Source organism: Mustela erminea, chromosome 2, assembly GCF_009829155.1.
Source record: "Mustela erminea isolate mMusErm1 chromosome 2, mMusErm1.Pri, whole genome shotgun sequence".
NCBI classification, from domain to species: Eukaryota; Metazoa; Chordata; class Mammalia; order Carnivora; family Mustelidae; genus Mustela; species Mustela erminea.
The window spans coordinates 157,915,451-158,059,629 of NC_045615.1; the positions used below are offsets into that span (position 1 = coordinate 157,915,451).

Sequence of the window (144,179 nt, forward strand, 5' to 3'; positions counted from 1 at the left end):
TAGTAGCTGATCAAATATGTTTTTATTAAATTAATAAATTGAAAGTTTTAGGAGCACCTGGGTGGCTCAGTGGGTTAAGTCTCTGCCTTCAGCTCAGGTCATGATCTCAGGGTCCTGGGATCGAGTTCCACATCGGGCTTTCTGCTTGACAGGGAACCTGCTTCCTCCTCTCTCTCTCTCTGCTTGCCTCTCTGCCTACTTGTGATCTCTCTCTGTCAAATAAATAAATAAATAAAATATTTTAAAAAATAAATAAAATGAAAGTTTTAATCATTAGTAAGATTGAATTATTTCAGTTAAAGAAATCAGTCATTTTCAACTTTATTCTGTGTACAGTGAAAAGCTTTGGAAATTTTAACTGATTCAGAAGTGGAGATCACCACCCTTTGGGTATCAAACCATCATCTTAGGTATTAAAGTCAGAGTCACATATGCTTTGCACTCCATGGAGTTTCCATTAAAGTTTTGCTGAATTTCAATTGAATATTTTTTTTCTTTGCAGGGGTTTTGAAAAATCTTTATTTCTGTCATAGACTTACTTACTTAAATGGCCCTTCTTTAAAGGCACCATTACCTTATATAAATTTCACATAGAAATATACAAATTTCAGTTTATATATAAAATTCATCTGTGTGTGGCCCTTGCCCCTATGACAACCAAAACCTAGGTACATAAATTCTTCATAATCATATAGATTATACTAGAAACTGGAAAAACCTCAAGGTCAAAAGCACGTTAAACACATTAAACACATTTAGCAATTAAATTTGCAGTTTCTCTGACCAAGGAGGAGGAAAAGGGAATAGGTATTTGGTTGTGACATCTTTTACTTTTCATTCCAACAGTGATCAACAAATGAACGAAAACCAAACAACAACAACAACAAACAAACCATCAAAACTATGAACCCATGGGTCACAAATCTTGTCTCAACTAGTACCAAAAGATTGGGATCATTCCCTGCATATTTTCAGACCACAATGCTTTGAAACTAGAAACCAGCCCCAAGAAGAAAGTTGGAAGGAACTCAAATACATGGAGGCTAAAAAGCATCATACTAAAGAATGAATGGGTGAGCCAGGAAATTAAAGAAGAATTTTAAAATTCATGGAAACAAGTGAAAAGGAAAACACAACTATTCAAAATCTTTGGGACACAGCAAAGGCAGTCCTGAGAAGAAAGTGTATAGCAATACAAGCCTTTCTCAAGAAACAAGAAAGGCCTCAAGTATACAACCTAACCCTACACCTAAAGGGGCCGGAGAAAGAACAGCACAGAAAGCCTAAACCAGCAGGAGAAGAGAAACAATAAAGATCAGAGCAGAAATCAATGAAATAGAAACCAAAAGAACAGTAGAACAAATCAACAAACCTAGGAGCTGATTCTTAGAAAGAATTAATAAGTTTGATAAACCCCTGGCCAGACTTATCAAAAGAAAAGAGAAAGGACTCAAATTAATAAAATCATGAATAAAAGAGGAGTGATCACAACCAACACCAAAGAAGTACAATTATAAGAACATATTATGAGCAACTATATACCAGCAGATTTGATAATCTGGAAGAAATAGATGCATTCCAAGAGACATATAAACTACCAAAACTGAACCAGGAAGAAATAGAAAATCTGAACAGACCTATAGCCGTAAGGAGACTGACCCAGTAATTGAAAATCTTCCAACAAATAAGAACCCAGGGCCAGACGGCTTCCCAAGGGAATTCTACCAAACATTTAAAGAAGAATTAATATCTATTCTCCTGAAACTGCTCCAAAAAATAGAAATGAAAGGAAAACCTCCAAACTCATTTTATGAGGCCAGCATTACCTTGATTTGAAAACCAAAGACCCCACCAAAAAGGAGAATTACAGACCAATATCCTTGGTGAACACAGATGCAAAAATTCTCACCAAAATCCTAGCCAATAGGATCCAACAGTACATTAAAAAGATTATTCACCATGACCAAGTGGGAATTATTCCTGGACTGCAAGATTGGTTCAACATCCTCAAATCAATCAATGTGATACAATACATTAATAAAAGGAAGAACAAGAACCATATGATACTCTCAATAGATGCAGAAAAAAGCATTTGACAAAGTTCAACATCCTTTCTTGATCAAAATTCTTCACTGTGTAGGGATGATGGTACATACCTCAATACCATGAAAGCCATCTATGAAAAACCCACAAAGATTATCATTCTCAATGGGGAAAAACTGAGAGCTTTTCCGCTAAAGTCAGGAACATGGCAAGGCTGTCCGCTATCACCACTGCTATTCAACATAGTACCAGCAGTCCTTTCCTCAGCAATCAGACACCAAAAAGAAATAAAAGACATCCAAATTGGCAAAGAAGTCAAACTCTTACTCTTTGCAGATGATATGATACTTTATGTGGAAAACCCAAGGACTCCACTCCAAAACTGCTGGAACTAATATAGGAGCTCAGTAAAGTGTCAGGATATAAAATCAATGCACAGAAATCAGTTTCATTTCTATACACTAACAACAAGATAGAAGAAAGAGAAAATTAAGGAGTCAATCCCATTTACAATTGTACCCAAAACCATGAGATACCTAGGAATAAACCTAACCAAAGAGGCAAAGAATCTGTACTCAGAAAACTGTAAAGTATTCATAAAAGAAACTAAGGAAGTCACAAAGAAATGGAAAAACATTTCATGCTCATGGATTGAGAGAACAAATATTGTGAAAATGTCTATGCTACCTAGAGCAATCTATACATTTAATGTAATCCCATCAAAATATCATCAACTTTTCTCAAAGAAATGTAACAAATAACCCTAAAACTTAGGAACCAGAAAAGACCCTAATTAGCTACAGCAATGTTGAAAAAGAAAACCAAAGTTGGTGGCATCACAATTCCAGGCTTCAAGCTCTATTACAAAGCTGTAATCATCAAGACAGTATGGTGCTGGCACAAAAACAAACACATAGATCAATGGAACAGAATAGAGAGCCCAGAAATTGACCCTCAACTCTATGGCCAACCAATCTTTGACAAAGCAGGAAAGAATGCCCAATGGAAAAAGGACAGTCTCTTCAACAAATGGTGTTGGGAAATTGGACAGCCACGTGCAGAAGAATGAAACTAGACCATTTTCTTACATGACACACAAAAATAGACACAAAATGGATGAAAGACCTCAATGTGAGACAGGAATCTATCAAAATCCTTGAGGAGAACACAAGCAACAACCTCTTTGACCTCAGCTGCAGCAACTTCCCCCTAGAAACAAAGGTAAAGGAAGCACAGGCACAAATGAACTATTGGGACTTCATCAAGATCAAAAGCTCATTCAAGATCAAAAGGAAACAGTCAACAAAACTAAAAGACAACTGACAAAATGGCAAAATGGTAGAAGATAGTTGCAAATGACATATCAGATAAAGGGCTAGTACCCAAAATCTATAAAGAACTTATCAAACTCAACACCCAAAGAACAAATAATCCAATCAAGAAATGGGCAGAGGACATGAACAGACATTTCTGCAAAGAAGACATCCAGATGGCCAAAAGACACATGAAAAAGTGCTCCACATCACTTGGCATCAGGGAAATACAAATCAAAAGCACAATGAGATACCACCTCACACCAGTCAGAATGGCTAAAATTAACAAGCCAGGAAATGACAGATGCTGGTGAGGATGTGGAGAAAGGGGAACCCTGCTGCGCTGTTGGTGGGAATGCAAACTGGTGCAACCACTCTGGAAAACAGCACGGAGGAGTTGAAAATAGAGCTACCCTATGACCCAGCAATTGCACTACTGGGTATTTACCCTAAAGATACAAATGTAGTGATCCGAAGGGACACATGCACCCGAATGTTTATAGCAGCAACGTCCACAATAGCCAAACTATGGAAAGAACCTAGATGTCCATCAACAGATGAATGCATAAAGAAGATGTGATTGATATATATATATATATATATATATATATATATATATATATATATATAAAATGGGATACTATGGAGCCAACAAAAACCCAAAATCTTGCCATTTGCAACCATGTGGATGGAACCCAAGGGGTATTATGCTAAGCGAAATAAGTTAATCAGAGGAAGACAATTATCATATGATCTCTCTGATATGAGGAATTTGAGAGGCAGGGCAGGGGGTCGTGAGGGACAGGGAGGGAAAAATGAAACAAGATGGGACCGGGAGGGAGACAAATCATAAGAGACTCTTAATTTCATGAAACAAACTGAGGATTGTTGGAGGGGAGTGGGGTGAGGGGAAGGGATAGGGTGGCTGTGTTATGGACACTGGGGAGGGTCTGTGCTATGGTGAGTGCTGTGAATTGTGTAAGACTGATGATTCACAGACCTGTAGCCCTGAAGCAAATAATATATTATATGTTAATTTTTAAAAAGGAAAAAGAGAAGAAACTATGAGTCTAGTTTATCTGGTTGTGGAAGAGAGACAAACTTCACAAGTGGTAATGGTGGGGTCAGGCAGAGGGATGCATGTGGTCACGGGTACCGTGATAATACCCAAACAAGTGACAAAATGAAACCTGAGGCTCTGGTACAGGAAAAAGAAGCCACAGGAAAAAGAAAGCTGTTCCCAAGGTCTATGAACAGTCATGAGCTAATTAATTCCTTAAGAAGTATCATTAATTCCAGCCGCTTCCCACCTCTGGTGACGAGGGGACCAGCAGACTCCTACCAGCAGAGAGATCGCATGTGGATCTGGCATCTGGCCTGATAGAGGTGTGAGAAATAAGCAAGTTTAAGTTGGTGGGAAGGCCTACGCGCAAGGTCAGCTTTGATCTGAGTGAACATACAGAAATCCTGGGCTTTGGAGAGCCAGTACCCTATAGGGATGACCCAGGGTGCCCGGGCAGGCATGCTGTCCGTACCACTGGCTAGTTGCGCGACCTCGGACAAGCAGTTAAACCTTCCTGTGCTTCCACTGCTTACACCGAAAATGAAGATAGAATAGTGCCCAGCTCAAAGGATTGCTGTGAGAGCGCACAACACTCTCACTCAGGAAACCTCGGCCTTTGTTTTTATGGCCCTGATACACAAACTGTTCGATTGCGGGGTCCAGTCCTTACCAGCCATGTGACCTAGAGTGCATTACGTATCTTCTCTGTGCCTCGGTCTTCTCGTCTATACAATGGAATAATAGTAATTCTTGTGTCACCAGATTGTTAGGAGTCATGATACCACACCTAGGAGGTTCCCTGGCTCAGTTATCCCATGACCACTATTACCTGACATTAGTATCATTTCTTCTGGTAAGAAGCTGAAAAGGATAAAAGGAATCCTGGCTCAGGCACCAGGAAGTGCAGTGGGGTTGAGTGTGGGGGAGGTTTTGAAGTACACGCAGGAACACTTTGAAGAAATGAAAGGAAATCCCCTGGAAAGTAAAGTGTATTCTCTTTTGCAGTAGTGGGGTCTTGGCTCTTGGAAGGGACGCCTAAGACGGCATATGGTCCCCTGTGGTAAGCTCGCATAAGACAAGCTGAGATAAATTCCCGGGGGCAGAGATCCGCTCACACTTCTTTGAGTCCCCTCGGTTCCCAGCAGGGTGCTAGACGCCAGGACGTTCGCGGAACCCCGTCCAAACGCGAGTCTCGCGCCCTCTCTGTCCAGCAGAGGCCGCCCTGGGCCGAGGCTCCCGGGACCCGAGCGCCGGGAGAGTGGAGGCCAGGGGGTGGCCTTGTCAGCGCCGCGGGGCCCGGGTGGGAGGGGTTTGGCTGGGGCCCGCGCGGCGGCAGAGGCGGCCCAGGCTCGGGCGGCGGGGATGGAGCAGAAGCGCGCCGGGCGCCGGAGGACACGCCGCTGACGGAGCCGCGCCGCGCTCGTCTCGCTTCTCCGCCCTTCGCCCGAGCAGCCCGAGCCCGAGCGCGCAGAGCCGCCCTCGCCTCCCGGCTCCCACGGCCGCCAGCGCGGCAGAGGAGGAGCCGGACGCGCTCCGAGCGCTCGGTCAGTCGCGGAGCTCGGCACCGCACACCAGGGTACCATGGTCTGCAAGGCTCTCTTCGCTCTCTGCATCTTCACTGCAGGTATTTCGGGGCGCCGTCCTACCGGAGGAGCCGGGCGCGCTCGGGGCTCCGGTGGCCGGCGCCGGGGCTGGGGCTGGGGCTGCGGCGGCGACACCGGGAAGTAAGTCACCGCGCGCGGGTGGCCGGAGTGGGGCGAGCCTCCGGAGTTGCGTGAAGGTATGTGCGCACTTGGATTTGGGGTGGTGCCAGCCTGTCGGGATCCTGGGCCGTGTGGGACCCAGGGGATGGCAGGGTCCTTCCTGCCGCAGCCCGCGCCCACACAAACTCCGGGCGTTGTGGAACAGGTGGCTGCGCGACGCGTTCGAACCCCGGGTGGGCGACACGGCGTGCGACTCGAGGCTTCTCGGGTCTCCGAGCCCACCATGCCAGAGTCGGGCAGCACACTTCTACAGGCAGCCGGACCCGGAGAGGGACGGGAGAAGAGCCGGGAACCGCGTCTGGAAGGCTCCAGCCAAGCAGTGGCTGCGCGCGCGGCCGGGGCTCGGCGGTGTCCCGGTCTCGGGTCCCCGGCGTCCCTCCGTGGTTGCGCGCTGGGGGCGATGCGGCACTAACAGCCCCGCCGGCCGCTGCCTTCACCCGGCTCAAGCTCGCCTCCTGGGTTTGCAGTTCTACCCTGTGGCCCGCAGCCTCCCAGAAATGTGTGCGGTGGCGGAGACGGCCAAGTTGGCTCAAAGTGCCCCCAGCCTCGACCCTGATTCTGGGCGGCTTCCCCGCGCGCGCCTCGCTGGTCTCGGGACCCACGGCGGCGGCCTCGGGCAGGGGCTGCGGAGAGAGGCGCAGGAGGACGGAGCTTGGCAGAGTGGGGGCCGGGAGACAGCGCGCTCAGCCTGGTGCTGGGGACCCAGTTTTTCCAGAAAATGCAGCCGCACCAGGACAGCCGACTGTGGATAAGGCGCCAGTGGAACGAGCAGCCCCGAGCGCGCGGACACGGGTGTTTCGATAAGAATGTTCCAAAGCCGCACAGCACAACCCGGCTTGACTTACGCTTCTGGTCCGTGATTTATTTTTATTTTATTTTTCCTCCTGAACTGCCTGGGTTTGTGTTCTTGTGGACACGGGTCGTCTCAGTCCCGGGAAACGAAGCTAGGGGTTTCCCGGCCGCTCACAAAGGATAACGCAATTTTGAGGAAAAGTTTCCCAACTTAAGACTATAGCGTGTTCTGTTTCGTTTTTGTTTTCTTCGTTTACCTGCTGAAAAGTCTGAGAAAAAGAAACCGTTTTCGTGTTGGTCTCCGCACTGTTTGCAGTCGCGGCCGCGGACGGTTCCCGAACACTCGCGCGGCTTTGGCTCGCAGCCTCGCAGCGTCCAGCGGGATCCCAGCAGGTGTTAGCGGCCGCGTCCCGAAGCACGGGACTGTCATGTGAGGCAGAACCAGCAACGCTCCGAGCAAGGGGTGTTCGCGAAACGACAGGAAAGGTGCCTTCACTTTCCCCTCACTAGACCTCTTTTCATGACGCCCGAGGCGCAGAACTTGAGCGAGCCAGTAGAGCCAGTGGGTAGGTTTCTTTCCTCATTTATCCTGCGGCTGGTCTTTTTTTTTTTTTTTTTTTTTTTTTTTTTTTAATCGACAGCTCTGGCAGCTGACAGTACCCGGATTAACCCTACCAGGCAGTGTAGTAGCATTTTTTCTAAGGAGCTCAATTTTTTTTTTTCCCCTTGGTCAATTTTAGAGTTTACTCCGACTGTTCTGGGGTGAGAATATTGCCCTTGGGCATCGCTGGAGTGAGCGGGCGGCTGGGCCCACTGAGCAGCCTCATCCGTGCACGCATGTTGGGGACTGGGTCAGAACCAAGAGGCTCACAGCCTCCCAGTTCTGGGGCTCTCCTGACCCCGGAAGACATGGCTGTGTTTCTGGGTGCATCTTACAAACAGAGTGATGAAGCTTCAGCCTTCCCTCTGTAAGGATCCTTGTGTTGTTAGAGCTACTTGCAATAAGCTGGGAGAAAATAATATAAAAATTGGCATAAATACCTCATGAGACTCTCTGCATCCTAAAGTTGGGTGTTTTCAGAAACCGAAATGACATTTTTTCTAGGGAAAAATAATTGCTGTGTTGGTCAAGGAGAGAGGGGTGAGGGTTCCCGAGATGAAAGTGCCATTCCCCAGCTCCCTTGTCAAGCCCTGGCTAGTTTCATGCAGCAATTGCTCTTCCGTCCTCCTGGTTCTCCTGGTCCTCCTCCTTCTCCTCCTCCGCCTCCAACTTTCGGACCCACCCCTCCTCCTTTTCCACCTTCTTTTCCTTCTTCTTTTTAAAAAGAAGTCAAACTCTTAAGGTGGTACTTTCTTGAGCCAGGAATGGGGTTTGGCAGGGGACTTTTTTTTAGCTTAATAAATCCACTCATTAAGTACATAGCATTTGCTCCTTCCTGAATAACAGACGCTTTCAAATATGTCGGCGCTATCAGCAACAATCATCTCTACGTTTATTCACTTGTATTTTAAAAAAGAAGGAAAGGAGAAGGATCAGACTGTCTTCAGTCCTTTCGAAGTCGATTGTGGTGTAAAACGATCATGGCTGTTTTATAGACCGTTCTCAAACATCTCTGTGTATAAGGCACATTGGAACTCTGCCTCCAAATTAAGTTATAAGGCAGCACCCCCAAGTTTGGGCTACAGAACTGGTGAGGGAGGGAGGATGGCAGGCTTCAGGAAGCTTCTGTCTCCATCCCTGTCCCCTCTGGATTCTCTTCTGTTTTCCCACCATCATCATTGCCCCCCCCCTCTGGTGTCCTATGGCCCCATTTGTTTAAAAACTCCCTCACTGAGACATTGGAGAGATACTGGAACTTTCAAAAGGCCTTTTCCAGCACTCAAGGAGGACAACAGGGAGAGAAGCTTAGGTAAAAAGAGGCACAAACCCCATGATCCTACTCTACTGGTACCCTGGGTTCTGCCATGTCTGTCCCTACTCTTCCCACAGAGAGACCATCACATCCCACCCCATGACCTTGGCCATTGGTGATCAAACTCAGGAGAGCTAGACTCCAGCCCGCCACCCAGCTAGAGATCCCATCTGTGGTTCTGGGTTTGTCAGATCGCTCTTCTCTGGCTGACTAACGTCTAGAATGTCCCTATCATTGATGGGAGACCCCACCTTACACATTTACAGCTCTCTTGTCACTGCAGATCCTGATATATGTCAATACCTTATCATAAGCATATTAAAGCTTCTTCATGAATCCTATCATAAACATATTAAAAATAAACCAAAAATGCACACACTTTAAGAGAATTGCAAGGTTGCCTGTGGTTGTTTGGGAGTGGGGGTAAAGGGTTACTCCTATTCCTCTGAAATCTGTATCTCAGTCCAAGAAGTGACACCTCCTTCCCATGAAACCTGACCTGAGAAGGTGGAAGGTCTTCATTGTTATCTAATACATGAGCTGAGGCACTGTTGCAAAGTGGTAAGCAGGTAGTTTCTGCTTCTAGATCATTCTGCCGCTAGATCGCCTAGGTACAAAGCTGAGTTTGACTACTTAACTAAAAGTGTATTTTAAGGCAAGTAACTTAACCATTCTCAGTTTTCTCATCGACAACATTGGGGAAATAAAACCTCATAAGATTATTGAAAGTTTTAAATGACTAAATGTACTTACAGTGCCTGGAACATAGGAAGCACTCAATAAGCATTAGCTGCCATTGTTTCTATTAATCTTATTAATAATGTTTACTAGTGTTTGGTACCCATTAGGTCATCCTCTCGGAAGCAGGGCTTCTACGTTTGCACTTAAACTATATAAATCAAAGATCTCAACTAATTTACCATCATAGTGCCAGTTGTTTTGGCAAACTTTAATGTGCAAATTAAAAAAATATTCAGCCTAGCCTACTAAATGCCTAATTGGCAAAGGTTAATAATGTGCCAGATTAGATTTAGCACAACAGTCCAAAAGAATGCTCTGTAATAAATAGATGGCAAGTCTCACGAAGGACTTTATTTCTTCCACAAAGTCTTTTGTAAACTGGTGTGTTTCAGAAGCCCAACTCAGCTAAACCTTTAAGTCAGGTTTCCAGAGTCACAAATTTTAGATGATTCCGATCAAAGGACTTAGGAAAAGGCAGCTCCTGGTACCTGAATGATCCAGAATGGCTCTCTTGAAAACCCAGAAGCATCAGTAATGGCCAGATCTTTAATTTACCTTGAGCATTTGGGCCAGGTCTAATTGTGCATGTGTTTTTATAAGGAAAATATTGGTCAACTATTTACCCTGTTTGTTCAGATTTTCTTAAGCAATAATTTTCCCTGTGGGGGTGGGAAGGTAGGGACATGGCTATCACATCCACTGGAAACAATGGAAAGGTACATTTTAGAAATATTTTCAAAAGGGATTGGCTGTCTAAACATCCAAATGAACCGAATCCTGCCATAATATTTCTATTAATTTGCTTCCTTTCGGAAGTAACTGTCCCTTAAACTGGACATGTTAGTTTAGGAATCAGATATTTGCTTTGCTAATAAGACGCTGACTGAAACTGTTGTTTGGAAAAATTAATGTTTCATTAGAGGACATTGGCAGTTCTGAGAAGAGGTGGGCGAGTGGTAAGTGTGTGCCTTAGGCAATACTGGCTTTTTACTTGGAAATGCAAGGCTAATGGGTTATCGTCCAGTTGAGGTGACTATAAAATAAGACTGATTTGTGTTCGGCATTACTTTGCTTTTAGTCATAGCTTAAATTATTCAAATGACAGAATTTGTGTAACAGCAGATTTTCTGATGTGTGGATCTTTAAAGGTTCATCATCATCCTTTTACCAGCATAGCCCATTTCTTTTATCTGTTTCAATGTCATTTATGAACCTTGACACCTTTGCCACTTTTAAGTAATAGAAATCTTTACAACAAAATAGACAATTACGTAATTCTTTTTATCCGTGTTTTCCAATGGTACAGGGCAGTATAATGTCAATTGAAAATAAACTGTTTTAATTTTCCTTTGGCTAGTTTTGCCAGATTTAGCAAATAAAAATACAGATTGCCCAGTCCAATTTGAATTTCAAATAAAGAGTGAATTCTAAGCATGTCCTACACAATAGTCAGGACAAATTTAAACTAAGTAATTCTTCATGGTTCATCTTGAATCCAAATTTAACTGGGCATCCCGTATTTTATCTAGAAACCCTATGTTTGGCTTTTTTTCTGCAGTTTGTCTATACGATGGGTTTGATATAGGATTCACTTTACTTTGAACCCTGCCCCCAATCTAGGTTAAGTTGCCTGCTCCATTTCTGTCTGTTCATGGGAAAACTGGGAAATTTCAGAGCAGCTCTCTCTCTCTCTAGTCTATGGCAGTTGCCAGGAATGGGGTTCAGAGGCAGCTCTCCAATGAAATATTTTTAATCTGATTGTATTTTTTTTTCAAGATTTATTTGTTCATTTTAAAGAGAGATGTGTGCATGCTGGAGTCTGGAGTTGAGGTGGGGAGGGACCGAGGGAGAGGGAGAGAATCTGGAAGCCAACTCCTTGTTGAGTGCTAGAGCCATAGCTGAGCTGGAGTTAAGGCTCAAACCCTGGACACTGAGATCATTACCTGACCCCAAATCAATAGTCAGACACTTAACCGACTGAGCCACCCAGGCAATCCTCTAATTGCATTTCCATTAACTGTGCATTGTTACGTGTTTCTGAACACCTGGGATTTCTATAGGCTTCCTGAAGCTTCCTTACCTTGCCTCTGGTAAGGACTCTGACTTTTCTCTTAAAAAAAAAAAAAAAAAGGCATACGTATTTTAAATGGTAGCAATGTTCTTGCCTGGGAGCTGGAACTAGAAGCCCTCTACAATCCAGCTGGCAACTGATTAAAAAAGAAAGTTATAGAATAGCTTTGGATTTCAATGCTCTTTTCTGTGCCAGGATCTTAATACATCTCACAAATATTAATTATTATAAGGTTTACATAATTCCTGCAGGATAGGTCTATTGGTACACTTGAAATCTGTAGGTATGAAGCCTGAAGCATCATATTAGAATTTCAAGGCAAATTGGAAAACAGCAAGAACAAAAAAAAACCCTTAAGCAATTAGACTGAGGTGGAAATTTGCACTTTTGATGGTATCTATGACAAAATCCGTGAAGTCTATGAATAGGTAACTGTTAAGGGGGGGGGGGGTTGTGGCAAGTTAGCAGCATGATATTTAGGAAAACACATCTGTTCAATACAAAATAAGATGCATGGTAGACCACAACTTTGATGATAATATCTTCCACTTCCAGTCCGCATTCTGCTACTGGATTTTGTTTTCTATCAGGGAGGAGATAAGGACATAGGAACTTGAACACAGGTGCTGACCATGAAAAGAACTGGAGCAGAGAAAATTTTGTTTGGTTTTGTGTGTGTGTTTTGGCTGTGATTGAATGGGGGTGATCAAAACATGTAACCTTTTAAATGATGATATTCTAGCCAGTATTGTGTTGTCCAGAAGCATAACTTCATTATGGACAATTTGTTCACTTACTATCATGTCCTGTGATGATGCTTCTGCTTCTTAGGAAATCTTTTCAGTTTCTGTTAGAAAAGCTTTTGTGATCCTACAGATGGACAGCAGACAGATACCTTTCTACTGGTGTTGAACATTTCGTTGATTGTTACACACTCCACACCATGTGATTCTTGCTTTGTACTGTCATTTAGATTCTTTAGGAAGAATGATAACAATTATCTAAGGATAAAAGGATGCGCTCTTTCTTCACTGTACAAAAGCTACAATGCCTTTTCTGTAGGTGTTTAGGGAAATGTTAAGATGCCATCATTCTATTGAGCTCCTGTAGGGTATCAAATTATGTCAAATTACAGGAAGACTTCAGTACGTTCCAGAATTACAATATAAGGGAGTCTCGATGCCCGTTTGTTCATCAAAGGGACGTAAAGAAATCCGGGGGGCTGAACACCACTTTGTTGGCCTGGGAAAGGGGGCAAGTCATTGGTGAATCACACACTCTGCCAATGGGAAATTCTCGCTCTCCGTGGATCTGCTGCATGAGAGGCAACACCAAGATGAATATGGCCATCACCCAACTGATGAGGAACCCTGGATGTTTTGTCTTAAAAATTACAACTTTGATAGGGACAGCATTCAAGATGAAAGAGCCCTGGAATTCTCCCTTTGAAGGGCTATTCAGACAGGTCTGAGCAAGGACATGATGGTTTTCAAGGACATAAGATCATTCATTATTTGCCTTCTAAGAAATGTTGGTGGGGAAGTAAGTGTGATATCAAATTCTGTGTGGAAACTGATAAGAAATGGTTAGTAGGAAGGAGTCATGGCTTTTCCAGAAATTCTGCATAGGACCATAGGAGAGGCTGGGGGGGGTGGTCTGTTACATGAGACTGAGAGTATGTCAGATGGCTGAATGTGGTGGCTGTGGAAGGATAATTGGGGGGTAATAAGTAAAATTATTGGGGGCTACTAAAGACCAAACCACCCCCTTCCTGCTGCTCCTGCTGGGAATGGAAAATGCATCAAGTTTCGTTTTAGGTGGAGGGGTTGGGGGAGTGGGATAAGAGATTCCTCCTCAGATTGATGTGAATATAGAGCCTACTTTAGTACACCTTTTTAGGTTTGTGAAAAGTTGCAAATTGAGCCTTTCAGATGAAACTGTGGTGGCCCTTAATGGCAGGTAAGCAAGGTATCCACAGCCTTGTAAAAGGGGACAAAGAATGAGAAAATGCTTTGAGATGTCAAAAGGAATATGCTGCTTAGTTCAGATCCATTAAGGGGGGCTGAGTGGCCTGGGGGTGCTTACTTCAAGGCAGCCATCTTAGACCTCCACTTCAAAGAGTTCTATTTTGAGCAGGCCCCCCTCACGTGCTTATAGGATGAGGCACACAGCCCTGATATTTATCAGGTGAGGATGAGACTTTTTTAAGATTTTATTTCTTTATTTGAGAGAGAATGAGAGAGAGCATGAGAAACGGGAGGGTCAGAGGGAAAAGCAGCTTCCCACTGAACAGAGAGCACAAGTGGGTCTCCATCCTGGGACTCTGGGATCATGACCTGAGCTGAAGGCAGATGCTTAACAGACTCAACCACCCAGGCGCCTGAGGATGAGATTTGTAAGAAGCAACAAGGCTGAACCAGGATTTGGCTAAGTCAGGCTGTTATGGAATACCAACTCCAAGATCTCAATCTTCTGCCTTGTTAAGTTATGATATATACATTGATTACCCTGTGAGTAAGCATTTAACAAATGTTTATTAAGCAGGTACACCAACCAATAGAAGATTTAATTTATTTTACTTCATTTGTTTGCCTGCATACCACTACTAGATTGTAAGGTGCAGGGAGAGCAGACATTTTAGCTACTTTGTCCCCACTGTGTCCCTAACATGTAGAACAGAGCAAGATACATAACGAGTGCTTAGCAAATATTTGTTAAATTAATTTTTAATTCAGAACCTACATGTACTAAACATTATCCAAGATTCGGGAGAAACAACAATGAAGAAAACAGAACTCTACCCTCAGAGTATTTTCATTCTTTGAGGATGATGAATTTTGACTTGGTCAGAAGGAAATCAATGGTTGACTGTCTAATAGTCATCTTAAACTCAGTATGTCTGAGTCTGAACCCCTGGACTTCACACACACACACACACACACACCCCGCCAGGAGGCTAGGCATGAAACCTTCCGCATATCAATTAATGGCAAGTCAACTTTCTCATCGCTCAGGCTGAAAATCCTGAGTCCTCTCTGAGTCCCTTTCTCCCAACACCCCTCATCCAATCCTTTCAGATCTCTTTGCCCTACCTTTAAAATAGACGTACGTTCAAACATTATTTGCCGTTTCCACTGTCTTGCTCCAGGTGAACCATGTCTCTTTCCCCTGGAATACAGCCGCGGCCCCCTCTCAGGTCTGCCAACTGGACCCTGACCCTCCTAATGTCTGTTCTCCACATGGTAACAATTGATCCAATGGGACTACAGTAGATGATGTCATTGCTCAGTTCACGGCTTTGCAATGGCTTCCTGTTGCATGCAAAGCAAAATCCCGAGTCCTTCATGTGACCCTCAAGCCTTACTTGAGACCCTGCCCCATTCATTCTTGGACATTCTACCTCTTCTTTGCTCACCCTACACCAGCCACACTGGCTTCCTTAGAGCATACAGCAGCTGGTTCCTCTGTCTAGGACATAATTTTTCAGACAGCTAATTCCCTCACCTCCCTAAAGTCTTTGCTCATTTGTCACCTACCGTGAGATTCCTCCTGACCAGCATTTTAAAATTGCAGTCTGTTCCACCGGACAACACCACATTCCCAGCGCCCCTTCACTGCCTTTTGCCTCTATTTTTTCTTTAATGTCAATTTTCCTCCATCCCTTACCCATCCCTGCCCCCTGGGATTTTGTCTCTTATTTTCTGTGGTTTCCCCAATGCTAAATACTACATGGCACTTTGGGTATACTCAGAATATATTTGTTGAACCGAATGACTAAAACATATTTTTGAGAGGCACATGTGGCTCAGTGGGTTAAGCCGCTGCCTTTGGCTCAGGTCATGATCCCTGGGTCCTGGGCTCGAGTCCCGCATCGGGCTCTCTGCTCAGCAGGAATCTGCTTCTCCCTCCCCCTCTGCCCTTCTCCCTGCTCATGCTCCCTCAAATAAATAAATAAACTCTCGTTAAAAATACATTTTTGAAGGTTGGCAAAATGAAGACTCAATTCAAATTTTGCCTTAGATCACCCCAAAATGAGACATTTGGCCAACCTGCCTGTAATCAGGTGCTTATGCCTAGTGTTTCCAAATAGGTTTTTTAAAAAAATATGAGTCAGCCTTTAGTTTTCTTTGAGGGTTACAAAAGCTAAACTTTAAAATCAGCTTTTTTTTTTTTTTTTTTTAGCATGCCCTTACAAAACATTTCTTTTAAAAATGTTGATTTCGGCCCCCTTCCCCACCCCATGGATATCACTTTGAAATAGCTGAAATGTAGGGAAAAGAAGAAGAAGAAGAAATAGCTGAAACATTTTAAGTTCTCTGGCCAATTAAGAAAATGTCACTTTTGAGCTCAGCTAGAAAAGATAAAGATAAATCTCCACTATTTGAACATTTTTGAGAATTTTCTGAATAAAAATAACCTGATGATAAAAAGTGAATTGAGTCTAAATGAAGCATGACGGGCCATTTCGCAGTGATGTTTGAGGACGTTAAGTAGATTCCAGTGCTGCATGTTGAGATGGTAAGAAGAACAAGGCGTTCTCTTGGCCTTAAAGACTGCCCTGAGCCCGCACGGGTGATTCTGATGGTGTTGTCGTCCAAGCAGTAGTTCCAAGTGGTGGAAGTGCTGACTGGTATCAGACCCGCATTCCTGTGAATGCTTGTTATCAGCACTGCAGGGCGGCCCCCCTCACGTGGCTGGTGTTACAGTCACCGAGGCTGGCAGGGCTGTCCGCCTCATCATCCAACAAATACTCATGGTACTTTCGGGCTCAAATAGAAACATTTAAGTATTTAGCAGCTGCCAAAAAGAACATGGGTTTAGGAAATAACAACATACTTGTATTGAAGCCTCCGGGACAATGGTATAATTGAAGATTACGCTTGCAGAGCAACCTATAAACAAACCAAAGAACAGAAAAGATGACACTTGGGTGCCTGGGTGACTCAGTTGGTGAAGCGACTGCCTTAGGCTCAGGTCATGATCCTGGGGTCCTGGGATTGAGTCCTGCACTGGGCTTGCTGCTCAGTGGGGAGTCTGCTTCTCCCTCTGACTAGACCCCCTCTTGTGCCCTCTCTCTCACTCTCTCAAATAAATAAGTAATTTTTTTAAAAAAGAAAATATGACAATTTTAATAAAAACATCTGCCTTGCTCATTCAGTGAGGTCTGCTTGCCCATTTTTGAGGGTTACAGGTGCTGGGCAGCTTGAAGGAGGACAGCATGGGCTGTACACCGAGGAGTGGCCAAGGGCAGTCAGCCTGTCCTGGTGCTGGGGGGGCCTCATGGGGTGAGATAAGCATGACACCAGAGGACTGGGGACCGTTCTGCCACTTCTCCTCTGCGGGAAGGACTGGGTTCCTAAAGGAAATAGAAAGCACGGCTTATGGCAATTCTAGGTTTCATTTTTGAGGAACTGTCAGATGGTTTTCCAAAGTCGCTGCACCGCTTTGTATTTGTGTGCCCTATCTCAATACGGTGATTCAAGTACATTTTTTTAAGAGGAGAAAGGAAAAGCCACATGCGCTGACAAGAGAAGCCTTCCCAGATCTCAAAGACAAGTGTGGCTGCTGAAGGAGGGGAAATTATTACATCACTGAGAACCGTTGGAGTTAGGAGGGATATCAGAAAGTGGAAGATGGGGTTTTTGAAATGAGGAAATTTACAACCAAATTTTGATTAAAAAAATAAAATGTCATTAAGTGAAAGTCATGTCTTATAACAGTTTTTCAAAGCTGCCCTCAAACACTTCTTTTTAACCATTATGGAAACTATAGCAGGCACAGAAATTGGCAAGAATGTATCTCTCACCCACCCAGACCTGATTTCAGAGTCTGTTTTGATAAAGAACTTTAAAAATATTAATATAGTGGAAATCATATAAATGTCTAACTATAAAGTGCTAGTCAGAAAGACTAGCATACATTCAGTGCTCATTCAAATGGGCAACATCAAGCGGGTGCTTAGAAGTGTGGGGCAGTTGGTTCATTTATGTACTAACACATTAAGTGGTTACAATATATTGAACTAACAAGTGTGACTTTATATTTCACAATTATATCAGAAAAGCAAGCTATAGAAGAAATGTACATTGTGATGAAATATTCAAAACATTTTTATGTGTGTGCCTGTAGAGAAAATCATTTAGAAGAATACAGTGGTTATTTCTGGCACCTGAGCTTTGGGTTAGTTTCACTTTTTATGACCTTCTCTTTTGTCTGAAATTGTTTAACTAGTTTGTATTGCCTTCACAATTAAAAAAGGAAAGAAAAATGGGATCCAGGTGGTGGGTATTGGAGAGGGCACGGATTGCATGGAGCACTGGGTGTGGTGCAAAAATAATGAATACTGTTACGCTGGAAAAATAAAAACTTTTTAAAAAAAGATTTTAATCCCTCTTTATCTATACTTAATGTTGCTATCATAACTGCTGGATAACTACTTCTAACCTCAAAATCTTGATTCAGAAATCCTTCTGATGGATCCCTCAAAAAATACATCTTAGAGAAGCAAATAACTTCAGAAAGGTTTATAGGATATCACTAAGTAATGGGCGGGGTGGGGGGAGGTTCTGGGAAGAAATTGACTTTAATATTATATTTTATAAAACCAGAGTGCTACATAAATCATTGATCAGAGCAACCGTTTTGGATAGTATTTTAAGAAACTCTGACTTAACTGATCAGTATTTGAGATACTTTGTTTCAATACTTTGGTTGTCATTTATGGGAGCAATTTTTAAATTAAAACATTATTCTAAGCTTTTCTATAATGAAATCTGTCATCTTAGATAACAAATAAGAAGAAATAGCCCTCAGAAGAATATATGATTTGTTTTCCTTTGACAACATTAAATCTGTTATGTTATTTTTTAAATAAAATAATCAATAAAATGTGGTTTAGGCAAATGCTGGAGCATCCGTTACTAATAGTCCATGAGCAGATAGGCCAACCCCTTCATATTCTAGATAAAGCTCAACATGCTGGCATGGGAAGGAGATTCCACATTTGTAACATTTTGTAGGTATCACACGTTATATGATGTTCATTCCATTTCCAACTTCATTTAATGCCCCTAACAACCCCATGCGATGGACCAACCCCACAGTGTCACCAAGTCTCAGAAGTAATGAGATGGAGATCACACCGTTGGCAAGTGACTAAGCTAGGCTTTAACCGAGCCTGTCATCTTTTACCTCCTTCATCCCTACTGTCTTGAATGACCAAATCAGACTATGCAAGCTTAAGTCTCCAAAGTTTCTCTCAACTCTGATCCTCTCTCCCATCCCCACACCTACAGACTTGATCGAGAATCTTGTCATCTCTTCCTAGCCTGCCACAGTAACTCCTAAATGGTCACTGGCCACCCTTTCCCTTCTCACAATCTCTCGCCACTCTTTTGAAAGTCCTTCAGGCCAAGTCAGACTGCCCGCTCCCCTCCCCCCCAAAGGAGCAGAAGCCAACCTAAATCTGCTTCAGAGTTTTCCAGGTGCTTAGACTATGGCTACTAAATCCCATTTCCACCAAAAAAAGAATGAAGACTCCTGGGAGAAGTGGTTACTTCCAGGGGTGGGCTAGAAACCATGTAAGATGAGTCTGAACTACCTTGTCATACCAGATAGCCAGGAAGCTGTCAAAGACAACCGTGGCTCTGGTGGAAAGGACTCAGAACGCCTTAATGAGGCCCCCAGTGGCCAAAGATGGAGCAAACTGAGCAGCAGTGAGGATAATAACTGCAATGGGCTGAATCACATTGTTCCAACTCACGAGTTAATTATCATACCAAGACAAAGCAATAATAACACGAAACTTCATTTGTCTCCATTGGAGGATACTAATAAACCGACACATTATTTTGAAAAATAATAGATAAATGGGAAGAACTAAAATTCTTGATCGATCGATCGATTGATCTTATTTTTGCCTTTATTTTACGAGGTGTATCCATGAGCAACCAAATATTAGATGATGGAGGACCATCTTTATACATGTTTTCCAGCTAGTAAGTGAAGATGGCCCAGTGGAAGCAGGACAGCACCATACGGCATCACCCAGTGAGATAGTGGTCTTGGCGTTGACCTCCCATGACTGCCAACATTATGAAGTGTGACAGCCAGATACCATATCTCCAGATGGAAGGGTGCAATACCCCCTGTGAAACAGCCTTGCCACATTGAAAGGAACCCAGATCTAGCCAAGCCTCCACATCCAACTATCAAGGCACAGGAAATACAGAGGACCAAAGAAGGTATTAAATAAAACCACAGGAGTGAAATCAGCAAACACCAGACCACAGAAAACTCTACATGACAAACAGACTGGCTTCTTCAATAAATAGATTGCAAGGAGAGGAGAGAGATTAAAGAGAAAGATGACAAGGCAGGATTTATTGATGAAAAAGAAACTTCAAGAACCATAGCAACCAATCACAACTGGGGACCTTGTTTGCATCAAACCAAAACTGTGGAAATAAATTGTGATCTTCATGAGACGATTGTGAATTTAATCATTGACTAGACATTTGATGATATTAATGTATTATCATTTTCAGTATGCTAATGACTTAACCTGTATGTTTTCAACAGTAGCCCTTATCTTTTAGAGTTACACACTGTTATATTTATATAAGAAGTGCCACTGTGCCTGGGATTTGCTTCAAAATAATATGGGGGTGATATATAGGTGAGGGTATTACAGAAAAAAAATTGTCATGAGTTGATAATTCTTGAAACTGAACAAAGGTACCTAAAGATCCATTATGCTCTCCTCTCCAAATTTATAGATGATTAAATTTCTCCATTATTCAAAGTTTTTAAAAAGAATCTTCTAGAAGCCCCCATTTCTCCAGAAACAAGTCTCAACCCCTTACCAAGGGGCTTACGATCTGAGTTAGGGGCAGAATGAAAGAAAGGTGGTGCAGGTAGTCACCATGGGAGAGGCTAGAGAAGCAAATAGATCATTCTTGTTTGGAAGGTCTTTGCCAGGCCACATAACTTCAGGCCTTTGCCCTTGCCAGTTCCTTGTTCTAGAATGCAATACTCCGTTGTCTGCCGGCCAAAATTCTCTAAGTCCTGCACGTTCAGTGTTCCCCTCCACTTGTTTGCATATGTTCCCCCTTTAGACTTCTGGCCCTTGGAGAGCAGGGAGTGTGTATACGGCAGAGGCTCCGCACTTACTGAACTGCCCTAAGGAAGCAGAAGCTCAAACATGGAGACTGCAAGGTCTCCCAGCGCATTCGTGGCTGAACTTAGATTACACTTCTCATGTATAAAAGAACAGGAGTCCCCTGAGTTCAAAGACTCCAAACCTCCTTCCACATTGCTTGCTGGCACGCCAACACTTGAGTGCGACGCGGGAAGGCTCCGTGATCTCTGAGAGAAGATACGCGTTCACTTAGAGCAGCTGAAAGTGATTTATGGGTTGGCAGGTAGAAGGGCGGAGAGCCTTGAAGGGCTGGCGTGTCGGACAAAAACGGGCGGAGAGTGCAGAGTGGTCTGGGAGCTGGGATACCACGTGGGGAAGGAGTTGCACAGGGAGAGGCATAGTGGATGCACTAGACACCAAAGGTCCCCAGGGAAGCACAGAAAGGGTAGGAGATCTGGGAAGCCTACTCATGAAATTTGGAACGGAATTGTAACCGCTTTCCAAACAAGCCTGCTGTCTTTGGGCAACCATACTTAGCTACACGTATTTATGAAATAGAACTTCACTCTAGACCAGGAAATCCAGAAAAGATTGTCCTTTAAATCTTAGAAGGCCTAGGGGCGCCTGGGTGGCTCAGGTCATGATCCCAAGCCTCTGCCTTCGGCTCAGGTCATGATCCCAGGGTCCTGGAATCGAGCCCCGCATCGGGCTCTCTGCTCATCAGGGAGCCTGCTTCCCCCTCTCTCTCTGCCTGTCTCTCTGCCTACTTGTGATCTCTCTCTGTCAAATAAATAAATAAAATCTTTTTTAAAAAAAATCTTAGAAGGCCTAAGTAGAGGAATTCAAAAGAAAGTGGCCCTCCTGGGTAGAAGCGGGAACAGGCCCCTGCCCTCTCTGTTACCCAGCAGCAGAGGACGCCAGCAAGTGTCCTGCCCCCAAACACCACTCCCTCCTTCTGCCGCAGACTGTTTGCTCTCTTGGACTCTGCCCCACTGCCAAGCTGGGGATAAATATAGATTAGCTATTGTCTTAGTTTCCTAGGGCTGTCATAACAAATTACCACAAACTTGGATGGCTTTAAAAAACAGAAATTTATTCTCTTACTGTTCTGGAAGCTGAAAGTCTGAAGTCGAGGTTTCAGCAAGGCCATGCTCCCTCCGAAGCCTCGAGGGGAGGACCTTTCTTGCTTCTTCTGGTTCCTGGTAGCCCCAGGCATTCCTCAGCTTGTGGAAGCATTAACCTCAGTCTCTGCCTCCGACGTCATAGGACCTTCTTCCCTTCGAGTCTGTCTCTGTCCAGATCCCCTTCCTGTAAGGACACCAGCCATCCAGTCATACTGGATTAGGGCCCGCCATAGTCAGTGTGACCTCATCATAAATTGATTCTTTCTGCCAAGACCAGATCTCCAACTAAGGTCCCATTCACAGGTACCTAGAGGTTGGGGCTTCATTCTATATTTTTGTGAGGACACAGTTGAACCCAAGTCAGATATATTGTTCTCACATCTAAGCCATGTTTATGAAAGACCCACCTGATAAAAGCAGTTAATAACTTAATCAATTATAAGTTACTTTTATTCAAGATAACAGCTGCAATCATTTCAAGTATTTTTTTGGTTAACTTGTTTGCTTTTTTACTTTTTTATTGCTCTCGATGATAGAAGAATGGTTGATACCCTTTAAATCCGGCATTTCTCAACTAGAGTGCTATGGGCATTTGGAGGGGATGAAGCATGCAGAGACTGCGTCCCTGGTCCCTGACCACTAAGCAACAGTAGTATCCTACAGACATTGTGACAAGCAACATAGAAGAAAAACGGAGGGGTGCGGGGAATAAAAGGAAATGCCTTGGCGTATTTCTAAAGTTATCAGCCTCATTGAAAACCAATGGTGTAAATTAATGACATTTTTATTGGCTCTCCTTAGGACACAGAGCGGGTTGCACTAAACAATAGCAGTTCTGCTTATGTAGCCAGAATAACTTCAAGAATCCTCTGGATGCTTCCGGAACATTCTGATACTGGCATGATTTGTAACATGTGTGCTTTGGGGAGGCATGGGGCAAATTTGAGGGCATTGTTTCACTTCTTCTCAGCCGTGGTTAATACAGTATTTTTTCTAACTTTTTGCCTGAGGTAGAGTCAGAAAGAGAATAGTAACGAGCAAAAAGTTGCAAGGGATAAAAATAGCCTCTGCTCTTTTTCAGTGTTGCTCGTTGCCTGTAGATATGATGCCTTTCCTCTATGTGGAGGGAAAGCTAAAAAAGAAAAAAAAAAAAAAAAGCCTCTTTTCCTCTTTCTATGTAATGTGTTATTGGATGTGGGGCATAGGTCACAGAAATCTTTCATGGGAAACTTGAGAAATTGTGACATTCCAGAACAGTGGATTATTGTCTGCCAGTGTGAAGTGTGTGTGCTTGTGTATGTAACATATGTATATGCATATGCGTGGGTAGCATGTGTGTTTCCTCCTTTCTCACCTACATCATTCCTTACCAAAGTAATTAGAAGAATTTTAAGAGGAGGAGGCCAGGTAACATGGGGAAGAATTTTTTTTTTTTCAGGGAAAATTAATACTCAAGGAATTCATACATTTTCTATAGTATCTGAAATTCAACTCTGCCTCTGCATAAGAAACTGAATATTCTATATATATTTAATTATCCATAATCATATGCATCCACATCTTCTGATTAGTAACTAGGATATTAGGTAGAATGTGGTTCTATAGCTATTTGGTTTATTTATTTTGTTCTATTCATTTGGCTCCATAGCTACCTAGTCATTTATTTGGTTCTATAGCTACCTAGTCATTTGTTTCGGAATTATAGATTTCCTTACAAGTCAGAGTGAAAAATCAACACTTGAAATTCTTTTCCCTGGAAAAAATACAATTTCTCTTATAGGAGATTTAATTACTCAGATAGTTTTGCTTATATAGGCAAGAGAAATATTCTAAGAAGAGTGAGAGGTGTGCTGTGTAAAGTCATTACTGATTTGGGTTATTCTCAAAGGAATAAAAAATTTAAAGCTATAAACAAAGCTCCTTGATGAGAACTGAGTTCATGCTGAGATAAAAAGTTACAAAGCAAGAGAACGGCCTCATTATATTTTTAAAATCCCAGGGAAAGCCATTGTTTTGCCAAAGCAATGTGGTAAAGCAGCCTGGGACCCAACATCGGTGCCCAGGAGACTAGGAGTAAAGAGCTTTAGAAGCTTTGAATTTTTTTTCTAAAACAATTAAGATTAAAGGAGTTAATCAGGAAATCTGAGGTTATATAAGGGTTGAGCAAGTCAAGCAGCTCATATATCTGGTTTGGGGCACATGCTTGGGATGACCAAACTTTTCCATGGAAGATTGTTCTTTATGATAATTCTTCCAGAATGAAAGGAGTGACAAGAAACATTAAAGTCTGAAAAACGATCCCCACCGCTGACATCTGAGAACATCCTGGCCTCTCCAGAGACATCTGACCGAGGAAAGCAGATGAGCCAGCTGGGGCTCGAACCCCCAAGGGCCTGACAGGAAGAGGAAGGAAAGTGGGTCAGGTCTGGTGAAACAGCTTGTCTCCCTTGGCAAGTCAAGCTGGTCACTTTAGAGGTTACCAATCCCATCGTGACTGGCCTGGCCACCCCATGACCTCCTCTCCAAACTGGACGTGGCAGCTGCATGGGACTACGAGGCACTTGAGGCAGAAACTGAGAGCAGATCTGGAATGGAAACTCTGAAGGTCTCAGGCTCAGTCCCCACAAAAAATTCTTCTCGGGAGAGACGAGATCATTCACTATTTTTACAGGAACTACCCCAGAAAAATTAAAAAGCCTTCAGAGACGGTGCATGAAGAGACAGGAGTTCTTGGGGGAAAGACCCAGTTTCTCCTTGACTGCATTGTTGTTGGGTTTCTAGGAAGGCACAGAAAACTTGAACTAGAGACACAGGCTCCACGACATGTGCCAGGTAGGACTTCACCAGGTCGGTGCTAGCTAGAGTGACCTCATTTCTCTTCTTTCTTCAGTTGTGCCTAGTCTGGTCAGACTATTAACAGTGGCAACTTGGATTCAAAAGGACACCTATGTTTTTTGCTTACTGCAAAGATTTGTTTTGTTTTGTTTTGTTTTTCCTTCCAATTTTTAAAAATCTTGATATGGTTAACATACAGTACTATATTGGTTTCAGGCATACAATATAGTGATTCAGCAATTCTACACATTACTCAGAGCTCATCACAGTACGTGTACCCATAATCCCCTTCACCTGTCTCACCCATCTCCTCACTCACCTCCTCTCTGGGGACCATCTGTTCTCTGTAGAGTCTATTTCTTGGTTTGTCATCTTCTGTTTGTTTTGTTTCTTAAGTTGCCCATTTGAGTGAAACCATATGGTATTTGTCTTTCTCTGGCTGGCTTATTTCACTTAACATTACACCCTCTAGATCCATCCATGTGGTTTGCAAATGTCAGGATATCATTCTTTTTATGGCTGAGTAATATTCCACTGTGTACATACACCACACCTTCTTTGTCCATTCGTCTCTCGATGGACCCTTGGGCTGCTTCCATAATTCGGCTATGGTAAATGCTGCTGCAATAAACCTAATAAGGGTGCATGTAACTTTTGAATTCATGCTTTCATTTTCTTTGTGGGCGGGGAGTGGTTTCCATAGTGGCTGCACCAGGTTGCATTCTCACCAGCAGTGCACAAGGGTTGCTTTTCCTCCGCTCCTTGCCAACACTTGTTTCTTATGTTTTTGGTTTTAGCCATTCTGACAGATGTGATATCTCATTGTGGTTTTAATTTGCATTTCCCTGACGGTGAGTGCTGTTGAGCACCTTTTCATGTACCTTTCAGCCATCTGTATATCTTCTGTATATCTTCTGGTGGGAAATGTCTGTTCGTGTCTTCTGCCCATTTTTAATTAAAAACTATTTGGATTTTTTGGTGTTAAATTGTATATGTTCTTTCTGTATTTTGGATACTGACCCTTTATCAGATATGTTATTTGCAAATAACCTTCTCCCATTCAGTACGTTTTTTCTTTCTTTCGTTCATTCTTTTTTTTTTTTTTCATTTTATTTTATTTTATTTCTTTTCAGTGTTCCAGCATTCATTGTTATGCACCACACCCAGTGCTCCATGCAATACGTGCCCTCCTAATACCCACCACCTGGCTTACCCAACCTCCCACTGCCCACCCTCCAAAACCCTCAGTTTGTTTCTCAGAGTCCACAGTCTCTCACGGTTTGTCTCCCCCTCCAGTTTCCCCCAACTCACTTCTCCTCTCCATCTCCCCATGTCCTCCATGTTATTCCTTATACTCCCCAAGTACGTTGTCTTTTACACACTACAAGGTTTTTAATAACCCAAATTTGGCCTATGTTTGATCCATAATGACTGACAAAATTTTTAAAATGCTGCTATTTTGAAATGGCCCAGTGAGCAATGTGTAGATCAGACTTTGCTGTAAACTCAGTGTTCTAAACCAGCTCATTTGCTTTTCACTTGTGACACTGATGGTATATTCTGGCATCATGTTCAGGAAACATGAGCCAACCCACTGTACCCCAAGAGAGAAATTTCTGTTGGTTGTGATGACAGTGAACAAGTAACAAGCACCAGATCCCCATCTGAGAGTGAAATATTAGCCTTCATCACCTGGACTCCTTAATGTGGAAATTATATTGTTCACAAATTTTCTTCATTTAATTTTATAAGAATACACTTTTTTAGTATCAGACTTAAGCAACACTCGATTTTTCTTTTTGATGAGGAATCAGGCAAAACATAATCAATTAGCTAGTTGCTATGCAAATTCAGAAAGCCTGATTAATACTTAGATCAAAATTCATCTAAGAATTTAGGTTTAAGCCCTGGTAGATAACGTATCCTTCTAAAAGCATTACCAGTTTGGCTTTAAATGGGACATTGGATTAATTCAATCTATCCTTCCTTGAGACACAACATCCTTTCAAGGTATAAATTCAATTTATGGTATGGAAAATGGATGAGATATGCATAAGCTTGTCTTGCTTAACAGGGATGACGAATTCGATATTTGGGTAAATAAAATACTCCAAATAACTGAGCTTTCTCTTTGCAGTACGGGTTGTCGGTTTTTAAAAATGGAAGAACAGTGTTTTTCAAACTATATTTAACATCTGTGGCCAGGTCCCCGATAAGCTCCATGCGTCCATGTGTCATCTGTTAAATAAGTCTTAAATGCAATGACATTTGGCATCTGCTCTTTACGATCTGCAACAGACTTAACCTGAGGTCCACCAAAGCCTAGATGATCCATGAATGAGTACCAGGAAGTCCATGAAATGCCTAAAATTGTACCCAACATTGCATGCTTGGGATTTATATGTCTTTTTCTCTTGGGAGAAGCTCCGTGGATTGCATCCACTACTTGAACTCTGGGTCACAAACAAGGAGAAGGAACATCTTGCCGTTCATTCTGTGATTCATTTTACACTTTGGTGATTTACTCTTTCTTTGAAGATCCTTAGGCCTCCTTAGGATGGTCTGGTGCTAGAGGATCCTAGCCTAACGCCAGAGGATGGCCCTAGCCTAACGCTAGTGCTGCCTCATGTTGACACGGCTTCCAATGTGCAGACTGCTGTTGCATGTATCCATGTCACCCTCGGATCACCCACAAAGGCAGAGATTGCCCTTTCTGATTACAGAGAAGGAAGTCATGGTGGGTCGGGGCAGAAGAGTTCAGAGACGTGTCCCTGAAGTGGTGGGTTGGTGAGAGCCCTGGGAGTAAGCCATGGGTATTCTGACTTCTCGGCTCTGGGCTCTTTCCATGGTGGTCTGTTCTATAGAATGACATAAAAGCCGCATTTTAATGCACAGTGTAGTATTTTCAAAACCACTTACGTTAGTTGAAGTCTTTAAACTCTAAGCTTCCCAGATACCTGATCCAAAATAAATCAGAGTAGTGGCAAGTATGAATTTCAATTTAAAAATGGAAAATACTACCCTAAGCATATAGGTCTTTCAGGCTTTTGATCCTTAACTTCTGATAAACACGTTCGAATAGCCCCTGTGGTTTCCACAGAACTTTCTGGTGCAAAACGACAGTCCATCCTCACAAGTTCTCAGCAGTTGGCTCACACCCCCATTATATGGATGAGATAAATCAAGACTCAAAGAAATGAGGCGACATGTCTGAAGTCCCAGTGAAGGTCACTGAGCCAGAATTCATTGCCAATCTCACGACTCCAACTCTGCACCTTCTCATTATACCGCAGCTGTCTTTACAGCGTCTGAGAGCACTGAGCATAGGGAAGGGGTGGACAGGCTGGGTAATACGATGTCACATGACAGCATCTGTGAAAATGTGAGACCACATTTGCAGAGACTCATGCATCGGACAGGAAGCTTTCTGCGGAAGAAATTCCATGGCGGCATCAGCAGTGCATTCCCCGAAGTCTAGATTTGAAGAATTTTTCTAAAAGTCTAGAATCTTCCACCACACCAAGCGAAGAACAATTTTATCTCCAGCCAGCAAGAAAACTACTGAAACTGAAACCCTCTCCAGTCCTCAACGCAGCCTACAACTTTTTACCAAAAAAATAATATTTTTTTTTTCCAGAAGAATACATAGCCTACTTCAAAGCGGGGGGACTCCAAGAGAGATTTAGGGCAGAAAGGCTTTTGTCCCCCCGCCATGTCTTACTGGCTTTTTGCAAATTCCGCAGGAACGGAAACCCAATGATTACTCTATTATCTTTTGCCGACATTAAACCTTTTTCCTAAGTAGTTTTATTTCATTAAGTGGCTGGCAAAGACATTTTTATGAGCAGGCTGTGCTGAAGGTACCTTAAAATGTAGTGGGAGACGCATGACTTACGTATTTTGATTTTGATTTCTGGAAGACTTACAACTGGGCATAGATATATCAAATAATGGAGAGAGTGTTTGCCGGACCACTCAAGTTCAGCTAGTGGTAGAGAAGCACCTCGGTCGAGTTCTTATTCCAGGTCTGCAAAGAACGTCGGGTTTGGAGCCCATGACCCTGCGTTTGAACTCCAACTCAGCCATGTAGCAGACAAGGGAAGGGGGAACTAACCTTAAATCTATAAGGTGCCAGATACCGCATTAGGTCTTTTACAGAGATTTTCTTGCCCAGCTCTACAGCTGCCGTGGAAGGTTAGTACTACTGGGCTCTATTTCCAAATGAGAAAACAGAGACATAAGGAGATCCAACAATTTGTTCAAAACCAAAGAGCTAGTGACACCCAAATTTGAGCCCATTTCTCTCTGCCATGAAGCCCTGCCTCCTTTAATTAAGCATTCTTGTAATGAATAATTGTAATTATTTTAATTATTTAACTATTTAATTATACAGCCCAGCACCTATATCCCGGGCTTCGGTATCTCCATCTGTAAAATGTGATCATTGGACATGACGTTTTAGCATTGTTGGGTTACAAGAGATTGATTCACCCCAAAACAATGCTGCTATGCAGGAGGTCTTCAATAGATAATATTTCTCTTCCTACACCTTGTTGTGTCCATAGCTCTGTTTTGTTTTTGTTTGTTAGGTTAATCGGTTAGGGGTTTTGTTTTGTTTTGTTTTGAAGATCTGGACCTAGCTCCGTTCTTTTTAAAATGCAGAAGCAAATGGTAACTCCAAATGCAGGGGCGTGGGTGGCCTTAGAGGAAAGGAGGGAAAGCGGGGCTAAACTTTGGTTCTCCTGCTTTCTTTAGTGGGGAAGAGCTGCAGGGCAGGGATACCCATGGCAGGGAGTGGGGTCACACTGTTCTGTTCCTGCAGAGATTGTGTGGGGTTACCAGGTAACTTTGTAACTGTACACTGTGAATAACTTTAACATCCTTCAGAAAGCGCTGCCATCTGTTGCTTTGGGGAGGGTGTGGAGCAAGACAGCAGCCACACTGCACCCTGAGAGGCCTGCAGGGTTTCTGCATATCCTGGGTCACTGTAAGCACTTAGTCCAGAACAGTGCCCAGGCCTGGAGCCTGGTGGAAAATGTGGATAGAACCTCACCAGCATTGGTAGGAAGCGGGAACATCTCCTTGTCTATAAATGACAGCTTGTTTACAGAGAGATTTGTGTCTCCAAAATAATGATCATGTATATATGTATACATGTATTGAACTTTGCACCCTGTCTGAAAGCCCCAGAACCCCCTGCTTGTCTCTAACCAAATGCATCTAACCTGCAAGTTCCAGGGAAATGGAGAGCATCTCGATAAGCTGGAGTAGTTGGAAAAGGTGGTGACTCTTGTCATCCTAGAAAGATATTTGGTATTTTTGTTCAGAAAACATTGACTCAGCACCTTTCCTGAACTGAGGACATAAAAATGATTGAGGCACAGACTTCATCTTGAATGCACTGATAGTCTAGTAGGAAACCAGACTTGCAAACAGATGTCTTAACAGAAACTCGTGGGCTCTGTGCTTGAGGCATGAATGGAGTGTATCGGAAACCGAAAGCCAACAGGGTGACTGTTTTGCCTGATGGACAAGTGATATCTAAGAAGGATAAACAAGAAGTTGCCAAGCAAAGGAGAAAAGGAGAGGAAGGGCATCACACATACAGCATGTGCAAAGGCCCCGTGTCCACCCCAGGAGAGACTATGAGGAGTCCAAGAGGCTTGGTTGTAAGACAGTGAGACGAGAAATCAAGCTTAGGGCCAGGGTGAAATCATCGGGGGCTCTAGACTGTGACAGTCAGTGGGCTCAAGACCTCCCCCTGCCACTTCCAGGTGTGGCTCTGAACAACTGACATAGTCACTCTGAATCTTGTTTTCCTCATTTATAAATAGGGAAAATAACAGCCCCTACCTCTAAGGGCTGTTGTGAGGATCAAAGCAAAATAGCTCATTGCACAATTCTAGCAATAGGAGTGCTCAAAAAATGTCAGCTCTTCATTGGTAGCAATAGTTTGTGGTAGCCATTGTTAATTTTACAATAAAATCAATCACTAGGAACATGAATAGTGTTAACATTAGACTCCTCAAGAGTCTCCTTCAAAGAAAACGGTCTAGAACAGTGCGTCCAAAAAAGCTTTCTGTAGTGATGGAAACGTTGTCTTTCTGCCCTAGCTATCACCTGCATGGGCTGCTGAGCATTTGAAATGTGACTAGTACAACTGGGAAACCAGCATTTTCATTTAATTGTATTTCATTCAAATGGTCACGCGTGCGTAGCAGCTACTATATTACACAGTGGAGGTCCAGCATCATGGAATCATAGAAAACTCAAGTTTTTAGGGACCCTAGAGATTGATGTAAACATTCTTCAGACTTCCCCCTCCACACATCATTATCCTAATGTGGAGATGGAGGCTCAGAGAGGGACATTGACTTGCCCAGGGTCACGCAGATCGTTAATCACAAACTTAGTGTTAAAACCCAGCAGGTCTTCGTGCTCCCTGGGCGAGGCTCTTATTATCCTAAAGTTTGGTTGGATTATCTTTTTTCCACACCACAAAGTTCCTGGTGCATAAGCCTTGTGGGATCAGAGCCTTGGGCCACCTCTCCTTCCCTCACCATAAACATTTCTGCTCCTTTTGTTTCTCAGACACATGCTGCGTCCAGTAGATCCCCAGTAATCCCCAACTCATTGACATATGATATTTAGTCCCTGGTTTTGACAAACGGTAACGGGGGCATTAGGTATCAGCAGCAGCTCATTTGGTACAAAATGCTGACCACCTCTGTCTTTACAACTAGTGATGTGTTGTTGTGGTTGTTATACCATTATGATTTTTTTGTGGCTTTGTCTGGTTGTTAATCAAAGCCATGGACAAAAACATGGACCTTATTATAGTATTTACAAAACACAAGCCTGGACTATCATTGGAAAGCTGAGGCTATTGAACCATTCATCAGAGTCATGGCTTGAGGAGGGATGATAGTGGGGAGGCATGGGGCCTTTGCACATGCTGTATGTAGGATGCCCTTCCTCTCCTTTTACAAGTGGTCTTTACAAAAACCACTGCAGTTTGTTATCCTTGAATTCAGAGGCAGGCGTGCTCAGGGGACCAGTATGGTGCCAGGTACAGATGTAGCTCTTTCCTTCTTCGGAGAGGGAGACATCTCCCTTTAACTGTATCAGATGCTGGTTGGGAATGGTGTCAGGGAGCTGACCTTCGGGTTTGCTGCCTTGCTGTCCTTCCCGAGATGCGGGTGTAGGTGTAGAAGGAGCAGGGTGGTCAGTAAGGGAGGGAGGGCCAGATGCGTTAGTGTGGACCTGCAGTTCACACAGGGCTCTTCCACCTCATTCCAATTTGAGTGGCGCCTATACTATCAGCTTGACTCCTACCCAGGTGATTTCATTTCACCCATCCTCTTGGCATATTACAGACTGGCAGCAGAGTCCCCTGCAATTTCCCATCCAGCAGCTGGATCGTGGCTACTGGCATGACTGGGTTGATATTCTATGAGCCAATTTCCTCCCAGATTGATTGGCTTTGGGGTTTGGTAACAGCAAGCTTTGAGGATTTGGAATGCAATTTTGCAAATGCTTTGGTACCCAGATTCCACCCAGCAGTTCTTTCCCAGGGCAGAAGTCCTTTTTCCAAGCAAAAATCCTTATGCAGTTGTAAGAACTTTGGATATAGTGCAAACACAAATTCCACAAATCTTCTAGTTTAGGTCAAGAAGATGAACTATAGGAGGCTTTTATTTCCCTCTGTGCCAGTCCAACACATTCATTTGCATTAGCATACCCAGGTGTGCAAGGCTTTGCAAAAATTGATAAGCTCAGTCTCCACTTTGCGTTACTTTTGGTGGAGAATGTCAGGGTTGTTTGTCATTTGGTAAGTCCCGGAGTGGTGTCTCTCCCTGCAGAGCCAAGCGACGAAATGGGGACAGCCAGGCCATTTCGAACAGAACCAGTTTTTGGGTTGGGCCTGCACTCTGACCTAAAATTATCTTCACAATAGTCCCATTTCTCCAGCTGGCTTTGGCGATGGGGACACTGGAGAGCCCAGCCTACGGAGAGACAGACTGGGTCACGGGGAGCTCGAGGCGGGACAACCTGTCGTGGGGGCCGGCAGAGGTTGACCTTGGCACGTGGGCCGCGCGGGTGAAAACTCAAGTTCAAAGTTGTTTTCTTTTGTTTGTTTGTTTGTTTGTTTGTTTGTTTCAGTTCCAAAAATAATTTCATAAGCTAACACATTCTGACTCTCCCAACGCCTTAAATAAATTCTGAAAGGACTTGAAAGAAGGTCATGAAATCCAGCCAAATCCATGCCTACCTGTAAAGTCCTCTTGTTCTCATATTTAACTTGTGGTTTTTCCTTGGGGAATATTTTAAGATACCAAGAGGGTGAACCAGTGGCTAGAATATTGGGCAAAATGTAGCCATTATTAAGCAACACAGTGATGGGTCCTCTGCTAGTAACCCCAGCACTTGGGTGGGTTACTTAAGTATCCGAACCAGCACAGTGGGCAAGACAGCAAACACAGGATTCTGATGTCCTGGAAGAGGCCAGGGAGGATGTCTAGCGGTTTCCTTATTTCTGAAGTCTTCCCAGGATTTCTTCCTGCTTTTTATTTCCCTTCTTGCAGAACTCTTTACTTTTAACGTCATCTCTTAGCTGGCTTTCAAAATAAAACTCATCTATGTCTATGACTTCATTTCTCTTCAGCAGTTTATGATATTTAAAGACAAGCCAACCATAATTTATTTATAGAATGTGGTCCCATTTCGGTTTCTCTATTTTGTCTCCTAGAAAGCAGAGGAAAATAGCTCTAAATATATCAGAAAAATTAGACATTGAACTTTCCTTTCCCCCAAATACTACAAATAAAATTAGAGCATTTGTCTCAAGAAAAATTAAGGAAAAGAACATTGCATCATTTGGAAATCAGATTACTGAAACATCAGGTCTAGATAATTAAGTTTGTACAGGTCAGGAAATAAGAAAGTCGATTTATTCTGGTTTTATGCCTCACCCTTTATGTGGGTATTGTATTCTGTAATAAGACTTCTGTGCTTCCTGAATTCTATACCATCTCAACCTCAAAAGAGATTTGAAATTTTCATATGTCATACTCTAATTATTTGTCAGTGTGCAGAGAAGAAGGAAAAGGAGGGAAAAATAATGCTGGCACTTAAATGAACTGAAATAGTAATTAATTGTGAAATCAGACTCTCTCCCCCTGACATGGTCCCACTGACTCCAGAGAGAAAAGGCAGTTTAGGATCAGTCATCCATTATGTGTTCTTTGACCAGTTTTGCATCCAGTTTCTTTCTTCTTTTTATTTCTTAAGTAACTTTTCCTTTTGATCATTTACTTCTGCCTTTCCATTACTGAAAGGTAGTGAAATACATGATGTGATTTCAGCAGGCTGAATTAAACCAAAGCCGAAGTTTGGGAGGGTGTCAAAATCGTATCCTAGAAATACAGGCAGATCTGCAGGATTTGGGTTTCTGCTCCTTCTGAGAGTAGCAGTGTGTTCCCGTAGGAAGCAAGAGTGTCTCCAAGGACACGATTAATGTCTGGAGGTGTGACGCTCACGCCTTCCCGCCCTCCCTGCCCCACGCCAGAACGCTTCAGCCTGAAACTCTGGGAGTTTGGATCCTGGTACTTTCCGAAAGCCAAACTCAGAGAGCTTGGATCCTGGTACTTTCACAGCATCACCACGTGCCTCTGATGCATACCTCAAGTGAAAAACCACAATTGTAAAAATATTTCTTTGCAAAAGAAGAGGAAGGAAATGCTGCAAAAGACAAGAGTAGATTATGAGCTAGTTTGCCTGAGCTGTTCATGTTCAAAAATAGAAATAACCTTCCAGACAGAGAACCGGACTAGATGGAATTCTGGCTGGAAGTCAATGGCGTGTGGCTGCGGGCTCTCAGGACAGGAGGCTGTGGTCAAGGTGGCCTCAGGGGATGCACATAGGGCTTCAGCTGGTGACGAAGAGGAGGGTGGGAGGAGCGGCCCATAGCCTCCCACTGCTCCGGCTCACCTTCGGGACTACCCAGAGAGAGACCAGCTCACAGGCCCCTTGTGGTCACGTTGGGGGTACAGGGCCTCTTCCTGGCTATTAAGTAGCTTAAAGAGGGTCTGTCAGCGGCATTAGGAAGGAAAGCACAAACCTGAGCTCCTACGGAACATACGAGAAGGCACTTAAACCAGGCCCTCCAGAAGGCTGTGTTATCCAACTTGCTGCCGTGCACACACCAGATCCGAACACCCTTGCCACCCCACCTTCTCCAGGTTGGCCCACGTGGCCTGCCTTCCCGAGTCCCGCAGCAGTCCTATAGAGAAGACGGGGCGGGGGCAGATGGCCTCCCATGCCGTCCTGGGAGCTGAAGGGGCTGTCTTGCTTGTGAAAACAGCGTCTCCAGAGGAATGATACATTTTCTCCAGCAACAGGTAGAAGGCGAGGCTCCGAGGCTGTTTCCTTTCTTCCCTAGGCAGGGAGCACCAAGAAGACAAAGGCCAAAATGCCTGGGGTCGGCTTGATGGGAGCCAGTACCGTGGGGAGGCAGTGCCTCCGTTCCTGTCCCAGCAAAGGCCGCCTAGCCGCTCCGTCTCTTTTCGGTGCTCTGGGCCACCTTTCTGTCAGGCCAGGCAACCAGAGAGTGGCCAGGGTCCAGCAGGGTTTTGTTTCCTGTGCTTTTGAGATCACAGTGCACCGCACTCCCATCTGGAGATCTGTGGGCTCAGCTCCCAGGGCTCCTAACCAGGGGCCAAGTGAATCTGGGTGACCTTTTTTTCTTTCTTGTCTAAGGCATTGGCATACTCAGGAAAGCACGGTGGTTCACGGCCACATGACCAGCCCTGGGCACAGGGGTGGGGCGTGGCGAGGGGATGGGAGGGACATTATGCACAGTCTCCTGCAGTCCAGGTCTTGGAATGCTCCGAGTTCAAGAAGGCTTGCGCCCCACCCCACCCCCCATGAGGAATTAGAGGCCATGCCTCTCGGAGCTAAACTTAGAAATGACAGTATGTAGATAAGAGGTACACAGAGGTTCTTGGGTACCAGCCAGATGAGACATTCCAGATCATTCTCTTCTAAGCCTAATTTGTGCCTTGAAGCCAGCCTGCCCAGAGGAGGCACTGAAGAGGGGGCCATCCCCCCACGTGGCCTTGGCCCTCGTACCTGAAAATGAAGAGCTTGGGGAGGCCGGCTCTGAGGCTCTGAGTGCCGCTTCGCTGAATCTACATCACCGCCCGCCCCCTGCCTTCCTCCACAGGTGGGGCGAAGGGGGGGCTGGCTTCACCTTTTAATAACCTACGTGACCCTAACTTTCTCCCATCTGGGATTGCCCTCTTCATTGCAGAAGAAAGTCTTCAGGGAGTCCCAGAAGCCAGAGATACCAGAACACATTCTTCCTGCAGCACAGGTTGGCGGGGCGGCACTCCTCCCCGCTAGGACCCGAGGACAGCCACCAGCAGAATGTTCTTGTCACAGATCCTTCTTTATTGACCTACGGCTCCTTGACGTCAGAGGTCGTAGGGGCTGGGCTGGGGTGTGCAAGGGTGAGCAAGCATGAACGGGGTCTTGACTGTATCACACCCCTGTCTCTGAGCAGGTCGGGGGCGGACACGTTGAGATTCCCGAGTCCTGCCCTGTGGCCTGCCTCCCCTTCCTGAGGAACCGTAGCGCCGAGGAAGGATAAGCTAAGGCTGTTCCCTCAGCTCTGGACTCTGCAGACATCCACATCTTGTGCCCCTGTGAGGGATCCCTGCCCTTTGTCCTAAATATCGGATTTGTGTGCTCTGTTTTTTTACAATGTTAACAAAAACATGTGTGAGGAACACCGTGTTCATCCCCTTGGTTTTCAAACCACATGGTTTCCTTCAGAGCTGGTCGGTATATCATTGAGTTGTATGTTTATCTGTCTGACCCTGATAAGATACTTTTGGGGCGCCTGGGTGGCTCAGTAGGTTTAGCCTCTGCCTTCGGCTCAGGTCATGATCCCGGGTTCCTGGGATCGAGTCCCCCATCAGGCTCTCTGCTCAACAGGGGGCCTGCATCCCTCTCTCTCTGTCTGCCTCTCTGCCTACTTATGATCTGTCTTCTCTGTCAAATAAATAAATAAAATCTTTAAAAAAAATAATAAAATAAGATACCTTCGGAAAGAAGCACAAATCCAAGTTAAAACCTTTCTGAAATCTTTGCCTGTTTAAACAGCGCAGTGGAATCCAAATGGTCTCAGAATTCGTAGTGCGGCTCTTCCGTACTGGCATTACTGGGGCTCTGACGTTCTGCTGTAAGTAGCTTCTCAGGAACAAGTGTTATGTTTGAGGGACTTATCTTCCCCTTTTACACCTTGTGGAAACTCTCCTGGGAAGCATCCAGAGTCGTTGTCCACAATTCCGTCTTCAGATCGGCAGAAACTCTAAGAAAGTGATGCACTCAGTCTGAGCCTCGTCACGTGACCGGTCCTCTGTGACCTCTGGATGCCTGCATTTTAAATGTAAAGTCCTTGATGATGTAATTTTGATGATGCACTGTGTTTCCAGGCAGAGAGATGAAATGAAAGTGTACAGTTTAGGCTTAGGAGAATTGAGGGGCGTCTGGGAGCTGGTCCAGAGTCGCAGAGAAGACATGGGTTTTGCTTTCAGGCAGGTGATGGTTGAAAACGCTGGCTCTGCCCCTTATCCGCTAAAGGCTAAAGGGTCTTTGTTTCTCTGAGCCTCATTTTCCTCATTTGTAAATGAGACAATAATGCTTCAGAGTGTTTTTCTCTCTCTCTTTTTAAGATTCTCTTTATTTATTTGACAGAAAGTGCATAAGCCTGGGGAGCGGCAGGCGGAGGGAGAGGGAGAAGCAGGCTCCCCGCAGAGCAGCACGCCCCCGCCCAGAGCAGCATGCCCCGCCCAGAGCAGCATGCCCCCGCCCAGAGCAGCATGCCCCCGCAGAGCAGCACGCCCCCGCCCCACCCCGCCGCCAAGATCGTGACCTGAGCCGAAGGCGGGGACCTAACCGACTAAGGCACCCAGGTGAACCTCAGAATGTTAGCCTTTTTTTTTTTTTTTTTTAAGATTTTATTTCTTTGACAGTGAGAGAACACCAACAGGCAGAGGCCGAGGGAGAAGCAAGCTCCCCGCTGAGCAGGGAGCCCCCTGTAGGTCTCCATTCCAGGACTCCAGGATCATGGCCTGAACTGGCAGTCGGTTAAGGCAGATGCTTAACTGACTGAGCCACCCTCATGCCCCCTCAGAGTGTTATTCTTAAGGTGAAGCAAAGAGTCTACAAACGGACCTGCCACAATCCATCCCTCAGCAGGCACTTAAATTTACTCCGTCTTCCCCATTTCCACTATGCTTTTAGAAGCTTTAGTCAGTATTTTTGTTGGTTTGAATTTTGGTTTTGCCTTTGTATTTCAGTCGGCAGAGTGTAAAATCTGGGTATTCTCACAGCAGTACACGTGTATGCAACATAACCTTGAAAGAGAATAAGTAGCAAAACCTGCCATTTAGGCGATGCTGGGGAATATATGTGGAAGAAAATAACATATTTTTCCAATAAATGTGAACAGAGTTTTAAAGAGTATAAAAGAGTAAATGATCTCAGCATATAAAATATCTCTGTTTCCCGCATAAAATTCTCAGCATCTTGAAAGCAGTCAAATTATTTCCCGGCATTAAACCACAGTGCAGGAGTAGAGCTGGGGACACTGTCTCTTCTGGAGGACACTGGAGGAGAGTCAGGTCTCCTCGTCTGTATCTGAGTCCTGGAAGGGAGGATGAGTTGAAGACAAAGTCCTGCTGTGGCGTCTGGGTCACCTCAGATCCTCCCACAGACCTTCTTGCAGTGGCATAAGCTGGCATAAGTGGCATAAGGGACATTGAGTTGAGCATACATTTTTCAGGTGTAGAAAACCCATAGTGTCCACACTCTGTGGATTCCGGCTCTGTCCTCTGTCCTGGTGCAAGGGAGCCCAGGCCACATCCCTCAGGTTTCAGGACCCTGAGACCCGCAGCTCCCTCCTGACCTAGCAAAGAAGTGCTGGGAGAAAGACCCCTGGGAAGTGTGGAATAGCATCCCAGAGAGGTCATGTCCAGCTTTCTGGACTTCCACATCCGTGCCGGTCGGGCTCTGTCTGTCCCATTGCAGGAGACGTGGAGACATAGAAGACATTCATTGGCCACACCAGCCTGTCAGAAGCTTTTCACTTCCTGTTTGGGTTTATCAACAGACACCGTGGAGGTGCCTGCATCCACAACAGGACCCGATTTGGTCCCCTGAAGGGGATGCATTTGGGGGCAGCACCGGACACAGCAACGACTCTCTCACCCCACTGCGCTTGTCAGTAAGGCTCTGTCCAGCACTACCCTGAAAGCTGCTGTCCCAGCTCATGTTCCTCAGGAAACAACTTGCACATTTCTCCCGTCACCACCCCCCCTTTGATTGTCAGCACAGCTTCTGAAAAGCCAGAACAGGTGAACCATAGCTTCCAGTTTTTGAAAGATTTTACAGCCTCTATCAGAAGCATTAAATTTGGATGTATCATTTTTCTTAAAAGCATCTTTAGCCTAGCGTTAGAGTTCAGTGAGCTCTAATTAGACATGACCAGACAATGTAGTTAATGAGAGCTTGGCACGTCCCAATCAAGCTAGATTATGATTTTGTTTTTGTTTCTGGAAAATAAAATAAAACAAAAATATGGGATACAAAGCTCCAAGAGCAGTAGTTCACTGATCTCAATTTCCTTGACCTAGTCTGTGAGTTTTGAGGACGTCGAAAGACATAAGCCTGCCCGGGAATACAAAGGAAGGATGTGCCTCACTAGGTTTTGACCCTTGCCAGACATTTTATAGGCGTCCAGGTGCCAAAGTTTGGGAAACACTGGTATCAAGTCACCTTTGATTCCATTCATTGTGTTGATTAGATTAGTATAGTTAGGAGAGGCAAATGAATTGGTAGTTTACCAAACCCTGTAAAATCAACCTTTCAACAATGGCTTGGACATAGTTTTTTTTCTTTCTTTCTTTCTTTTTTTTTTTAATGAGCTTTGCATTATTATAGTTGCAGTATATATGTTTTATAGAAAATTAGAAAATTCAGGGGCACCTGGGTGGCTCAGTCAGTTAAGCATCTGCCTTTAGCTCAAGTCATGATCTTGGGGTCATGGAATCAAGTCTCACATTGGGCACCCTGTTCAGTGGGGAGCCTGCTTCTCCCTCTCCCTCTGCCCCTCCCCACAGCTCATGCATGCTCTCTTTCTCCCTCAATCTCTCTCAAATAAATAAAATTTTAAAAAAAAGAAAATTAGAAAATTCAAACCAACAAACTTTAAAAAAAACTTAACTTCCTCTTCCGATCACCCATAGATCACCCCTGTTCAATTTTAATGCATGAGTATATTTTTCAAATAAAGACACTGTGACCTGGAATTAAGGTTTCAAACCTGGCCACCACTGGTGAATGTGAACTTTAGTCCAGAGGCAATGGCCCTCCATTTCCAGGGACTGTCAGAAAAACTTCTTTCAGGAATATTTTCGGAGAAGTTCAGTCGAGCTTTAAAAGAAAAAAATTCTAAAGCAATTTCCCCAATGATATGCTTGAATTAAGTTGCCATTATTCCAAGGAGTAGAGTTTAGTTCTAATTCTTTTTATACAGAAAATCATTATCACCTCTGGAGTCAATCAGCTCACTATTCAGAAGAGTCCGGGCCCTGACCCCATAAAGGGTGCTTCCTAGTCTCATGCATATTTTCCTACTTTTCCACTAACACTTTAACAGGGAAAAAAAAAATCAGGTCTCCCTTGCCCTACCTCACCCTCATTAAAAAAATTGTTCCAGGGACCAGATACTGTCATGTTCCTACGATGACAGCTCAGAATCTTATACTCCATGGGAGGAAAACCAGAGAAGCCAACAGCAGGTGGGCACCAGGACCGGTTCGTGGAGGGGGATCTGCACGGCCCCTCACATGCTGGGAGAGTCATAGCAGAGCGTGGCTTTTGCTACTGTTGATGGTCTGGAACAAGGTAGTTCAGAAAATGAATATCTCTATCCTTTTCTTGAGGGATGCGTTTGAAATCTTAACCCCTAACTCTTTTATGGGGGAAATCGTTCTGAAATGGATGGTTTCCTGACTCCGCAAACAAAGCAGACTGTATGTACATCATTTTCACATCCCCAGGTGACACGAGGTCATTGTTACAGGAGTGCCGAGATGCAGCCATGCCGTGGGATGTGGGCGTGTCCAGCCACGAGACCCCAGTGGGAGTGTCCTCCCGTGTGCCGGGGGCCATGCCACAGCTGAGGGCTAGTGTCCCTTGTCATGCATCTGCTTCCCTCTCCTTCCCATCTACTCTTCTCTCCCACTACTTTTCCTCTCTTCTTTTCACACCTTAGGCTCCAGAGAGCTCGCCTTTAGAACCAGTGCCTGGAAAATCGTGGAAACTGAGCTATGGCTTCCCTCTGACTATCTTTTCTCCACCGACCCTTCACCTTCCTGTCTAGCCATCTTCCAAGACTTACCTTGTCTTCAGTCTTTATGTCCCTGATGTCTTCCTGGCTGTTTGAGGTCATCCTTCTTCTCAGAGGCCATCTGGAGCATTGAGTTAACCAGGTAGTGAGACTTACCTCAGCTCCTGTCCTGTGGGAAAAACTGTCCCCTAGTCACCTGGGGTCAGGAAAGAGAACTATGAGCCCCTCTGTGTCCCAGGCTCCCTACTCTAGTCACAAATAGTGATTTGAAAATGTAAACCCCCCACCCCCGTAGACCAGAGCTGTATTTTAATCAAACAATAACTTACTGGCCTGACACAGAACTTAACAACCCTGATCATGTTAAAAATGATAACGTTTGCCCAGCCCATGGGGTAAACAGAAGAGAGTGTCCAAGCCTGGTTGCCCAGCTGCCCTGAAAGCTGAGGGGGTATATGTCTACACCCACACTTGTAATCTACTCTTTTTTTTTTTAACCTGTAATCTATTCCTGGCTCTGCATCAGGAAGCCTGATAATAAAGAATTTTTCTGTAACCAGAAGCAGAACTCACTTGCAGGAATGGAAAAAACTGGTCCCCATGCATTACATGTATACCAGAAAGTTCTCCATTATTTGGGGACATTATTTTGAGTACTAAAAGGGTTGCCTTGGGTTTAGAGATGAACAAGCGAAGAGCATGAAGTGTAGGAAGAACTAATGTTTTCTGCATTTTCACTAATCCAGTACAGATTGTTTTAGGTGCTTTAGGTGGGTATTAGGGAAGAACGCGAGCTTCATAAAAGCAGGGGTCCTATCCAGCTCTCACTATTTTTGTTCAACGTGTGAGTTGAAAATGGTTCTCACATTTTGAAAGTTCGTTAAAAGAAATTCACAAAGAAGAAAATGCCGTGTAAATCATATGTGGCCCCAGAGCCTAAAGTACTGACCGCCCCTACCGAAAACGTTCGTCGACTCCCGTCACAGAGGATGGCAAGGGGTAAAAAGCCTCCCCTGCCCCCAAAATCCAAAGGACATGAGTAAGCAAACAGGAAGACTGGCTTGCCGGAACTCCATAGTTGCCGAAAGTAGACAATGAGCCTCAACGGATTCCAGCAAGACAATTTTTCCTTACACTGTGATGAACAGTAGGGGCGTCACGTGATGGTGCCGGCACAGGTGCCACGAAGACCCACAAGACAGGATGGAACCAGATTGTGCCTCTGCAGGCAGGTGTGCTCCAGCCGAGGAATCCAGGGCCAAGGGCTCAGCACCTCTTAGAGCAAGTAGCGAACAAGCCAGATTCCCCCTGGGAGCTCATAGTCTGAAGGCAGTCACTCTGTGTCACCCTCGCTTACTTAATTGGCAGCATGACTAGCTACAGAAATGGCTTAGCGTCAGAGGGCGGTTGGGCCTTGCAGTTGGGCACACTCAGTAGGGAAGTTTCCAGATGCTTGGGTCTGGGACACACTGTCTTTTCCAGAGGTGGATCGTGGATCGTCTGTTTCATCCTCACCACAATCCTGTAAAGAAACAAATACTGCAGATCTCCCATTTTACAGATGAAGACACAGGCTCAGAGGAAGGAAAGCAACAAAGTAACCTGCCCAAGGTCAAAAGTAACTTGCTCCAGATTACATAGCTCAGAGGTGATTTAACCGTAATCTGTCTGAATGCAGAGCCCTGAGCACACTTGCCTCGTTTAATTCAGCAGGAAACTAAGACCACAAGGACTAGACGTACTTTCTATACCCGATAAAGTAATTCATTGTTTTGCCTTCTTGCTGAGATGGCATTTTAACTGCATAGGGCCTTCCATGCATAACCGCTTAAAGATTTACACGTGTTTAGATGCCAGCAAAAGTTTGCCACAAACTTTCCTGGTTAAAAAAAAAAAATGGATTTGGCTAGGTTTTACTTTTCTCAGTTGTTTTGAAAGGTTTCCTTTGCACTATGAAAAGCAAAACACAGATTTAATTACCCTTCTCTAGCTAATGTTGGAACTGCCTAATTACACTAAAAACATTAATTGCAGATATATTACAGACAGCAACTCACAATAAAATGTTTTCTCCTAATTTATCCAGGCCCATCAATTAAGCAAAGTCCCAGGCATCTTCTTCCAAAACCCTTTGCATTATTCTCATTACATTTCCACAAACAAGTAACCGATTTGTATGTATAGCATAGAAGCAGGTGCAAAGATGGCATGCGTGTGTTGAGTATGCACAGAAAATAACACAGCAGCAGGGGAGGTTGCTGGAAGTGGGGATGGGAATGCGTGCACGGGAAATTCAATGACAGAACTAGGTCTGGCATGGGGTGTCAATGAAGGGGGCGGGCCTGTTGTATATGACTTTCACATAGCAGGTAACAGAAACCTCTGCAATTGTTTAATCAAAAGTGGGAGAATTTAATAAAAGAATTTGGTCTTGGGTGCCTGGGTGGCTTCAGCTCAGGTCATGAGTCCAGGGTCCTGGGACCGAGCCCCATGTTGGGCTCCCTGCTCAGTGGAGAGACGGCTTCTCCACTACTCCCTTTCCGCTTGCCACTCTCCCTGCATGTGCTCTCTCTGTCAAGTAAATAAATAAAATCGAAAGAAAGAAAGAAAGAAAGAAAGAAAGAAAGAAAGAAAGAAAGAAAGAAAGAAAGAAAGAAAGAAATTGGTCTTCCTTATAATATCCACAGGCAGAAAGTTCAGGCAAGTCTCAGGTTAAGATGAGGAGATCTGATGAAGCAGCCAGCGGCTCCGCTCCCTGGGGTCTTGGGGCCCCCGCCCCATCTCTGGTGCTGGGGAGCAGTCTAAGGTCACGCTAACAAGCCCAGTTCTGGATTCTGACTGCTGGATTCACATCACAACATAGCCATTCCCATTAACCTCTCTTTGCCTTAGTTTCCTTGACTATAAATGCTTGAGTTTAATTGAGTTCTCTGAGAATTAAATGAGATAGTACTTGGTCACCTACTAAATGCTCAGTATTATTTGTGTTTCTTTTTGATGCTTGCTTCCTTCTGTTCCATCTGAAAATCTATCTCCCTTTCCTTCTTCTTTATGCATATGGGATGATGTCATCCCAATGTAAACACGAATTCTGACAAACTGCCTAATGTTTCAGTCCCAAATACAATTAATTTTCAGGAGGAAGGGGTTGATTGGTCCAACTTGAGTCACATGTTTACCCCTGGTCTGGTCAGCTGTGCTGGAGGACAGGACCAGTGTTTGGGTGTGACTACAGGGCCCATTCCATTGTTCGTTCTTAGAAGAGAAGACACAACATTTTCATAACACCTTTGTATTCCTTTTAATGTTAACAGTTAAAAGTTAGAGGTAGTGAATATTCTCAGAGCCCTATCTATAAACCACAATTATATTAAGAAAAGCTGTGTGTAAAGCAAACCCTATTTAAAATGTATGTAAGAGGACCATGAAATAAGATTGTTTTTATGTAAAGATTTCTTTTAAATTTGAAATAATAGCTTCACTGAATATCTATTCTGTATATTAAAAATTAAAATATCTGAGGGTTATTTAAGCCAGATGTTGTCAAGGTCAACAGATGAAATTGAAGTTTTAATGTCTGCCATTCAATTAGCTTAATTTCCTTTTGAAGAAACTAAACTTGACAGATTTTGTGCTGCTCATGGTATTCCCTTATGTTGATCACTAAGGACAGGATCCTTTCTGATTTGAAAGGGATTAACATCAAATAAAAAGAAGTAAGTAAGGGGCTACTGGGTAGCTCAGTCAGTTGAGTGGCTGGCTCTTGGTTTTGGCTCAGGTCACAACCTTGGGGTCCTGGGATCCCTGGGTCAGACTCCGTGCTCAGCGGGGAGTTTGCTTGAGATTCTCTCTCCTCTCCCCCTCCTGCTTGTGTGCTCTCTCTCTCTCTCTCTTTCTCTCTGAAATAAATAAATCTTAAAAAGAAGGCGTAAGTCAGCATCTACCTCCTTCCAGGGTATTAAATGACCTTTGTCCTCCTTTCAATTATTTAAGATATAAGCAGATTGTCAGTGTCCTGACTTTTTTTTTGAGCTACATTTATTTCATTAATTCAGAAGTCATTCAAAGGTCCCATGAAAGAAGCCAGGAGGAAGAAGATGTGGTCTTTTCCTTTGGGAACCTTGTTGGGGGAAAAAATGGCCATGTATGCAATGGACACATTCACAGAGCCATGGAAAAGAGATGACCACTTGGGCAGTGGCCAGTTCACATTGCTATGAGAGAGACAGACATATATACTTTGACAGGACCATACTGTGGTGGGAAAGATAGCCAGGTATGCACTGGACACATTCACACTATTGTGGAAGAGACAGCCACATATACAGCAGACATTCACACTGCTATGGAGAAATGGATGTGTGTGTACAGTGCACACATTCACACTGCTGTGGGAGAGATAACCATGTATACAGTGGAAACATTCACACTGTGGGAGAGATAACTGTGTATACAATGGACATATTCACACTGCTCTGAGAGAGATAGCCATGTACACAGTAGACACATTCACACTGCTTTGAGAGAAATGGACCATTGTTAGTGAACTCTCTAGCATGGAACCTTGCACATCATGGGTGCTCAGTCATTTCTTGTTGAAAGGATAAACTAATTGGTGCATCAAGGCAGGATAATAAAAGTGCTATTGGACAAGTACAAAATGTTACAAAAGCATAGAAGAGAAAGAGTCATTCATTCATCAGATAAAGACTTCATTTGTGCCTTCTGTGTGCCAGGCACTGTTCTAAGCATAAGCTCATGGCTATTACTTCTGGCTAGAAACTTTGAGAAAATGACATGAAAGAGTTGGCATACATACTGGACTTTGAAGTTCAGATTCATATGTTTAAAGAGGTGTAGCTGGGCCAAGAGAATTCCAAGAGAAGAAACAAGTGAAGTTTGGACATGGCAGCTATGGGGTGAGTCACAATGGCTAAGATCATAACAGTGGTATAAGCCAGAGTCACTGAGGAAAGAGCCTCTGGTGCTGGAGGATGTAGAACGGACTGGTGATGGAGAGGCTGGGTGTCAGGGATGAGGCCTTGAAGGAAAGGAGTGATGATGGCAGTGTAGAGAAAAAATGAACAAGAGAAACACTGGAGGGTGAGAATCTATGGCATACAGAAGACATCATAAATATGAAACTGCTGGAACTAGCAAACAGATCAGATGAAAACAGAGCCCTGAGCTTCAAGCTTACCTAATTAGGAGACTGAAGGTAACATTAATGAAAATAGGAACCACAGGGAGGGATCAGAAAGGCAAGAGAGATGAAAAAGTGAATTGTGGACAGACTGGGCTGGAGGTGATGGCAGAGTTTCCACATGGTTGACAGAGTTTCTAAATCAAGTAAGCAAGGCCTGGGAGTCACTGCAGTAGGTCTTTAAGGGAATGACTTTCACCTATGAGATAGTAATTTCATTTATATCTTCATCTACAAAACCAGTTTTTCTGGCTGGAAGAATTTTGCAACTGCAGTATAAATAGGGATTATTGAGCTCCTTCAGACTATTGTTGGCCTCAGCGCAAAACAGATCTAGCCAAAGATGAAATTTAAAACAGTACCAGAAACAGCAAATGGACCTTAGGCTCTGTCTGTCCTCCAAGGGACAAAGACTTAGGATCATCCAGGAAAAGTCTTGGAAAGCCACAGTTTGCAACCATCTTAGTTGGGAAGACATTGAAAATCACAGCAGAGAGCTGGAGCTCAGGATCAGAAGGCAGGGAGATGGCCAAAATAATGGGAGTCAACCAAGTGTAGTAATTAAGATAATCAGACTAATTTTTTCCAGATGGCAGGTATTTTTTGGCTGTGTTCCTCTTTAAGATGTTTGGCACATAAATTCAAATTTGGGGCCCTCTGGTGTTGTAAAGCTGCCACTTAGGATTTAACAGAGATAATAGTTGAAGCCATCAGATTCAATGGCATTATACAGAGGAGCTCCTGTCTCTTTGCAGGGGTAAGAAAAACTAAATGTGGAGAAAACAGAGATAAGAGAAGGACCACAAGGATGCACTATTACAGAGCAAACAGAAGATACTTCAGTCAGCCCTTCCAGGAAACTGTAAAAAGAAACATCCTTTCCAACATTTGCATAGCACAGTATTAGGTGCAAAAGAAGTAAAACGATACATGTTCTGTCCTCTGGGAGCATTTTTTCATGAGCATAAGGGATATATGAAAATTGAAGGAAGGAGGGTAAACTGTGTTATAGGTTACTAAATAAAGTATATGGAACAGATTTCTACTTCTTTTTTTTTTTTAAGACTTTATTTATTTATTTGACAGACAGAGATCACAAGTAGGCAGAGAGGCAGGCAGAGAGAAAAGAAGGGAAGCAGGCTCTCTGCTGAGCAGAGAGCCTGATGCGGGGCTTGATCCCAGGATCCTGGGACCATGACCTGAGTCGAAGGCAGAGGCTTTAACCCACTGAGCCACCCAGGTGTCCCCAGATTTCTACTTCTGAACATAATGGAGTAACAGAGACCAGATTTAACTTTCTGCCTTAAACAACTAAAAAACAAAACCAAACAGACAAATTATATAAATCAATGGTTTCCCAATATTGGACAATAGGCAGGAATCTCTAAGAGAAGGGAAGCAAACAGGATGAGCCCCACAATTGCCTCAGTTTGATACCTAGACAGAGTGTGAGGCTGGGGTACAGAGAAAAAGAGCTTAGGGAGAACCAAGCAATCTACCTGAGTTGAAGAGATAGAATTGAGAATCTTAGAGGAGGACAAAGCAGCTAAAATTCCCAAGGCAGTGTAACAGAAATACACACAAAGAGAGCTCCAGAACCTGAAGAAGTTTCCTTTCAAGTCCTGAGCTGAGTACTAAGAACCACATGCTTGCGTGGAAACTGCTTAAAGTTGAGGTAAGAATCACCACACAAGAACATGATTTGACAGAAAAATTTCTGACATTCATTCAAGACTGGAATTAATTCACGTTCCCAGGAGCCAGAGGAGAGAAACTCCACAATACATGGGGCAGTAGACTTAGTACTCAAAAGGATATTCCCTAAATAGAGGAGCCAAATTAACCTTAGCCTAAAGCCAGCTGTGGTCCCACTCAACAAATCTTAAAGGTAACCTGTGAAAAGATCAAAATGATTCCAAATAACCATGTTACAGAACAAAGTTCATAAACAGTTTCAATAATGCAAAAATAAATAGATATATAAATAAACACCCAACATGATAAGATACACTGCCTGCCGCCTAATCAGAAATCACCAGACACATAAAGAGGCAATAAAATACAACTTATAAGGAAGAAAAAATTAATGAATAGCATTTTAAGGAGACATGTGGGAATTTTTAAAAGAGCCAAATCAAATATATAGAGAAGAAAATTACAATGTTGAAAAACCAAACCAAACCAAAAAAATAAAAGCAAAGCAAAATAGCACTGAAGGGAACTAACAGAACTTAGACCTGGCAAAAGATAAATTAGTAAATTTAAGGACAAGATGATAGAAATTTTCCAAAATAAGACAGTGAGAATAAAGACCTAAAAAATAATAATTGAAAAAGGCAGCAGTAAGTGGTAAGGCCTTTCTGTGTGGCCTCAAGGCCACATGTTCTTGAGGGAAATGGGGAATTCAAGAAAAAATATTTGAGGACCTTATGGCTGAAATTTGTCCAAACTTGATTAAAAACTATAAACTTAGAAATCCAAGAAATTCCAACAAACTCCAAGCAAAAGAAACATGAAGGAAACCACATTAGGCCACCTCTTAATTGAATTGTTTAAAACCAGTGAAAAAGAGAAAGTTTTTAAAGCAGTCAGAAAAAAAAATACAATGAAAAACAAAGATAAAAATCATAGCAGATTCCTCATCAGAAGCAGTGCAAATCAGAAGAAAGTGAAGTAACAACATTAAAATACTTGAAAAAAAATACTGCCAATCTAGAATTCTGTACCTAGCAAAAACAAACAAATAAACTAACTTTAATAAACAAAGTGAAATAAAGATTCCTTCAGACATGTAAAAGCTAAAAGATTGTGTGTGCAGCAGCAAACAAGAAATGTGAGAAATGTTAAAGGAACTCCAGAAGGAAAATGATGCCATGTAGAAATCTGGATCTAACCAAAGGAATGAACCACTCTAGGAACTCTTTCTAAAACAAACATGGTAACAGCATGTTGTGCTCTCTACAACATAGGTACTGAAAAAGCAAAACAACAACAGCAAAAACAAAAATTAGTAGTCCAGTCCTAAAATGGCTCCCATTTATTCCCAATGCCTGGTATAATCCCTTTCCCTGTGTATGAGATAGATCTGGAAACTTGCTTCTGGTGAATGGAATAGAGCAGGAGTCCTGGGATCTCACTTCCATTTTGCTGACACTCTCTGTTTCTTCTTTCTTGCCCACTTGGATGAAGCAACCCACCATGTTGTGCTGCACTATAGAGAAACCCATGTGTCAGGGAACTGAGGGTTTGACTTCTCGCCAAAGCCCATGACAGAATTAAAGTGTTCAGTCTAAACACTCTTCAGGACCTGAATCCTGCCAACCACCAGATGAATGAATTTAGAAGCAGCTCCTTCCTCAGTTGAATCTTGAGCTAACTGAAGCTCTAGATACTTTGTTTACAGCTTTGTGAGAGACCTGGAGACAGGGGACCCAACCAAGTCCCATGCTAATTCCCGACCCACAGAAACTGTAAAATAATACAGTGTTGTTTTAAGATACTCAGTTTTGGGGTGATATGCCAGGAGAAGGGAAACGGGATATATACAGGAATAAATGTAAAATATTTTGCCCTATTTTTTTACGTATCTTTATAAGATAATTGAGTATTTAAGGCAAAATAATTTTATAACAAATGAAGAAATGAAATGTTGGCAATTTTTTTTTTAATTTTTGTGACAGAAAATAGATCAGCGTTGTTTAGAAACAAGACGAGATACAAAGAGGAATGGGATTTCAAGGGGCCACAGGGAAACTTGGAGGCAAAGGATACATTCATTCTCTCGATTGTGGTGAGGGTTTCATAAGAGTACATATATGCTAAATCTCATTGATTTTGTATGATTTAGGTATGTGCTGTTCATTGTGCGTTATTTATATATTCAAAAAGATGTGAATAAAAGAATAAAAAACAAATAATAGAAGTTTGGAGAAGGAAAAAGTCCATGTAGGTTGTAATTATTACCAAAAACAAGTCACAGAGGACAGAAGGCCTAGCAACAGAGTCAGGCTTGGTAGAGTGGTAGAAGGGAAGAGAGGAAGCAGTGAGGCAGAAGGTAGAGTACTCAAGACCAAGAAACAGGAAGTGGTATTGGTGTGCGGACGGGAGATTTAGCCAGAAAACCACCGTCCTCAATCTTTCAAGGTTATTTCTTCCTGAATATCTCCATGGGGCAAATTCCTATAAGTCTAAGACATAGATAGATCCTATTAATTTCAAGAAATGCTGATACTTCCTGAATCCAGAAATTAAGCTGCTTATACTAAAACAATATCAAATCCCCTTGAAACGGACACTGTCACTTAAGTAAATGACATTAGTTATCACGGTGTGGCCTTCCAAGGCAATTTCCTCTCATCAGTTCCTCTGTGATAAGGCTGAATGCTTTAGTTCAGCTCATTTATGGCTATTGTTGTCCCATACATTTAAAGGTTTACTATTCTCTTTTAGCCAACAAAAGACAAAATAGATCAATAAAAGCAATGTAAATAGTGGATCAGATTGTCCTACTGTAGACTTGCAAACCAAAATTACTGGGACTCTTGCCACTGAGAAGATGACCTCATAGGGGATCTTGTTTCCTGGCGCTCGGCAACTTGGGAAGTACCCACCATCCAAAGCAGTTCTCATAAATATGAATAAAAGCATCCTCATAACCAAAAGCCAATATTACATGAAACTCCTGCAAATTTAAATTCTTGTAAGCCAGAAGGGCATACTCTGGGATATAACTGTAATGGGAAATAAGCTTAAGGAAGAGCAAATAAGACCAGGTTAAGGAAGGGTTTTATTGTTAGACTAAGAATTTGGGACTTACTTGGGAGGCCTCTGCTGTCTGGAAAAGAGGAGGGGCAAGCTGCCAGGTGTGCTGATGGTCCCATAGACGGCATGAGCAGAGTAGAGTTAGGCAAGGAAGGAGCGAGACGGGAGGACTGAGATGTTACCACAGGGTAGATGACGAGCATGAATAAAGCAGGTGTCAGTGTAATACCAAAGACATGTCATACTAATAATTAAAATCAATCACTTCTTATGTGCCTGGCCCTCTTCTAAGTGCTGATTTATATGAGCTCTACATTGACTGTGTACTTACTACGGGGTGTATACTGTTATTATTTCTAGTTTACATTTGAGAAAACCAAGACACCACGAGAAGAAGTAACTCCCCTCATGGTCAGAGAGCTAATGAGGAGCCGAGCTGAGATTTGAAGAGGGTGGTCTGGCTCTGCCGTGCCATGTTGGCTCTGCAGACCCTCGGATGTTCAGGGTGTATGGGCCCCATCATGGTACCAAGAATGACATGAAAGGAGCCCAGTCCACAAGACCCTGAGTGCACTCCCTGCTCTCCATGCCCATGGCCCCTGCCTTTGCCCAGGACAGTGTTTTTTGTTTTTGTTTTTGTTTTCCTTGAAACAGCCTCCAGCTGTCTTCCCCAGCTCCAGACTTGTCAGCCTCCATTCAATTCTCTGCCCACCTCAGAGCGATCTTCCAGAAGCCATACGCTGATCACCCCCGCCCGACCCCCCGGGTTCAAATCACAGGGATGAAGTCCAAAGCTCATCCGTGCCTTCTAAGGCCCTACACGATCTGGTCCCAGATCCTTTGATGTTCTGGGTTCCAGATATGACATGAGACTTCAAGTTCTCTCATTCCTGGGATTTGGTACATGATGCTCTTTCTATCCAAAATGCTGCTCCCTCTTCTTCCCACCCTCACCATTCTTCATGGACGAATTTCCACCCATCTCTTACCTCCAACCTGAGCCAGAATTTCCCTCGGAAATTTTATACCGACACCCTGAGCCGCGTGTGCCTGAGGCCATTCCTCTGATGTGTCTGATCAGCGCCCTGTGCCTTCACTAATTACACAGCAGTCTAACCGCACACTTCATCATTGGCTCACTCCCCTGAATATAAGCTCTATGAGGGCAGTGACCTTGGTCGTTATTATATCCCCAGCACTTAGCATGGGACCTGGGACATAGTGGGCTCCAAATAATATTTTAAATTGGAGGATTAACAAGGATTGAGTTTCACAGGATATAGAAAACAAAACTGAGAGAGAAATCAAACTTTCTTCTAATACACCGGACCTAACCAGTGCCACTGGTAGCACCAAGGGGGTATTTAGGAAAATCGTTTTGGGAATTGCTCAGGTTAGACTTTGTTTCAGCAGACTGGGGCCTGCTGAATCTGGTAACAAAATGTCATCCCCAGAAGAACTGGTCTGTGTGCAGCTGGAATGATGGAACCGGGACTCATTTGTGAGTCTGGAGAGCCAAGCTTGCTACTGTTACCGTCTGAACATTTCCCCGCCTTTTTAAAGAAGAGAATCTTGCCTTCCCTGTCTTTGCGTGGTACTTTTTACTTAGACTGATTGTGGCTTTAGTACAGTGAAACAGACATTGAAGTATCAATATCAAGCATATTCCTCTCTTGGTTGTGTGTACAACTATACACAGGAAGGAGAATTAATTATCTCTGCACGGTTCACAAAGTTTGCTTTCTGCTGTTCTTTGCTTAGGTCGTAAATGAAAGGGCGGATTTCGGAGAGAGACGCCAAAGCCGAAATGCTCTTGATTCAATTACACAGCAAATAGAAAGGCTATTGCTGATCTGGCAAAGAATAATTTGGCTTTTCTATAGATCATCACTTGAGAAGGACTTAGTAAAAGGTAGATTTTCTGGATGAAGACTTGTGACTGCAATTCCAGGCCCGTAGCCATACCAAACCGAAGTGGTTCTGCTTCTGCCTGCAGAAACCCAGCTAAGAGTTGATAAGTGCTTTTAGGATGAGATGTGAATCTGTCATGTTCAAAGTAGTCTCTGAGCTGGAGAGAAGGCGTGTCGATAGTCTGGCTGGCAGACAACCCCTGCCAAAGTGTATGTGTGCATCTGTCCTCTAATCTAAGAATGACCCACACATTTCCTTCTAGTTAAATAGACAAGGAATTTCTATGTTTTGCTGGACTCTGTGTGTGTGTGTGTGTGTATGTGTGTGTGTGTGAGCGTGTGTGTGCGTGTGTGTGCAGTCAGGTGTAGCTTAATATTTCACCAGAGTGCAAACAAAATGCTTCCCTTTTAGCCTCCACAGCCACAGAAATACAATTTTCCTTACAAAAAGACCTGAAGGATTACTTGAAAGAATTAGACACATGAGGACCCAAACCCCTGCTTTGCCTCCTGTGGGTTGTGTGGCTTTGCATGAATGCTAAAGAAATTATAGCATATGTATTTATATTTTTAATCATTAAAAGAGCTCCTGCCATTTGCAATGACATGGATGAACCTGGAGGACATTATGCTAAATGAAATAAGCCAACAAAGAAAGAAAAAAACAACTTAGTGATCTCACTTATATGTGGATTCTAAAAATGTTAAATATATAGAAGCAGAGAATAGTAGAAGTGTGGTTACCAAGGGGGCTGGAGGTGGGGAAATGGGAGATGTGGTTTAAATGATACAAAGTTGCAGATACATAGGATAAATAAGTCTAGAGATCTGATGGATGGCACCGTGACTAGCCCAGTTGGCTACACATCTGCCTTTGGCTCGGGTCAGTATCCCAGGGTCCTGGGATGGAGTCCTGCATGGGGTTCCCTGCTCAGTGCAGAGCCTGCTTCTCCCTGTGCCTGCTTTCCTTATTCTTGTGCTCTCTCTCTCTCTGACAAATAAATAAATCTTTGAAAAGAATACTTACTGAATATTGGAAATTTGCTAAAAGAGTAGATTTCGGGTGCTGTCATCCTACACCCAAAAAACCGGTAACTTACATGAAGAGATAATATGCAAATTAGCTTGACTCTGGTAATCATATCACTACTTAATCATCATGCTCCTTAAATATATACCACATTTTTTAAGAATAAAATGAAAGGCACTTGCCTAAAGGGAAGGGTGATGACAGGAGTAAGGGAAGCCCGGAGGAACCGGTTTGACGGCGAAAGATAAACCAGTTGCTGGACTTACTGAATTTGAATGCAGAGCCCACAAGGAACAGAGCGAGCCCTGGAACCCAGGAGAGCACAGCAGCCTGGATAGGTAGACCTGGGAGTTGCTTTTAAAGTAAAGCCACGAGGTAGAGCTGCCTCTGCCCCAGAGGAAGCACGTGCGTGTTCCGGGCATCACCACGCTGTTCCAACATTGCTGGAGGGGATTTAGGAATATATTAAAGAATATATTCAGAAGGTGTCAGAAGGTTCAGAAGGTATCAGATGGCAGAGTCACTTTTTGAATAACTCTTTTTCTGAGCCGCCGCACTTGCAGATGCATTCTAAGTAAGTATACCGAAAGCAGAACGACCCGTCAGGTTGAGCTACCGATTTTGAATCATCTTCCGCAATTCACCCATGTTGGCTCACGTCGCCAGCTGCTGTCCTTCCAGATCGATGCAATCGGTAGCACCTGTCAGCCAGTGGCTGCAAGGCAGCATTTTAACGGATCCCAAAGACTTCCCTTGGAATTCGCCGGACGCCGCTCACAGGGCCAGGGCACCGGTCGCGTTGGCGTTGCTGATGCTCTTCCCAGCCGAGGTGGCCTGGCTGCTGAGATACTGAGGGAGCAGCCCTTGCAAGTCGGTTAACAAATGAAAGCCTGAAGCCCATGTTTATGTGGCTGTGTGTTCCCAACTAGTGATTTATGGTATTTTAAGCAGAGACGTAAACTCTGTGATTAAGGGGAGTCAGCTAATTCTTTCTGGAGTAGTGAATGTGTTCAGGAGCAAAAGCCTAAGAGAGTCTGGATTTTTAGGCAAATTAAAAATCAGAAAGCTTTCTTTACACAAGCGACAAATTAGGAGGTAATTAATCACATTAAATGAGGATTCACCGTGGAATTCCTTCAAACCACCAGTTTCCCCGCATCAGTTAAAGAATTTGATTAACATTCATCACCCTCTTCTATCGAGCATGGTTCCTCATACTGATTTCAACTCCTTTGGTTCCTTGCAAAGAACGTTTCCGCAGAGAAGAGTCACTCCCGCAAAGTGAACAGGGTACCGGAACAGCATGGGAACTGGAAGTAAGATCTGTTCTCACTTAGCTTCCGTTCTTCGTACCTTCACGTGAGCCATGAGCTCGCACATGTGACTGCAACTCCTCCTGACCGCGGACCCTTCTCTTTCCTCCGGGAAAGAGGGGGCGCTTGGTTCTCTCTCCCCCTGGGATGGTGGACCTCTCTTTGTCCCCGTTGCTCATTTGTTTCATTTCTTAAATTCCACAGGAGTGAAATCATATGGTATTTGTCTTTCTCTGATTTATTTCATTTAGCACAACACACTCTGGCTTCATCCACATCATTGCAAATGGCAAGATTTCATTCTTTTCTATGGCTGAGTAATATTCCACTGTGCATATGTTTGTGTGTGTGTGTGTGTGTGTGTGTACACATATATATGCATATATATGTCTATATATCTTCTTTATCCATTCATCTGTCGATAGACACTTGGGCTGTTGCCACAGTTTTTCTATTGTAGATAACGCTGCTATGAACATCAGGGAGCATGTATACCTTTGAATGAGTCGTTTTGTATTCTTTGGGTAAATATCTGGTGGTGCAGTTGCTGGGTCACGGGGTAGTTCTATTTCTCAGTCTTGGAGGAAACTCCAGACTGTTTTCTAGAGCGGCTCCACCAGTTTGCGTGCCCACCAACAGTGCAAAAGCTTCCCCTCTCTCTGCGTCCACATGAACACCTATTGTTTCTCATGTTGTTGAATTTAGCCATTCCGACAGGTGTGGGGGGATATACCTCAAAGTGGTCTTCATTTGCATTTCCCTAATGATAAGTGACATTGAGCATCTTCTCATGGTGACACTGTAATTTTTTAAACCTGTTGTTTAGGAGAAAGCTAAAGCACAGAAATTACAATTAATTAATTTGGTGTGTCATTTAATAGGCTACCGATCCCTTTCAGCTCGTTGTTTATCTGCTTCTGTCTTCGTCTGTCCAGACTGCTGCCACAAAATCCCACAGACTGGGTACTTAGAAACAGCAGAAATTTCTTTCTCCCAATTCTGGAGGCTGGGAAGCTGAAGGTTGTGGCACAGGCATTGTCTCGTTCTGTCGAAAGTCCTCTTCCTGGTTCACAGCGGGTGTCTTCTCTGTGTCCTCACATGGTGGAAGGGACTGGAAGCTCTTTGGGGATCTGTTTTATAAAAGCATCGCACCATTCGTGAGGGCCCACCCTCGTGACGCAAGCACCTCCCAGAGGCCCCACCCCCCAGAGCTTTCAGGTTGAGGGTTAGGAACTCCACATGCGAATTTGGGGGGAAGCAGACATTCAGACCACAGTGTCAAGCTTTCGGCATACTTGGCAAAACAGATGATCTGTGGGGAGAAAAAGCGGTCAAGGGGCCATCTCGACTGCACCAGTATCAGAGGTCTTTGTTCAGAAGGGTCAGGTGCAGAAGGCATTAAGCATCAACATACCCGAGGGAAAATAGAGCCACCCTGCCACGGTCAGTGGAAAGCCTGTGTGAGACACAAAACCCACTTACATCGCTTGCAGTACGTCCTCTTCCTGAGCAGGCACTTGACAGGGCCTTGTCATGTTGGACCTAAACAAACAAAAGTCTAACTGCGTTTTTAAAAAGTAAACTGCTGAGCGAAGTCTACAATTTGAAAATAACAGGAGAGTGCCGTTCTGGCGAGGGTGTTCTTGCTTACCCCTGCCGGCGCCGAGGAGGGCAGGCCAGCCGGTCTGGGAATAAGGAGAGGAGGTCCCTGGTGGCCATTCGGTGCTGCTTTCTCAGCAACCGAAGCCCGACAGCCTCCTTCATGTCAGATCAAGATTCATGGTGCAGCTGCCCTGGAAGTTTCTGATTTTTTTTTTTTTTCAATAAAGTGGAAAAACACACATCACCTTTAGCTGGGTTTTGGTTTGGATATTGTTCCCTTTCTGCAGCATTCTCTAGGTGTGGGAGGCAGCTCAGTCTCACACGCATCAGCCTAGCAAATGCCTCCAGGAACGCTGACAGGTTCCGCTGCCTGTTGCTTCCTGGAAGGATGTGGTGGGCTCTCTGTCCCCGAGGCTCACAGCCGATGCCACGAAGAGTGATCGTCTCCCTCGGATTGTGCCTACAAAGTGCCTTTTGCAGATTATTAGCAGATTAAAGGAGGTGAAGTCATGTGGGCCCACTTTCCAATTAAACAGAGGTCAGCACAATAGCCTAATATTTATTGATCTCTTACTCTGTACGAAGCACATGGTGAGAGGCCTTTGGACGTGGTCTGTCATCTATATTGCAAAGAATGGAAAACCTGACCAATGGTGCCTTAATCCCCAAAGGCATTTATGATTTATAGGGCGGAAGGTCTGGAGGTAGGCAAATCAGTCTTGGCTTGGCAAGATCTACAGTGTCGTCAAGGAGAAAGGCTCTTTCTTTCACTCTCATCCCTACTGGATTGACTTTCATCCTTAGCTTCAGAAGATGCTGTCCCTCAGCCAGACATCACATCTGCATTAAAGTAAGGAAGGGGGAAAGAGTAGGTACCATGGGAATTCCCCTTTCTTACATATCCCTTTTATAAGGAAACAAAATTTTTCCAAAATCCCCTTAACCTATCTCCCAACAATCTCACTGTGCAGAACTGGGGCTCACAGATATCTCTAGCTGCAAAGGAGGGCAGGAAGGGAGCATTGAACTTCCATAGCCTTTATGGGGAGGCAGGCAAGAGGGACTGGGGAGTGGATGTTAGCATAGTCAAGCAACAGTGTCTGCCTTATATGGTTTCTTGATTTCATCCTCACAATAGCTCTGTGAAAGGAGTACTGTTGTTACCCCAGTGTGCAGGCGAGAAGACAGAAATTAAGAGACTTTCCCGAGATCAAGCAGCTGATAAATTGTCTGGCTTATAACTTTCACCATCGCAGTCAAACCTCCAGTAAGACGGTTAGGAAGGCAAGTCGCTGAAATGGATTACCTTCTAGACTCTGAATCCAAACTCTCCTTCCTTCTAGTTACCTGTTTTGAGCAGCTATTTAACCTCTTTTCACCTTGGATTGCTCGCCTGGAAAATAGGGGTAACCTCCCACTTATGGTGAAGATTAAGTGACTTAATCCTTATAAGGTACCCAGAAAATTTGGCTTGGAAAAGGGCACTAGCAACATGTCAACTAAGAAGTTATGAAGCGGGCTCATTTATAACAACCCTAAACTAGAAAGAAGCAAATGCCTGCCATTGGCAGAAGGGACGCATAAGTCGTGGTATAATCACGTGGTTGAATACCATGCCGCAATGAAGAAGAGTGGGTTATTAACGCCCATGACAACACAAGACAGTCTTACAGGGAGTGAAAGAATGCGGGCATGAAAGAGTACTCACTCCCACGTACATGAAGTTCAAAAACAGGCAAAACTGATCTATTGTGATGAAAGTCAGAAGAAGAGTTACTTTCGGAGAGTTCTGCCTGCGAGCAGGGGGAGGGAACTTTCTGGGCTGCCGGAGAGATTCTGTATCTTGATCTGGGTGGTGATTATGCCGGTATACACACAGGTGAAAATTCATTGATTTGTACACTCAAGATGTGTGCCTTATCCTACGTGTATGTTATATTTCTATTTTAAGAGTACATTAAAAAATGTTAAAAAGAAGAGAACAGAGATGATGACGCATCGCTGTTTACGCTGACTGGCACTTCTGGAGGACAGTCTTAGAAAGAAAATGGCGGCAGGAAGAGGAAGGAGGGTTATGGGTCTTCTCTCAGAAAGCCTCTCCTGCCCACCCCCCTCCCTTCAGCAGAAGCTTCCTCTGAGTCATTTGCCCAGTCATGGAGATATGTTTGTGCTGAAGCCCTCCTTGCCCTCTTGCCTGACCCCTGGGTGGTCAGGGGTGACCTTCAGTGGCGAGGCACACAGAAGTGCAGCATCTGATTGCATTTCTCGGCATTATCCTGTGATGAGTCAGATTGCCTACTAACTGACTGATACGAATGCCCGGACGCATCAGCCCGGGATGACCCCAAGGACTGTCCTTCCAAAGGTAGGCTGCCACGGAGCTGACCCCCTGAAGAGCTCCAGCTCTTTGTGTGGAACAAGGGGTCATGGATGGTGCCCTCAGCTGTCCTGGTGGCAATGTGGGGGAAGACGGCAAGGGCGTGCAGGCTGAGCGGGCCGTGGTTCCCATGGCCCTGGGCTGCCTCAGCCATTTGAGTAGTTTGAAGCCTGAAGGGAGATCCTCTGAAGGAAGAGGTTCAGGGTCAGACCAGGACAGTATTAGGGGCTCTCTTACATTTATGGTTTGCAAGGGCTACAGGGGATGAGAAAGAGCTCGTTTGTGATTTGAGCTTATCAGGGGAAGGGGGGAAGGAAGGATATACCGCCCCCCAACCACGCAAGAGACGCAGCATCTTACAAACACCCAAACACAAAGATCTTCTCTTCTTTTCAATCCCATGAAGATTTTCTTTTTCTTTTGAAATTTCAGTAATTGGGAGAGCAAACAGGAGAGGGATGGGGTTGCTGAATTGCGCCCCCAGGCTGGAAAGTATGACCAGCAAGCACTCCAAGGGGTGAGGGGAAGAGAGATTCAAAGCCTCGGGTCGGGGTAAGTGGAGGAGTGGCGGCCTCTGCTTAAATTTGGTCACTACAAGTCACCCAAAGTGCTGCCTGCTCTCCGTCCGTCCCCTGTGCTTGAGAATGCCTGGAAATCCTGCCGTGAGAGTGAGGCCCAGGGAGGGGGAGCCTGCCCACCAAGGCTGCCCGTGGAATGTGTCTGGGGCCATCTCCATCCTGGCTTTGGGTGGGCCCAGACTCAGCGCTGGCCTGCAGTGCCCCAGCAGATCCCCAGGGGGTGGGACACGTGTTCCCAGGGACCGAGGGATCCCCTCGTTGTAGGCTGCAGGGCCTGGATGGAACGCAGACTGGGCCACAGACACAAAGTGACGTATAGCAGGTACATACTGAGACGTTCTCTGTGCGGACCTTTGCATGTGCTCTCGTCCCAGATCCCACAAATGTAGGGACTGGACCTGAGGAAGAGAACGGAAGAACCTGACGCTTGTTCAGAAATTCCCCCCACACACACACACACCTCACGGAGGTGAAGGATTGCCTCCTTCTTGCAGCCTGCTCCTCACGGCACACACCCGTGTTCCCCGCGACCACAGAGCAGCCATCAAGAAGGGTCTCGCCCCCCCTCCGCTGTCTCTTTCTCTCCAGTGCTCCCCCCTGCGGAACCCCTATATGGTACCTGTGGAATTTCAGGTACCAGTGGGCATCCGAGCTCAGCACAGCCGCTGCCTGAGCCAAGCACCACAGTCCCCACACAACCAAGGGTAATGAGTTGTGGGAGAACATCCTGGGACAAAAAACAGTTGTTGCTTCTGGAAGGAGGAAAGAAAAATCTTACATTTTTTTCCTCCAGGAAACCCAACCTTCATCCCAAATGTTATTCTGTCATTGGCCTTCCCAGCAGTCTCAGGAGAGGCCGGTGATACCGTGAGCCCTGACTTTATGGAGAGAGAAATTGAGTCACACACCACTCAGGTTCGCATTTGTGGCTCAAAAACAGAAGCGTTTTTCCTCTTTTTGGACTAGGATTGCATCTCATTTCCATAAACAAAACACTCTGGAGAATAGGGCTTTTCTACTTCAAACAAGTGTCTTAAACACAGTTTGATGGCTTTGGGACATACACATTCTGTCTAGGCTTATGATAGCTGTCGAATACCATATGGTCCGACCAGCCTCTGATTAGTGGTGGTTTTGCAGATGTTAGAGGAATCTTCTGGAGCGGTGGGTGCCCTCAGTTGGGCATTTTTGCGAGTCCGTATCAGTGGCTTCACTCAACTAAAGAACGCAGAAGCCCAGTTTTGATATTAAAAAATATTTATCACCGTAAGATTATTTTTACTCTCTCTTTTTCTGTCCCTTGAACAGAAGGGTAGCCCGTTGAGTAAAGAAAAAGTAAGGCCGGCCTGTGTTTGGACCAACTGATGGATAGCCAACCCCTCCAGGGCTGGTGACTCTGGTCTGTATCACACCCAGAGAAAGGAAATTCTTGCAGTCTCCAGAGTGGAAACGAGCACGCAAAAATAGCAAACGTCTGCTTGGAGACCCATCTCCAGTTTCGTATTAGCTGATGGTTTTTATGGAACTTACAGACAGATCAAAGGGAAGATGCGTTTGTGCTCTCAGGGCCCAGCCTATAAGCCAGAGAACATTTCTGTCTTTCAAAGGGTAGAGAATCCGTGTTTTCACTCAATGAATATTTATTGAGTCCCTTATCTGTGCCAGGCACTAAGACACAAAGACCAAGCTGCACTCCCTATGAGTAAGGCTCCCAGACTAATGGGAGACAAGCATGGAGAGAAAGCATGGCTCGGGATAATGTGTGCTACAATTAAAATCTGTGCGAAGTGTTGTGACCCCCCTCAGTTTGGAGAATACTTTACAGAGGGGATAAGGCTCTCAGAATCGGGCCGGGGAGGGGGATTCGGGGTGGAAAGAACAGCACAGGCAAAGGCAAGGAGGCAGAGAGTCGGGCATCGTTCAGTTTGTTCAAATATGTTTATTTTAGGAATTGCTTGGATTCCTATTATGAGCCAGACAAGGAGGATGCGTGGTGAGCAGATCCAACACGGCCCATGTTGCATGTGCATTTTGGAAGACGGAGAGGGAGGCGTGTGTTAAACAAAGCTTCTTGGAAGCAATCACATAGTAACACTCAGATATCAGACGTCCGTGCTATGCGGTTAAGGTAGGGGAGGCCCTGAGCCCAGGAGGGCTTGGGGGTGGGGGAGGGAGGGATTTAAGGAGAGAATCAGCAAAGGCCCTTCAGCGAACACTGGCGTGATGAATAGGAGTAACCCAGGCAGAGACAAGAGAGCGCGCTGTTTAGGCAGAAATGCCTGGTGTGTTTGAGGACCTGGTGGGAAACAAGGCTGGACGGACGGACTGGGGCTGGATTGTGCAGAGCCTTCCAGGCCTTGCTGATGAGGGAGCCAAAGGCTAGCTGAAGACAAAGCGTAAAGAAGCTGACACCCGTCCTGGGTAGGACACATGTGACATTCTTCCAGGAGTCTCCCACGACATTAGTGTTAATACCTTGCTGGAGAGGAAAACAAGCTTAACTTCACAACAGCAAGGCCTCTGGTATCTTGTAGGTATCTGGGGGATATGCCTGGGTGGCTCAGTCGGTTAACCGTGTGGCTTTGGCTCAGGTCAGGATCCCAGGGTCATGGGATCGGGTCTGTCATTGGGCTCCCTGCTCAGTGGGGAGCCTGCTTCTCCCTCTGCCTGCCGCTCCCCTGCTTGTGCTCGCATCTGCTTGATCTCTCTCGCTTTCTGTATCAAATAAATTAAAAAAATAACATCTTTATTAAAAAAAAAAAAAAAAAGCATATGAAACCTCCCTTTTCCTTACTTCTCCCAACTCTGGAGCATATAATCACCATTCCTCAAGACCCCAGTGCAGCAGCTCTTTCTGTCCAAGGGTCCCGTCTCTGGGCTTTAATAAACCACCTTTTTGCATCGAAGACGTCTCAAGAATTCTTCCTTGGCCATTGGCTCCGGACCTCACCCATATTCCAAAACGACATTGTTGTGGGGAATTTGCAGTTTTTGCTTTCGGTCAGGGGAAAACCAGCGCAGCTGCCCATCCTCCTCTCAAGCCTCAGGGGGTGTGATGTGGCCGGCTGGCCTTTCAGGAAGCTCACGGTGGTGGCCGTCTGGCTGACCTCAGCGGTCATTTAGCGTGCAGCCCTTCAGCAGCCCTGGGGGCCCCTGTCAGGCAGGCCTGGTGTGAGCCACGAGACCACAGGCAACAGCAACACTCAGCCTGACTTGGCAGCAACGGGAAAGGGCCCAACTGCGTTTTGATCGAGTTTCACTGAATTTGCCAAAGCTTTGTCGCATGTTTCCTCAGGTACTTGACAAGCGAAGGGCAGGAAAGGACATGTGGGGTGGGGGGGTGGGGGATGGGTAAGCAACACCCAGACAACCTGGGACGCTGGCACCGGCCCATGTTGCTGTTCATGAAACCCAGGAAAAGGTGACAGTTCGGGGCATTCATTGTCCACTGGCGGCCAGCCTGGCCGGATGCCGCTGACGCCCCGTGAGGCCGAGAGGTGGAGCACGAGGGCAGAATGCAGGCTTTCTACCCGGGAGTACCTCCGCCTGGGGAGAACTCGCCTACCCAAACCGGGCAACCCCCCGGAAGGCAAGGCAAGAAACTGGGGATCGAGCCAGACACCTTTCTTTCATACACCAAAGAGATAGAAAATCCGATACTGGTCTCTCCCATAATAATGGACAATGTACACGGAAATGAACGATTTTCTTTCCAACTAAGAATCCGCTCTTCTTCTGAGCAGCAATCAGCTCCTTTTGCAACAGAAAAGCTCCAAACTTCTGACCAAAGTTAAGGAAAGGCTGCCATCTGTAAGCCTACACAGAGGAATTTCGGCTTAGGTGAAGTTGGCCATCATTCCTCTAGAACTCTCCTCTGGGCCAAGTCTAAGAGATTTCCTTCCTTGAGTCAGCCCCTTCCAGGCACAGAGGCCTGTCACTGCCGAGGCTGGGCATGCCACATCTGGCAATGTCACTGTTTTGGAACAAAGCACATTCACCTCTAAATTGAAAGTAATGGGTTCGATTTCTTCATTCTAGTTTTTCTGCCATTTCCTCAAGGAAATATGAAAGCTAATTATTTTCTTCCAGGGAAAGTGGCTCTATTTGGAATGGGAAGGTATACGGGGCATTATTTCAATTATTTCAGCTTATTCAGCTGCCTGGCCTCCCATGGACCCTCCCCCTCCCCTGCTTATCCCATAATGGCAGTTGCTACAGTACATTTTACCACTCTTTTCAAGTCAAGGACACACTGTATGTGTATTGGGGGGGGGGGGGCATTGCAGGGTCAGAGGTGGAAGCTCTAAGTCTGATTCTGACCCTGTAGGATTCTCTCTGGGCCACATAGCCCAGCTCCTGCTCTTAGAAGTATGAGTTCACTTATACCACTCCAGCTTCCACGTCTGTCCACCATGTATCAAACGAGGAGCTGTGCTCACACAGCATACTCCCTTTCTAGCTCTAAAACAAATTTTTTTTAATCCTGACAAAGTATACATCCTTATATGTTCGACTTATTTAGTTTGGTATTCCCCTGGAAACAAATCCATCATGAGATGGTCCATGAGACCATCTCTGTGATTCTGAACGTTGAGATCCTAGTGGGATGGTATTTGGAGATGGGGCTTTGGGGAAGTGATTAGTATTGGATGAGATCATGAGAGTGGGGCCCTCAGGGTGGGATTAGTGCCTTTCTGAGAAGAGATAGCAGAGAGCTTGTCATCTCTCTCTCTCGCGCTCCACGAGCACACGTGAGGAAAGTTCATGCGAGGACACAGAGAGAAGGTGGCCACCGAAACTGAATGTGCCCACACCTTGCTTGGACTTCCTAGCCTCCAAACTGTGAGAAGTAGACTTGTGTTGTTAAAGCCACCCAGTCTGCATGGTATTTTGACCTGGCAGCCTGAGCAGATGAAGACAGCAGGCATTCCCTAGGATAGTCTTAATGGGCCTTGGAAGTCTTCATGCTGAGAGAAGACCCAGAGAGGGAGAAGTAGGCTCCCCACTGAGCAGGGAGCCTGATGCAGGGCTCAATCCCCAGATCCTGGGGTCATAACCTGAGCCAAAGGCAGTCACTTAACCAACTGAGCCACCCAGGTGTCCCTAGACTTTAAAGTATTGTAAATAAGTACTCAGAAGGTAGCCATGGGAGAAGACACCTCCGGTCTTCTTTGGAAGCAGGAAGGATAAAAGCTATAAAAGTATATCAGCCAGAGTTAAACAAGGAAATAGATATTTCTAGCAACAAAACCAATTACCAGGCATGTTCCTTTCAGCACTGTAATGATTTCCACGGTCCAGCTTTTAGCTCCACTGGAAATGACAATGCAGCTGTCACCCTAAACATCATACACCATAAGTGGCATCATATGTGTTCTCATTCTTTAAGAACCAACTCAAATGTCATCTCTTCTATAGCTTTTCTAAATGTCATTTGAAAATGACATTTGTATACTTTTGCATTTCATGGCCCCCATACAGAATGTATCCCTCGTACTTCAGGGTTCCCACTATAACCCACTTTTACTTCAGTGAGGCACTTACCACATCATATGACAGAAAGTTGGGGGTCCTTTCTGTCCTGCTGGATAGGGAACTCTCTGAGGGCAAAGCCACGGGTGTAGAAGCTACTCAATAAAAGAATGAATGAATGAATGAATGAATGTTCCTTTGTGCACAGCTCATTTCTCAGGTATCCTAGGTTCCTAAAGGCTCTGACTTGGCTATCATATTGCAATAGTCTCTGCCCCCTTCTGTCTCCGATACTATCAATAGTAGTTCAACATTGCCATTTTGGGGTTTCAGCCACAGAATAATGAGCCATGGGAGTTACTAGGATGCAGAGCCAATAAGCTCCAAAGGTTGCATGTGAAGATCCAGCATTTTAATAATATTGTCCCAACCTTTGTTCTGTCCATATTTTAAAGATCTCTTACTCTGTATTTGTTCTGAAATCATTGGCACTTCAGAGATGCCAGAACTCCACTACCGCAACATGGACTGTTATATGACCTAATTTAGAAGGTGTGCCCTCCTATTTACTAGGAGAGTAACTCTCTTATAGTTTATGACTTTGACCGATTCCTTTTCAATAAGATAAAACTAAGGACTTCTATAACAATTCAAATGTTAAATTCAGTTAAATATGAGAAAACTGCCTTCAGGATAGATTCTGTAGCACAACTTGTCATCAGCTATGGTGTCTCCTGTGTGCCAGAATGAAGAAGTAAGCAATTTTCCCCCGAATGCCTGAATGCCTCCAAATACATCTCTTGCCCTGTCCTCTGGGCTGGAATCTAACCTATGTTTCATTCCTTATGAATTTTGTCATGGTTGGCCATTTCTTGGATGCTATCTCCAAGGAAATCTCCTCAGAATATGGAGACTTAAAGAGTTGAAGACCTAACATGACATCAGGCATAGGTATGTGTTGCGGTAGAATGACAGAGAGTGAGGTTGGCTTTGAAAGCAAGGTTCCCGTGCTCATGTAACACCAGGCAGGCAGCCACTCCCGAGGTGGCTCTGGTGGATATGGCCATACTACGTGAGATGTAGAAGAGAACAGAGAGATTCTGGAGTATTTTTGGATAAACTTCTTAAGTTCATCCATCCTCCCTCCTTCTCCTTTCCTTCCTTCCTTCCTTCCTTCATTCTTTCCCTCCACAAGGATTTACTGAGCACTTACCATGGTCTAGGCACTGTCCTAGGCTTGGGGACAACATTAATGATTAAGACCGGGTCCCTGTGCCGTCATGGAGCTTACATTCTGATAGAAGAGAGAGATAACAAGTAAATAAATAGTAATGTGATTTCAGGAAGCAACTTCTATTTTATGAAAAAAAAATGAGCAAAGGATATGGTGGTTCCTCAAGAAATCAAAAATAGAATTACCATATGATCCACTACTTCTATTTCTGGATATATACCCAAAAGAACTGAAGGCAGGGTCTCAAATGGATACTTGTACACTCAGACTCATAGCATTATTCATAGTCACCAAAAGGTGGCAACAACCCATAGAAGTCCATCAGTGAATGGATGGATGGATACAATGTGGCTTATGTGTATAAAAGTCTATTATTCAGCCTTTAAAGGAAGGAAATTCTGACATATGTTACCGTATAGATGAACCTTGAAGACATTAGGTTAAGTGAAATAACCCATTCACAAAAGGACAATTATAATATGACTCTACTTACATGCATTACCTAAAGTCGTCAAATCCACAGAGACAAAAAGTGTAATAGTGGTCTCCACCGAATAAAGGAGAGTTACTGTTATTTAATTGTACAGAGTTTCAGTTTGGGAAGATGAGAAAGTTCTGGAGATGGGTTAGTGGTGATGGCACTGAATTCCACTTAGCTTAAAAATGGTTAAAATGAGGCACCTGGGTGGCTCAGTGGGTTAAGCCTCTGCCTTCGGCTCAGGTCATGATCTCAGGGTCCTGGGATCGAGTCTCGCATCGGGCTCTCTGCTCAGCGGGGAGCCTGCATCCCCCCTCTCTCTCTCTGCCTGCCTCTCTGCCTACTTGTGATCTCTCTGTGTCAAATAAATAAATTTTTTTTTTTAATGGTTAAAATGGGGCGCCTGGGTGGCACAGTCAGTTAGACCTCCAACTCTTGGTTTGGGCTCAGGTCATGATTTCAGGATTGTGAGATGGAGCCCTGACCAAGCCCACCATCAGGCTCTATGCTCAGCGTGGAGTCTGCTTGAGACTCTCTCTCCCTCTTGCTCTACCCCTTCCCCCAAGCCCTGCACTTCCTCTCTCTCTTTGAAAGAAATAAGCCGGTTTTAAAATGGTTACAATGGTAAATGTTACATGCACTTTAACAATTAAAAAATTCATCTTTTAAAAACGGAACAAGGAGCTGGAGTGGGGAGGATTTCAGTTGGGGTCATCTGGGAAGGCTCCTCTGAGAAGGAGGTGACATCTGAGCAGAGACCAACCTGAATGATGGGGAGAGCACGGAGCGACACAGGGGATTAGTTTGGAATTTTGTTGTAAGTGCAGCAGAATGGCTTTGAAGGGTTTTGACCAATTAAAGAACATGCTCTGATATACCAATAAAAGATCATACCAGCTGCTCTGTGGAAACAAACTGAAAGGGAGAAAATCCAAAGGGCAGAAGACCCATGAAGAGATTATGGCAGTTGTCTCGGCAAGGGACTGGTGGCTCAGGTGATCTTGAGATGATGGAGGAGGTGGAGAAAGGTGGTTGGGTTGGGATGTATTTTCGAGGTAGAGTCATCCTGACTCACCAGTGGATTTGATATGGGGTGGGGGGTAAAGGGGTGCATTAAGGGTGATGTCTCCATTTTTAACTGAGCAACTGACTGAAAGAAGGTGTCAACCACTGAATGGAAATGACTAGAGGAAAAGCTCGTTGGGGGATGGTGAGGGGCCTGGGGACTCAATCTGAAGGTGGTTTACATAAAAAGTGAAATAAAAATTCAAGACTGGGTGAGTGATAGCACTCAGTGATAGAAGCCATTTATTAAGTACTTGAATAAATGAAAGAATTAGTTAATTAAACGGAATATGTAAATGGAGGGAGGAGGGAAGGAAGGAAGACCAGAAACTAATTCTAAATGTTAGAAAATGTGAAGGGGAACCATTTTGCAAAATGATATGATTGTAAAGACCCGAGGCTAGAATTTGAAAGAACTACCTTCCAGTCCCAGATAATACTTCCAAAACATATTCGTCCCGTCAGGTTTTCTTCCAGGACCTCTTGCCTTTCCCCCTTCACAGAGAATGTGTTCACATCTTGACTCAACCCAGCAGCAAGCCCACAGCCCTAGTATCCCTGTGCGCCCGCGCACACACACACACACACACACACACACACACACACACAGAGCAGAGCTCACAACCTCTGGGCCAGGGAGCAGCCGACCGACACAGGAGCTCCTCCAGCTCTGCTCTCACCAACCCCAGATCCGCCACCGTCAGCGCAGGTACTGGGGTTCACACACACACACCCCCAAGCAATCCAGAAAGTTCCCGGGGAAGGTCAGTTCCCCAGTTAAGGGCAGTTTCAAGCAAGCAGGGGACAAGACGAGCTCCTTCCCTGTGTTGGCTACACGTGTGTCTCGCTGGGCCTTCAGGCTGGTTCCCACCGAGGGACACAGCGGGAGGAGGGAGAGGGAGTGGGGAGAAGAGAGGCACCGGTCACCTTCCCAGCTGGGAGGGCGCCGCGCAAGGCGCGAGAGGCCGGTGGCAGCGCGGGGCGCAGCCGGCCCAGGCGTGCGCGCTAACCGCGTCTGTGCTGGCTCTTCCACAGGCCTGCGGGTGCACAGCCTGCCGTCGTCGGCCCCCTTCCCCGTGTCTCTTCCGGCCAACGCTCTCCCGTCCACGGCCGGCTGGACCAGCGCGCCCCGCAGCCCTCCTGCCTCCCCGACCAGCGGCGCCCCCGGCCACGCGGTCCTCCCGGCTCCGGCCTCGGCCCCGGCGCCCACACGCCCCAGGAACGTTTCCGCAGAGCCCGGAGAAGCGGGCCCGAGCAGCCCAGCCTCTCCCTGGGGAGGCCCGAGCGCGGCGGCCTCCCCCGCCGGCGGCGGGGCGCCCTTAACACCCACACCCTCGGAGCGCGGCCCGAGCACAACCGAGGAGCCAAGCGCGCCCCCGACGGGGTCCCGGGCCCCCTCCGAGGCCCCCGCCGGCTCTCCCACGCTCCCCTCCCCTCAGGCTCCGGCCTCCTCGCCCCCACCCCTGTCGACCTCTCCAGCCGGGGAGGTTTCGTCCGCCTCCCCCACCAGCGCCAATCACAGCTCTGCCCACACCAGCACCGAGCCCACGGGGGCCCCGACCCCACCGGGGTCCCCAACGCCACCGGGATCCCCAACCCCACCGGGATCCCCAGCCCCACCGGGGTCCCCAGCCCCACCGGGGTCCCCAGCCCCACCGGGGTCCCCGACGGAAGAGCCGAGCTCTGCGCACACACCCACTTCCCATGCCACAGCCCAGCCGAGGCCCGCGGACACGACGCCCCAAGCCACGGCGCCGGCCAAAGTGACCTGTCTGATGGTGGACATGGAGACCACCGCCTCCCCGGGCGTGATCATGCAGGAAGTGGAGCACGCGCTCAGTTCAGGTGAGTCTGGGTCCCGAAACCCCGAGGTGCGAAGAAAGCAGCCCCGTTAACCCCGCGCCATTGGACTTGAATCAGGGGGGCCAAGCCAGAGGTCCGTCCGCAAGAACTTCCAGCGAGGGGCCAACGTGGCTTTCAGTCCCTTGGTTAACTCCCACATGCTGCCTCACTGATTGCTCGGGTCCTTATGATTGCACTTCACATATGTCCCCGACAATGTCAGCAGGGGAGACAGCATCAACAGAGGGGCGATCTGTGTGGCTTTTGGCCCAGCTTCCTGGGTTTAAAACTGGCGCCTGCCCTTGGGCAAGTGACTTCATCTTTCTGTACCGTTACTGTTCTTCGTCTGTAAAATGGGAACGAAATAGGTTCTGTCGGACATGATTCTTGTGGGGCTTCAGTGAGAGGACCTGTGAAGTGCTTAGAACAGTTCCCAGAGGGGAGGGAGCACTCAGTTATTAGAATTTTGCTTGGTGTATTAACGGAGTGCTTACCTCATGGAAACCAGTCAAGCCAAGTAGGGTAAGGGGGGGGGGGGTGTAGAGAACTGGCTTATTCTTTAAAGTCACTGATATATTTCATGAGAAAGACAATAAATTTTACAGGCCATTGCATTTGTTTGAATTCTCCCAGTGGTCCTCTGAAGTCAGTGTGATTCTTATCTTGGTTTTGCAATCTTGGACATCATGGTGGAGAGAGATTTAGGGTCTCTTCTGAGGTCACATGCCTCTGGCATTGACGTAAAGATGGTCAGTTTCAGGGTATTGAGAAGGAAAAGGCCTTAGTGGGAGTGTTTGGACTCTCGAGTGAGGAACAGTGAGGTGGGAACAGCCAGAAGGTGAAGGGGGAAACGGAGCTATGGCCCCTTCCCTGGGGAACGCTCAGAACACAGCCACATGACCAGCTGGGGTCGGACGCATGGCATGGCTGTGACTGAGGAGAAATGAACATCTTTTAACAATCAGTAAGGAACCTGCATGAACAGAAGCTCCCATAGACAGTAGAAGTGGAGAGAGAGGGCTGAGATGAGCAAGACCTGATTCCTCTGGGAAGAGCTCACAGTTTACTGGTAGATAAAATCCCAAAGAAGCAGCTATTCTTATTTCAAAGGCCGAGTATATCACTGACCGTCCCAACGAGAGAGAGAGAGAGAGAGAGAGAGAGATTCAGTCACACTGAGATAAAGAAATTGATCACAAAGGTCTTGGCTGGGGTCTGGGGGAACAACAGGGGAGCATAATAGCAGAACCATTATGAGTCAGGCCTAGGAGGAGGGAACGATCACCAGGACCCAGAAGAAGAGTCTTGTGGAACAGATGACCTTGACAGAAGCAGTGACTCTTGGCTGAGACACGGCTCACCCAAGGCTCTTCTCCTGGGAGTGAAGGAAGTAAGTCTTCCGCTCTCGCCGGCTCCCCTCTGCTATGCAGCCAGAAGCCAAGAAGAGGGAAAGCCACAGCGCTGTCCATCCAGCTCAGCCCCGCGGAGGGCTCATCAGAAGGTTGGAGAGGGGCACAGCCAGTTCGAATGTTGATTTCCTCTGTGCAGACCCCGAACCCACTAGCACCCTGCTTACACGTCCAGCCGACACTCATCCCACAGCATTTCGATGCACTTTCCACACCAAGCCCACGCCCCCACTTGCTGCCTGCTACTCACCATGGCCCCAATGTGCAGGGACCATCTTAGCATGGACACGGTTCCTGGAACAGGGTGGGTGTGGACTGGACCTGGCATCTTAAGGCATCTTAAGGACTGTCCCTAGCAAAGGGGCCAGCAAGATACAGGCTCAAAGAGGTCCTGATCTCTTCCCTCTGTCCCAGAGATCTCCTCCAGATCTCTGTCCAGATCTCTTCTCTCTGTGTCCCAGGGCGGCCCTCCCTGCCACCCCACCATGACATTGTTTCTTCAGTTTTCCAGCTGATTTCCCTTTCTCCACTTGCTGCCCCTCCAGGATAGTCCAGACATGGTAGATTCATATTCCTGAGCACAGACTCTGAGCTTGGAAGCAAGATTCTCCATAATCTGATACTACCTGCTACTTCCTGCAAGCACCCTCCTTTCACAGGCTGGGTTAGCGAAGGCCCGTCCCAGCATTTTGGCCTGTGTTGTACAACCTGTGTCTTGATTTCCTTAAATCTGATCCAGCAGGGTCAAGAAGCACCAAATCAGTGACGGACCTGGGTCATGAGCCGTGATAGTTCTAGGGGTACCGCACCCAGGGAACCTAAGGAAGGATTGAGGGACTGACTCAAGAAGAGATCTGGGGGTAGGCTACAGAGAGATCCGTCCAGGGTACATTTCATAGATCAAGAAGGATTCATCCTGTGACCTAGTAAATCAAAAGATATTTACTCTGCATCTACCAGTACCCTGTGCTCAAGGCAAAGAAGGAGAAGACCAGTCTTTGAGATTTCATAGCTTCAGTAGAGAGAAAGGGCCCGAGTCACTCCTCATACCACTAGCATGACCACATTAGTTTCTAATCTGAGAAGGAACTGGAGTGGGCGCAAGGATCTTTGAGCAGATGGGATACAGTCTGCTCATTTCAAAGGTGAGGAAATTATGCTGCACAAGTTTGGAGTACCTCGCCCAAGGTCACACCGCCCAGTGGCAGAACTGGGCCCAGAGCCCAGATCCCGGAAACCACAATCAAGCCTTCTTTGACCGGGCGGGGATTGTTGAGCTGCTCCTTCCCCAGCCCCTCCGGCCAGCAGCACCCAGAGCCGATGCTGACAGATTACCAGTCGGGGGTCTCATTTAGAGATCCTTGAGCTGCCTTTCATAGTGTCGATAATTATACCACACTTCTGATTAGTGTTTTTGTCTTGTTCTTGATGGAGTTCACATGGCATATTCTTATTCATCCAAGGACTTGTCCACTCAGCAGATACCCAGACATGGTCACCAGTGAATAATGCTAAAACCAGGTGAATGTCATGGCAGGGCGACGTGACTAGGGTCCGAGGGAAGGTTCCAGGATGGAGGAAGCCCATGAGCTGAGTCCAAGGAGAGGAAGGGAATTTGGACCTAAAGAGAGACAGGGCCAGGGAGATTCAGGGAACTGATGGCAAAGTAGCTGAGAACCGACGCAGCACTGCAGGCACCAGAACCTGTCTTGCAGAGGGGCCCAGTGCCCTCCTCAGCCTATGTTTGTTTCAATGTAACTGAAGATGTGTTACATCTTCAACCAACATGTCAACCAACATGGCTCATTGTCATCTGCTGTGGCTCATAGTCCTCTCGTACTGAATAGATGTACAGTGAGTTCCTGATTTCCTTATCTGGAACTGCTCCTCCCTTGCCTTCCAGAAACCCTGGGCTAGTCCTGGGCTCCTCCTTTCCTCACAGACTCCTCGTGCAGACCATCCGAGCCCAGGCTCCCCTCAGCCCTCTCCCTCCTCTCACCAGTAGGACTTTAGTAGTCCTATCACGGGTCCCCACTAGCTCTCCCTTGCCAGAGAGAGCCTTCCAACACTGAGGACAGACCCTGTTGCTCCATTGCTTCCCCGCCAGAAGCACAGCCAAAGCCGAGTCTGCGTCACACCTGCAGGGCTCCCACGGTCTAACCCATGCAGTGTCTGCTCTCCTTTCCTTTTCCACTTTCACCTGCAAGCACAGGGGAAGCCTTACTATTTCCGGAACACACTAAAGACAATCTTGCCTCTGGTCCTTTGTATTTGCTGTTCCCTCTGCCTGAAGTATTTTCCCTCTAGGTCTTCAGTGGCGCTCACTCTTTTTCACCTGTCGAGACTTTGTTGACGTCCATCCCCACAGTGAGCCTTTCCCCTTACGTCTTTGTAAGATCGTCTTCCCGTCACTGCTGCTTCCGTTACCCTCACTTACTTTCCTGATGAGTGCTTACCCCTTCTGACTTTATCTCATTTTTTTAGCAAGTGGGTGTCTGTTTTCGGCCACTAGACTGTCAGCGCCATGAAAGCAAGGAATTTGTTCACAAAGAGGAGGATGCAGGCTACATCCCGGATCCCTAGAACAGAGCCTGATACGTAGGAGACCCTCATTAACGTTTGCTGAATATGTGAATCAAAGAGTCAGTCAACCAGTAGCAGAGGTTGTAATCTCTCTGAGCATTGGTCATCTCGTCGGTAAACTGAGATAAGGATAGTATCCCCGTGACGGGATTACTGTAAGGTTTAATTAAGAAATTTACAGCTTAACAGCTATTGACCAATGGCTCAGTCAGTGTCTACAATTGTTATTGCACTATGATTTATCATCATCATCATGTTTTGCATTTTACTATTTTTACTGTTATTTTTGTTGTTGTATTTATCATAACAAAGAATGCCCACCGTCTTCAACAAACTTCTACTGAGCTTTGGCTGTGAGGCTGGGTACGAGGGGTTCGGCCATGAATAAGGCATCACTGTCCTTGCAGAGCCTACAAGGTAGCATGTGCCCAGCATGGCGAGTAGCCTAGGTTAGCGAATCCCAGACTGCACTGAAGGGGGACTTGTAGAAGCAAGAAACAAGGTTTCAGGACAGAAACACTTGTTAGAGGACCTGAGTAACAGGAGGAGGTGGTTTACTTTACTTGCCAGACCATTGAGAGTCATCAAAAGTTTCCACAGAGAGAAGAAAATGCTGAGAATTATATTTTAAAGATATTCCTGTGGTAGGAATAGGTATGGTAAGTTGCAAGGTGTTCGGTACCAGAAACATGGACCAGTTTCTACCTGGTTTCCAGTTTCCCATTGTCACTGATAGACCATGTCACTTCATTACTCTGGCTTTAAGGGCTCTTAACTATAAACCAAATACAAGAAGGGCAGTCTTCCTGGCTTATCATGCTAAGAAATTGTGCAATACAATTATCCTATGCTGAAGAAATGAGATTCATATTCATATGAGTCTCAGAATATACGTGTTCTGAGAGTCCGGCTAGCAGTGGGCACAGGAAAGACCCTGGGTGATCCCCAGAACATTCCAGTTAGGTGATCTTGATGGTATCTGTTCTGCCAAAGAGTTAGGGTTAGGATTAGGTTTCGTTGACTGATATTGCACACCAAATTATATTGGAGATATCTTCAATTCTTGCAAATGCAAACTTTAAAATTATAGTCACTTTGCTTATTGCAGAGTGAATATTCTCCTTTGTCTGTAAAATCCAAGTGTCCACTGCCTTACTGTGCCACTCACACTTCTCAGGACAAGGGGAAGGCCACATAATTGGGAAAATTGATGAAGGTCTTTGAACTTTAAATTACTAGTCTGAACCCCAGTCTTTATTTGGTAGGAACTTCACTAATAAATCCCCTTCCATAAATGGCATTTGGCAGACAGAGACATCTAGACAGCCCTGCCACCATACCTGCAAGGGACTTTTAGCTCCACACGACATTTCCTTATTCCATGATGAACTCTTGGGAGGAGACAGAGATCTGAAAAAGAATGAAGTCCTAAAAAAGTGGAAGACTACTTTTTAAAGTACACATGGAAAACTTTTAGGGAAAAAAATGTGTATATTGTTAATACACTGTTAATAACCACAATATTTAAATGATGTATTGTTAAAAATATATATGACCTATTGAAAACACAGAGGTGGGAAGATCATCTAAAAGAATGTTAGGGTGCCAGGGTGGCTCAGTGGGTTAAAGCCTCTGCCTTCAGCTCAGGTCATGATCTCAGGGTCCTGGGATCGAGTCCCACATCGGGCTCTCTGCTCAGTAGGGAGCCTGCTTCCCTCTCTCTCTGCCTGCCTCTCTGCATGCTTGTGATCTGTCTCTCTGTCAAATAAATAAATAAAATATTTTTAAAATAAATAAATAATTAATAAAATAAAATAAAATAAAAGAATGTTAAACATGGGCGCCTGGGTAGATCCGTTGCTTAAGCAGCTCAGGGCATGATCCCAGAGTCCCGAGGTCGAGTCCTGCCTCCGGCTCCTGGCTCAGTGGGGAGTCTGCTTCTCTTTCTCACCCTCTCCCCTCTCATGCTCTCTCTCTCACTCTCTTTCTCTCAATTAAATAAAGAAAATCTTTTTTAAAAAATGTTAAACATTTACCGATCAGATTCTTTCAGAATGCCCAGAATGTGTCACGAAGCAGTAGTCCTAAAATGCGTTCTATCCATCTTAGGCTCGGTGGTACAGACATCCCATCGTCTTGCACGCCCAGGCCTGACCTCTTACCCTAGATGGTGCCGTCACCTTTCCGCGTCGCTCCTTCCTTACTCCCTGTGTCCTCGCCATCACCAAAGTCTTAGCAGCTGCCAAACGCATCCACTTCTCTTCATTCTCCTTCTCGCGTCCAGGCTCCCATAATCCCTTTTTGTGATCCTCTGCCACATGCTCCCCTGCCCCAGCCTCATCCTGCCCATTCTCCACACGGCAGCAGAGGGACGATTATGCACAGATCTGCTCAGGTCACACATCACCTCACTCCGACCTGCATCCCAGACCCTCTGGGGCCTCCCACTGCCCTGAGGATGACACCCACAGCCGAAAGAGCCCTGTAGGGCGGGGCTGTGCCTGCCATCCCTGCTCTACCCTTAGGTCTTTGTACCTTCCACACTGTGCTCCCTCTGTCCCATGAATATGCTGATGGATCTCTCTCTCTCTCTCTCTCCCTCTCTCTCTCTTTCGACACAGGGCCTTTCCTCATTAGAATGCTTCTCCTGGGAACCCAAAACACATCTCTTCACCCGTTAATTCTAACTCATTCCAGCTCAAACATCACCTGCTCAGGATGCATGTCCTGTCCCCCAGCCCCGCTCTGTCTTCGGGTACACACTGTCACAGTTCAGTTGTATCTCTTCTTCACATATACTCCTGTGGCTTTTTATTCACTGTTTATGCTGTGTTTCCAGGTACATGAGAGTGTGGCCTTGTCTATGTGGCTCACAGATATATTCCTAGCACCGAAGGTCTGGTTTAATGACTAAATATCAAACTTTAGATAATAAACTCACATATTTTCTTAGCTTCAAAAATGATAACTTTTGATCGAGAATAAGAAAACACTTTCCCCTATTGTCTTAATCAGTCTGGGCTATGAGGACAAAAATCCCATTAGGGGTGGGTGGCCTAAACTACAGGTGGTTCTGAGAGTTCTGGAGGCTAGAAAGCACAAGATGAAGGCACCTGCCGATTTAGTGCCTGGCAAGACCCCCTGTTTCTTGGTTCACACACAACGGTCTTCTTACTGTGTTCTCCCATGGCAGAAGGCGCAAGGGAGCTCTCTGGGGTCTCTTTTATAAGGACACTAATCCCACTCATGAAGACTCCACCTTCACAACCTAATCATCTCCCAATGGCCCCGCATCCTGCCTCCTAATATTACCTTATTGGGGGTAAGATCCAATGTATGAGTTGGGGATTGGGTGCAGACATTCAGTTCATAATACCTGTGCACACAGATACCCCCTAATACACAGCCAGAGTTATAGACTGTCTGAAGCTCGCTCTGCTGCCACTGTGGGTTTCAGGGCATCCCCCTTCCCACCACAACGCTCTTCCTACCCTGTTAACCCCCTCCTGCTTTTGGTTCCCAAGGACTTCAGAGATGATGAAGTTATAGATTGCTATAAACCCTCACTCACAGTTTTTAAATTTTGGACCCACTTTTTGACACTTAGCCTAAACCTCAAAGCTTGTGAATCCCAAGTAAATTCCCACTAAGAAGCTCCAATGATCAGATTTTATTTTAGGTAAAAATTATTCTGAATTCTTGTCTCTACTACTTTTATTTCTCCTTTGATTTACTTTTACTACCTAAATCTTAATCTGAAATCTAACGATGAAATATTTCCAAATTATCCTTTGAAAAATATATGTCAAGGTAATAAAACGAGCTAGTTACCATTTCTGTTGTTACCTGGTAACAGCTCAACTCCATCCCATATTTTAATTGTCTCGGTATCACCTTTCATTACATTTGAACAGTTTCAGTCTCGGTGGAACACTTTTCTTATTTTCTGTCTCAAATACTTTCCCCAGTCATATATGACTAAAGTGATTCTGGAAATGCTTCTCTGAGAGAGTGGGATTTCGCTTATAAGCACAGCTGATATCATTAATGAATCTATGGCTGGCTGTCTCACTGGGGAGACTGACTGGAGGAGACTCAATTCTATATCCAGACCCTTTAACCGTAATCTTCTCACTCTAAAGATCGTGTCTTTTCATTATCAAATGATAACAGGGAAGTGAAAATGGATCAGCACCAGCCATCGTCTTGATCAGATAAGAGCCTAAATATCGCCCCCCGCCCCACAGAGTACTGACCAGGGAGCATTGTACTAGGAGAACACATAATGGGTGCTTAATTAATACTGCCCTCGGCATGCCTTGTGCCTCAGGTCTTATGAAAGAAAAATATTGGCCGATAAGAGACAACATTTCATTGAACAGTACCTTGCTTTTATCATCAGACTCGTGGTCTTCGGGTGGGAACCACAATCTCAAAAATGTAGGTGTGGCGTGCCTGGGTGGCTCAGCCGGTTACGTGTGGGACTCTTGGTTTCGGCGCAGGTTGTGATCTTAGACTGATGAGATCGAGCCCCCTATCCGGCTCCACACTCAGCGAGGTCTTCTGGAGATTCTCTCTCTCTGCCTTTGCCCCTCCCCCCTGCTTGTGCGCGCTCTCTCTCACACACAAATAAATAAAATCTTGGAGAAAAATAAAGTAAATTTAAAAATGAATGTGAATTTACATTAAGATCATAAAATCTCAGTCAGTCCATGGAAGTAGGCCATCAAAAACACTTTGCCATATTTCTGTTTGGAGAGATGGTGGGGTCGTTTTAAAGCCTGGCTCTAGAAGGACTAGAAGTAATATTCTTATATTACTTAATTAATAATACAAACTCTGGCCTCAGACTGCTGGGTTCAGATCTCACCCATACCACTTGTTGGATGGGAGACGTGGGCAAGTGTGTTCTTCACTGGGTGTCACATCTTCCTCATCTCTAAAACGAAGGCCATAGAGTTGCTGTCCTTGCCTCAGAGGCTGCTCGTTAGGATTAACGGAGACGAGGGTATGCAGTGTGTCTTGCAGAACCCGCACTAAAGTACATATTAGCGATTATTATTACAGTGCTAGCCAGCTCTTCGCACAGATACCCACACAGGCTTGACTCTTCTAGACTTTAATCTTCTTAACCTGGAAAATCAGAATGTTTGTAAAACACTTGCAGACTCCCAAAAGGATTATTACTGTAAATCTTAGGGAATAAGGATCCATTTAAGTACCTGTCTATAACCCCAAACAGAAAACAGTGTATGAAAGGGAAAAATAACTCCATCCACCCGTATTCCGTGATAAAATTAATAAATTTGCACACTGCGCGGCACACGGGGTTAGGACTCTGTTTCCGGCTCTGAGGTTCCTTCCTTCTCACTCACGACCTTGGAACCGAAGAAATAGCCCTGTGGAAGGTCTTACTTGCTAAGGCTGGTGAACCCTGAAGGAACCTGAACCTCATCTGCCTGGCTTAGTCTCAAAAAGGCAAATGCCAACTTCTCTGGTTTATTTTACCCTCAGGATTGTTTTATCCATGGTCACGCCTCACTGTCATCATTGAAATACTAAAGAAATAACAACGAAAAACCTCTCCTTCGGTGTCCATGGAGATAAATGAGAGCTCTTAAGCAAGACGGTGGCTTGCTTCCCGCCATCCATTATTTTTCCCCTCTGAGTCATTCACAAAGGGATGATTCCCAACCTGGTCTTTCATGTCTTAAGTCCGAGGCTACAAAAGGCAGACTTGCCAGCCTACACTTTCCTCCTCCTGCCCCCTGACATGCAGCTAGTTGACCCCAGAAGAAAAGAACCCCCAGGAAATTCTTTTGGATCATTTCAATGCTAATTACATTAAGGATGCTCTGGTGGCAGAGAGGTTTAGGGGTTTTCTTTTCCTCTTTCTGGTTGACTCCTAAACCAAAATACCTATGTCCCCCAGTGGAGGAATTTGGTGAGCCAACGTGACACAGACGACCCACTCACACTGACAGATCAGAATTTTCAGAAGAGAGTTCTTCTCATCCAGGGCAAACAATAGGAGGGATTCTCTGTTAGAAATCACTCCAACCCGCCCCCCCCTCTTTATGCCCCCAGGAATCTGAGCTGAGATTCCCACCCATGGCAAGTCGTGCTGCTCTCAGCTCCTTAGAAGTTCTAACTCCCAGCCCAAGCTCAATTATGTTCACTGTATAAAGTAATTTAAAAAACAGTAACGATGGGCTGTGATGCCAGGCACTGTAAATCTGTGCTACAGAGAGACGGAGAAGAGCAGAACGGACATGGGGCATGTGAGGGGACAGATGCCGGGGCTTAGTTAGCATCATGGACCCAGAAATCCGGTCTTCCTCCGTGTCTGCACTGCTCCTGGGAGAGGCTGAGGCAGGACTGCTGTCCCCCTATGTCACATTTCCACCAACGTCGGCCTCCACCGAGCAGCAGTATTCATGAAGCTGCCGCTGCCGCACTCCCTAGAGCGGTGGCAGGAGTTGACACAGGGGCTGTTGGCCCCAAATTTCAACCGTCCATTCTCTGTGGCCTCTTTCAGGGGCCTGAGGGCAGCTGCTTTCCCCCCAGCCCGACATCTCCTCCCTGAGACCGTTTGAGAAACAGGTGGTCATGGGAGCCGTGTTCCCAAAGTATGGTCCCTACATGGGTAGCATGCAAGGTGCTGAATATGTTTTTATCCTAATAAAACCGGCTTTGTTTTCATGCGAATTTAAAAAAAAAAAAAAGAATAAAATAGCACTGAACTCATGACTCCATAGCTTTTATCGTTAAACAATATGTAGTAAGTATCTAAAGAAAAAAAATGACTTGATTCAAAGACATATATTAAGAAAATTAGAGTGTGGGTGGTGTGGAGGTGGCAGAAGAAAAGCCATGAGAGTAGTACAGAGATGTTTGAACTTTGGAAAAAATGTGCCGTGAGGTAGAGGCCAGGATCTTATTATCCTCATTATTGTCTTAGCTACCAGCTTCACTGGGGATCAGTCCAAGAACTAGAGAATTTAAAAAGACTGCAAGCCAGAAATCAAAAGCTAACGAGTCCCAGCTCTGCAGTTGATGGAGTCTGATCTCAACCAAATACCTTAATTTCTATAACCTTCCATTTTATCATCTGTAAAATGAAGACGTTAGATTCAATGAGCCTTCTTAGAATTTCCTTTCAGCAATAAAATGACATTATCCCATTGGATATGTCAAAGTAAAACAAATGTCAAAGTAAAATAATGTCAAAGTAAATAATGTCAAAGTAAAACAAAACCTGAATTTGAGATCCGTAGTCATTTCTGAGATACCCAGCTTGGCTCACATCTCCTCACATCAAGCTTTCTTATTGGTTTTGGGATTTTATGGGTAAGAGGTACCCAGAGACTGTGAGACCCTTGTATTGCACTTCCTGATGAAAAAAAAAAAAAAAAAAAAAAAAACATTTTAAATACACTATTTAATTTGGAAAGATGCTCTGAGAGGAAGAGTGTATTTCCTCAAAGTCTGACACCTCGTAAACAATTAACATCAGCTGTGGGAATGATGGAATGACTCTTCATTTTACAAGCAGAGGTAGAGACACAACTGAGGCCAGGAAGGCGGGGAGCAGTAAAGTGACTTGCCCAAGACTATTCAACTCATGGGAGTGCCTGGGTGGTTCAGTCAGTTGAGCCTCCAACTCTTGGCTTCAGCCCAGGTTTTGCTGTCAGGGTGGTGAGATCAAGACCCCCGTCAGGCTCCTTGCTCAGGGCAGAGTCTGTTTATCCCTTTGCCTTCCCCTCTGCCTGCTTTCTAGGATAATTCAATAAAATCTTAAAAAAAAAAGAAAAAAGACTATTGAGCTTGTGTCTTATGAGGCCAATCTCTGTGCCAGATCTTCTGGATCATATGAAGTAGAAACGCAAGTGTTCGCGGGATCCAGCCTTAAAGGGTGTATCCCGTTTCTGCCCACTAACCGATTGAGCTGGTAACTTCTCGAGTTTCTACATTACTTGAGTAACTGCTTGAGTTTTGGGGAACCTCTTGGAGTCTCTATTTCCTAAATGCCCAAACGGAGATTGACACATCCATGCCAGGCTAGGGCCCGGCCCAGGGAAGCTCGAGGAAACAATGGCGGCTCTGACTTGGATGACCAGGGCTGCTTTCCTTTATGATTTCTTTACTGTTCTTGGCACAATACTACACATGTCCCCTGAGAACAGTTGAGCCAAGAATGAACTCAGGGCAGTCTCTAAGGAGACTCTGTGACTAGCATTCAGAGGGAGGCTCAGCCACATTTCAGGAGATTCTCATTCCCCGCAGGCTCCTTTGGTCTGGGGAGTGCTGAGGGAGAGGAATGCTCCATGACATTGGCTGGAGCCTGCCTGGGACCTTTGAAATGCTGTGGGAAAGGAGGATGGGGAGCGCCGTTTGCTGTTCCCAGAAGCCCAGTAGTTCACAGTGCAAGTGTCAAAGGAGAGTTGGGATCGGGGGACCTGAACACGTAGCTCCAACAACTCCAGCTGGGAAGGAGGCTTCATTTGTGTTGGGAGAGACTATAATTGTGAGTAAAATGAAGAAACTTTAAAACCATGACTAACAGGGACAGTGCCCATTTGTGTGGCCTGGGTTATGTTCAAGGCAAACCCTAGCTCCCTAAAGTACAGCCCCTTTGCCCACATGAGAGGGCCATGAGGAAGAGGAAAGGAGCATTTGCTGGATTAATATTAAAATTAGTTAATATTCATGTTTCCAGGACACATCTTTAAAGAGATTAATATTTTCAGTATACATTCTTAACTATATGCTACCTAAGTAGGTCAAATGCTTAGATAAAAGGGAAGCCAGTCCCCATACTAGGTCTTCTTATTATAAGAGGCAAAGGTTAGGTTTTGGCTGTCCCACCCCAAAGATTGGACCCCCGATCTGCCCACTAACCAATTCTGCCTGTGAATGAGCATCTAAATCAGCAAATAAACATGAAATAAAAGGTCCCAGTTGTGATAATATTTGGCCAAATTTGATAAAGTTGACCTCTGCCACTCTGTGGAAAGGAATGAGTAAGCAATCATTTAATGATTTAAAGATTTGGGGATGTGGGAGAGTAAGGAGAAAGACTAACTTACTGAGACAAATTTAGGTTTTGCTAATTAAAAACATTTCTGTGGCTTATTTGCATGCAAGCTGTATGCCTTATAAAGGAGCTCCATATTTGCATCATAACTTCTAATAAAGTCCAATTTTAAAAATAGCTACACTTTCAGAAGAAATTGTATATCCTATGAATCTTTACTTTGGGCCTAGACAGATGAAGAAGTATGTTTGTGTCCCTCGATTTAAGGGACTCTCAATCGAGAGAGAACTGACATAAAGTCATGAGACGGCTCACATAAAACCATTACTGTAACAGCATATATTGTCTTTATCTTGTACATACGTGTATAACGATCTATAGCTACATGTGTCAGTATTAGCTATATACTAGAATAAGTTTACTAAATTGTGCCATGCTAAGGAAAAGGCAAACTTCTAGAAAAAGAAGGCTCAAGATGAACAGGCATCATTGTGGATGAGTTCTAAGAGGAGACTGGGTTTGAGAAGGTTGCATATCAGCCCTCTGCCCAAAACCCTTCCATGGTCCTCATTCCCCACACTGTCATAATGTCCTCAGACACATGTCTGGCTGGGAGACTACTCCCATGGTCCCTACTCATTTCCATCACATTCTTTTATGTAAACTGTGGCCTTGGTTTTGTCAGCTCCGTGAATTGGGTGACCTTGGGTAAGTTGCTCAGCGAATCCCTCAGTATTAAGGTCTCTTGAATCCTAAAGTGGGTTATGCAGAGAACTCAACAGTCCCCTCAATCTGTGCTAATTTACAAAGCACTTGGTCTCATTTGGTCCTCCCAATATTCCTGTGAAATGGAGAAGATAAGGATTATCCCACTTTTTAGAGAAGGACAAGGACACCAGTTGAGGGTGCTTATATCTCTAGACCCAGTGCTGAATATTCAGTCCTGCAAATGTGAGGTATCTATTCTCCGTCTCGCTCACTCCAGCCTCACAGTTTCATTGCTGTCCAAGGCCTGCCCATCCTTTGAAGAACAGCTGCATCCCCGAGATTCTAACTTTTATGGACACCCCCCCAAGTTAGAGGCAGAAATACAGTTTGGTACCATCTACCTACCACATTAACTATCTGCTTATCTGTCCACCTAGTCCTGCACTGCTGGATGGTTCCGGAACCTGACAACTATCTCTGCAACTGGGTGGTGAAACCTGGGAGCCCCGCTAGTTGCTTCTCCACGCCCTGCACTGTCCTAGCTCAAGGAACCCATGCAGTTTATTCAGGAGAAGCATGGGATTAATTCGGGATCAGAGAGAGAGAAGCTTAGCTTCTTTCCTTGTTGTGGGGGAGAGTAGGAGGAGAACCAGGAGTGAAATCCAAACAGAATTCAAGGCAAGAAGTCCAAGTATACTGAAATAATGGTAAAATTAGGATCAACCTAGGTGACAGCATCCAAAAGCTGAGATGTCCTTTTTCACTTTGTCTCCCCCATACCACATCCTACATACATGGAGGGACACACACATGCCCCAAAGCGAGTTGCAGCTAGCGTCTACCCCAGCTCACTTCATACACTGCAATGAATAACACTGGGCAGGGTTCTCAGTGGTCCTTTTGGACCACAACTCATGCTGGAAACCAATGACATGGGCCCGATTAGCGCGCTGTTCTGTGACTGTTGTCCACCTCTAACAAGTCCTGCCTACAGTTACTCTGAATTAACAGAGTCTTAACCAACCTTCACCAGGACCTACAAGAAGACCCAAACCACCACACAGCCCCAAGTTAGGCAGTGCGTCCCAGACAACAAAGAGAAAGCAGATAGGGGAGGGGCTGGGCCACGGGGTTCATCTCTGCGCAGACTCGCATGGACCCCTACAGCCCAGGGTGGCAGGAGAGCCTATGGAGACCCCACGTGGACCCAGGAACCTGTGCTGGGGTCCCAGCAATTCCGGCCATCAACTCTGTGCTTCCCAGCCCTTAGTTTCTCTGTGCCTTGGTGTCTTCATCTGTAAAATGGAGATACTGAGAGTCCCTACCTTGCAAAGTTCTCATGAGCAGGACATAAATTCAAAGAAGTGAAACTCACAGAACAGACCCAGGTCCAGAGTAAGTAACGAGAAAGTGTCGGTTGCAATTATTTTTGTCATCGTTGTTAATGCTATTATTAGCATTGTTGTTTGGAGGACGGTGATGTGATCTGAGACTATGACTGTAAGGATGGGAGGGGCTTTTCCTAGTGTCAGAGGCAGAGATCCAGGCCCCCGTGGAGGTCTAACCTCCAGACCCCCACCCCCACCCCCTGCTCTCGCCTCTCCTCCAGCACATGCACAGACCATACCGTTAGGAAGAACTCCTTTGAAACAGAGGTGCCTTTTCCCTCTGCAACCTTGACTGAAGGAGCAGCCCCACACTCTAAAGTGGTCCCCTGCTCCTCTTCTCCCTTTCTTACCTCCTTTCTGGAGCAGGGAGAGGAAAGAAAAGAACAAGACGTGTCTGTTGTGCGAGAGGCAGGTGTGGGGAAAGAGACTCCTTAGCTGCATGCCATCCTTTATTCCAGGCCAGCTCAGGGCACAGAACAGACTCAAAGCAGGGTAAGGGATGGCCTCTAGGGCAGCCACCTGTCTCCTGGGGGTGCCAGGTCTGACCGGGAGCGCAGTCTTATAGGAGTTGGCTGTCGCACCTCAAAGATTGTTAGCTGACTCCGTTCGGACAGTTATTCCCCAAATAACTCTCCTCCAGTTCCATCATCTGTGGGAACTCGCAGGCACGTGGGGCAGGGGTTGGACCATCGCTGTAGAGTCATAGGAGTAGCTGCTCAGGTAAGACTAGAGCAGGGGATGCCAAGATGGAAAGATGGGAGATCTGCTGCTCGGGAAATTTCTCAGCACAGCGACTGGGCTCAAAAATTGCCAGTACTCACTTATCTTTCTTTCTTTCTTTTCTTCTTTTTTCTCTTGCTCTCTTTCTTTCTCTCTTTATTTTTCTTTCTTTCCTTCTTTTTGCCAGTATCGCATTTACTATTCTGACATTAACTAAACGAGTCAAGTGCCCACGAGGAGCTAGAGACTGTGCCTGGGGTTTAGAGCGCAGGAAGCAGGGGAAGAGAAGTGGACGAAAATGGTCAGAGCCTGCGGGGGGCGGGGTGCTCATAACAGAGCACAAAGAGCTGAGAACCCACAGTAATGCCATCATTTGCATGGGGGTGTCAGGAAAGCTAATCAGAAGGGCTGGTATTTAGTTAGGTCAAGAAGAAAGAGTAGGAGTTGGCCAAGCTGAGAAAGGGCCAGTGGAAGTAACCTGCTGGTGCATGATTGCAAGTGCCAAGTCTGGAATGAAGTGGTCTCGGGTTTGAACGTCAGCTCGGACATTGATCAGACTGTAAAGCCTGAATCAAGTTCTTTTCTCTGAGCCTTAGCTTTCTCATCCATAAAATGGTAAGGAATCCACTCATCTTGTAAAGAGAGTCAAGTGACGTGATCGCTGTAAGGCTCTTGGCGTGGTTCTAGCCCAAAGCACCCACAGGTAGAGGTAACTACGGTTGTTCTTTAGTCTGCTTATTTTTGTCCTGCATTGTTGTGAAGCTGGAAAAGTGGCCCCCTGAGAAACCCCAGCTTCTGGAGAGGCCCAGTGTTCCAGGAGGCTTTGCATGGATCTTTGGCAGCCCTCTGGTCAGGCAGAGCATGTTGGCATGGTGGAATGTAGAATTTTCTTGCATCTCAGCTTATACGATATACAGATAGGTTTCCTCCGATGCTCTCTAATTCCTTCTGGCTCCAGGGCTTTTCAGCGCGAGTCACACCCAGTGTGTAACGGGCAAATCCCACTGAGGAGGAACTGAAATGCCAGCCATCTTCCCCTTCCCCGCTCTCAGCCTCCTGCCCACTAAGGGTCCATACCTTCCTCACAGGGCAGAGCCTTCCCTGCCCCAGCCACACCTTCCTCATTCTCTGTCTCCCTGACCCTCCTTGAAAAAAGAGTAAGTAGGAGGAGAAGGGGAATTCTAGTTGAGTTTAAACAGAACTCGGGGGAAATGACATTTGTTTTCACAAGGAGGAAATCATGCTTTTTCAGTTACCATAAAAATTGTGCTAATGTGGCTCAGCAACCCCCTCATAGGCTCGAACCATAATGCCCTGAGGTGTGGAACTTCCCAGGATGAGGTTCCTGGCTGCCTCTGTAGGTAGCAGCTGCTCTGGGGGTCAGAGCAGGCTCAGCCCACAAGACCTCCTAGGCTCAGGGCCTGATAGAGATCGGCCTCCAGGGGTCCCTGGCTCCCTTGGTTGGCACCGGATGAGAAGAGCCAGTGACTGGCAGAATAATTAAGATGTCCTGAATATTTAAGCATAGCCTATTTTACCCCACACCTCTTAGCCTCATATCAAGCAGTACCAACCCTCAGAAGTGCCCCTTTGCTCAGTTGCCCTCAGGAGCCCATCAGGGGGAAATCACCTGCTAATCTCAGCTCTGGTGATGGAGGCTGCCCACTGTGAACCAGGAAGGATGGCCTGGAGAGCCCCATTGGAGGGCTCCGGTTACATCCAGAGCTAGACAGACAGCCACCAGCCACTGAGAGGGGCAGCGGGTCACTCCGTCACTTACCATGCTTTGAAAAAGAGGAGCACTTTAGTTAGGGAACTGCCGGATTTATCTTTAGGAAGAGGCGATGTATAAATATATCCAGTAAATAGCATAATTGGAGGCGATCCAACTGCCTAGGGTTAGGAAAGAAACTTTGAAAAAGGTCAAACCTACAGTTTCCTGCATTAAACTCTGCCGGAGCAAGAAAGAAGAGTCTTACAGAGAAATCAACTCTAGTCTGTCTCTTCTCCCGGTTTTTGTGGGGGTTTTTTGTTTGGTTTTTTTGTATTTTTTTTGAGGGGGCAAATTAAATGTAAAGGTCAGTTTTTAAACGGCTCCTAATTACAACCACTGTATCTCTGACTCTCGACAGACCCCATCATCTTCCCTTGCAGTCATAATCCTCATGTCACAAGCTCTTAAAAAAGCTTTTAAGAGGCTTCAGTGAACTGAATTTTCTCACTTCAGTACAGCTGGAGGCCGTGAAGCCGAGTGCAGCCTTTCCAAGCAGGGGTGGATGTTTTCCACGAGGGGATCTGACCTTGCATTTTTCCTACTTGATCAGATCTGCACATCTGAGCATTCCATGCCATAATTCTGTCTTTACCGTGGTATAAAGGGGAAGACAATTAACCTGGTAATTATATGAATCTGGCTCTGAAGGGTTCCGGCTACGAGGAGGTGAGCAGTGAGCGTCGACGGGTGTGGCCGTTCCGAAATGGTGGAACATGGTCAGTCCGTGCGGACACATCAGGCTCTGGTCTTCCCCTCAGTGTTGGTTAGCAGTGGACCTCTTTGGCTCTCTTTTAGACATTCTCACCAGCAGAGAGAGCCTTCTTTCACTCAGAACTTTTGTGGAGTTACTACAGAGTTAATAACTAGACTGATTTGCTTCTTAGCGCTGCTCTAATTCCCTTGGTGGAAGCACTAAGGGGAACAATATACAAAAGCGGTTCCTAAGAGAGGGAAAGAAAGAAAAGGAGAAATGACAAATAACCTACAGATCTCCAGATAACCTATAAATCTCCAAAAATGTGGGGGAGATCCATCACCCTTGAGATCCAGTACACGACAGGTGGGCACTGGTCCAGGACGGTATATTTTGGATAAGACTTTCACTTGGTGTGCATGGCACCTCATTTAATCCCTCCTAAAGTCATGGGAGCGGGGGGGAGGGGCAGCTCTTCCTCCTCGGTTGCCGCAGGTGATTGGTGTGCGAGTCAGCGTTACGTAAGTAACCCACACCACACACGCAGCTAATGACATGGGTTCACATATCTGGACTCCAGACCCCTGATGTTCCTTCCAGTGTGGCTGAGTCCCGTCCACTCGCTGAAGTAGTAACACGGTTTCCCGGTAGCCTAGGAGAGCACAGGGAGTCCCCGACACCAGCCTTAGTGCCAAGAAGGTCACTCCCGCCATTAGGAGACAAGAGCCCAATTGATTCTTTGCATTTCTCAGGTGAAATATAGCCAAAGTATATACATTATTAGCCCAAAACTCACACAGAAAAGAGTGTTGTGCTTCTAAGTGGTAATCTTTGGAAGCCGTATGGTTATTCTTACAAGGCTACGTGCTCGATGGGTTTTCAACTGCCCGTTAATAGTTGCCTTTGGAGCCAGATTTCAGATTGCACAATAAAACATTCATGTTACTTTGTAATTACACCTGGTTATTTCATTCACAGAAAATAGTGTTACCTCTCAGAGCAGCCCTTGGTTGTACAGCAAGCTTGACTTTATTCTCTGCTAAAGCAAACTCACCTCTCAAGGGTGGAAACTCAACACACTCCCCCAAAAAGGAGTTTTTTTAAAAAGTGCTTTGATTTGATGGCGTCATTTAAATGAGTGCATCTCCAACCAGGATGGTCCTTTTGAAGTGGACACGACTAATACAGCTGTGAGATTCTGGTTTATTTAAAAACCAGCCGTAGTGCTTTGCAGTGACCCTTGAATAAAACATCCTAAGCCTCTCAAGATCTCACGAGTTGTAGAGAGAGGAGCCAGGGCCTGTAACAGAAGAAAATAAGATGTCAGGAGATTTGAAACCCCCTACCAGCCGCAGCAGCAACAGATCGCTCTCTCTCCTAGAACAATAAATGTTACTGGAGGCTGTTTTCTGAACTCCAGGCAGGCCCGAAGGTCTTAATAATTTTGGCCATTTACCCAAACTCTTAGAGGCTGAGAAGAGTACTGGTAACAATGAAGAGCCCGGTTTTGTCCTAGCTCTGACTGTGCAGACTGAGCAGCAGTGAATGCCCTTCGCTCAACTTCTCCCTGTGCCTCTCCTCCGCAGGCAGCATCGCCGCCATTACGGTGACAGTCATTGCCGTGGTGTTGTTGGTGTTCGGGGTGGCAGCCTATCTGAAGATCAGGTGAGACGCACCTTACTCTTCCTTATGGGGAAGAGATTCCATTTTTTAGGTTCCAGGCCGAGAGCTGGTGTGCCGAGTGCTGGTGTCCTGATAAGCGTGTTAGCTCTTGGAAACGCTGGTCGGGACGCAACGAGGGCCACGGTAGTGTGCACTGGACGGGAACCCACGGTGCGGTGTTTGAACCTTGGCTGCGCTGAACACGTACACAGCACGATGGTGAGGGAACATGCAGTCAGGAGACGGAGGCTTTGGCCCCCTGCCCGCAAGGCCCCTCCTCACCTCGCGAAAGCCACATGCCTCCCGAACCTCAGGTTCTTCATCTGGGAGATGGGGTAGAGACGGGAGCTCAGTGGGTTACAAATACCAGTGTTTGAAATACCACTGTGGGTGTGTGTCCAGTCTGTAAGGAGGTTTTCACTGATGCTAAAGCAAAATGTTGAAAATACAAAGGAAAGTGTCGTGTCTTCAGGGCGCCTGAGTGGCTCAGGTGGTGAATCGGATGCCTTCAGCTCAGGTCCTGGCCTGAAGCAGGTAACCGGCTTCTCCCTCTCCCTCTGCTTCTCCCCTCTGCTTGTGCTCTCTTTCTCTGTTTCTCAAACTTAAAAAATCTTGGAAGAAAGGAAGAAAGGAAGAAAGGAAGAAAGGAAGAAAGAAAGAAAGAAAGAAAGAAAGAAAGAAAGAAAGAAAGGAGTAGTGTTTTCTATAAAATTAGATTCCCCCCCCCCCCGAGATTATGTCCTTATATTTTTGGCTTTAAAATATCTCATCTCTTTGAAATGAAGGTGATCACGGACGGCAGCTGAGTTTTTATTGGCTTTAGCCAAATAGAAAGTTGCCATAGTCTGTGAGCCCCCAACTTTGTGGTCTACTGCTTTGTGAAATCCCAAAGTCTCCAAAACCACATTACTTACCCCGAACATGCCTAATGGCAAGTGGCAGTCTTATGTGCCAGTCTGTGGAGCACCTCTAACAAGGGACAGAAGCCCACGTGCCACCATGATGAGCACAGCCTCCCTCTGACCTCCGACCTGTTCTCTTGTCAACTGCTGGGGGCATCTTCATGGTGACTCTGGGCAGACCCTGTCACTCCGTCCCTTAAAAGCCCTGGTGGCTTCCTTCTGTACTTAGAACTAAATTCCAACCCTGCAGCTTGGCTCTCAAGATCACTCATGGAGCCTGCCCTTCCTCTTCTCACTCGTCACTTCTCCCTCTCGCTCAACCACCAGCCGCAGTCACGCTGGCTTTCCGCCCGATTCTCAGAACACACCAGGCTCCTTTTCTCTCCACGTTCTTGTGTCTTGCCCGACCCTCTCTGAAGGCTTTTTTGGTACCTCTTGCTCATGCAAGGTTTTCACATCACGTCCTCCAGAAGACTTCCCTTCCAGTTTGGTGCCTCATTACTTTTGTCCTGGCTAGGACCACTGTTTATTATTTTATTCATTGTTTTATATCTTTGTTTACTTCTTTATTGTCCCTTTCCCCCCCACCAACACACAAACAAATGTTAAGCTCCATGAGGACCCAGACTTGGTGAGCACAGCACTGGGCGCAAAGAAGATACTCCATAAACTGAATAAGTAAACCACATATCTAATCGATCATCTGCTTCACACAGTCCCTTGGCTGCCCTCTCTCATTTCCTCTGCTCACCCCGGCCCAAGCCAAGACCCACCAGGAACCTCCCCCATCCTCTTTCCCTTTTCCTCCCTCGGTCTTTTGTTCTAAATCGTGTAGCCCAGATCAACCTAGTGATGGTGCCAATTATGAGATTGCCTCGTATTACCACCTCTATCTAAGGTACAAAGAACAGGACAGCCAGATTTCCAAGAGAAGTTGGAATTAAAGGGCCAGCCTTACCTGTGTCTAAAACCCTTTCCGGAAGCATCTTTGCTCCTTCATAGCTTAAAATAATCTCTTTTCTTCACTAAGTCTGTATTTCCTTGACCAGTAAACGTAATTTTATGAATTTTATCTCACTAAATGATACACTTTTCCATCCATTTTGTTATTAGTTTATCACTGCAGATATGCTGTTTTCATTAGGAGTTAAATTGGCTTTTATGAGCTCGTCTGGGACCCTCATTCCCAGCTGCAGCGGTGTCTCTTCATGTCAGGTGCAAAGAGGCAAAAACGGAACATACCGATAACCTTCAGAATCACTTTGCAGTCACAGTGGTGAGTTTCTGAAGGGCTAGGTCACAAAAAATATGACCTCCCCTGGAGTCTGGAGTGGAATAGAAATGCTTTCCTCTTGCCACACACTTGCCAAAAATGATCTTTATCCTGACTCCAGGCAAGAATTCAGGTTCACCATCTCAAAGCACTGACTATAGACAGGCAGTCTAGAACACTAAGAACTCAGACTCCAGAGGCAAGGAGACCTCAGTTGGAATCCAAACTCTATCAGTTTTTAGTGGGTTCTGGCGGGACCTGAGCCTGTCTCGGAGCCTTACTAACCCTCACTTCTCCTTCCCCTGTAATATGAGGACCGTGATATTACGTGGTAACACTGCTGGCAAATTAATGGACACTGCCTCCCAAGTACACAGCCCTGCCATCATCATCACCAGAGTGGTCAAATGGAAGGAAGGGCCCCCAGTAAAGCAGTTGCTTGACAGTTCCTGAGCGATAGCAGTGTGCCAGGCCCCCCTCTAAGCACTGGGGGCCCACCAGTGATGAGACACGATCCTGCCATCACAGAACGCACTGCACTTGGAATGTTTTGTTAGCAGGTCATTAAAATCGGTTCTAATGAGTGCTGATTAAAATTGCATAACGTTTTATTTTAAAAATTTAAAGAGTGTTTTCTCCAGACATTCCCAACGCCAGATTAATTCAGTGGATGATTAAAATGAAGCAGTCACTGTTTCTCTCTCCCATGTAGGTCCTCCTCTTTCAATGCAGGAAGGCCCCAGTGGGATGAGTTTAAGATGGTTATTTATCTTTGGGATTATAAATTTAAGGACGGATCAAGCGATTAGACCCCTGTTTAGAAAGCCCCTAAGGAAAGCCCCTTTCTGCCTCTCTGTTAATTATTTTGGCAAAATGATAACATAAGGAGGTGAAGAGCCCTCACGAATTTTACGGCTGTGCCACAGCCCTTTCAAGTGTTACTTTGCCAGATTCTTGGAAAGCCCCACTTGTCTCATTCACCAGAAGTACACGCGGGTCAGTTGACAAGTGCGTGTGTGCGCGTGCGTACGCAGAGACACACACGCGGGCGTGTGTACCTGAGGTGACGTTTCCCCTTGGCTGGAAGTTTATTCCCTTCCTATGATCCCAGTTTCTGAGGAGAACCACATGACAAGAGGTCTGTCTCCTGTGGTCCTTCAGCTCACGTGGCTGGAGCAGGAAGAGACTGAAAGCCCAGCCGGCGGGGAAACCATTCGCTCTGGCCTGCAGCCAGTGGGCCGTGAGCCTGGCCCAGCCTGGGTCCCTGCAAACGCCAAAGAATCTGCTTCCCAGGGCAGCCCCACAGCCAGGAGAAGGGCATGTTGTAAGCTCTGCTGCCGGCTCAGTAATCTCACCTTTTCCCAAACTCTGATTCCCTCAGAAGGCGTCGGCCACCTCCGCCCACCGTCTCTTTCCATGCTCCTCTTCTTCAGGGACATGTGACCCCTAGTCCTGTCAGTGTCCCCTGCCTACAGGGCCGACTCCTTCTGTCACTAAGCCGCTGGTGGAAGTGACTTATAAACACGAACTGCCCTTGAGCCTGGCGGCTGTTCTCCATCACCGACGCGGCATCTTTGCTGGCAGTTGGGGGTGGGGGGAGGCAGGAGCGTGGCTTTGTGGTCAGGTTCAACACGGACCCTTCCCCTTCCTGCTGACGTGGACTTGGGTGAATGGTAATCTCCCTGAGCCCTCATGTCTTCATCTGTAAAAATAGGGTGGATAACACCCATCTCTCAAAGTTGTTCGGAAGATGAAACCAAGTAATAAATGTGGAGCCCTTGGTGGCTAAGAATACGTACTCTAGGCAAACTGATTAGTCACTCCATGATCAGTTTTATAGTTCTGTGACCATACATGGTTGTGTTAGTATTATGGCACTAGTGTCTAACTCAGGTCAGGTAATACTATACATGACTAATATAAGGCCTAATACCTAACTCGGGATTGTTACAAGGATTAAATTATAATATAGAGAAACATTCCGTGCCGGTGGACAGGGTAAGTCCTGTCATCGTGATTGCTGTTACAAGGGTGCTTACCACCGCGGTGCCCAGTTAGGTGGTCGCCGCCGACAGTGCCATTCAGTAGGCACCAGGGATTCAGAGGAGGGGGAGGAGGGCAGGGGAGCAGACGACGCAGCCGCTCAGTTTTCTCGTCATGCACTGAGGGGCAGACGTCCAGGTCCCATTTGATGGTTTCAGGTGAGTTGTTTTCCTTGCGCCTGGGAGGCCGCGCCCCTGTTGTAGGTTCATCAGCAGAATCTACTTGTAAGCAGTCTTGATTCCAAGGCTTGTCTGCCTAAAAGAAAGCAAGAGCCCCGTGTGCCTCTTGCAGAAAGGTGCCTTTAGTTAGTGCTGTTGGAAGACCGAGGGAAGTCGTTTTGTTTTTGTGGAAATTGGCTCAAAACTCTTCTGCCGCGAGATAATCCCCTGCTCAGGAGACCGTATCTGCGGTCGCCAGCAACGAGGACGCTGCTATAATTAGGGGTGAGTAACCCAGGCGGACAACACGGGCTGTTCCCTTCACAAAAATAAATGTGATCGTGATTTATAGACACAACAGGGCCTGGCTTGGAAGGCGTTTTGTCAGAAGTCACCTGTTCTGCTTTCAGTCTTCCAGCGATTATATGTTATACAACTGGATGCCTTTTGGTGGTTGTGGCTTTCAAGATTTGGCCCAGGCAGCCGTAAGGTCCGAGATTGTCTAGAATTTGTTACTGACAGGTTGGCTTTTTAAGATCTGCTTTCGGCGTTCGCTGGGTCCGGCTGACTCGATTCTCCAGCTCAGTAGTTCTGAAACGTTAATGTGCATAAGAATCGATAGGGGAGCTCATTAAAAACACAGTTTCCTTCCAGGTGATGACTGGGCAATGTTAGCAGTTCTTCCTGAATGTTCTACTAAACCCAGTTGAGTCAAGTCTTAACGTATTTTTGACAAAAATCAAAAAAGAGAGGAAGATGCTTAGAGGTGATACTATACAAAGTCTTCAGGAAGTAGGTCTTAAAAGAAATTAAATGAAAATGAAATTTAATTTAGTATCCTGTATTGTAGCTGCAGGACGTGCCCATGGTTCATCCAAGCGAAGTTAGGTGCTCCTCTCTGCTTAACATTGGAAAACAGCTTCGACGGGTATTTGACAGCTCATTGTCATGTTCCAACTAAATATATCTATGCTTAGCAAATAATCCTATCCACTTAGAGGCCGATACCAATCTATGAAAACGTGGGATTAGCAAATACCGGTCAATAACAATGTGTATGATTGAAAAATCTGTATTTATATCTGAACTCACTCATACAACCCTTTCATCACTCTGTCTCCTTCAAGGGTCTAGTGCGTTCCTTATAACCATTGTCCCTGTTCCCGTATCTATCATCGGGGGTCTTTAGAAGAAATACATTTCAAGACATGTCCCCCCAAAATCCCCCCAAAATCAAAAACAAAAACATACCAGCACCGTTTCCTGGGTCCGGTCCCCATAGGAGCTGAAGCAGTGTGGCGGCTCACAGATGAGGCCAGTGCTGCTGTCTGGGGGAACCCCCTTTGAGTAACCCTGATCTACCCATTTCCCGACACTCCACACACATGTTCTAGATGCGGTGCTCCCACTGTTCCGTGTCTTAGTGACTTTGCACGTGCGGATCCCCCAGCGGGAGGTGTTTGAGTCATCTCTTTTTCTACCTGGCTAATTCCAAATTGTCTAGCTTGAAAGAGATGCTCTCTGGGAAGCCTCCTCCCCACCATCTCCATGGACACCCCTTACCGCATGTGTCTCCTTTGTAGGACTCAATTCCTTATCCTGGAATCACTGCCGCCTTTGTCAGTCTGCTCCAGCAGAAGGATAGCGAGCCCCTGGCCGTACCCGACATACAGTAATTGTTTTACACTTACACTTCCTGGAGGAGTGAATGATTCTGGATAGCAAAATTTGGGGTACAGCAGCAGTCTTCGTTTATTCCAAATATGGCGAAACAGGGTTTAGAGAAGGGGAAGCTTGCAGGAATCCGTTCAAACCATATACTCGTCATTACTTACTCGTGACTCTGAATTTCTTTACTAATAAGTGTTTCGATATAGGGGCCTTTTCTGTGGTGAGCGTCTGCCAGGACGATACCAGCAGATAATTTAAGAAGAGAAAACAAACAAATTCTATCGACTCCTTCAAAGGAAACGTGATTATTTAAAGATAAATTCAAAAGTAACTGCTCTTTAAAAGAAACGCAGACTGTGGGCAGAACACCTTGAAAATGAGTGATTGGAAGCTTTCCAACATTGGAATTTGGGCAGAAAGACAGCACTGATAGGTTTCCTAAATTATGATACTCATCCTGCCACTATCTTGCTACAGTAGCTGTAAATTCGCCCCTAATGGTCACAGCTTTCTTAGCCTCAACACCGTCACTGGCCATGTTCCTTTCCTACTTTGGACAGTTGTGACATGGCTATACACCATGTCACTAACAAGGGAAGCAAGGGAAGGGCATACCCCAATTCTTTGTACCATCTTTGCGATGTTTCTGTACATCTAAAATCATTCCAATAATTGAATAATTTATTTTGAAACAATTATAGTTTGGTAGCAGCCACACAGAGGTGTTGTTCGCCGCTTCCTCAGAGCCTCTGCCCTTTCTGTCCTCTCTGCAGGGTTTACCTCAGGCATCCACGTGCCTCCCCCCACACCTCATTCACCTGCTGTTCACCCGCCATTGTAGTGAGACTGTTTTCCGATCGCCATATTCCTAATGACCGTCCCCACCTCGCACTGGAACTCCTCATTCCCCTCAGTTGCTCTGTTGTCCTCCACGGCACATATTACCATCCACCATATTATTTTTCATGACTTATTTGTTGTGCCTTCCCCCCACCGGAATGGAAGTTTCCTTAGGACAGGGGTTTTGGTCTGTTTAGCTCACTGAGGCATCTCCCGGCCCCTAAATAGGGCCTAATGGGTCATAAGGTTTTACTGAATCTTTAAATGAAAGGAGCCAGGCAGAAAAAGGACAATCAGAGAAAGCAAGAAGCCCCCAATGGGAGCAAAGGAGACAGTGGCAGCTAAACCAGACTGGCTTTGCAAGTGGATGTAAGAGTCTGAGGCTTAATTACCAGCAACTAATGAGCTATAAGTTAGGCTGTGCTTTCCCAGCACTAAGCCATATTTTTTCCATCTTTATACCCTTCCTTCTTAGCACATGATGAGCACTCAGGTTTGAATGACAGAACTCACTTGACTCGAGAGGAGAGAACTTGGCGGGGGGCGGGGGGGGGGGGCGGTGATAGTAAGCAAAGCTGGACCCTGGAGGGAACCCTGAGCTTGACCCTTAGAAAGGAGAAGGCGTTTTTGCCAACAACTATGTGTCTACACAAGGGAAGGAAAACACTTCATTTTCAAAGACAATTGGGTTCCATTAAGTATTGCCGCTGCAGTTATCTTAAAAGAGGTACCACAGGGACGCCTGGGTGGCTCAGTTGATGAAGCATCTGCCTTCAGCTCAGGTTATGATCCCAGGGTTCTGGGATCGAGCCCCGCCTCAGGCTCCCTGCTCAGGGAGCTTGCTTCTCCCTCCGCCATGCTCATGCTGTCTCTCTCTCTCTTTCTCTGTCTTTCTCTCCAATAAATAAATAAATAAATAAATAAATAAATAAATAAATAAAGTTAAAAAAAATAGGTACCACAGAGAAGTTGCGGAGAAAGCCTCCAACCGCAGATGTCATTGCTGCACGTACCAGTTGTCACAGGGCATCAGCAATTAGGGACGTGGGGAGAAGGAAGGGCTGCTTCCTGTTAGAGCAAGCCATTTGAGAAGGAAGCTGTGAGACCAGGACTTGACATAAATCATGCCCTGTTTTGTCCCCCGTGGGTTCTGCTTTTAGCTCACTAAGCCGCACAGTAGCAGCAACATGGGGCTCACAGCACAGGGCCATTGATTCACAGGGACCGTGAGCTCTGTGCTGAGTGCTTTAAAGCTACATCCTTGCCTCAGAGAAATTTAGGTAGAATTCTCTTTCCTCTTCTCACAATTAAGGTCAAAATGGTGGCTCTGACCCGTTGGCTTGGTTAATAGTATTTCCCCTCTGCTCCGGTTATATTACACTAGGAATTGCCCCGGACTGTACAAGTCCCTGCTGGTGCTGATGGAGCAAACTCCGTCTATACTGTTCATGTGTACCTGGTGGGAGCCCTCGGCATCAGGCATTCGTGAAAGTACCGCTGCCTCGAGAGCAGCGTGTGAGATGTGCAGAAACGTCAAAGAAAAGTAAGAGGCGCTCTGCCCCCAAGAGGTGTACCGTCTGAGGGAGCCGAGGCACGGCGAGGCTGCGCTGGCTGTGTGGGACGGCACCGGGCTCGACGAAGAAATTGAGGAAACCAAGCTGCTGTGCCCTGGCGAAGGTGCCGTTGGTACCCACTGCTCTTCCGGGTAAGAAGAGCTGAAGGAGTTCTGCACAAGAGAGCCAGGAGACCTGGATTTCAGCACCAGCTCTGCCGCTAAGTCACATGGACACGGCATCTGGATTCCTCGAGCCCCACCTTCCCTAACTCGAAGGCGAGGTTGTTCCCCATCGTGGGCTCCCCGAGGACCGATATGAAAACCTCCCCTTTGCCATCTAAGACGTGCGTGATTGAAGAAGTTCTGACTAGAGAGAGTTTAAAAGGATCCTTAGTTATTCTTGTCTTATCTCACACACACGTACACACGTACAAACGTGTTCCTCTCTCTACAGTATTAGAGGATTGATCCAAACCTGGCTTGCGTCCCAGCACGCCCAGTGCTTCTTGCTCAGACACATTAATATATTAAAACAAGCCCTCCAGCTTCAGTACATTCCCCAATACGGCTTATCTATATCTCTGGCTTCACGTTCCTTGGCTGTCGGTATTTTGCTTAACTCCCTGTTCATTCCAACAAGAGGGCAAAGAAAAATGAAAGTAAAGATCCATCCTTTGCTTTTATTTTTCTGATATTCGCGTAGGGAATGTTTCTTATAATACAGCAGATTCAGGCAGAACTCTGATCAAATAGTCTTGCCTGGACTAACTATAAGCAGGAAAACCAAATGACCAAGAGATTGTTAATCCTCTGACCCTCCAGCATAATGCTTTTTTTAAAAAAATGCCAATAATCAAATAAGAAACCGGTTTTATAACTGTGCCCAGAGTGTGCTTTTAGGAGTTCCTGGCAGGAGGGAGGCTTGCTTTTCCCTCCGTGCCCTTTTCCACTGTTTGCAGGTTTGCCATGTGCTTTTGTAAGTTTCATTATAATAAACATCACAGAGCGGTACTGGCCAACACTTACTGTGCATTTACTATGTGCCAGGGCTTTATATGCATTACCTCATTCCATCCTCCTGCCAGCAATAACACATTTTAAGTTTCTCCAATTTATAGGTGAAGAAACACGGGATTAAAAAAATAGCAGAGGACATACATCTGTTGACCTAACTGATACTTCGTGGGAATAAAATTATATGATAGATATAAAACGCTGTGAGAAGTTATATTACCATACAAAGGTGAGGCAGGAGTATCCTATCAATAAAGGAGCAGGTTTATTAGGTAGATGTTGGCCAGGCTTGCAACAGTAAGTCATACTAAAATTTAGGCTTGGCTCCAGTCGAGCAATCCCCCAGGTTTTTACTTGTTCATTGAGCTCCCATTGCTCAATCATCCCATCCTGTTGAAGGATTTGGTCGAGGCCGGAGGTGTTAAATGTGGGGGAGGGGGTGGCAATGTGTGGCCAGTGACCTTGTTTACCAAAACTGGCCTCCCCTCTTCCCGGGGATCAGAAAATCACTGGTGTGTTATCTGCGGTCTCTGTCCTTTAGGGTGGGCCTTTAGGGTGAAGAAAGGGTCTTGTGGAACATCCTCAAATTTGCAGGTGCCCAGGCTGGGTCAGCTGAGCGAGTCTGCAGAATCCAGAGGACTAAGAATCTGAAACCAAGTCTGCAGGGGCTGGTGCTTTGCAACAGATGGTCTCTTTTCAGATGTCCGGCATACGTAAATAACTTCAGAGGAGCGACAGCAGGGATTTTAGCAACAGATAGAAGTGTAACAAATGCCTCTTGTGCCTGTCAGATTGTATTTTCATTTTGTTCAGTTTTCCTGTCGAGCTGAGAAAAAAATTAGGGGGAGCGGCCTGTGTGTCGGTACTCTATACAGCCAATGTGATTTCCAGTGGCCGGGTGTAATCATCCACGCATGAACATGAACCTGAGAGCCAGTCTATGCTCATTTTGTGATGTTCTAATCCTGACCGCACTTTTAGCCATACAATGACTGGGGAGCTCCCTTCTTGTGAACAGATTGGCTTTCAGAGATTTTATTTTTTTTTTCCAATCACTGTTTCTTCTGCAAACATTCATTAAGGACTTACTATGCACTGGATATTTTTCTGGGCACTGGAGATAGTGCCAAGCACAAACAAAGCGGGCAGATCATCCGTACATACAGTTTCGGCAGGGAAGGTGACAATAACAAAATAAATGAGTAAATTACATAGTATGTTAGGAGGTGATGAGAACTTTGAGGAAATTAAGCCAGGAAAGCTGGGAGAGGGGGGTGGGAGTTACAAGTTCGGGTTCTTAAGAAAGGCCTCACTGAGAAGGTGACACTTGTGCAAAGACTTGACAGAGGTGAAGGAAGGGCCAGCTGCTGCAAGCGGAGGGAACGGTGTGTGCAAAGACCCTGAGGCAAGAGTGTGCCAGACGTGATAGGGAGGAGCAAGGAGGCATGGTTGGGGCAGAGGCAACAAGAAGGACTGGATTGGCAGCTGATGCGCTCAGAAAAATAACAGGGGCCGGATCCCAGAGGGGTTTGCAAACCAAGCTAATGACTTTGGCTTTCACTCTGTGAGATAAGGAGCCACTCTAAGGTTTTAAACAGAGGAGTGAGAACTATCTGATTTCAGTTTCTTACAGAAATAATATTGTGAGACAGTTTCCCAAAATGACCAATCAAAGCCTGTTAAACCCAAGGTGCCATTGAACTAACAATGTTAATCACACTCGAGGAAGCTCAGAGCACGGGATCTAGACCCAGGAGGTGAGAATCTGACTCATAGCTCAGTTGGGTAACTTCGTGCCCATCGATCAAGAGCTCGGAGAGAGAAATCTTTCCCTCTCAGAGAAACAAGCAATACTGGCCCTGTGGCCTTATTTTGAGGATCAAGTGAAAACGGAACACAGAAACATGGTGTAGATTGTAAAACATGATATGGTGAGAGCAGTAGTGGTTGTGGTGGCGTCCTCATGACTCCTGGGAAAATTCGGTCCAGGACCGAAGTCAAATCCCAGGAACGCAACCTTCCCTTTGCTACTACTTCTTACTCAGTAGCCAGAGCCAGAGGAATGGGTCCTCGTCCTTCTCCAGCACTAGAGATCATGTACAGAGACTAGGACCCGGGTGATCTCAATGGAGGTGCCAGCCGGGCTCCCACGTGAGCAGTCCTAACTTCCAGGAGTTTGTAGACTGAGGCCTCCAGGGCTGGTGGGTGGAGAAACCACGTGTCCCCTCCTGTGGGCCCTGAAAGCCTCCTCCATGCAGGCTGCTGGGCCTTCGGCTCCCCTAAGACAGGCAACTGCTCCAAATAACCGCAGCTCTCTCCTCCCCCGACCAGGCATTCCTCCTACGGGAGGCTTCTGGACGATCATGACTACGGATCCTGGGGAAACTACAACAACCCTCTGTACGACGACTCCTAACGAAGGAGCGAGGCTGGGACGAGGAGGAACTGTTTATTTATAAGCGCTTTCCCAGTAGAATTAATACAAGTTCCTGACATGCATCGAGCGACAATCTCTTGAGCCCTGTTTCGTTGGTTTGGTTGTTTTGTTTTCCTCCCTCTCCTCTGGCTGCTATCACTTCCCCTTTCTGGTACAAAAAGAATCCTTGTTTAAAGGTGAGTGGAGGCTTCTCTGCAGCTGAGGGAGGCAGACCCAGACCGCTGTGGTGGAAGCCTCCGTGCCTGCCGCGGGATCCACTGTAAGAGGGACCGAAGGCCAGGGAGTGAGTCCTTGCATCGGGGGTTACTTTTAGGGGAACTTTTAGCTGGTGGTACTTCTCAAACTTTTGAGTTAGGAAATTGCATGAGATCTCCGTGCGGGGAAAGGAAATGCACCCTGGGAGTGTTTTACCCTGCAGGTGAGGAATCAGGGGGCTGCTCCGATTCCTTTTTAATCTCTCTTTCTACCTGGTGTATCGGACAGGTTGCCTGCTTGGCTCTGTGAGCTGGATCCCGGCTTCTTAACGGCCTAATTAGTGGAGGAGGAAACTAGAAGGTGCCCCGGAGGCCGCCAGCAGGCCGAGGGACAGCGTGGCATGTTGCTGTCAGATCGCAGCGTGCCCCCTACCTGTCCCACCCTCCAGGCCGCCCAGCTCTGCCCGAGATGCCCATCGTGGTGGGCTGCAGCAGGCTGTCCCCAGGAGAGGAGATGAGTTAGAGAAGAGAAAGGGGGAGGGCGGGTAGCATGCCGTGGGCAGTGGAGGGGGCTGGGTCAGGAGGGAAGGGGCGACCCTCACAGACGACCGCCTGGGGGGAACAAGGACTCAGGCCCCAATAACTCACAGAGACATCCACTGCTCGAAGGAACCTCTAGAAAGAACCCTTGCTTTATAGGCACAAAACAGCTGGCTCACTGCCTTCTGTCTGTTGGGAAACGGCTGCAGACCGTTTTGTAAAAAACTGTAAAGGATTCGTCTATCTGCAGTAGCTCAGTGAGGCGTTTCCACAGGAAACAGACACCCCGATTAATCCGTTTATTCTTCCCATACACTTACCTTCCTAATTCTGCCCTCAAATTAATGAACACTCCTGGGTACATGGCCTTACGCTCCTCAACCTCAAATTTCGAAGAACTGGTATGGTTTGCAGATGTCCAGATACAACCGTGGTTACCAAAAAGCAGACAATTTTGCTTCCCCCCGCGTGAACCTTTTACAAATGTCTCGTGACATTTTTGAGAGTCTCGACTTGGGGGTGCCACGAGGAGGTAGATGTCACAGATGCTCTAAACATCCATGCAAGGCACAAGACAGCCCACCGCAGCCAACAATCACCCGGCCCAAAATGTCGGGAGTGCTGAGTTCGAGAAACCCTGGTTTACTGAAATGCCCGTGGTGGATAAAACAAGACACTCCCAGATTAGTAACATTTTTTTACTTTTAACTAAATGAAATGATTTGTTAAATTGTTCCCTAAAAAGTATTCAGTTTGTGGGCGGATGGATTGTTTTGGCATGTGTGGTTGCCTTTTTATTTCCATGTGTTCTCTACATAGCTTTATGTCATGGTGAGGACTCTGTCCTCCAGAAGCACCTGATGTCAGTGACCAGCCATCTTGTGTCCTGACTGCAGGAGGAAACTTCATGGATTAGGAAGCATCCATGAGGTCCTGATTCAGAATGCATCCTATTGTCCTACAGTGACCTAGTGCCATAAAGAACTTAAAACTGATCAATTTTTATTTCTAAACTTGAACCTGCTGCCTTGCTGTTTCCAGAAATTTGACCCTCAGCTCGACCTGTCACTTACTGTGGTCCAGCAAAGTGCCAACAGGAAAATCGCTGTGGCCACGCTATTCCGAGATGCCCAGAGCTGTGCCACTCTCCACAGCCTGCCTTCCCACACTCTGAATTTATCCCTAAATTCCTTACATATCAGAGGAGAATGAGCAAGCCCCAGAGGTATTTTACAATAGGACTACATAATAAGAAGCAGGCCGCCAGGAATTCTGTTAGCTCTGATTATTTTAAAAAAAAAAAAAAAAAAAAAAAGGACATTCCCAGAAAAATGCCCAGGGATGACCCATTGTGCCCCCTGTGGCCATGCTGGGCCTGAATAATTGTCTCTCTTCTCTACCCTCACTCCCTTTATAAAGCCTGTAGGCCTTCAGTTTAGCAAAGGACAATTCGATAAAAACAGGACATCCCTTTTATTCCTCCCACGGCCACAAACATTTTGACAAAATGTCCATGAAACACCTTCAGAGTGGTTCTCTCCTAGATGCTGTTCCAGTCCTAAGTACTGGGTCAGAGGGACCGGCGTCTTCATGGGGTACACTGACCGATTATGACCACAGACTCAGTAAGCATCTCCCCTTACCAGAGTCTTCTATTGTGCAAGAGCATTTGATGGGTTTGTTGTGCCTATTAACTTCCAAATCCTTATGGCAAAGAGAGGGATCTGGACCTAAAGCAAATATATTCAGCAAGGTGACAGCTCCCCATGAAAAACTCTAACTTTCCTTGTTATGTCAGTATAAAATACCTATAGGTTGAACCTTTTTTTGCCAAGTCCTTTTTTTCTGAGTTGGCCAAAGAATTTGAACTGTATTCAACACATGTTGCTTGAAACACACACACATGCACCCCAGAAATACACGCTGATAGTTAATGTCCTCTACATCGGGGAGAGATTCTGTCCAGGTCTGTCCAAAGGAAATTGCTCCAGGAGGTCTAAAACCATCATATTTCATCCAGGAATAGGACTAGTCATAAAGTGATAGACTGTCAGAGCAGGAAGGAGGCAAGCGGATTCTTCTAGACCGTAGACTGCAAATGATGAAGAGTGGGATTCGACTTTGTTTTCTTTGCTTTTGGCCCCCGTGAGGTCTCCTGCCCTCCCTGGATGTCTGTCTTCATTTCTTAAATGAGGGGGATGCTTCCCCATTGACCTCACCCCACGCTACCTCACAGATGTGTTGTGAGGATTCACGAAGTGACGTCTACAGTGTTTTCGGTTTCTGGAGAAAAATATTTATAGGCATCTTAAGTATTACCTAGATATATAAGTGATCTCAGTTTCAGTTTCTTATTTGCTGTTACACTGGTGTATTGTTTCGACTTAAATCTATAAAATGACAGCTGTATCTTGGCCACAGCAGGCAGCTGGCCCAGCTCTGAGTGACCCCCCAGTTCGGCTGACTGTGGGGGAACTGTGCCCGGGACCAGGAGAATGGTTCCTGTCTCCAAATGGAAAGACAGCCCCAGAACTGGGTCTCACAGACTCTTGAGTTAGGATCCAGGAGGTTAGGGGAACAGAAGATGGACACCTGAGGGCTGAGAGCAGTGGGCCTCTGGCCTTCACCATCCTGAAGCCTTCTGCGTTCTTGGTGGAGTTGCTTCTGGTTTGATGTCCTCCGTTTGCCCTTCATCTTGCTTGCAAGGATGCATGGTTCGATCCCTCGTGTGTGGGAAATGAATTTTGCAACTGGGCCATGTTGATCTGCACGTTGATTCACCTTCTTTGCCTTTAACCTCTTTTTGGCAAATGAATGTACCATTTCAACTTTGATTTTTAAAGTGCTGGTTGGTACTGGTAATAGTGCTAACCAAGAGACCAATGCCAGGTTGCTTTCTTGGGGTGAGTTAGCCAACATCATTTAAAGATGGGTGTGCAACTTCTTTGATATTTGATGTAATTGTATCTACATTTGTTGTAAGACATCTTGCATACTAATTATAATTATATCAATTAAAGTTGTTAAAAGCCTGCATCTGACAGTGGTGATTCACATTTTGATATGTTTTGTTATTCCGGCCATTCAGCTGATATGCTTATATTAAGTAGCCTTGACTTGTTCTTAAAAAAAATTTATCCCACATCAATAAATAGTATTTCCTGCACAGCAGGAAGGTCTCTCTGATCTCGAAACAGAATTGAAGGGTGTCAGAAATGAAGAAACTCTCCAAGCAGTGATTTTGCTTTCAACAATACACCATGTCTTCTAAAATCGATGTAAAAATAAACACGTCGATTGAATAAGTAGGCAGCGATACAAAATCAAGTCAGATTAAAGCAAACCGGCATTAGCAGTACATTTGATACCTGCTTGTTTCATCCTCCTTCAAAAAAATTAAGTTCATCTTACGCTTCCTGACAGTTAAAATAGCAAGTGATTTCAGTCATTCAGACTATAGTATCAACCCTCGGGAGCTAAGCAAAGGTTATCCTGACTCAGAAGAAAAGAGCAACAATAAAACCCATGCATTTTGCAACATAAGAGAGGAATGGAAGCACCTGCAAGCTAGAGCGAGGTGATCTGACGGTTTGAAAACTTGCGGTCAGATTTAGTAAGTTTAGGTGCCCGGTGTCCAGTGGCATAGCGTGGAGGATTGACTGGATAGAGTCAGGAGGAAGAAAGAGGACCCAACACGAAACAGACCCTTTCCTGTTGGTAAATCAGCCATCTCTGGAGGCCCTGCGTGGGCACAAAAGCAAGTACCAACTCCATTATTCCAAGCTTGCCTGAACACCGTCGCTCAGAAAGCACTTTAAATGTGCATGGAAAGGAAAGGCCTAATGGTAATGTGTAGTGTTGACCTATTACAAATTATTGAGTCCAAACGATATGTTTTCCTACATTATAGCTTTTCCAAGTCAGATCATAGTACCCTTCGACTATTTAGTAACCTGTCTGCCACCTATAACTCTTCTAAAGGTCAGCGGTACTTACCAATAGCTGGCTATATTTTTATTTTCGTCAAAAAGCATGGAGCTTGAAAAGTAACGATCAGATTGAGGAAAAAAAGCCTGAAAGAGGTATGATCTCTTCTCTGAAAGGATCTAAACTTTGGCAAATGTAGAACCGCCTCCATTTACTGCACTAAAGCAGCATTTATCAGTTTGACTCAAGAAACATATTGCGTTTCTATTTTAAGTAAGATACCGAATATTTACTATAAAACAGAAGGAACATAGTTTCCAGTAGGAACTTTGGGTGCCTGTGGGCATTGTCTGATGCCATCCTGCATCAAGGTCATGGTCACTGCGCTCTCCATGTTACAAATGGGGAAACTGAGGTTCCAGGACACAGCATGCAGTCCTGCAAGTACTGACTCCTTCTATGGACTCTGTATCGGGTCAGAGGGCCCCTGCTCACCACATATTTACAGTTTAGTGGATGGCAGGGCTGGGATTCCAACCAGGTCTGTCACCAAAGCCCTAGGTTATTTTCCACTCAAGGGACTGGTTTCTGATCTAAGTATAACCCAGCGCTCACACCTTCTACTAAAATGGGACCTGCCACCTCTTGCCAAGTCTCCCCTCAGCTATTTTAGGTGATCTCAAGGGGGTCTGGCATGTGGCCCAGAGCAAGCCCAGTCAGCTGCCAGGCTCTGTCACCTCCCTGCTGGTTCACGCTGTCCTACTGGACTGTGTTCTCTGCTAAGGAAGAGGCTGCCTCCGCCACCCCAACTCTGTTCGAGCGCCAACACAGGCCCCGTTGCCTCCCAGAGTTGAGTGAGAAACCCCCCTCGTTTCCACCTGCAGCCTCCCCGCTCCCCGACAGAAACTGGCGTGAGTCCACAGCAGCCTGGACTAGAGATTCCATCCTCAGACTCTCTTCCCCTCTTGCCCTAAGGTTCCGTTATTTCCAGAACTTGTCTTTCCTTGGTATTGTAATAATAGCTTATTCTCACCTAACACTCAATGAGACAGATCCTGTTCCAAGTACATACCTGGATTAACATCCCTAGGAGGTAGATATTATAAATGCAGTGTGCTCATTGTACAGATGAGAAAACTAAGGGCCAAGGGTGTAGAAACTTGACCATGGTCCCGCAGCTCCTAATTGCCAGCAGTGGGACTCTGGAGTCCGTGCTCTCCATCCCTTCCACGGAAGCCCCCACTCAGTGCTAGGGGTTCCTGCGTAGCCGCTTCACTCACCATCAAGATGCTTGTCTGTGTCTGGACCCGGTGTGGTCAAGGCTGGGCACCTACGGCAGAAGCGAGGTCCTTCCATCAGAAGGGCTCTGCCCTCACAGACTCTGGGCCACCTCTGTCCAGATTCTGGTGCTTCTGGGCAAGGTCGCCCATCTGACAACCCCCAGCTCGACAGCAGGTGACTGACTCCAGGCTGACCGTTCCCTTGTCACCAGACCCACACGGTGGCTGTGGTGAGACAGTACAGAACACTCTCGTGTTTTCCCACTCGCCATGCCTGCCTGGGCATGGGGATGGAATTCACCACAGCAAACACTGCTGGGCAAAGTGCTGAGAAATTCAAGCCCGTCAGAAGCAGGGGTGGGCAGGTGATAGGAGAGACAGATGCGTGCCCCCACACCAGGACACTGAGGCTGGGAACAGGCAGTCATCAGAGAAAACAAAAAACAATTGTCCATGTATTCCTGGAATATTAAAATCTTAATACAAAGCTAAGGATTTCACATAGAAATCAGTCTCACCCAGACTTTTCGAGAGCGGGAAGAGAAGTGGGTAGGGGAGCCATAGCAGGTAATGGCTGAAATTCTTGGGTGTCTGGGAGGCTGCCCCCATCTCTGGCTCCAGCAGGGAGGTAGTGGGGGTGCGGAAAAGGTGGCGTCCTCAAGAGCTCACTGGGGAGCCCCAGCTGCCCCCACACCTGACTGCAATGGTTTCCGGGGAACGGCTTTCCCTTTTTTCCATCTTTCTTATCTCACCTGAGAACCTCTCATGGACAACCTCCAGCCAAACCCTACAGGAAAGGGAACTGGAAGAAATGCAATTCTGGCTTTCCCCCTGGCCTGCCAAGGAGACCTTAAACAATGTGGGAAGGATGCTGAGCAGTGAATAAGTGAGCACAGTCCACCCTCTCTCCTCCAAGATTAGAACTTCCCCAGAAGGAAAATAAACAACATCATTTGATCCCAAAGGTGATGCAACTGTCACTTACACAACTAAGGGTACACTCACCTGCCCCCCAAAAAGAAAGAGAAAGACATAGAATATGCCATGTGTGACTTGAGCTCTGGGAACATTCACTCCTAGTCAAGATGCGATCTTCCTTTGATATCCAATAACTTAAATGCCCAGTGATAGGGTTAGCCACCTTACACTGGATAAAGGTGGAGAGGATGAAGAAAGAGAAGAGGAGCTGATGAATACACACACACACACACACACACACACACACACACACACACACACGTAAAATCGAGGCAGAGAATATGCATAGTTACAAAAGGACTTCCTTGCTGCAACTGATCACGAGACAGACAGCGCTGGTATTGAGAACTTCCTTCTTCGGACAGCCTTTTCGTGTCCTTTTGTCCGGAGCCACATCTCATCTGGACGCAGTTCTCTTCGTGGCAGAGGGACTCAGACCTTCTGCTGAAATGTGAGGAAAACCTGGGGACTGGAAAAGCAAAGGAGCTCCTGAACTGGATACTACAAACAAATGAACATGAGAGAGAGAGAGAGAGAGGCCCACATGGTCCCCAAGTGCCCAGTACTCTCCTTCCCCACTTTCATTGCTCTTTCCTCTCTCCACCCCAACCCTCCAGCCCACCTCATCCAGACCCATGAAACAGAAAAAAAATTGTCGCTCTCGCCAGCAAGAACGACCCGCAGACGAGGTTGAGTGGCAAACTTCTTTATTGACAATCTTGAGTTGGGAACCCCGCACCACAATTTTAGCCCCTTATTATAGTTAACAAGAGTTAGAGATGCCCAATCACCACATCACACGATACACCTAAGCACCAATCAGACATGCTACCTATGACCTTATCCGTGAGCATGTGAGATGCTCGTGGGCGCCTACGTGACTCTATTGTTCTATTGTTCTATAGAATGTGCGCCGTTCCCATGACTCCTGGTATCGATCATACGTCACCCATGAGCGCACCCACATTCCTTGGGTTAAACATTCACAGCCCTTCCTCCTCAGGCATATCCATCTACGTGACTCCTAGCTCCTGCTGTATGGCTCTCCACAAAAAATAATAATAATAATAGGGTAGAGAAGAGGTTCAAAACCATTCTCAGCACTTACCTTGCTGCGTGCAGAGCCCTGGGTCATTCCACACCCCACCCCCACCCACCCACTCCTCCCAGCCCCTCATCTCTGCTTGGGGCCTTCCAAGGACAATGGTGCGTGGTTCAGAAAGCCAGAACTTGATAAAAGGCCAGCTGGGAAGAGTTGGGGGGGGGCAGGGGGCAGTAAGAGCGAAGGTTTCCTTTCATGCATTCACTTACAACATAGCCGTTCCATGGCCACTCTGCCCTCCAGCACCGCTAATGCTGATAAATGCTGCTTTAGTGCAGTAAATGGAGTCTCTTCTACACTTGCCAAAGTTTAGATCTTTTCAGGATCTAAGCTCTGGAGCTTATATGCAATGAATTGAAATACTCTTAACTTACAGGATGAGTGACCCCCAATGGCAATTCATCTCAAGTCCTGAGGCCCCAGGCCTGCTTGAGGGACTGTGCTCTGTCCTTCTGAACAGCCATTTCTGGAAAGCAGCCAAACTCACTAAGCAGCCCTAACCATGGGGGCACAGCATTGAAGCCTTTGCCTGGCCCCTGCCAAGAGTTCCTGGCAATACCTGGCTGCTGGCCTCTTCTCCTCCAGAGTGGAGAGGCTGGCTTCCACGTCTGTCTCCCGCAGGCCAATTTCAATGCACCCATGAGTTCAGGTAAAGCGTGAACTAGCGCCTCAGGGACTGACATCCTGAGCTATCCAGGGAGCTGACAGGTGACTCTTCAGCTTAAAAAAAGGCAAGTCATTAAGGACACCTGGGTGGCACAGTGTCCTCAGCTCAGGCCACTGTCTCAGGGTCCTGGGATCAAGTCCTGCATCAGGCTCTAAGGAGCCTGCTTCTCCATCTGCCTGTTGCTCTTCCTGCTTATGCTCTTTCTCACTCATAAATAAATAAACAAACAAATATACTCTTTTAAAAAAAAAAAAAGGCAAATCCCTCTTTCCTAGCCCCCACAATCTCCTGGAAACTGAGGCAGCTGGTCCCCAGGGGAGTAACGGGCTCTCGGTCCAACCATAGTCAAAACCATGGACAAAGGAGAGTGGCGGGCTAGGGGTTCGGTCCTGCTTTGTATCCTTCCCTCTCTGTGTCTTCTCAATGCTGAGGGCACTAGCTGTAGGAAGGGAGGGGCCAGCGGGAAAGCCAGGTGCTACCTGCCGGAGGCATTACAGGACTAGGGGCCAACTGGGAGGCACTTGTTCTTGGAGAGCTCACTGCTCGATTCAAGGCCCCATGGATTCCAGTCAGGAGTACACTGTGGTGGAATGTACCACTGGAAGCAAAATTTTCATTTATTCACCATTCAACAAGCAGTACTGATTTACGTATTCTAGATATATAAACAAGTGAAACAAAACATAATCCTCAAGAGAATATTCATCCTCAGAATGCTTACAGTCTAAGAATAGAACAGTCTAAAACTAAAACAGGGACTCCGCACAGAATCACGGGTCGCTAGGTAATGTGTAGAGACACAGAGAGCACAGGATAGGATGTAGTAAAAAGAGCGGACAGTGTCCTGACAAGCTGAGTTTCATCTTCCTTATTCCCAGATGTCTCGCTGATGCTCATTCCCCCACCACCTGCCTGATCAATTTCCTGGAACTGAACTTGCCCTCTAGGCTATGCCTTTGAAGATCTGTCCTTTGCCATCAGTCCCAGATTTTATCTTAGAAATTTAATTTGTTCCTCCTGTCTGACATTTGAGCCAAGGGTCCTGGCTTCTCGCTACCCTGGTCACAGCCAGGTCAGCCCTTGCTCCCAGGGTTTGTCATGGCCCAGGATGCCTCAGCTGGAACGTGGTAAGTATTGTGTCTCTCAGCACAAAAAGGAAGGAGGAGTGGGGAGGGGTCAGGGAGAGAGAATATCATCCTCTCTTCATCTTGCCACATTTTCTATGATCATAATTCCCTAAGGATCACCAGGAAGTTTAACTGGTTTTCCTCACTGTGTCCTCTGATGGAAGAGAGACAGGGAGAAAGGAAATGACATTTGTTGAAGGCTTGTGCTGTGCCCACTACCCCAGGAGGGGTAGAAAGAGACCAGAAAACTGAGACTCGGGAAAGTTAGGTGGCCTTCCCATTGCTACAGAGCCAGTAAGAGACGAAGTCTTGATTTCAACACTAGACTCTCTTACTCCAAAGCCCGTATTCTATCTAGAATGATGATGCTTCTCAAACTTTAATGCGCACACAAATCATTGGGGAATCTCATTAAAATGCAGGTTCTGATTCACAGGTGGGGGATCAGGGATGAGAATCTGCCTTTGTAACAAGCTCCCAGCTGGTGCTGATGCCAGGGGTTCCCCGCTGCCCTCTTGATTTTGAGAAGTAAGGGAGCTTTCTACGCATAACTCCAGGTACGCCCTAGCAAGACCTCCTCAGTAGGACTGATAACACCACCTCTTACCCAAGGGCAGCAAGGTGTGGCGGCATATTTTGGTTTGGGGTCTTAGTTGTTGCTATGACCGGCAGAGTTACCAGCGTTTCATATCTGGGAGTTAAGGATGCTTCAAATCCTTCAGTGCATGAAATAATACGGAGTTGATTTTCTTGGGACAGTCTTACACAGTACAGACTGTCTCACCTGAAATTCCTAAAGCATCATCATCAAGGAACCCTGAGCAGCAACTGGCCGGGGGAGAGGGGCACACTACTGTCAGATGCAATCCCTTTGGCTGCCTTATCTTGTTCTTGGTCATTGGAAACATCAGCTCTGCTCCAAACTGTCATCACTGACAGCTGCTCTACAGCATATCACTGCACACATGAGTGCAGGTGGTTGTCTTGCTTCCTGGAAATCCAGCATTTCAACAGAAAAGATGACCCAAGAGGGGTCTTATCAGAGAGAGGTATGTCCACATATTTCTTGGCACCCCCAAAGACCACAGGGGTGCCAAAAATGTCCAAACATGGACATTTTAGGAAAGCATGTTGGCCGACTGATAAATTCACATTTTGCCTCCCACGACAATTTCCAAAGCTATTTCTTGAGAAGATGGGAAAGGAACTGACTTCTACTCGGTCTTTGCCGTGTACTGCAAACAGAAAGGGTGCTTTGTGGCATGGAATAGACATTACACACTCAGACTCTGGAGCTCAAGGATCTGGATTTGAATCTCACCTCAGCTACTTACCAGTTGTGTCACCTTGAAAACAATATTTAATCTCTCATTCTCTCAGTTACTTTATCTATAAAATGGGGATCAGAATGGTATCTGCGTCATTAGCCTATTACAAAAGTTCGAGGAATTAATACCTGAAAAACACAGAGCACAGATCAAAGACTATAAAAGCATACGCTTGCTAAATAGAACCACCATGTAAGATAATTTATTTTTACAGATTTTAAGGATGGGGAAACTGTAGCTTACTCAAGATCACATAGCTACAATGTGATACAAACTGACCAATAATAATAAAAAAAACTACTATTCACCAAGGGGCACCTGGGTGGCTCAGTCAGTTAAGTGTCTGACTCTTGATTTCCACTCAGATCATGATTTCCGGGTTGTGAGATCGAAACCCACATTGGGCTGCACACTCAGCATGGAGCCTGCTTAAGAGTCTTTCTCTCCCTCTCCCCCTGCCCCTCCCCCATGGCTTGCATGCTCTCTCTTTTTCTCTAAAAACTAAAAATAAAAAATAATAATAAAATGCCAAATACTAATCATGAAAAGAAAAACCTCTCACTTTAGATGCATACATTGACAAACATATATTTAAAATACAACCAAACACAACATATAAATCTATATTTGAAAATATCTTGATTGGCATAAGCTAACTTTTGTTCCTGAAAATTTGATTCAAGCAAAATGTGGACTGAAGGGGTCTCCTTTCCCAGTAGGTTTCTTTATAATCAGAATCAACAGTTGTCATTGCTCTAGGGACCCTACATATGTTCAATATTTGGTTCACCTCAGGAAAAATTTTCCACGGATGAGTTACTGAGCGTAAATGGTCACTTCTCAGGGAGGAGCATCAAAGGGTAGCCTCTCTTACAATATCTCCTGTTCCCTTTTCAAAAACATGAAACACAGATCTTGAACAGTAATCGTCATCGTCGAAGACATCAGCCAACTTCTCCAGAGAAGCCGTCCATGTCTTTAGACCAGCCCCTTCAGCTTCCCCTGAAATCTCAAATTTACCAGCCAGTTGTCCTCTTCCTAATGATTAAACCATTCTTTTTTTTTTTTTAAGATTTCATTTATTTATTTGACAGACAGAGATCACAAGTAAGCAGAGAGGCAGGCAGAGACAGAAGGGAAACAGGCTCCCCACTGAGTAGAGAGCCTGATGCGGGGCTCGATCCCAGGACCCTGAGATCATGACCTGAGCCGAAGGCAGAGGCTTAACCACTGAGCCACCCAGGTGCCCCGAGATTAAACCATTCTTTATAGCATTAATTATCTTTTTTGATGGTTTCCCAAGCTCTGTCCATAAGAGTTTCAAAAGGTGACAACCAGTACCTATTAATAAACCAAGAATTCATAGCTTAGTTGAGGAACTTGCTCCTTAGCCAACCAGGAATTCACACCTTTCAATGCTTTTTTCCACCTTTCAAACCAGCACACCACGTGGTCAACACTAATAATCTGCATTGACTAAAGTCTACTCTAAAAACACATCAGGTTCAGCTGGTGGGTACACATAAACACAAAGCCTGTTCAGCATGGTTAAAGCGTTATTTACGATAAGCCTACAAAGATTGCACATCTCAACTTAAGCTATCCCAAGTCAGGTGGTGTCTGTTTCCAAATATTCTGTTAAGTACATATGATGTCTTTGCTCAAAATGGGGATTCTGGTCTGTTAACCAATCCTACTAACATTGCCTCTCTCTGAGCTGGAAAAAGATGAGTTATTTTTGGCAGTAGGTAATTCCATGTCCCAGAGATGAAGTTCTTTGCATAATCAAGTTTTTAAATGTCAGTAGCAGTTTGGAGTGTTATTAAAGCATTTCTGGTTTCTGAAAAGGTTTCCAAATATCCTTCACTGTGTTTAATCTTTCCTAATGAAGTCAGATAAAAGCTGAAGTTTTTGTCAGTCTGAAGTGTGATCCCAGTTCATGGCCATGGATGCTAAGTACTCTGTCTGCACATTTTGTCCCAAAATATGTACCCCTGCATCCAGAGAAAATAGCCCAGCCTTGGAAAATTTGAAGTCACAAGCTTGAAAAGCTTAAACAAACAAAGGGAAGTCATGAAGCATGTTTACAGTCCTCTAATAAAATACCTATTTATATCTAGCCCGTTTCCAACCCAGTTTTATTAATTGGCCCTTCTAGGAATCTGGGAGATTGAAGGGCAGACTAGTATCTTATTTGATGGTAAACAAGACCAGCATACTTCAAAATCTTCTGCCATGAGTCACGTTAAAAAAAAAAAAAAAAAGGAGGAAAGGCAAAAAGAAATGGCTAGATGACATGTAAAGACCAGGTCTGGCAATATTTGTGCCTCATACATTTTAAGAATATTTTCAACCTTGTTAGTAAAAATTCCAAATAAAACTAGCACACCATTTTGCATTATAAATTTAGAATATGAAAACTGAATCCCCAACTTTAAAAAACAAAGGCATCCAATAGCAGAAATTCTGGGGTGAAACTATTATTTCATATATTTCTAGTGGGATATAATTTGGTGCAAACCTTCTGTCACAGGTCATAAAGCCAAAAATCAGGCTTCAAGATAGAGATTCATGTGCAAGAGTTTTGTGGGGGGTGATTTACATAAAGACCAACACCTGAGAAGGAAAGCAAGAATCAGGAGTGGACAGAGGGTGAACTGGGACTTTAATACCATTGCGGAAAGGTCTCGGTCAATCCTAAAGGGAGCTCTGGAGCTGAAATGGTCTCTCAGAGTTGTCTCAAATTGGGGTGTTAATTGCAGGTTTACCCTCTTTATAACTTTAGGCAAGGAAGCTCTCTCCAGCGTATAGAAAGTTCCAGAAGAGGAACTCAGCTAGAGCCATCTGCCACCACACACCTACCAGATGGAGGAATGAATGAACCAACCTAGAGGGGATCTGGGTGGCAGACAACAGCCTCATCCTTTGTGGACAACTCCTTGCTCCACTTGGATCCGCTAACTTCATATAATAAATTCTAAGAGAAGCTCTTCTGGTAGTCTGTATTCTACTCTTGGAAGAATCTTACAGAAGGAAGCTTAGTGGGAAAAACTAGCCATCCCTGCCATTGCCCCTGATCTTGAGGAAGTAAAAAGCTCATCCTATCTTTCACCATCTATTCTGAAGTCTCTTTGTCCTCAGCTAGCATCTCTGCTGGTCTAGGTGGCTAGGCTGCTGAGAAGACACAGACACCTATTGTCGTGACCTTCCCGGGCTGTGGTTGCTGCCATGCTTATCATTAGAATTGGGCAGTTACCAAGAGCAGCCCGAGTGGAACCCCTGAGTGCCAAATATATACTTCCCTGACCCTAGTGTGGAACAGCAGCTCTACCTGTGCTGGATGGTCAGGGTCAATTATTCCTACCAGCATGGGGAGAACTTTCCTTGCCTGCTGGTAGTATCTTGAGACAAGATCTTTGGGGTAACCAACTAAGAGCCTAATCCTATATTACCTTAACAGGATCTTGCTGGGGTTCTTAGTAGACCCATAACCTTGCTAAGAATCAAGACTATGAAGTGTCCACATCACTGTTGTAAAGAACAGAAGCACAAACTCCCTAAAGGGGCCCTTGGGGCCGATGGGAAGAAGAGTCACTGATACTTTCACCTCTTGCTTCCTGGATCTGTGCCTGTTACATCCTGAAAACATGGCACCATATAGTATTTAATGATTTGAGGCATATACCACCTCTTAAAGGATAGTGTTTAATCTTCACAGTGTATTCTCTCCAAGATGGCACATCTGCTAGACCTTGGACAGATTGCCCCAGTGTTCTGCCAGTCTATCAGCCTGTGGACGGTGACTTATATGATGGGATCAGAGATACCATGGTCACATGCCTACTGCTCACCTCCTTTGCTATATAATGATAATGAGTCTTTTGGTCCAGTACAATATTACATGGGATCCCATGTTTATGGATCAGACTCTTTCTAAGCCCTTGGTTAGTGGCTGAAGCACTGCGGGCCAAAAAGGCAAATGCATATTTGGAATAGGCATCAAGCACTGTGTGGAAAAGCCTGGACCTACTGCAGATCCCTTTTCCGTTTTGAGACCCACACAATGATGGCAATCTTATGGGTCATCCCTGTAAATGGGTTGAGCCAATATTCTCAGTATGCTGCTTCCAGATATTGAAGGCAGCCATTGGGTGCTCTGTTCTTTCTTGGTAGTGGGAAGTGCAAGACAAAATAATCTGCTCCTAGCAGGAGAGAATGTTCTAGTTTGCTTCAGACCATTTGCCCAAAAATTGCATTAATGTTGTGGGCCCCAGAGTTTTTTAAGAGTTTAACTCCCACTCTCTGGAATGCATTGTATTAATTTGTATTAATTTTCTGTCTCTGCAAAAATTACGACATGTTTAACTACTTGAAACAACACCATATATGACCTCACAGTTCTATATGTCAGAGGACCAGGCAGACTTAACTAGAGTCCCTGCTTAGGGTTTCACAGGGCCAAAGTCAAGGTGTTGGCTACATACCAACCCCATTCACCACTATTAAAAGGTTTAACAATTTGGGTGCCAGGGTGGCCCAGTCATTTGAGCATCCAGCTCTTTATTTCGGCTCAGGTCATATGTCAGGGTTGTGGGATCAAGCCCCCACGCTCAGCAGGGAATCGGCTTGAGATTCTCCCTCTCTCTCTCCCTCTGTCCCTCCCCCCCGCTCACACGCCATCTCTCACTCTCCCACTCTCTTTCTTCCTAAAATAAAAATAAATAAATCTTGGACACCTGGGTGGCTCAGGTGGCTAAGCCACTGCCTTCGGCTCAGGTCATGATCTCAGGGTCCTGGGATTGAGCCCCACATCGAGCTCCTTTTTCAGTGGAGAACCTGCTTCTCCCTCTCCCTCTGCTTGCTGCTCTGCCTGCTTGCACTGTCTATCTCTGTGTCAAATAAATAAAAACTTTTAAAAATAAATAAATAAGTCTCTTTTTTAAAAAAAGATTTAACAACTGCACCACCACCACCCCTTGCCCCAGGCTGTGCTCCACCTGCCATAGGTAGATTTCACTTGCTCCCCAACTTTTTGCACAATACATTGAACATAATTCACTAGGTACCACTATTTGTACTTACAACTGTGGCGCAGGCCAATGCCAGCTACTCCATGTGAACGAAACAGTGAGTGATTTCACATTCCCGTCGACTCTCTTTTACCTGCTGTGAACACGGCTGTTCCTCCTTCAGAACTAATCTCAAATGTGTATCTTCCCATCTACCTCATGACTTACATGAGTCACGAATAACTGAATGAACTAAAATCTCCCATATTGAGGGTTTTCAGAAATAAATAGAACAAAAAAATTATCAAGAAATTTTTCTCAGACATAATGTGACCAATGTCAAGAACTATTTAAAACTCTGAAACTGGTGATTTTTTTAAGACCACGCAACAAAATGTTTACTATTTTAGGCACTCATGATAGTAATCACCCCTTCACATGATAATTCATTGATATTGAGCTATATACAACAGAGCCATTTCATAAAGAGGTTTACCAATAACCCTCATGCATATTTATCATGAACTTGGTGAATGATTTTACAAGATTCTTGTGATTTGTGTGACAAATATTCATTCTGTCATAAATAGCATTACTTTAAGTGATTCTTCTTCCATTTTGCTCTCTTCTTTGCCTTGAGCAGCAAAATTTATTGGTATTATACTGGAAAGCACCATTTTATGCTCATTCTTGAAAACTGACTAATTTGCTTTGGAGATCATTTGTGGAAGAAAGTGCAAGACAATGTCCATTCTCCCCTTCCTCCTTAGCATCAGAACATCAGATTTTAGATGGACACTCTGCTGCTCCAGATGACAGACTACGTGTCTACTTCCCTAGCAGCTAAGATGGCCATGTAACTAAGATCAGGTCAGTGAAGTATAAATAAATGTGTTTGTGTAGGATTTCTGAGAAGTCTCCTTGAGAGGAAAGGTGTGTCTATCCTTACTTTTTCTTGCTGGGTACAGTAAGATGTGATGTCTGGAACTCTGGCAGCCATCTTCGAACATGAAGTAACTATAAGAACAGAAACCACCCAGGGGCTCTGAGGACACCAGAGACCCACAATATCAAACCTAGACTGCCTGCCTGAGACTTCTTTGACAAAGAAAAATTAATCTCTCTCTGTATGAGACACTGTTGTTTTGAGGTTAATTTCTTAAATGCAGCTAAAATTATTCCTAAGTGGATATATTACTCTACTCTGTTTTTAAAATATGCAAAAGCTTTAATGACTATGTTTTTCAATAGATAAATCACTAAGTATTAGGAAACTTAAGTCATCAGTCCATTAACATTCAACTTTCAGATATTTATGATTATGCCCTGTAATCATACTGAGTTTTTTTTTTTCTTATGCAGAACCATCATTCTCATGGATTTTCTTGTCTCAGTTGGTGGAAATTCACAGTGTTATGGTCATTATATTCACATTCTATTTTAAGAAGTTCTGTTTGTATATCCTGAGTTATAGTATTGATGTGACTATTATTATCATTACATTTATACTTTGAGAAAATCTTTTAAGCCTTTGAATGAATCATTGTGCTAAAATTGAGATACACAACAGCCCAAATCAAGAGTAATAACCATTAACACTAACAGCAAATAAAATGCAACGGTAGAAAGGGGTTGAGGAAGAATACATACCTTGCCGGGTTTTTCTATGTGTAACGGTTTGTAATGGCCTCCCGTCCAGTTTGGGTGTGAGGTGGACAAAGAGACTATGAGTGTGACATCTTAAAGTAAAAAGGTATTGGTGTGAGAGCACAAGGCATGTACATGTACATAGTAGTCACTCACTTCCATAAACTACCTAAGATGACAAATAACAACACTCATTAAGATGTTGATCCTAAATTGATGACCAAGATAACATCTACTTATTTTTTCAACTGTAACATTAAGTAAAAACCATTCGCCAGATTTTGGCAGGAATTGAATGTTCGAGTATAGTTCAAAGAAAACAGTTGTGAACAGAGAGAGAAGGACCAGATCTCCATTCTGGCCAAGGGTATGGCAGCTGGGACTCAGGTTAGGTTCCTACAACCCACAGACCCTACTTCCTTCGAACTTTCAAAGCCGCCCTCAAATAAAGTGGCTTCGTGGGCAGCTTCCACTGAAGTATTTGTAGGGAGCACCTGCTGCTTGTACACTCACTTGCTGGAAGCCCCCCGTGGCTGCTCGAACGTATCACATTATCTCTGTGCAGCTCCATGTTTCCAGGCAAGAGTAAGAGAAGGTGACGTGCTTCTGAATCCCCTACCGAGGCAAAGAGGGTCGTGAAAAGTAAGGAAAGCCTAAATGTTTAAAAACATCCTGCTTCTGCCATTTGTTTTTGGTTCCTGTGAAGTCTGGGGCAAAATCTGTCTGCACGTGGAGAAGTGATGGGGAACTTTTTGAAATTCCCACCCAGCAGAAACGCAGTAATGGAGGTGAACCTAATGTTGGCAGGGACAGCTGACCCTCGTGGCTTTTCGACATAAGCAACACTTCTAGAATGGTTTGTTAGGAATGTAGCAATTTCTCTGAAGCCTATTGCTAATCTTACATTGCAAAATGTGAACTAAGTATGGACAAAATGGTCCTTTTTCTCATAAAATTGCCACACTTTGTGAAGACTTCCCAATGAAGCACTGGCCTAAATAGTGACCTTGGGAACCCATTCAGACCTCCTGGACCTAAAACCAGAAATGTCACAGCGAGACTAAGTGTATAGCAGAAGAACCAAGACGCCCTGAAAATAATACTTTGGTGTATAAAAGATTCTAAGAAGCCAGTGCACAGCGCTCAAACTATTTCTAAAACTAGGGTACCTTCCGAATTTATCAGGAAAACGGAAAATCGCAGCCGCCTGTCTGCAGGTCCTTGGCAACAAGAGGGTAGTAACCGAGCTGGAAATGGCAGCTGCCTAGGAGACGGGACTGTATATTAAAAGGAAAAAAAATATTGTTCAGCTTTATATGGTTTTATAATCTCTGGCCTCTGCTCTCATTGTAACTCTAAGAAGGCGAAAAATGAAGAAAAAAATAATTCTCTGCCAAGCATGGTTTTCCAGCCGTCCCTGGACTCGGAGAAAAAGGGTGCACTATGGGGGCTTCAGGGATTCCGTCCTGGGGAGCGGAGGGTTGTGAGTCCTTCCGTCCTGCCCCCTCCTAGGTGCGACTGCCTGGCAGGTGAAGCCGTCTTCTCTAACCCAGGGAGAGGAACCAGAGTAATGACTTGAAGACCATGAAGGGCTCTGTGTCGGGCAGCTAACAGGCAGTGCCCTGCAGAGCTCCAAGGACCAACGGTGACAACAGCACTCTCTGAGGCTGTCATGTGGTGGTTCTGGCCCCAAAGGCCCCTCTGCCTCGAATCTCCTCTGCCAGTCTGTCCACACTGCCCAGTCCCTAGAGCCTTTTCAGCAGCAATTGCGAAAACGCTTACAAAGTATTTTAAAAAAGTGCAAATCTAAGGTATTTGGGGGACATTTGTACTATTTCCAACAGCCTCCAGTTCACGTATCAATATATTACCCAGAGGGACTAATTTATTGATATATTAATTTGTTCTAATAAGCTGATCAAACACTGCGGTATATACATGTACAAGCACACAGCAAGCTCTCAAGAACCCTGCAAATGTTAGGCGTCTGGATGATGATGGCGAGTATCTGGGTAATTAAGGAGTCTATTAAACAGCCTCAAAAGAGGAAGACAAAGACAACGCGGTTTAGTGGGGGAAAGGCAGTCCTGGTGAGCCAGGGAATGGCCTTCCAGGAGAGAGAGCAACCACAGAGAGCACAGGGTGACTGGGACCCCAGGGCCAAGCAGTTAGAGGAACCCCCGGGGGATAACAGGAGATGCGAAAAATAAACTTCCTCTCCAAGGAGATAGTTTACCTTCCACAATCACACACTCACTCTGTTTGGCTTCTTCTCTGTCTTCTCCCCATCCATTCTGGTCAGATTTTTAATTTGTTACAATAAGAATGAAACGTCTCCGGAGGGTCACTCAACCAGGGCTGTTGAAAGACAACCACCCACATCTCCTTGAGTCTCCTCTCCTGGGGACAAACACCCTGGCTGCTCTCTTGGCTCCATGGACTCCTGCAAGGGCCGACAACTGAATGCATTTCTCGGGGTGCTTCCCCCAGGTTCTGTCCTCTTCTCCCAGAGAACTGGCCAGGTTTTCCTCCAGAGAACCTCACTCTTCAAGTTATTTCACCATCTGACTTCCCTCCCGCCAGACACACTAGATTTTAAATGCCTGAGATGGTGCCAGGCATCTTACTCATCTTTCTGTACCCTGTTGTTCGAGGAGGAAGATGGTGGATGCTTTAAACTACGCTGAACTCCTGAAGTCGGTGGCCTCACAGTTGCACTCACGGCCTCGAGGAAGGGAGGGCACATTTTATTAAGAAAATTTTTTTAATTAATTTATTTATTTTCAGAAAAACAGTATTCATTATTTTTTTACCACACCCAGTGCTCCATGCAATCCGTGCCCTCTATAATACCCACTACCTGGTACCCCGACCTCCCACCCCACCCCCTTCAAACCCCTCAGATTGTTTTTCAGAGTCCATAGTCTCTCATGGTTCACCTCCCCTTCCAATTTCCCCCAACTCCCTTCTCCTCTCTAACACCCCTTGTCCTTCATGCTATTTGTTATGCTCCACAAATAAGTGAAACCATATGATAATTGACTCTCTCTGCTTGACTTATTTCACTCAGCATCATCTCTTCCAGTCCGGTCCATGTTGCTACAAAAGTTGTGTATTCATCCTTTCCGATGAAGGCATCATACTCCATAGTGTATATGAACCACATTTTCCTTATCCATTCGTCCGTTGAAGGGCATCTTGGTTCTTTCCTCAGTTTGGCCACCGTGGCCATTGCTGCTATAAACATTGGGGTACAGAAGGCCCTTCTTTTCACGACATCTGTATCTTTGGGGTAAATACCCAGGAGTGCAATGGCAGGGTCATAGGGAAGTTCTATTAAGAGAATTTTAACCTCACCTTACATACTCAAGAACCTTAACACTTATTTTTCCTCAACAAATCAGAGACAGTACTTACTGATTTAGTCTTTACCGACAAGTGTTCCGGGTCCACTGAAAAGAGAGAAGCGCGGATCCGAGCATCCAGACTTCTCGTGCCCGAGTCCCAAGAGGCTCAGAAAAGAGTTGGCCAGATAAACAAGGAACCTTAAAACCGAGTGGGAGGAGACAAACAAACAAATGCATAAACCGAAGGACCCTGGCTATGGTCACTGTGGCCTATATTTGGAACTTAAACCTAATTATAGTCAATAAACTCTCCTTTTCCCATTTGTAAGGAAACTGATAAATGATCACATTAAAAATCCTCCTCTCAGGTGACACTGCATTTCTGACCACTCTAGACTATTACTCCTATAATTCTATAAACTTAAAATCATGATTAACTGGTAACCTTTATCATTTCTTTAAAAAAATAATAATAATAATTTAAATCAGAGCTAAAAGAAGTTAGCCATAAAATGGAAAAGACCGGTGTGGTGGTTTTTCTGGGTCAACCTGGTAAAGCTGAAACTGCATTTCCCAGAATACTTCTATTGGTATATTACATGGAGTTCAAGTTGGGGAGAATGAGAATTTGCATAAGATGTCTAAGGTGGAAATGAAGCATCAGCCATATTCTCTGGGGTCTTCCAGCCTGGAGGTGGGTGAAGACGAGGCATGTGCCAGCAGGTTCCATATTGCTGTCACTCTCCTCCACCCAAGGTCAAGCTCTTCTTCCTGACGGCTCACCCTGCTGTTTAACAGAGATCCCAGATCCGTCAACAGATGGGTGGCTCTGGATCCAGACCAGCAATAGTTCCCCAAAGACTTCTCCACTGACTCCCCTTTTGGTCTGGCTTTGGTGGCCGGAAGTGCCTGGCTTTCAGATTGGCGGGTCGTTGTCCCCTAGGATCTTCCAACTCACCCTTCAGACCTCCACGTTCCCAGTCTCCCACAACTGCATAGGGTCTAATTCCTGTAATAAATCCTTTCTCTGTAGCTCAGAGGTTACAACTGGCTAGAAAGAATTATCCATTCCCATTAACGTTTGTTGGGCATCTGTCTGGGTCAACTGTCTCTCACATGTACTAACCTCATTTTATCCTCGTGACACCTATATGAGGTTGGCGTCATAATTCCTTCTTACAGACAGGAACCCAAAACCTGAGAGGGATTAACTGGCTTGTCTGAGAGAACCTCACTAGAAAACAAAGATGAGGGGAGCTAAGCATCCGTCCCCTCCCGCACCTCACACACATGTCAGCACACCCCACAAAGAACATGCTATGTTTTCACCTTCTCAAGACCAGCTGAAGAAAGAAAGAAATGACATCATGGTTGAGGAAATTAAAGTAATCAAATAATTAGTGAAATGGGGGCTAGGGCTAAATTAAAGGTGGGGTTGGGGGAGCATTAGCAGGTTGGGAACACTTCACAGACTCTCACCAAACCTGGTAAGGCAGGCACTGCTGCTATCCTCCTTCTACAGATTAGGAAACAGGGAAGAAATAACTCTCTAGTTCTTTAACGGCAGAATATTCTGCCAGAATTCTGAAAAAGCCTCGTGACTTTCCCACATAAATAAAAAGAGAAAGGGCAGGGGGAAAGATGACAAGAGAGCGACAGAAAGGAAAGAAGAAAGAGAGGGGGAAGGAGGGACAGACAGAAAAAGAAAAAAGAAAGAAAAAAAGAGAACAAAGGAAGGAAGGGAGAGAGGAGGGAAAGTGACGGAAGAAAATGAGACGTAAAAAGGCAAAACTGGGAAGGAAGGGGAGAGGTTGGCAGACGATCTCTCTTTATTCCAACAGTAGTTCTTGGTCACCTCTCTGGGTGTAGAATTGTGTAGACTCTGGGTATAGGGTATGAGTAAGTCACCTCCCCGTCTGCAGAGCTTACGTTCCAGTAAGTAAATCAGACATTACCCTGCCAATGTAACAACTGTTGTATTGTCTTTACTTTAATTTAAATGACTTCAGACTGTGTAATATATAAGTAGGCCTTTAATTTATATAGAGAGGTGGTTGATTAACATCTGAATGACCCTCATCAGAAATACATACTCCGCATGTGAAAATCTCTAATCAAAATCTACACTCCAGGGACCGCAAGGCCACAATTACCTCAATACTTGATCAACATTAGATTTGTTACTTACTGTAATGGATGTTGGAAATAATTTTTCTTTGGTGAAATAAATGACCTTCCAGTTGTATGGAATGACTGCAAATATTGTATAAGCCCTCTAAGCCTTAAGTAAACAAATATAGAAATCTATCAAACCTGACAGCTTTTTATCTTTTGAAATGATGCTCGAGGACTTGGTATTTCTTCTGGTCCCATAACCTACCACTTCGGTGGTATTTGATACTGCTTAAAAATGTAGCTGAATCTTGCTGCTAGAATATCTTCACATTTGCCTCAAGTGAACCCCTTAATTAAAACTTGTCTAGGTGCCTAACAAGAGCGCTAGGATTTCATTGAGCTCACAGAACAGGCTATGTGAAAGTTCTTGTGTCTGCCTGATGATGATCATTGTGCAGAATCCCTTCTGGGACTTGCCTTCCATGTAACACCCTTGCTGGTTGTGAGTTCTGGAGAAGATATAATAATTATAAATGAACAAGTTAGCTTAGGACATTTTATAACAGCAATTAATTTCAAATGTTATAAATGCCCTAAGGGAAAAATGCTGAGTAACAAGGAAGCATATGACATCTACTCCAGATCTAATCTAATAAATCAGAATTAGAGTTTACATGAGATGGGGGGCATTAATCCATTGTAGGTAAAATATCAAAGATCAAAGAAGGCTGAAATATTTAAAGTGGAAAGAAGGCTACCTGTGATGAGTGAGCTGAGTCAGGAAGGGAACTAACACGGGCAAAATGGATGGATGGATGGATGGATGGATGGATGGTGGGTGAGAGACATTCCAAAGGAGACACCAGAGGAAAGAACACTAGGTCCAAACACACAATTCCTTTCTGTTTGACAGTAGAAGACCAAACTAAAAAGGAAATGAAGGTTGGAGAAGCTTGATCTTGACAATTTAGATAAGCCTTATCTATCTTCCTTCCTTAACCTTAGGAAGGAAGATTGGTTGTTCCAGTCAAAGTCCCTGGCCTTAAGTGAATTCTTCTGGCATTTCATTCTTTGTTTTTGGCCATTAAGCTTATCTTGTCGGTACTGGCATGCTTAAAGAGAACCTCAGAGGGGCGCCTGGGTGGCTCAGTGGGTTAAGCCGCTGCCTTCTGCTCAGGTCATGATCTCAGGGTCCTGGGATCGAGTCCCACATCGGGCTCTCTGCTCAGCGGGGAGCCTGTTTCCCTCTCTCTCTCTCTCTCTGCCTGCCTCTCCGTCTACTTGTGATTTCTCTCTTTCAAATAAATAAATAAAATCTTAAAAAAAAAATATTTTAAAGAGACCTCAGAGATAGAGATGAGGGAGATACTTTTTGGCATTGTGTTTGCCAATGGTGTTTTTGTACCAGTGCCCAATTAGCCCACAACTCCTCAGTGAACAACAAACCTCATTCATTTGCATAATTATTTCCTTTGCTGCTTCCCTTATAAAAAATAATGAGCCATTATGCACATAATTAAAGCAAGTTTAACAAATGAGGGCCAGGCTGACAAGAATCACATGAGAAGGTCAAGAGAAATTAGCATCAAGGCCTGTCTGCTAAGCAGAAGGCCAATCTAATATGCACGGTCTCTTGGGAGCAGAAGGACTCCTTTGGGGCCTCTGCTTTCAGATTTCACTGAGGTCAAGTTTCCTGGAGAAAACATGATTTGATTTCATCCAGCCCTGCTCCTGCTTCTGTCCTTTCCCTCTTGTCCTCCTCTACGAGAAGACTCCGGCTTGCTCGTTATTAGCACACCTCCCAGTGAGTCGGGTCTCTTCTCTCCCTTCCCGCATCACACACTTTTCCAATGATCCTTACTACCAGTAGAATACAAATAAGCAAGGTTCCTTCATCCTAAGAAGCCCAATGATAAGCTTTATGGAGACCAATATTTCCTTCTTTAAAGTTTTTTTTGGTCACAAAGTGGCTAGGACAAGGCACAGATGGGTAAGTACCTCTTCTCCCAGCTCCCTCCGGGTCTCCTGGTCATGTGACCTCTAAGCAGCTCCTTTCTTCCAGGACCAGTGGATCGGTCCTCCTTCGCATCTTACCAGATCCTGGTCAGTCTCCAGTCCTTGAAGCTGAACGTCCCAGTTTGTGGAAGTTACGATCGGTCGTTCCTGGATGGGCTGGATCCCTAGATGACTGGGAGGTCATTGATGAACGATACACTAAATGTCCCAGGGTTTCTTCACTTGGACACTTCACTCTAGGTCTCATTCGGTGTGTGGTCTGAAGAACCGTTGTATCGCCCAAGATCTTATTAGAAATACAGTAGTTCACGTCCCACTCTGGGTCTACTCCAGGCCTATTAGGTCAGAATGGATTTTAATAAGATCTCCAGGTAACTGGTTTCACATTAATGTCTGAGAAACAATGATCTAGAGCATTCAGTGGGACTCATTCAGTTCAGTTTCTTCTAGGGTATTTGACTTCCTCCTAGTCACCCTGTGGCTAAAAGAGAGATTCCTGTCCTAGGGCACCTAGGGCATCATCTCCTTAAGATGCCCAACACACAGCACCCAACACTGGACAGATGGGATAAGAGCAGCTTATCAGTCACATATATTCACAGCCCAGAGGCAGGGAGAATAGATATCACACGCATCACGGACCATATAAGCGTTGTGCTCAGGAACACAGTGGACAACCAGGGGCTATGGGAAATAGGCTTTGTAGTATCAAGAGAGTGAGACACCCTCTATTTCCCTGGGAGAATGTGATTAGCTTGTTTGAATAACTCTGTGGGTTATCAGGGAACTGAAACTTGCTATCAGGGATATATAGGAGCCATACGTGGTCCGTTTGATGATAAGGAAGGTGGTTTGGCTTGGGGAACTTACCTGCAGTAGGGTGGGAGGAAAACTCGTGGTTAGAATATTCAAGAACCCCCTTTGCTCTCTGGTCTCTCCAGACATCAAGGTAGCATATAATATTGGACTTTAATTTTAGGCATTGTACCACAGGAGAACTCATCTTAGAAAAACATTTACTAATTTCACAGTATCAAACTATGTGGGTAAACCACCATGCATAGTGTCTGGACTATGAGAAATGCCCAATAAATAGATACCACTCTGCATCTCCTCTCTGCCTCTAGTCTGAGCCCTGCAGTAGCCATAGCATGGGATGATTCAGATTCTACCAACATTATTTGAATGTCTGCCACATGCCAGGTACTACTAATTGCCCTCATATACAGGATCTTGTAATATTCATCCCAACACTATGACTCAGTTCTTCTAATCCTTGTTTTAGGATAGACCAGAAAATGGAAAAAAAATTTTACCTGGTCTAAATGGACTGTGTTTATCATGTCTCGTGTGGCATTTATCAATGCAATCTGTGATCTGTTATAACCATACAATGAGAATCCAGCAATGCAATGGAACCTTCACAAATATACAGATGCCAGCTACAATTTATGAGAAACCAACAGTGGAAAAAGTTGAATTTATTTGGCTAACTCAATAATGTGAACAGTAGGGAAGATGGGCAGGTATAAAATGTTTTGGATTGATTTGCTAATCTGATACAGATAAAGTCTGACAGTAACTAGAAGGTTATTTGAGAAACAGGTAATTGAAAGAGACAGTTGAGGAGAGATAGCATCTATCAATTTTTTTAGGTTTTCTAAGTTTTATCTGATTAATTTAAATCATCAGGAACAATGAACCTGGACTATATTTTTTTAGTCCCCAAAAGAAAGGCCTTCACTGCCTCAAGGTTAGAGGAGGTGTAGCCTAGTACTTAGAAGTGCAGACTCTAACTCCCGATTTCCTAAATTCAAATCTCAGATCCTCTGCTTTCTGGTCATGGGAGCTGGTGCTAACCTAGTACTTAGGAGTGCAGACTCTAAATCCAAACTTCCTAAGTTCAAATCTCAGACCCTCGGCTTTCTGGCCATGGGAGCCAGTGCCAGTTTAACTTCTCTATGCCTCATTTTCCATCTGCAAAACACAGATAACAGCACTTCTCTTCACAGAGTTGCTGTGAAGATGAAAAGAGGTGACACACATAAAGCACTTAGAATAGTGCCTGGTACACTGAGCTCTCTACCGAAGCAGGGACTATTCCTACCATGAATCAGCATTATGTCCTCGACTCACATGAAGGGTCAATATAATAAAATGATCATGTGAAATTTATCCAAATACATGGAACAGAATAGTCCAGAAACAGACTCAGTGTATAAAAGAATTTTGTTTATGGTAAAGGAGACTATTTCAATAAGTAAAGAAAGATTGTGTTATCCAATACATGTGTCAGAGGAATTGGATAACTCGGTCTCCTGTTACTTTGCCCTCTATCTGTTCTCCATTGTATGATATTCCTGTTGATACTCTGAGTGTTCATGATGACACTACACACTATCCAATCACCAATGTCCCATTTCCCCCAGAAAGAAAGAAAGAAAAAAAAAAAGGTTATTTATGTATTCATCAAATAAGTCAGAATTTCAACCAGAGTCCACTTTATTTTACTTATTTTTTTAAAGATTTAATTTAGTTATTTGACAGAGAGACAGAGAGAGAGCAAAAGTAGACAGAGGCAGGCAGAGAGAGAGGGAGAAGCAGACTCCTCACTGAGCAGGGAGCCTGATACAGGGCTCGATCCCAGGACCTTGGGATCATGACCTGAGCTGAAGGCAGACACTTAAATGACTGAGTCACCCAGGTGCCCCTCAGAGTCCATTCTAAAATCTCAGTTCTGGGGCTTCTCCTGGTACCAGTTATATAATCCCTTAGGTTGCTGGCAGGACGTAGATGGCATATCCAAACAAGGTAATAAAGAAGACTTAGGGTAAGGGACTATTGACAAGAGTGTGTTAGAAACCAACAAGAATAGTGAAAAACCACAGAGCTAGTAATAAGACATTGAATACCATACCTAGGTCTGAAGAGGTGGGGCAGTTATCAGAAGGCAGTAAAACCTTTAGTTAGTAGACAGCCACCTGGCAAGGCCTGTAGCTTTAGCAGGAGAAATCAGCCACTACCAACCTGAAGCCTGGCAGGGAGGTAGACATGGAAATAAATACTTTGTCTGTCTCTCCTCTCTCACCCTCTAAACTTCTGGAAGAATGGGAGCCTGGTTGATCCAACTGATACATGTCAACCTTCAGGGGCACAGAGAAGGGAGGAGAGAAAAGACTGAGCCTGAAAGAGTAAATAGATAATAAGAGAATATCCAGCATATCCTGTAAGGAAGTAAATGTGTCAGTCCAAATAACAGGGTGGGGTGTCAGGGGACAGACACTGTCTTCTTACTTTCCTAACCACCAGAGGACATCAGCCTTAGATAGGACCAGATCCTTATCTGTTATACTAATAGGAAGGGTTCTGTTTGCAGTCACTGTATAAATGGTGCCAAAATTTAAAATATTACCTACATCTCCTAGATTTACTCACATTATTATTAATCTTCAAGATAGCTTAGACTCTATAAACCCCACCTTTGGGGTGGAGTCTGAAACCTTTGATTGGAATCTGAAATATGTAAGTAATTATGAACTATCAAAAAGAGAAACTAAGAAAACAATCCCATTTATAGTTGCATCAAAAAGAATAAAATATCTAGGAATAAATTTAACCAAAGAAGTAAAAGAACTGTATACTAACAACTGACTATAAGAAATAGATGAAAAATATTGAAGAAGACACAAATATATGGAAAGATATCCCTTGCTCATAGATGGAAAGAATTAATATAATTAAGATGTCCATACTACCCAAAGTAATTTATAGATTTACTGTTATTTCTATAAAAACTCCGATGGCATCTTTCACAGAAATAGGACAGTCCTAAAATTCCTATGGAACCTCAAAAGATTCCCCCAGAGTCAAAGCAATCTTGAGAAAGAAGAACAAAGTCGGAGGCATTGCACTTCTGATTTCAAACAATATTACAAAGTTGTAGTAATCAAAACAATACAGTTTGGGAATAAAAGCAGACACATAGATCCATGGAACAGAATACAGAACCCAGAAACAAAACCATGAGTGTGTGGTCAATTAATTTATGACACAGGAGCCTAGAACATACAATGAGGAAAGGATAGACTCTTCAATAAATTGTGTTGAGGAAACTGAATAGCCACATGCAAAATAATGAAACTGGACCACTTTTTCCCATCATACACAAAAATCAACTCAAAAATGGATTAAAGCAGATCACTCTCCGCGATATGGGTGGGCCTCATCCAATCAGTCAAAGGCCATGAAAGCAAAGCCTGAGATTTCCTAAAAATGAAGGAATTCTCCTCAATACAATACTGCAACATTGAAACCCTGTCTGAGTTTTCACTGGATATTTCAGATTCAAGACTATCATAATTTTGCCTGAATCTCCATCCAACCTGCCTGCTGTGCAGATTGGCACTTGCCAGTCCCCGCAATCACATAAGCCCATGCCTTAAAATAACTTTATCTCCTTCTCTCTTTCTCTCTGCCAACGCTCCCTCTCTCCTGATTTTATATCTAGATAGATAGATAGATAGATATCTCCCATCTCACAGGACATGCATCCAAAAATTCTCAGAGGGACCTCCAAAGGGGAAGAAGGAAAGAGAGAGAGAATAAATACTGATCAAGCATAAGGAATGCACAGCCATCTCACAATAATATTCAACCTGGAAAAACCTCTCTCCCTCTTAGGTCTCCTTCCTCTATCACTCCTCCCTCAAACACGTCAAATCAGGTAAGGAGAGAAAACACAACCATCCAAAAAAAGGAAAAATGGAAGCCCATCTTGGGAAAGGAGAAAGAGGGAGACCCATCCCCTTCCCTGCCTTCCTGAGCAAAGAAAACTACCAGCCAGGGAAGCGGAAACATTTTAACTTTGGATGAAGTTCAGAGGTGCTGTCACTATTTGTGATGGATATCTTAATTTCTGAATTGAAACTGAGGTTGTAATTGTACAATTATTTTTACTGTTATTATAGAAAAGCAAACTGGGACAGGGAAACATGTGCTCCACTGAATACATCTGAACTAGATCATGGGAAATAAAAAATAAATATGCTTTATATATCCCAAGAGTCCTGCCGATTCAAGGTATCAGTTATACAAGTATTTCTTTTTGTGATTAAACATCAGCCATTATTATGTTTTTAATATCAATTTAATGAATATTCTCATCTCTTATATACCCTAATTAAATACATTGTCTTGGGACGCCTGAGTGGCTCAGTTGGTTAAGCGGCTGCCTTCGGCTCAGGTCATGATCCCAGCGTCCTGGGATCGAGTCCCGCATCGGGCTCCTTGCTCGGCAGGGAGCCTGCTTCTCCCTCTGCTTCTGCTTGCCTCTCTGTCTGCCTGTGCTCACTCACTTGCTCTCCCTCTATGCCTGACAAATAAATAAATAAAATCTTTAAAAATAAATAAATAAATAAATAAATAAATAAATACATTGTCTTATACTACCTAATAATGTCCTTTATATGGAGACTTAGATGATAAATTCTTCAAAAAAAAATAGCTTGATCCCCCTAAAGTTAGATTTCCCAGAAAATACATATATATTTTAATTTATAATGAAAATTAGACTCCTTTTTTTCCAGCAGATATTTATTGCCAACCTATCACATGTTGGACATGTGCTAACAACAATAAAGTGGACACTTCTCCTGTCCCATGGAGTCACTGGCTGGTATGGGAGGTATTTACCCCACAAATAGGAAACTACACATCTGGATAAGAATTACAAGGAAAAGTATTGTGTGAGAATATAACAGAGGATGGCAATTTAGATCAGTAAGTTTAGGAACTATCCCTCTGAGGAAGTGACATTGAAGCCTAGACCTAGAGGAAGAGGAGGAGTTAATGAGCTCTAGAGAGAGCAGGGAACAGCATCCTGGCAGAGAGAACAGCATGCCCCGTCATGAGATGGGAGAGCCCTGGGCTAGTGGAAAGAAACGTGGCTGGTGTGTACAGTGACAGGGAAGTGCTAGGAAACAATCTGGGGAAATAGTCAGATTATGCACACCTTTGTAGGACACATTAAGAATTTGGGGTCATATCCTAAGATCAGTGAGAAACCATCAGAGGATTTCAGCAAGGGAAAAGACATAGTTTTATGTAAGATTTTCAAATGCTCACATTGGCTGTGGTGTGGGTGATGGATTCAAGGTGGGCCGGAAGAGGGAAGACCTCTGGATGGCTAGTGCAAGGGTCCAGGGAGACCATGGTGGCTGAGTGGGGTCGGGGGAGGGGGTGTGGAGAAGTCTAGCGGGTTTGTGTTGTAGTTGGCCAGGCTGAGTGGTGGGTTGGATGTGGACAGTGAGCTGAAGGAAGGAGATGCTGAGGATGACTCCCAGCGTACAAAGGTCTTTGCCTCCCCGTCGCTGCTCAGTCCCGACCCACGTCTCAACCCATCCTCTCCTCCGACCTGCCAACCCCCCAGCACTCACGCTCAGTAAAAATTGTGTGGGACAAAAGGAAAGCCTCTCCTCTCCGCCCTGAGTCTGGCCAGGCATCCATACCGAAAGAGTGGAAAACCAAAGGAAAGAGCACAAACCATGGCCCCAAAACCATAGATAAGGAACTTAATCATGTGGTCTGTGACAGATGGGCTGGCAGGCCACAGTTATGGGCCCTTAATGACCGCCCTTATCAACATACATTCTTTTTAACAACTGCATTTACAGTAAGAATTCATCACCCTGGGGTGCCTGGCTGGCTCAGTGGGTTAAGCCTCTGCCTTTGGCTCAGGTCATGATCTCAGGGTACTGGGATCAAGCCCTGCATCGGGTTCTCTGCTCAGCAGGAAGCCTGCTTTTCCCTATCTCTCTGCCTGCCTCTGTCTACTTGTGATCTCTGTCTGTCAAATAAATAAATAAAATCTTAAAAAAAAAAAAAGAAAGACTTCATCACCCAAATATTAACATAATATTAAATTTTAAATAATATTTAAAAATTTAAATGTTAATTATTCTAATTTATCACCCAAACATTAAATAATAATGAGAGCATTTGTCTTAGAAACACAGTGGTCTCTTGTTTTAAACTCCTAAAGTTATTCTGCCTATTTCTATCTCTGCTTTCTGGGCCAAATTCAGATGATGCCCTAGTGCCAGAAATTTCACAGATCCATAAATCAGACGGACAAGTACAACAGACTATCTTGGGTAATGGGCTCTGAAGCATGCCAGAGAAACCTGTATTATAGCTGGAATAAACTTTTTAAATTGCTATTTTAAAAGAGAAAGGGGAAAAAAATGACTCCTGGGTATCTGGCAAGAGCATACAGAAAGATGGAGTTAGCGGCGTTTACTAAGACAAAACCAACAAAAAGGGGCTGATTAAAAGGGATAAGCAAGTTTCAGACATGTTGGGTTTGAGGCACCTGTGAGAGCCCTGGGTGGGGCAAGCAAGTTGGCATTTGTATAGAAGGTTCTGAAGTTTAGAATAAAGATCCAAGCTGGAGATAGAAAACAAGTTGCAGCTGCTGGAATATAATTTATACATTAAACCTTGTGAGAGGATACAATTTCCAAACGAAGTAAGTTTTCAGTGAACCGAAAGAAAGTCCAGGTCTGAATCCTCGGAATTCCTACATTTAGAAGCAGAGTTGAAGGAACGTGCCAAAGAAACTGTGTGACTCAGAGAGAGGTGAAAACAGGACCGTGGGGACATGAAATCCAACAAGAAAATAATTTGCTTCCTTCTTATTTTTAGGTTCTCAACTGAAGTAGCTAGCTCACCCACCTTTGACATAATCTGAACACTAATCTTTCTCCTCTCTGATATCCTAGAAATACTCATGTTGCACTAACTCTGCCTGCCCGTTTCCAGATTGTACTGCAGGCTCTACGAGTTAGGGTGGGCATTTGCTCAGGAGAACAAATGAAGGTAAGACCCAAGGGGCTGCCACTGGGTCTAAGAGAAATCTCATAGCCATAAAATCTGCCTTCAAATAGCCTCCATATCCAGACCCCAAATTTAACTTAGTAACCTCCTTGATTGAGGAGTTGGTGCAGAAGATGGATTAAAAGAGAGATTCTGGAAAGCAAAGAACAAAAGACAAGAAAAAGAGAGGGAGAGAATGGCTTCCGAGGAATATCTATTCTACCGACTTTTGTCATTAAAATCTTCAGACAAGCTTTCAAATCCTGGGGTGCAGCAATGGCTAATTTGTAAAATAATGATCTCAGTTGAATCATTATGCTGTACCACTAAAACTAATGTAACATTGTGTGTCAACTATACTTCAATTGAAAAAAAAAAAAAAAGAATGATCTCAATTTGGCAGTGACCTCAGTTTGGTCAGTGAAGTAACTGAGAGACCCTTCACTGATTGCAAGGAAATTTAGATAGAAAAAGGGAAGCTATCAGTTCAGAAATCCCCCTTACTTCAAAAAGAGAACTGGGCCATTCAAATCATTTCCAAAAAGGCCTTAAAATTTTTCCAAAGGCAAGCAACATTATAGTGACCTAAATGTGTAAGTGACTTTCATTATAGTTGGTGTGTTGATGACAGGTCCAAGATATTGTACAGTAGTATTATTGTATGAAATATGCTTATTAGTAATATGTTGGAGACTTCTATGTATGGTATTCACATGCATTTTACAGAACTTGGGAACATAATCTCAATTATTTTGGATGTCTTTGTTGTGTTTTTTCCTTTTTGACATCAAAGAATATATCTGTGGTTTATTTAATTCTACATCTAAAATCAGGAAAGGCAACTACGGATTATAACACTGCTGCTCTTTAAAAAAAAAAGTGGTTAATAATAGACTTTCGGATTAGATCTGTGCTTGAGACTACCTTCTACAACTTACTAGTTAGATGACCTTGAGCCCATTATCCAGCTTCTCTTAAAGACTGTGTCTGTAAAATGGGTATGTAAAATGGTACCTCACAGAACCGGATTAAATGAGATTAAAGTATATGACACACTCAGCTATTTAATTTATATTCTTAATCACTGCATTTTACTGTCTTCCTACTATGCCCTTATAAAATGATCCTCTGTGCAAAATTTTTACACTCCCTTGGAAATGTCACATTGGATTGGGCAAGAAAGTAGGGCATCCAGTATTGTCATAGCTGATATCAAATACCAGAGTTCTGATATTAATAACTGGAGGGTATATTGGAAAAGCACTAGTTATTCAGGTAAAGTAAGTCCTTCAGATTTCTGGGTAGGACCATGAACAGAAAGAAAATTAACATGGTGTCAGTAGCCACCCCGAAGGCGGAGAGAGAATGGCCTCCCCACCCAGTTTTGCATTACTGGACATGACATTATCAGAGAAAAATCTGCTCACCTCTCTTTTCCTTTTTTTTTTTTCCTTGTCAGTAACATATCTCTGAATGGTGAAAGAGGCAGTCCTGAGCAGCATGAAAGAATGTATATGGGCATCATTACAGGAATTTGATGAGAGTAAATATATGGACATATATACAGAATAGGAAAAGGAAAAAAAAGATAATTTTTAGTTTTAAGTCCAAACAGTTTTACAAACAAAATCTGAACATTTTATTATTTTAGTTTTAGAGATGAGTAAGTGAAGACTCAGAAAGATTAAGCAACCTTTGTAAGACATTTAACTAATAAACAATAGAGCTGACATTTGCACCAAAGTCTTTCTCATCTTCACACAATGAGGAAGACTAAATTAATTCCCCTCCAATTCATCACCATCCCTGTATCCACATCCTTTGCATGTAACTTCATAGTCACTCCCGTTATGTGGATGAAACATATTTTCCCACCCCTTCCCACTGGGTTCAGCCATATGATTTATGCTTAACAGAGTAAAAAGGGGAGTGATTGTGTGCCAATGTCCTCAGTGGCCTTGCTTATTTTTCCACTTGCCTTGTTGGACCTCTGCTGTCCATGAAAAGTACATGTCAAGCTTCACTGGTCTCAAGAGGAGGAAGAGAAGCACATAGAGCAGAGCCCAGCCAAATCTAACCTGCCACCCAAACCAAAGCTGACTCATAGACGAAAGAGCTACAGTATTAAATGTTTGTCACTGTTGGTCACCAAACTTGGGAGTAGTTCATTCTACAGCAATAGCACCCATTGCAAATATTGTCAACAGACTGAGCTTAACATTAGCCATGTCGCTCTCCTTAAAAAGTGGCTCTGTAAAAAAATAAAAATAATAAATAATAAAATAAAAAAGTTGCTCTGTTGTTACCAAGATGGTTACACAGAAGATCAAATGCCATCTTTGAAAAAGTTACTAAAGCCCTTATTAAAGATTTTATTTATTCATTTGACACAGAGAGATCACAAGTAGGCAGAGAGGCAGGCAGAGAGAGAGGAGGAAGCAGGCTCCCTGCTGAGCAGAGAGCCTGATGCAGGACTCGATCCCAGGACCCTGAGATCACGACCTGAGACGAAGGCAGCGGCTTAACCCACTGAGCCACCCAGGCGCCCGTAAAGCCATTATTAAAACGTCAAAAAAAGGCTCACTGGGATAGTTGATGTCTTATATACAAAAAGGAAAAATCTATTTCTGATTTTCACAGACTGAGTTTTTGCCTTAGTTTCCTCAGTCTCAATCTTAGCTTTCTGTTGCCCACTGTGGCCTATTGTCCACTCCATCAGCACTTCCCAAGTCCAACCAGACCACCCACGAATGGCTCTCCTGAAGATTCCATCTTTTATTTTCTATTACTCTGAGCCACTTATGACTTTCAATTCCAATTTTCTGAAGCAGACCAGATCTCCATTATTTATAGGAGCCTGTTATTTATGGATCAGTCTCTTGAACATGGATGTCACCTCCAAAGTATTAAATAATAATTGTGGTAGCTTTCTATCAGTAGCAGTCTGAGCCACATGCAAAGCTATTTATTCAAAGTGAAGGCTATGTCATTAGTCAGTAAGTCCCCAAATGACTGTCTTCTGTACTTGCCCTTCTCTATCACCCTTTGTATAGTCTACTTTTCAGGTCTTCAGTAAAAGTGCACTGAAAAATTATAATAATCAGTGGGGGGATTTAAAAAAAAAAAAAAAACACCAGTTTTCCTCCTTAGAAAAGCTACTACTGCAAAATGGTATCAGTAATCAGAAGTATGGTCCTTTTTGTTTCTTAATTTAACTTGCTGTGCAATGTTTCCGTGTGTTTCCAGAAATGCATTCATTTGTTTGCTATTCTTAATAGGTTGCAAGATTCTTAAGGATACGGACTATGACTTCTCCCTCTCTTGTGATCCTAGTATCCATCAGTACATGGAACATAATAATGCTCAATAAACATTGGTAAACAAATGAATAAATCCTCATTCTGCATGGCTTATTGTTCCATAGGAGCAATTCTCTCCAGTTACGCTTACCAAGTGACACACCTTACAAAAGCCCAATGCCCAACTCGTGGGGGCTGCTGTGTGTATTAAATATGTTTCTTATGCTCAGGGCATTACAGCACTCTGAGAGAAGGAAGTGCCAACATTACTTTAAAGCAGTTACTTTCAAGCAGAAGTAACAGAAAACATCCCTTTCCATGTGCCCCCTTCAGCTGCAAAATCAATGACTCTCTGATCCTGCCGAAGTCCCTTCTTTTACAACCTTTTCCTCCCCCTCCTATGCCCTATGCTACCATCCAGTCACACAAAAGAATAAGCAGTGGTTTGGATAACATTTACATTATGTAACTTCCTCACTCAACAATCTGGTTCCAAGGTTGGTCCTCACAAAATAAAGGAAGATAACCAGCGTGAGTTCTCTCTGGACCACTGTCACCTGCATCTATGTTCCTGGGTCAGCCCTCAGAGAATGACTCCCAAAGGTGCATTCAGGCATCCTTGGCTAGGACAGCTTCCGTCGCCTCCTGCTCCCCCTCTTTCCAGCTACCCTCATTCGCTCTATGTCCCATACTGCCCCAGAGTGGTCTTTCTAAAATGCACTTGGCCCTCCATTTGAAAACAAAATAGCTCACATTTCTAAGAGGAGCTGTTGTTAATTTTGATGGAGGACTCTTCCCACCCCACCTAAATATCCATGCAACTAAATCCACTGACGATCACATACAATTTTAGATGTTCCCTGGATCGCAGGATTAAGATCCCAAGAGCCTAGGGAGAAGGTTCTGCTCCCACACAGGTGCTGTTCCCAAGATCCTCCACAATCTTCCCAAACTATGTTTCTAAGCCAACACATCTCCCCAAATTCTCCTAACAAAATTTCAGATAGATGTATCACCCAGAATGCTCTTCCCATTATATTTTCTGTCAGAAAATTAAAGTCAGAAGCCCTGGATTCCCAGTAGCAGAGGGACTTTATAAATCACACACTTTCTAAAGTTGCACAGATACAAACTGACAGTGCCGTTTTAGGTTTAAATTTGTGTTCCCCGGAGCGTGGTATGCCAGTCACTGATTTTGGATGACCACAACTATTTTTTATTGTAAGAATTCTGTGTTTGCAGAGAGCAGATGGGTGGTTGCCAGAAGAGTTGAGGAGGGTGTGAGGAGAGGGTGAAAGAGGTCTGAAGGCACAAACTCCCAGTTATAAAATAACTAAGTCATGGGATGTAACCTACAGCATGGTGACTATAGTGGATAATGCTGTATTGTATATTTGAAAGTTGCTAAGAGAGTAGACCTTATAAGTTCTCATCACGAGGCAAAAAACGTGGTGACTCTGTGTGGTGATGGATGTTAACTAGACATATTCTGGAAGTCATTTCACAATACATACATATCAAGTCATTATGTTGTATACCTGATACTAATATAACATTATATGTCAATGATATCTAATACAAAATTTGAAATAATTTTTAAAAGAATTGTGTGTTTATCTTAATGTAATTTGGGAAAATATATATTTATAAGTTCTATATTTTTAAATTTATAATATGTTAATGGTACATCTCAACTATAACATACAGATATTATTACACAGGACAAAGAGAAGTATTAAAAATAAGTCAGTATAAAATCTTTAAATACATATTAAGTAAACAATAGGTAATATAAAGATACTGCAACAATTAACAAGATCATAAGCAGATCTGAAGATCATGGGGCACTGGACCAAAGAGCTCTGCGGCTCACCCTAGCCAACAGCCATGATAGTTCTTTAGAACCTTTCTTCAAGGAGAGCTTGACTCCCAGAGCTGAACATAAGCTACTCTTCCCAAAACAATAAGGAAGAAGATTAAAGAGTTGCCTTTTTATTCTCAACAAGAAAAGAGAAGAGGTTGAATAAAAAAAAAAAAAAAAAAATCTGGGCTGCAAGCAGGGCTCAGTCAGTTAGTATCCGAGTCTTGATTTTGGCTCAGGTCCTGATCTTAGGGCTCTGGGATGGAGCCCCACTTCAGCGGGGAGTCTGCTTGAGATTCTCTCCCTCTATTTCTGCTCCTCCCCCCACTCCTGTGTGCATGTTCTCTCTCTCTCTCTCTCAAATAAATGATCCTTTAAAAAAGTTTATGTTTTCCATTTTTAGATGGAGTCAAAGACAAGGGATTTTATATGAGTTGCCCAAAATCCATACGGAAAGTATTTCTGGGAACAGAACCCAGATCTTGCTCCCCTGGGACTGGCAATGACAATTTTGTTGGGATCAACCAATGGCAGAGTTATGACTCAAAAGATAAATGAACACAAATTTTTTTCTTAATGACTAACATGTACACATTCAGATTCAGATAGAAACTGCAGCTGCTCCCTCTATCTACTCCAAGTTGGATGAACAGATGGCAGGCTTCCTCTGGGAATGGAAAGATTTAGGGCTGCCACATGATAGAAATCACATAAAGTTAGAACAACAGGAGGAGTGGGTGTTATAACTACAAATGCATTTAAGAATGGCCACAAAAATGGTCTGGGTCTTATGTGCTTCACATCATTCATGGCTATGGCTGTTTTGTATTTAAAATATTAATGATTCAGAGGCCAAGTACCATCCCACCTATAGGTACATACACACATTCACACACACATACACACATCATACATACATACATGATAACTACTGTACCCAACAAGAAGAAAGTTTCTTCTGGATGAAATTTTTCACCCTAATTTAAAAATAATCTTCTTAACACCTTCATCTTTACATAAAACTAAGTCCAAGGAACTGGGAATTGTTTCCTTCCTTAATGGCAATCCAGACGATTGTTTTGTCCTATGATGTTATCCCATAATGTACAATCAAACGAAAGGGAGAAAGAGAGAATTATAGTTTGATAGGTAAAGAGTTTCAGTTTTCCAGGATGAAAAAGGTCTGGAAATCTGTTGCACAACAACACAAATATACTCAACGTTACTGAACCTTACACTTAAAAATTGTTTATTTTTAAAGATCAGGCAAAAGCTAGGAAGTGCTGGATGTAAAACCTGAAGAACGTCCAATAATCACAGGTTGAAATAGACCCTGAGAAAGCAAAAGAAGAAAGGGAAATAAAGCAAGCATGTGGTATACACTTAAAGATGCTTCTAGCTAATACCCTCTGGAGAGAAACCCATTGTGAGGAGCATAAGGCAGCTCAGATTGAGCAATGAGTGATAGGAAACTGTCAGGAGAAACAAAGGGACCCCTTTTATGGGATGTAAAAAATAGCAGAGCAAGAAAAATAACATACCAAGAAGTCTCCTTATATGAGAGGATGGCTCTGATAGTAAAATATGGACCAGATCGTTACAGGCTTAATGGAGGGATAATGAACACCGTGGAGAGGTACAAACTGCTGGTTGGATGATACCACAGAGGGCTCACCTCGTCCAGCCCTTACTATGTCCTTCCTCTTCACCAAATTCCTCCTCAGTGTAGTTCTCATTTCTAAGAAAAAAACATGGCATAATTTTTAGTGAGTTGAGAGTCAGGAACCTTAGATTCTGGCCTTTGGATGCTGATTAACCAGCAGTTCTCTTTGAAAGCTCTTTTTCTCTGTCTCCTTATCTCTAAAGTAAGAGCCGGACACCTAGGGGTCTAGGATCTCCTCTTGCACTGACTGTCAAGATGAAGAATATTAGAAGTTTGTTGTGGTATTTGGTCTTCTACCTCATCCCCTCTACCTGATTAACTTGCTACCTGACACTTCACAGGGAAGAGATCTCGAAATTATACCTGGTGGGTATATTGGGCTATTAGGTATTGCCTGGGTTTTAGGCATTGGGGAAAAAATGAAGTTTGGAAAATAATATATCTTTTTTTTCTTTTCAAATTTTTATTTAAATTATAGTTAGTTAACGTACAGTGCAATGTTGGTTTCTGGAGTAGAATTCAGTGATTCATCACTTACATGCAATAGCCAGAGCTCATCATATCAAGTGCCTTCCTTAATACCCATCCTCCACCTAGCCCATTCTGAAAAATAATATATCTTTAATTTTACAGATAACATGATGGAAAGGGAGCAATAGAAAAAAAATATATATCTGTGTACAAAGAACTCTTTTAAAACTCAACAGTAGGAAAACAAACCCAACAAAAAAATAAGTTAAAGAACTTAGCTGAGGGGCACCTGGGGCTCAGATGGTTAAGCATCTGCCTTCAGCTCAGGTCATGATCCAGGAGACCTGGGATCAAGTTCCACATTGGGCTCCCTGCTCCGTGGGAAGCCTGCTTCTCCCTCTGCCTCTCTCTGTCTCTCTCTCATGAATAAATAAATAAAATCTTTTTAAAAAAATCTTAGCAGACACCTTACCAGTAATATACACAGACAGCAGATAAGCATACGAAAACATATTCCATCTTGGATGTCATGAAGGAAATGTAAACTAAAACAATGAAGAGATACCACTACATGTCTATTAAAATGGCCATAATCTGGAATTCTGACACACCAATGTGGAACAACAGGGTCGGTCATTCATTGCCGGTGAGACTGCATAACGGTACAGCCACTTTGGAAGACAGTTTGGCAGTTTATTACAAAAATAAACGTGCTATTACCACACAATCCAATAATCACAATCCTTGGTATTTATCCAAAGGAGTTAAAAATGTATGTCCACATAAAAGCCTGCACACAGGTGTCTATAGTAGCTTCATTCATAATCGCTAAAACTCGAAGCAACTAAGATGTCCTTCAGTAGGTGAATGGTTAAACAAATGGTGGTACATCCAGACAATGGAATATTATTCAGCATTAAAAATAAATGAGCTATTAAGCCATTAGAAGACACAGGGGAGACTTAAATGCATATCGCTAAGTGAAATAAGCCAACCTGAAAAGGCTACATACTGTATGGTTCCATATATGACCTTCTGGAAAAAAAATTATGGAGACTAAAAAAGATCAGTGTTTGCCTGGGGTTGGAAATGTGGAGAGAAACAAACAGGCAGAGCCCTGAGATTGTTAGAGCAAAGAAAATACCCCATATGGTGCCATAATGGACACTGTAATGGTGGATACAATGTCAATACACATTTGCCCAAGGTACAACACCAAAAGCGAATCATAATACAAACTGTGGACTCTGGGTGGTAAGGATATATCAATGTAGGTTCATCAATTGTAATAAATCTGGTGGGAGATACTGATAATGTGGGGAGGCTCTGCATGGGGGCAGGAGGTGTATGGGAAATCTCTGTACCTTCTGCTCAATGTTGCTGGACACCTAAAATTGCTCTAAAAATTGTCTTAATAAAATATTTTTAAAAAGAATAACTGACCACATCTTCCTTATCCATTCATCCATTGAAGGACATCTTGGTTCTTTCCACAGTTTGGCAACCGTGGCCATTGCTGCTATAAACATTGGGGTACAGATGGCCCTTCTTTTCACTACATCTGTATCTTTGGGGTAAATACCCAGTAGTGCAATGGCAGGGTCATAGGGAAGCTCTATTTTTAATTTCTTGAGGAATCTCCACACTGTTCTCCAAAGAGGCTGCACCAACTTGCATTCCCACCAACAGTGGAAGAGGGTTCCCCTTTCTCCACATCCCCTCCAACACATGTTGTTACCTGTCTTGCTAATTTTGGCCATTCTAACTTGTGTAAGGTGATATCTCAATG

At 44.7% G+C, this 144,179-nt stretch overlaps 1 protein-coding gene across 1 annotated transcript; it reads left to right on the top strand.

The window, feature by feature from the left end:
- Positions 1 to 5,886: 5,886 nt before the first annotated feature.
- On the top strand, positions 5,887 to 105,717 carry PARM1 (prostate androgen-regulated mucin-like protein 1). Its single transcript, XM_032334588.1, has 4 exons — positions 5,887 to 6,043; positions 69,273 to 70,082; positions 89,979 to 90,057; positions 101,842 to 105,717. Exons 1-4 carry the CDS (start codon positions 6,001 to 6,003, stop codon positions 101,924 to 101,926), a joined length of 1,017 nt encoding a protein of 338 aa, XP_032190479.1. The 5' UTR covers positions 5,887 to 6,000; the 3' UTR covers positions 101,927 to 105,717.
- Positions 105,718 to 144,179: the final 38,462 nt, after the last annotated feature.

What these genes read in the sequence shown, in the direction of transcription:
- PARM1 (XM_032334588.1), top strand. Translation starts at nt 6,001, where the DNA reads ATGGTCTGCAAGGCTCTCTTCGCTCTCTGCATCTTCACTGCAG. An exon ending in TCTCTGCATCTTCACTGCAG is followed by an intron (nt 6,044 to 69,272) that starts GTATTTCGGGGC and finishes GCTCTTCCACAG; the next exon opens with GCCTGCGGGTGCACAGCCTG. An exon ending in GGAGCACGCGCTCAGTTCAG is followed by an intron (nt 70,083 to 89,978) that starts GTGAGTCTGGGT and finishes TCTCCTCCGCAG; the next exon opens with GCAGCATCGCCGCCATTACG.